Here is a 144,179-nt window from a genome sequence, read left to right as displayed (position 1 = left end):
GTGTGTGTGTGTGTGTGTGTGTGTGTGTGTGTGTGTGTGTGTGTGTGTGTGTGTGTGTGTGTGTGAGGGTGCCCATGTGTTTATGGTTTCAAATGTCAGTTAAAAGGCCCAGTGAAGCGCTCCATCTGGATGAATGACATATGAGCCAGTATTTCCTTCTGTGTGTGTGTGTGTGTGTGTGTGTGTGTGTGTGTGTGTGTGTGTGTGTGTGTGTGTGTGTGTGTGTGTGTGTGTGTGTGTGTGTGTGTACATGCGAATTAACAGGCCAACTATTACTCAATTAACTAAGTGCTTTAGACCAACAGACATGTTGCTAATTGAGAATTATAGGAATCTTTACATTTAGACACATCTGTCTCTCTGCTCCACAACGTTGATAATCTCACAATCCATGTCTGAATAAGGAGAAAAAAGAAAACAGGGCATTCAACCTGAGCCTGGAGACATGGGATATGGGACTGAGACATATGAGCTCTGGAGACGAATGCATGATAAATGAAGAAAAACGGTTATCTACCTATTAATATACCTTGAATATGATATGTCCTACCTGTTCATTTGTCCGACAATCCTGAGGGGTTAGAAGATAATTATGCCTTTACTGATGGACAATGCGATTGGGATTGGGGGATCGTGCAGTGGTTGAAAGAATTGGAAGAGAGGCACAGAAAGCGAAATCCAACCCTTGGGGTACCAGGACATTAATGACTATTGGGGTCACTTAGAACCAGGTACCACTCCAATATAATATATTCTACCTGGACATGAATACACTAATCAAACCATAGTCTCATCATCAGTTGATGAGATTTTCAGTCTGAACTCTTAATGGAGTTGACCCAGAAATGAAGAAATCTTTGTAGAATATCATCAACAGCAGATGAACAAAGTTTTATTCACTGGAGTTGAGTTTAGTTTCAGACTTTTTCTTTTTTCCGCTTCTTTGATGGAATGTGATACATTGCCAGTGCCCTTAATATGTTTTATGCCCATTTTGTGACACAGTGAATGACACTGACTGTAGTGGAACTGTTGTACATCGGGGCCGGGGCCCACCAAAGCTGAGATCCACCTCTTGACATCCAAATCATAACTCATTTCCGTGTCCTTCTGTATCTCTCACACCATTGGCTTTTCACATCCTTGTCTGACACTGACCAAACAATTGTAGAATGCAGGCTCCATTTCTTTGACTTTGTTTCAATATCTGTGGCCATCAGAGAGCACCAAGACCGATGCGCATCTCCAAATTGAGAAAAGGGCTGTGTCCATCCATCCATCCAGCTCCAGCAGGGGACCCCAAACTTCCCTTTCCCGAGCCACATTAACCAGCGCCGACTGGGGGATCCCGAGGCGTTCCCAGGCCAGGCATTGGTAGGAGTTACCAGATGCCCGAACCACCTCAACTGGCTCCTTTCGATGCAAAGGAGCAGCGGCTCTACTCCGAGCTCCTCACGGTTGACTGAGCTTCTCACCCTTTCTCTAAGGGAGACGCCAGCCACTCTCCTGAGGAAACCCATTTCGGCCACTTGTACCCTGGATCTTGTTCTTTCGGTCATGACCCTGCCTTCATGACCATAGGTGAGGGTAGGAACGAAAACTGACCGGTAGATCGAGAGCTTTGCCTTCTGGCTCAGCTCTCTTTTCATCACAACGGTGCGATAAATTCCTCCATTGTCCCCTCACTCGCGAACAAAACCCCAAGGTATTTGAACTCCTTCACTTGGGGTAAGGACTCATTCCCTACCTGGAGTAGACACTCCATTGGTTTCCTGCTGAGAACCATGGCCTCAGATTTAAGAGGATGTTGATTGACTTGGAGGCAGCCACATCTGGCTGTGGATGTTTTACCTGATGTGTTTAGGATTGTGGTTGACTTTGATGGATTTGCTGTTTCAGTGGTTTTATATTTTCTGTGTTTTTGTGCATTTTGTGTTTGTATGTATGTGTGGTTGTACTGCTGCCTGTCTTGGCCAGGACACAATTGAAAAAAGAGATTTTTAATCTCAGTGAGTCTCTTCCTGGTTAAATAAAGGTAAATTAAAAAAAAGAAAATAAAAAAAAAGCATGCAGAGGAGCCCTGCCCAAAGCAGAGATCGAGGGCGTGACAAAAATAATCGTTGACTGAATCAAAAAAAAAAATCAACAGGTTTTCAACTACCAAAATAATCATTAGTTGCAGCACTCTTTTCAAGACACTTTGTCTCGAAGCAAAGTGTTGGTCCAAGGGAACATGTGACCCAATGGTGAAATTCAAGTCAAGGTTGAGGTAACTTTATTTATACCCATAGGTAGATTTGGTTTACAGTGAGTTATGAGTGTGTCAGTCCACTTTTTACACACACACACACACACACACACACACACACACACACACACATACACAGTAAGCAGCACACGGTAGGATGTAACGTGACAAAATGACAACAGTGCTCAAATGTCAAGAGTTACACTCAGATCATTAGAAATCAACATATGAGGATCATGAATATACCAGGAGCAAAATCCATGACAACTGACAGACTGACCAACTTCACCTTTGTTAGGCGCTAACCATCCGTTCAGCTACTCAACGTATTGAATCTTGAATCATGAACAAGAGCGACAAAAGTCACACCTATGTTACTGTACTTACAGTGTCAGTATTTGGGAATCTATACTCTCTAATCCGATACTACTTTTTTTCCAAGTCCAGTATTTATGCCCAATGGTTGGTGCCATCCAAAATATTTTGATCTGTAGCCCCTTATTAGAACGTTTGACTCATCACCCTGACAACAACACCAAAATGTGACATCATCTGTCATCATTATCCAAGCCTTTGTTGTTGTCTAGGAAACGCCTCTCTGGTCATAGTGGGATGATGGCATTGTGTGCCTAGACAAAAGGCCAAAGATGAAGCATAACATCAATTATGCACACTCTTAATTTGATGTTACGGAAAGTAGCACAGAAGTCCATTCATTTGTCATCCATTTAAAAAAATGGTGCAGAAATTGTCACATTTTTTTATCGGTAATGATTATCCATATTTAAGGTGAACGTATGTGTGTTGAGTAACACAACTAAAAATGCCTGTTCAGGTTTTATTACATTCCTTGTATACTAACAAGATGTTGCCATGTATTTTGATGTAGAGAAGGCCAGAGATGACACCTTTTTCATCATGTTCCCTAATAAAAGATATCCCACAATCTAAACATAACAGGTTTATTTTCCATAGATTACAACATAATTAGCTTGTAAAGGCAACAACACAGTTTCCTTATCAACTTTGAGATAGAATAAATAGGATAGCACATATTTGGTGACTTAATTGCAGGAAAACAAACAATACATGAGAAGTAATTACACGTGTGGCCTCTTCAGCCTTCCCTAGTTAGCGTTCTTAGGAGAAAAAAAAAAAAGAATGAGCAAAAGAAAGCCGGCATCAACTGCTACACTGTGAATGAGCATCTGCTATGGTAAATACAGGCCTATTTTAATGAACACTGATCAGTGTCCAGAAGCAATTAACATATTCCTGCGGAGAGGCGGAGGGCCTTACAAAGAAAAGAAGAGGGGGAGCTCATAGGCAATTGCCAAGCCCACAGAAGGAGACAGCACTCACCTGAGACCCAGCACACTGTGGAGGAAATTCACAGTTCACACTCTCAGATGACAGGAAATGAGGGAAGGAGGGTAGAGAAACATAGTAAGTTAGGGGATGAAACAAAAAGCAGATAGAGAGGCAGGGAGAGGGAGAACAAAAGGATAAAACAAAGGGAGGAGAAAACCTTCCCAGATGGCGAGGCATACGCTGAGATGTGTAGCAGACAAAGCTGGCAAGCTGATGTGACTCGGAGAGGAATAAAGGGACAGGAGTGTGTGTGTGTGTGTGTGTGTGTGTGTGTGTGTGTGTGTGTGTGTGTGTGTGTGTGTGTGTGTGCGCATGTGCGTGTGTGTGCGCATGTGTGTGTAGGTCTTTGAACATTCATCTATGTTTAATTAAGATCTCCACTGTAAAATAAAAATAAAAATAATATACAGTATCACAATGCCTAATAATGCATGTAAACCCTACTATATATTACATTATGCATTCTGTTTTTTTTTAAACTAATTTTCTTTCTATTTGTTGTTTTTATTATCCTGCGGAGGGCAATGAAACACTACACACTGCAAACAGTTTGTTTAAGCTCAATAATTATTTCACATTGGAGGACTCACTTGAAAGTAACAATGTGTGAGTATGTGTGGGCACAAGCATATGCATTTGCATCTGTGTGTAAGTGTGCATGTGTTAAGCTTAAGGACTTAAACATTTATCCTAGTGACTCATGACAGCAAAGAGTTTCTTGGCAACAGTGTACAAACCATTTGAAATGCCATCAAAATGTATGTCCTTCCTCTATGGTGTCTGTTTCTACCTTGTCTCTTTCTATCCATCAGACCCTTTTGTTGATCCCTCTCTGGGGTATATTTACCAGCTCGGTCTGTCTGCCTGCCATACTGCAAAAACAGAACCTTTAATCGATCCAACACTGATTGAGCTGCTGGCTAATTAATAATGGATGAAGTTGGGTCAACCTCTGCTTTTAGGTGCTCTGGTTTGCCCGACTGGAAACCTGAGTTGAAGGTGGAGTGTATTTTATCATCAGACCCCCCCCTATTTCTTTAGGAAATGCCAAATTTATTCTATTTAGTTGACTAATGTCAACCAGTTTAAATGCGTCTATGTTTTTTTTAACATCATAGGATCAAGTGCAAAGATTTCAGGAAATTGCATCAGTCCTTGTGTAGTCTATATCCGCTGCTTTCCGGGTTGCTCTCGTTCTGCCGGAAATTCTACCGGATGTCACTCTTTTCGTATGTCCATTTTCGGATATCCCCGTTACCTTCCGCTTTCTTTGTGTTGTAATTTTAAATTCTGGTGGTTTTATGAGGATCATAAAGATCAGATCTCTGTAGGGTAAATCCAGACAGCTAGCTAGACTCTCTGTCCAATCTGAGTTTTCTGTTGCACGACTAAAACAACTTTTGAACGTACAAATTCCACATACAAGAAATGACAGGTAGGATTAAGTATCACTACAAGTTAGATGTTTTTTTCCACTCTGGAGGTGGAAACTGTGGTGACTGTTCAGCTTTTAAAAGATTTTTTTTTTAATCTACATTTTCTTAAAATCAAGTTGATTGATAATGCTATAGTTAGTAGTTAGCTACTTACTGGGAGTTACTGGCAGTCTGCCTTTCGCCACATACATCCCCTGTGCCAAGCTATTACATCCCAGACCAGTCTATCTGAACATACAGACACTGAACATCTAACTCCTGGTAAGACAGCAAACAAGCCGATCTCGCAAAATTGTTAAGTAATAGCGTTACTGTGATTAGTAAATGTAACGTAATTATTGAGATTCAAGATGCAATCCCTTGGACTGGTTACTGAAAAAAGTAATCACATTACTGTAATTCCTTAGTGACTAACACAAAGGTTAAAGATGGGTGAAGTATTCCTTTAAAGGCAAGCTGAGGCAATGATAAGCCCTTGGAGATGGAGGTGCAAACGACACTCAATTGAGAAAGCTCAATTCCTAAACAACAAAACTCATCCCTATTCTAAATTGCTTTTTTTAATATTTGTAACACAATTTGTTACACAATACCTGCAATTGGCAGTTTAAAACCCCTCTTTATGCACACACATGCCATTCACGACACTCAGTCCATACAGGGATTTGATCTGGCCACAGACCAAGTCCCCAAGGACTGAGGCGGAGATGTCTTGCACTCTACCACTGACAGTGTCATGTGTGTTTCGTAACTGTCCTTCAGAACGACACATATTAAGTGTATTCTGATCGGACATACGTTACAGCAGGACGATGTTATTCGTCTGTACCTTTCAAAACTGATACAAATTACCACTGCCAAAATGAAACCGTTATCTGATTGTAAGCTGCTATGGAAAAGGTTTGGAAAGGTTTAAGCACAAAAACAACTTGGTAGAATTAGGGAAAGATCATGGTTTGGGATAAAATAAGAACCTGGAGTGGACAAGGTTAGGGAACACTGTGGTCTGGGTTAGGATTATTACTTCATTACATAAGGGGACCTTTGTGGTTACAATTATAACTACGTGGGTAATGTACGACCATCATTGTCATGGTTGAAAGAATCCATCACTGACTGTCAAAAAGAAATAGGAAGTATACAGCAGTCTCCCGTGTCTAAATTGTCCTGTTCAGATTTCAGACCCACAAAGTGGATTGAAATCTGATGCCCAATCTTACTTACAAACTGCTTCTTCCCAGCCTTCTTTTCAGGATTGAACCATTCCAAAAATCACTCAATGGAACCCTATAGGCCAGGGGTGTCAAAAATACGGCCCGTGTGCCAGAACCGGCTTGCCAAAGGGTCCAGTCAGGCCCACTGTATGACTTTGCAAATTGTGAAAATTGCATAGAAGTAATTCATTCCAATTCCAAATTTACCAATTTAATCTCAGAGAATATCCGAGTTGTTTTTCTGTAAATTTACGACATTAATTTTAGAAATTAGAGATTAGTTTTTTCTCTGCATATTACCCCTCTCTCCTGGGTCCGTAACATTATTTTTTTTCCTACAATGGCCTTAGAACGCTGGTCGTAGCCAATGTTGACTTGCGTTTGTCAACATCAAGCTGACAAGAATCTCTATGGCAGATAACAATTTCTGGAGTGGTCTGGCCCACTTGAGATCAAATTAGGGGTACCGGTATATAGCCCATTAACTAAAATTAGTTTTACACCCCTGCTATAGACGATGGTAAAATAACTTTTTCAATAAAGTTTCTTTCTTTACCACACCTGTCATCTGTCGTTAATATTCTAAAAGTAGAACAAAGCTGAGGCAAAAGGTCAAGTGATGTCAAAACGGCCAGGAAATGGTGTGACTAAAGTCAATTATTGATTAGGCTAGTGTATTGCTATGGATCCAGACACCCCAGACTATCTGAGGACCAGCTTCTTTGTCATGTATATAAAGAAGGGAAGAGAGAACTGGGGATTTCCATTTTTCTATGATTTTCCATTAGTTTGAATACCTCTTGTGGTCCTCGTAGGTCCCTAAATGTTTGCTTTCTTCTAGTGTGTATGTGTGTGTGTGTGTGTGTGTTGTTTTTGTATAAAAATGTACATGCTCATTAAATTCAAGAAGTTATTTTACATGATTTGATTTGAAACAGTTATTGAACATAGTACTGCCAGCAAATGTCTGTGTCCTCACTGCAACTTGAGGTCTTTATTGACACTCCATGCCAGATGGCGCACCATGCAAATGAAATTGTTAAGCATGCATCTGTAGTCAACTGCTTGTGCTGTCATATAAGTGCAAAACGGCAATACAGTCTAACCTCGATCTAATCCATACTGTAAATGAGCAGGGAAATGTGGAACATGATCGAAATTTCCACTTGAAATGTCCAACCTCTGTCCTGTCCAGTGATTTAGCTTAGAGGTAGCTTATTGCGATTCTGAGCAGCTGCGCCTGGTAACTGATGTAGAGCTTATATTTTTTGACAAACCCAGATGGTTGTACACCTGTCTGTGCAAGCAGGACAGGTTTTATTATCAAGCAGTGTAATACATTTGAGTAAACAACACATTTTAATACTAATCTTAATAGTAAACAAGCCAAAAATGCAAGGCTCCATTTTGGTATCAATAGAGATATGGTTGATGACATGCAATTCCAAATTGCATACCAATACAATATACTGCACATATGAGACTTGTATTTTAAGATGTTTCCATAGGCAGGAAGGTGGATGATGCCAAACTGAGCAGCTGTGAGCGTCATGCAAACCATGCAATAACATTTTGGACTCATGCAGAAGATCAGTATGTGAACAAACATGTTGGCCAGGGGGTTTGTGGGTGTGCTTGTTGTTGTGTATCTGTTGAATTCATGAGACATCTGGCATCCCTAACCCCCCTGCCCTGTATCCTAACATAAGCACACACACACACATTCACAGCGAGACCTGAAAAATGAGGTGTCATGTCTCTCTCACACCCTTGGACCCCCATTCATGCCTCATCCATTCATGTCATCTTCCAAATCCATCTCTTGTGCAGTAACTCTCCAGTGTTGCATGCTCTTTCTCCCCCTATCACACACACAGTGACACACACACACACCCACACACACACACACACACACACACACACACACAAACACACACACACACACACACACACACACACACACAGTGTCAGGATGGAGGTCAGGTCATGCTGAGAGATGAGACTACTATTGAGAATAATTACAGTTGAGGATGGGCTGCTCTCTGGTCTCTTCAGTATAAACATCTCCTATTGGTCAGGCTGACTCATGTCTGGCCTACCAGCTGCCCTGTTTGTCTCTGGTGGAAAAAGCGATTATTATGATAAATGAAGATATTATTTATCGTAGCAGATAATTTGACAGCGGAGCGGGCTCTAGCTGCTTTGCTACAATGGGTGCTATTGTTGAGGTTCTCATGATGAATCTACTCTGCATCTGTCTCCCGTGTGAAAATGGCCAAACACCCAGGTGAAAATGAGAATCATTTTACAGCGACTTTTTAGAAGAACATGGGAATATCTTGTCACTTTTGTTCTTGGTAAATCAGTTCATAGTTGCACCATCTCTTTACTTAATGACACAGTCTTGTTTTAGTGCTGCTTCTACAGACAGCAGCTGCAGGACGATTGCACAACAAATGTGCACTCAACTGATTGTGATGAGTCCTTACATCTCTAACATTCCAGATGACACTCCATTACATTCTTCTATAACACTTTTGCATTGATCAATGACTCTTTCGAAGGATTTATGTTTTGGGAACACACTTTAATAACAAGGTGTTTATGATGAAGTTCGAAGTACATACAGTATGTAATATGGTGCATCTACTGACACAATCATGATTTGACAAAAATGCAGTATCTTACAAACAAATGGAACAACAAAATACATTGTTTGTCCATACCCTCTAGAATAACACATAATAATGTTTTCTGATCTGACCCCCTTATCAGCAGAATGACCATTCATTGATTGTGTCTTTCAAAACTGTTCACAAAACAAATCAGCGTTTTAAAATAATTCTGTTGTTAAGGTTTAGTTAGGTTTAGGCTCAAAGAACGACTTGGTTAGGTTCAGGCAAATATCATGGACTGTGTTTTAAGAACTTTGTTAAAGTAATGATCTTGAAGATTTTGTAATTAAATAAATGTCTGTCAAGTCACTATGTATCACCGGATGAGGTATGATCCATCTATCCACAATGCCTCCTATTGCAGACTTTGTCGCTCTAATACACCGTCACCTAACATCCTCCTTTGCTCCCATTATAATGACTCCGGCTGCTCGAAGGTTTAATGTAAACATATGTTGTTTTGTGGCTGAAACGACTGATTCTGTTATTTCTCCTGGGAGGAAAGTCTCCTAATGGTTCCAATTCAAATGAATATGTTATTGCTGTTACTGCAATTGCTGCACTTCTCTAGAAACACAGCATACAATAACCAAATTTAAGACTTTAAGACTGCAGACTTTACTACTGTGTAATAACCTCTTATTTTGCTGACTTGTTGTGATGGACAGTAGCAAAATAGACATTTATTGTATATTGTATATTATATATCATTTATTATAAAATATACAAATAACATTTCCATTTTATCCATCACATTTGCCGTCACTTCTTGTACAGAGGTGTAAGTCCTACAATGAGAGAGATAAAATTAGCTAATGATGTTATAATGCACATACTTACAGAATGGGTGTGTAACTGTTGCATTTGTCTATCCACACAAAGTGTCTTATTAAAGGTATAGATTGTCAAAAACCAAGCCGCAAAATTGCTTTGAATTGCCTCTCTAACCCTACCTTCAATGTTTAAGTATTCAGGCTTTTCATCATCACAAATTCACAAAGAAAGCAGAAATAATATATCAAAACTGTGTCAACACTGACTATGAAGCCATTAGAAGTGTTGATTCATCAAAGATTTTGAAAGTTCTTGATGTTCTTTTTGAGCATCGAGCACTTTCTGTCTTTCTTTCTTTCTTTCTTTCTTTCACACACACACACACACACACACACACACACACACACACACACACACAGAGTGCACAAACACCCCCTGTCCCGTAACCCTGGTTACCTATAGGTTGTGTCTGGCTGATGACAGCTTTATAAATATGCTGAGAGAGGCAGCTCTGTGTGTGTGTGTGTGTGTGTGTGTGTGTGTGTGTGTGTGTGTGTGTGTGTAGGCGATTGACTTGTTGAGTAAGTCGTATATAGAGAAATCCACAACGTGTGTGTGTGTGTGTTCATTTGAGAGCATGTGTGCAGTTGTGTCAAAAATGAGGAGGAGACAGCAAACATTAATGAGTGGATAGACTAGTATAATCTAATTAATTCATATTCCCTCATTGTTTGTGGGGAATGGTGATAAATAAAGGAGGAGGGCAGGTAGGATTGACAGAAGTAGATGTGAGGTATGTACAGATAGAGAGAAAGAGGTAGCGAGCACAGGTGTAGAAGGGTTTGGAGAGAGGATAATTTATTCCGCCAGTATGTAAATAGTGTGAAATATAATGCTATTAGCTGTAATTATATCAGGCAGCTATTTCAGGAGAGAATCTGCACCCAGCTGCCATCACAGATGTGAGAGGAGAGGAGAGGAGAGGAGAGGAGAGGAGAGGAGAGGAGAGGAGAGGAGAGGATGATTTAAATTCCCATGCATGCAACCAAAGGATTTATTTAAGTCAGGCAATCCATATATAGTGTGTTGTATTTGTGTGTTGTTTGTGTCCATGCTCATAAATTAAAACTGAGTGTCCGTGTACTTGCATCTTTTTAAAAGGAAGATGCCTTGCGCCATGAGTACATGTGTGTTTGCTTCCCTGACTGTGTGAGTGTTTTTTGTGGATGTGTGTGTCTATACTGTGTAGATCTTTCCATAACAGCATCCCTGTAAAATAGTGCATCCACACACACACTTGAAGATCCGGGCATTTGTGTGTGTGTGAGAGGGTGTCTATGTGTGCATGCACCCTCCCCATTTCTTCCAAGCCCTCTTCCCCCCTCTGTTCCTGCGTTGAGGTATCCTTGTTCTCTGTATTGTGATGTTTTTATCTGCGTGTGATTGCTACAGTTCCCTTCAGCCAAAACACACAGCTCTCTGAAGGCACACACAGTGCCAGCTTTAGCCGCCCTCCGAGGAGTGTTAGTCAATAAAATATGAGCCGCGGCATACACAGCCTAACAAACACTCGCGCTAACCCACACATGAACACACACACAGAGGCCTGCCTCAGCCTGTGCGTTTACACTGCTGTGAACATGAACACTAAGTGGAAGTTTGCACGCAAACATGGCGGCCACGGGAGTTACCTCAGGCCAGCTACTCTGTCATCCAGTGAATCAAGCGCACCCTTGTGTTCCCTGCCCATCATCACTGAATCTAATTTGACTGTGGGATATGTTTTATTAATGAGCACCGTTTGTCCTTTTATATCCTGGCCTGATCTTTCAAGACCTCCACATCACTCCTACCCCCAACAAATAAAGGGAAAGGAAGATAACACGTGTAAGAGAGAGTGGTTCCCACATGGGAATGTGTTGCGTGTTGTGTTCGCGTGGGAACTGTTGGTGCAGCAGGCTTGTTTGTTGGTGCATCAAGTGACAGCATCAAACTTCATGTGAAAGTCCTTCAGCCTGAAAGGCTTTAAGTGGGCATCTTAGCACGGCAGAGGTTGAGAGCGATGAGAGGGCACACACGGCATGCACACAAATACAGTGCATGCACACATATACTGCAGCTACTGACTTGCTACTGAAGGCTTGTAATTGGGCAGTTTGAAAACTGAAGTAATCACGCAACAAAATCTAATTCTTGAAACAAAATTATTTTGCCAAGCTTGGTTTGAGGTCATGCTTAAAGCATTGGTACAAAGACTGAAGTGATAGAGCTCAAGCAAGTGTAAAGCATTATTTTGTTTATTTGGTGAACTACACTTACAATTGGTTTAATCTCATGTTCTAATAATGTTTATGTTTTATACGGATGATACTGTTGTTTCTGTCCATTTCCTTGCTACAAAGTTCCTAAACATCTCCCCAGCTTGAAATGTTACTTACGTCATGTCCATTTTCAAACCAAAGCTGATCCTTGGACCAATCTATGCCAGAACTGGACTACAGAGACTAATCTCCAAGTGTCACCTGATGTGTTTGCCTTGAGCTCCTTGCTGTTGTCACTCGTTTGGTTTATTGTCAGGAATGGAACTGCCTCGGATGTCCTTCATAAATATCTAAGGAGCCCAGAGAGGTTTCTTGGCAATAATATCACAACTCCCAGAACAACTCAAGGGCCACCAAGTTCAACTTCCTCTCAATTTACCAAATGCTCCATGTTTGGGCTGTTAAACCTACTATTAGCCTAAGTACACAACCGTGTGACCCCCTGTAGTCCCACCTTCTCTAAGCCCTGACAACTTCCCAGTGGAGTGACCTGGACATGATCCCTCATTGGCTTTCCACACAGTTTTTTTTTCTCCTGCTCCTGCCACTTGTGTGCTCCACTTTGTCAGTTAATGTACACAGTCAGCATCGTCCATCTCACATCTGTCTCACATAACAGAGTTTCAATTTTATTGAATACAGCTGTGTACACCTGTTTTTCATGCACATTGGAGGGCTAGCTCTGTCAAAGGACATTTGAGTATGCAGTAGTATAAAATACAGGTACACACACATATATATATATATATATATATATATATATATATATATATATATATATATATATATATATATACATAATATAAATAATTTGGCAACATACCCAATTCAACAAACGTAGGACACTTTGAACCACAGAAATGCTTTACCTTATACAAGTTTGAAGCTCTGTTCCCTGTAACACTTCTGTCAAACTTTACTAATTAGTATTGACAAAGAGAATTGGATTTATATTAATAGAGTGTGTTATCACTTTAGATCCAGACTATTGGGGTATTTCATGGTCTGGCTGGGGGGACATCAAGCGTGGATTGACGTTGGCAGACCTTTATAAGCTTGATGCTCAGACACAAATTAAACCAGAGCTCTTGAGTACAGGGACACTTCTCTGACCATTTATAAAGAATTGAACATGAACATGTCTGTCTTTAAAATTATGAAAAGCCATCTGTTTAATAAATAGTGAAAATATATTTTGATTAGTGTAATATGACTTGTATATCATCATATTTTGCTTCTGTTTACTGTCTCAAGATCTCATAACAGCTGTCGTCTTTTTGCTCCCTCTGACCCCTTCTTTATACTCTCCTCGTCTTTCCCTTTCTACCCATTTGTCTTCTACTGCACTTGTTTCTTTAGGTGACCCTTTCTTTTTTACTTTCTCACCTCTCTGTGAATGTACATGAGTGCTCATTAAAGCCATTCTTTATCATTTAATGAAGCCTTTGGATTAGAAGTGATGCACTGACCAGTCAAAGTGGAGAACTGAGTTGGAAGTTGGGAAGAGGTGAAGGAAATCAGCTGCTGGTATTACCAAGTGTGTTTGATCGATATAAATAAGTTGTAAATAAATAATTTGACAATAACACCTTTATTTATTTAGTTGCATCATGGAGACAAAGGTTATGATTAAATGCCATGCTTAATTTTTTTTACTTCTTAAGGTCAGGGTTTAACTTGAGTGCAAATGTATGTGCAAATATTTGCAACCCAAATGCACTGCAATGCATGGCATTTGGCAATCATTCGCTTTTTAGTTGAATTTTCAGGCACTATGGCAGCATTTGATTGCATTACTGCAAAAAGAGGAATAAAGTGTTTATATTGTCAAAATTATTTAATGAGTACAGGAGAAGCCATAGAAAGGATTCAGATTTCCTGAGCTGCTCTCACACAGATGATCACACTATTTATCAATTGTTATCATAAATATGATCGGTCTCTGGATAGGTCTATAACAATGGATTTGGAAATGGTTGTTATAGACTCCATTTATGTTACTTCAAGGCTAGTCTCGCATTGCCATACCTTCCTCCATAGCGCTGCAGAAGAGGGTCTGGCTAGTCCACACAGCATTCCAGGATGGGAGAAAAACGTGCTCTGGTTTATTGGCATTTCTTTAAACCAATCACAATCATCATGGGCGATGCAAAGCTCTGCACGGGGAAATGCAAATAGCCTCGGGAAGGAAGTTGTTTTGGTGGAAGGTGTGCGTTCAAAAGTTGTTTTTGTGCGAGAGAAAACTCAGATTGGACAGATAGTCTAGCTAGCTGTCTGGATTTACCCTGCAGAGATCTGAGGAGCAGCTAACCATGGTCCTTAGAAATCCACCAGAGTTTAAAATTCCAACACAAAGAAATCGGAAGGTAACGGTCCTCAGAAATCCTGTATCTTTGGATGTCTACCAAAGTGTCTGCCTTACCTATAGGCAAGTAAGCCTATCATCAGTGGGGCTTTTTCACAAATAGGTTGATTTATATTTGCTAATAATTTTAATTTTTGAAAAAAACTTTAGACAAATGAATAATAATTTGGTGGCACCCCTGCAGTAACTAAATAGGTGACAACATTAACACTACTTGAGAACACATTCTCTTTTTTGTGTAGAAAAGTGTAGAAAAGTGCAACTTAAAGTTTAGCATGAAAGAATGACAAACATCTTTCTGTACCTTTTGTTGCCTCTAATACAGAATGGGATATATCTGATCTAATATTCATATTGAAAACCACATTAAAAGGATTTAAAGCTTTGTCGTGATGTCGATCCTTGGGGGGATAGAAACATCAATGAGGTGTTGGAGCTTTCAAGTGTGGATGTATCAACACATTCTCTCTTACTGCTTTTTCCATCTGTCTCACTGTCACTTACCTCGGTCACTCTCCATTCCTCTTTCTTAACTTAACTGTCCATTTTTCTTTTTTACTATCTTTCTGTCTCCCATTCTGACTTGCCCTTGTCTGACTCGTTTAAACCCGTCATGATGGACACCCCACTCTCTTTCGTGTGTGCTCTCTCTTTGCCTGGCTATTTCTTTCTTCTATTTTCTTTCTTCTTTTGTTCTTCTTTTTCTTATATAAAGGACAGCTCAAGTTCAGTGTGGTCATAAAGCCCACAATAAGATTTGTATCCCTCCCAGAGTTCTTGCAGTTGGACGGCAAACTAAATCCAGTCAGTCACTTGACACCAGCAGGTGTCTGAGCCTCCTGTTACCGAAAATCAGGTAAAGCTGAAGCCATTGGATATGGCAATCTGGAACCATTGTCTTAAAATAGTGAGTTGTACAAGCTGCAAATTAATTCAGTTTCGGAGAGTTGCATGTTCCTTTCCAGACACAAGGAAATGTTTGTCAGAACACACGCTGCTTTGGAATAGTTGGTGGTTTTAGACATTCTGGATAGGAAAAAATACTGCCACAATAAAGTGAAGTAAACCAGGAACTTGAAGAGTGTTAAAATGAATACAAATATGTTTAAATAACATCTGTAAATACCTTTTTGTAGTGTAGTCTGCAGTGAAAATGTCCCTTCTGAGCCACCACAGAGCTAGATGGGTTATTAATCGATCCCACCTGCTTATTTTCTATTTGTATACTATCATATATAAGCAGCCAAGTGGCATATATTATTATTAGTCATGCTGCTGTTATTCTCCTAGCTAAATTAGACCATACCACTGCCCGGCCACACTAGGATCAGACTCCATATTGTATCGATGAGAGCCAGATCCAACGGCATTCCTATGTCAATAATGCAGAGAGTTGGGCATGAAAGCTTGTTCTTTTGTCTCACATAGTCTGTCATAGCCACCATGTCACACCTCAAAGGGCCTTGACAAAAAGACAGCACTTCAGAAGTTTTCAGAGCCTTACCCAGAAGTTTTGAACCTTGCCCGTTCATCTTTGCAAGACATGTAGTTTAGGAAAAACCAAGTGGGGCTTCTCCAAAGACATGAAAGTGTGATTCCGCCATTTTAAAACTCTACTAGAGAAACCACCAGAAGAGACTTTGACACACGTGAATATGAGATTTGCACGATTTATTGTGGTATGTTTGGTGCAAACTCCTTTAATTGCACAAACTGAGGCTGAGGCTGAGCAGATGGCCCTGTAGAGGAAGGTCTGAGACTGCTCCTGCTCTCTGGTGGAAAGTGCAGTCAGGGTGGCTGTGTTGCTTACGACAGTGATTCCCAACCAGGGGTACGCGTACCCAACGGGGTACTTCTGCAGTTGCCAGGGGCTACTTGGAAAGATCATAGAGTACCTCAACTAATTTGACAAAATATAAATTATGTTTTCATTAAAAGAATATATCTACATATTAAAATTACTTCAACTGCAATAACTCAACTCTGTTGCAGTTATGTAAGAGTGAAAACTAGTTAGCAAGGGAGCACAGAAGTGTAAAAATGTAGCTAAAAGTAATGAATGAATCCAAGAGATAAAAAGCTATAAGTAATGAATAAACAATTCAAATGATTACATAAAAGTAATGGATATATGGTTGAAACATTCAACTTCACACCGACTAGTAGTAGTATGATTGTTGATCAAACCAACCTTAGTTTTGTTTGCCAGACCTTCCTCCACAGCGCTGCGGAGGATGGTCTGGCTAATCCATACAACATTCCAGGATGGGACATCGTCTTGGGCAGTGCTTAGCACCGACACAGCCACGCTTCTGAAAAATAGCCTCGAGAAGGAACTTGTTTTGGTGGAACGTGTACGTTCAAAAGTTTTTTTGGTCGTGCAACAGAAAACTCAGATCGGACAGATAGTCTAGCTAGCTGTCTCGATTTGCCCTGCTGGGATCTGGGGAGCAGTTAACAATAGTCCTCATAAATCCAGTGGTGTTTAAAATTCCAACACAAAGAAAACGGAAGATAACAGACATCCGGCTGAAAAGACTAAAATCTGGCAGAAATTCCGGCGGCAACGGAGCAGTCCCGGAAGTGGAATGTTGTGGATATAGACTAAACCAACCATAACATTCACAGACACACATAATTGTATGAAAAATTAACAATAGACACCTTTATATAATGAATAATGTTATACATTTTCAATCGATTAAGGGGTACATGAGTTCATCTGACATAGCGGTGGGAGTACCTCAGACCAAAAATGTTGGGAACCACTGGCCTACGAGACAAGCAAACCAGATGAAAATAAGCGCTAGTTTATTGATGGGAAGGGACGCTATAGGAGGCCTGATCACATGCAGTGATGGGATGAATGAGATGAATTGGGTGCTATAGTGAGAGCAGAGAGGCTGTACCGGAGTAAGCCTGACTTGGTCTCATTGTCAAACTTCAATAGACTAGTAATCTTTATAAAACTGCATTATCAGCGCTGGTTCCGTGACCATGAAGGACACAGCATGCTCTTTTGTAGTGCTTTTTGCCATTTATGATTTTAACTGGGCTTTTTTTCTACTCTGTCTGCTTTTAAATCACTGGCGCGTGCACATCATTTGACTGCACAAGACTGACTTCATTAGTCCAACAGGGGAAGCCACATGTTAGTTTAGTGAAACTGATCTTGTATGAAGTCATGCTTAATGAAGTGGGGCTCAACAGTAAGTCTTGCTTAGACTAGCATTCCACTATGATCATTACGCTACCAGCTGCTTGACCCGAGGCCCCTACTGTGATGTGACACATTTATGGTGTAGTCTTTACTCTATATCGTTGGGTGATAGCAATAAAGCTCTTGATGAATTTATAACGTGGAACAATAATGGCATCCTGGTTAGGAGGTAAGAATTTGCAACCGCTGTCTGTTGCACCTTTGATATACTTAGATAAGGTCTGTAATAAATAAATAATTTGACTTGAGATGAATGCTGCCAGGTACTTGCACAATGCAATCATCCATTTAGAAACACCAGCAGAACGGTAACAATACTGTTTTTTATCATTTATATTTATTATAAACATAAAGCATCAATTTCTCTGCAGCTTCGCTGTTTCGCACCAGCAGCTTTCTGTTATCTTTGTTACGTCCTCGTACACCATTGGAGGAAATTAAAAGTTGATAAATGCTAATTCTGACCAATGTTTTAACGTCTTAAAAAAACAGTATTAGAAGATAGATATCACTAAATTATTATTTCAATTTTTAACTGTTCTTCTTTTCCCACTCTCACATCTTTCCTTTCCCCATTTCTCTCACTTTCTCTTCCTCTCTTCTCTCCCCTTTCTACGCACCTTTCCCCTCTTCTCCTGCTCTTTCTTTCATCCTCCTGATTCTTCTCTGTTTCTCCCTCCTTTCTGTTTCTCTCCCTGAATCTCTCTTCTCACGCTTCCCGTTCTCTCTCCCCCTGAGTATTTCCTCTCTCTCTCTCTCTCTCTCTCTCTCTCTCTCTCTCTCTCTCTCTCTCTCTCTCTCTCTCTCGCTGCTCTCTCTTCGTCCCCCCCCCCCCCCCCTATAGGGATAGAGACTCAGTAGAATTACCATCCTCTTGATCTATAATTACCACACGACTCTCTCTACCCCTGGCTCTCTTTCTCCTTGCTTGCAGTCTCAGAGTGTGCACAGGGTACATACATCATCATTTAAACATTTGTCTTCCGAAAACCGCCTCATCCTGTTTGTGTGAACAAATATAAGAATCGTTGAGCTGTTCGAAGTAGGATATTAAACACGTTCTGTATGACAAATGCATGATAGCATGACCTATATATTGGATGAGCCATAAAGAAAACGGCATATGATGTTGAATACCATGCCTTTTCACCTTGATAACAAGGGATCGTTGAGAATCATTACAGTATGTGATAGCTGCTGTGAGGGGTAATGCCAATTGTATATGCAAATGTACCATTTCTCTGTCTCAAATGTATTTACTTTGTCAGTATCTCTCTGTGCTCAGTGGATAACAGCTAATACATTTGTGACTAATACACATGATCTTTTCTCTTAGCTTGTTATCTAATCTAGACCTATTAAGGTGTGCTGAGCATATATTTGCCTCACTTGCCCAAATTTGACAGCTGTGGTGTTATGGCAGGAATCACACAGTTTTGGGATGAGTGTGCATTTTTTGCTGAAATTGAAACCTGCACAGGTGTATCTTTGACTAAATCTGGCATCTCGTCCAGTTGGGTCTTTTCTCAGTTCACATCTTTTGTTGTCAGTGTTTTGGGGTAGAGGTACAGAAACGTTTCAGCCCTCACAACTTTCGGGTCATGGATAATAGGCCTGAGCAAGGGAACTCCACCGATTTTACACATCAAAAGCTGTCAACAGATATTGGGCAGTACAACTGCATATGTGAAAAAAGGTTGTATAAAGCCTTTTGTGGCTCCAGAGAAAGGTGCGAGAAAATCTGCTATCTGTGTGTGCCTGCATTTGCGTCAGTCCGGGCTGAAGTATGAAAATGAAAACAATCTGGGGGTGTGGAGTATGAAAAAAGTGAGCTCCTCATCTCTGCTTGAGGCTAGCTAGCTAGCACACTCCAATCTTTAACCCAACTGGGAGCGCTCAAGTTCCAATGTGGTTAATGTGGGTGCCAGGTTTTGACAAGGAACAGGAATATGTGAATTATTTGGTTCTCTTGTATTGATTTAGAGATTTTTAGTGTTAATGCATTCAATGGTGTGCCCTTGATGTAGCGAGGCAGAATGAATAAAGGTCTTGGCTGTGGATGGGCATGAAATAAGTTAGGCTTTTATTTGTTTTTATTGTGTCACATACCTTTTTATCAATCAAAGTCTTTCCTGAACCTTTACCTTTATGTATCTTTAAGTGTTGTAGTTGCCTAACATCGCTTTACCTTGATATTGATTTTTTTGCCATAACAACAATATCTTTCCTGCCATGTGCGGATGTTGTTGATATCATTGCAAGAATTTAAAATCTGTTGGCATTGGATGTTAAAAACAAAATGCCATTGATTGTGTAACCCAATCAACATTCTTGATTGAAAGAGGAAGAACAACAAAATTTGTTAAGGGGAGGAAAACTTTTTCGTTGCTCATTTACTTATCTTACATGAATAACTGCTCAAAAGATTGACGACTGCTCAAACTACAGCCAGGTCATTAGAGAAGAACGAGACACTTAGTGACACATTTAGTAAATTGACTGCATTCATAGAGCACTGTATCCAGCGTGCTTTATAATTTACCTCTCATTCATCGGGAACGATTTGGGGTTCAGTGTCTTGCTCAAGGACGGTTTGGCATGTAGCAGGGAACCGGGGTTTAGTGCACAACCTGCTCTACCTGCCGAGCCTCATCTGCACCTTTAGGCTGCGTTCACGGTGCACGGTCATGGAAGGCTTGTACCATGTGGACGCGCCGACAGTTTTGTTATCATCACTTTGAATTTCTCATGGGGGCGTCAGAAACTATGCACTATAGCTTTAATTGTGAAATATAAATTTGACTTGTGCTTTGTTGGGGGGTTAGATTAGATTAGAGAGAGAGTACAGGTACAGAGGCAATGAAATGCAGTTGACATCCAACTAGCAGTTCAAAAGAAGCATCAAATACTAAAGTGCAGGTTGAGTACAGTATTCTGTGCAGTTATGACGATAGAGATTAATTATGTACAACACACAAATGGGCTGTTTCATTGACAATCCCCCTCGCCGCACCACCCTGCAGAAAATTGCCAGATAATTTTTGTTGGTGTGAATGTCCACTTAGTAGTTTACTAAAAACTTTCAACTACAGAGGACAATGCAAGCAGGTGGAGTACTGTCCTTAACCTTTCACTGATAACAGCTGAGTCTGGTGAACCAAGCAGCAAAGAACATAAAACATGGCTTGTGATCTAGAACACTTTGACTTATCGTCTATTGGTGATTCTGGAAGACTATATGATTTTTTTTTTATTTGATAACTGTGATTAAATGTAGTATGGTAGTAGCCAAGATAGTGAGGGAGGACAGGTTTGTCTGTCAATACAGCTGATTTTCCAAAACTGCGGGTGACAATTTTAACAGGGTAGAAACCTAATAAAATCAGCCTCAATCAGTCTGTTGTATGTGGAAATCATTAAAGCAGTGACCCAGTACATTTGTACTTCACATCTATGGCAGATTTGGGACCACACTGGCTGCCTGTTATAAACTAGCGTGACGCCTGATATAATGTGTCAGTCATCCAGTTGTTTAACTCTGATAAAATTAATAAGGCAGTAAATGAGGCAGTGAGGGTAAACACAGTTTGTAACCTACACTTCTATTCTCCTCAACATCTATTATTCATCGGACAAGATGATTCTTTCATGAGGCAAGCTAGTTGCACATAATTCATAACGCAGGCTGTGGAAACTAGGACAGAGTGAGATACAGCAGAGAAGGGGAGGGGGGGGGGGGGGGAAGAGGAGGAGGAAGGATGAGAGGGCAGAGTGAGAGAGAGGGTGACGAAAGGGATGAAAACAGAGACGGTGTCAGGATGAGGAGGTGAGAGAAAAGAAGAGGAGAGAGGCAACAGGATTTGGGTTTACAGAAATCCAATTGAATGAGGAGGAACATGCTGCAGAGTCTTTTTTCAAGTTCAGAGTTAAAGATTTGGGAGAAATTGGGAGATTAAAGGCACAAGAGAGAGAGAGAGATGGAGAAGAGAGACAGAGAAACGCTGGAAAAAATAGAAGCGATAGAAGAAGAGAGATGGGGAGAAAAGAGAGAGTTTAAAGCAAGGTAGGGGGTGTTGCGTCTCGCCGATGTGATACACATCTCTATTAGGCAGTGGGGGGAGGAGTCTGCGCTAAAGACTGAAGTTTATCATTGGTCCTTTGTTTTACCAAAGCAGAAGGAGAATACATTTGTTGCAGCTTAACTGTGCTGCCTGGTAGAGAGACAAATGGCTTCCCTGCATATTTTTTTCCCATAGAATCTAAAGCATAGCAGCAGCAAGGGGAATCCATCTTAGAAATGGTTAACACGTTATAATAACCATCATTAATAAACGGCAAACTGATAGTTAAATAAGCTTTAGTTATTTGACTGTTAACAAACAATAACATTATGATTTATAATGTATACTAATCATGTCTAAATGTTATAATGTGTTATTTTATCATTAGTTTAGTGTAATATAAAATATTTAGTTTATACATGTAGATAGATATTTTTGCTAATGGTTAATCATTGTTTTGTAAACATCTTTAAACATCATTTGGATAGCTATTATTATTATTCAGTACTTTTTTTGGTGATCTATGGCAGAGAGGTTTGTGCACTGATCAACGATGCAGAAATACATCATGTTTATAGATGCATTATACAGTATTTATAAACCATTAACAAGGTATTATAGTCAACAGTTGCAAATTTATAATAGCCATCCGTAATCATAAACATATACTTATTATATACAGTATAAAGTCTTACCTAGTCTTTCCTACAGTTAAAAAGTCTTACTTAGAAATGTAATAGCAATGAAAGCTCTATTGTGACTCTTAATTCGACGTTTGGTATCAGACTTTTAAAGGCAAATTCTCCTCAAAGCAATTGTTCCTCCAAACAGTTGCTTGTGACGCTCATATAAAAATGTCTGTTTGGTATGGAATAGTTACCTCACTTTTACCACGTGTGACTAATGCTGCCAAACCATGAAAGAAAGACAGCAAGTAAGAAAAAGATGTAAATGAGGAAAGAGGCAGGTGTATTGAATGGAGACGTGAGACGTGGAGACAAAAGTTTGGACCGCTTCTCTTTGGTCTGGTGCTGGGAGCGAAAAGATCAGAATTCAAACATCATTCAGCAGCTGTGTGTGTGTGTGTGTGTGTGTGTGTGTGTGTGTGTGTGTGTGTTTGACAGAGAGAGAGAGGAAAAGGGACAGACAGACAGGCAGAAAAAGAGAGAGAGGGATATCACACAGAGAGTGTGCACTTTCTCATCTGCTACCTGTATATAGCTGTGGGCCATGTACACAGCAGAAAGCGACCCCAAAGTGCTGTGCATGGTCTGAATTCCAATGACTTTTTCACTGAGATAGAGCATCTGTGTGTGTGCGCATGTGTGTGTCTGTGTCCGTGTCTGTATCCCTGTGTGTGTGTGTGTGTGTGTGTGGGTGGGTGGGTGGGAGGATGGGTGGGTGTTAGCGTACGGGGGGCAGTATTCCTTTGGGAGCTGAGGGCAATAAAAAATAGAATGCTGAATTGCGACAATGACACGCAACCCTGGTACAAACACAACCAAACACACGTGCACACACGTGCACACACATAAACATGCACAGCAACCACTCTTGGAAGAAGTGCGAGTGTAGGGCAGGACAAGGTGACCACAAATAGAGTTGGAACAAGGCTAAGCATCTTGGCACCTGCTTCCATATAGCCATGCCAGTGTGCTGGGAAGAGAAAGTGCATTAAAAAAAAGCTTTTTTGTAAACAGAGATATCGGTGATTGAGACATTTTCGAATGTCTTGTTTTCAAATATGACACTCCACCTTGAAGAGGGCACACAGGTTGAAGAGAATGTGGCAGGCCCATGCCGAGGTGTTGTTGAGCAACACAAATGCTGTGTTCAAAATGCATGCTAATTCTTACCAAAACCACACTGGAAAAGTGACTAAATTAGGTGAAAATGTACTCAAAAAATGTAGTTGTAAAAACACATTTTATTGATGGACACTGTTGTCCCAAAATGCACATGGTTGTAGAGGAACAATGAACATTACAAACATTATTTTGCTTGAAATCAAAATTGTCTTTTCAAAAGTGCCATTCAACATTAGGTGACATTTTAAAACCCCATCAGCTCAACTCTTTTATCACATCCTGCAGATGTAGATTATTATATAACATGCAGAGGTGTCAAGTAACGAAGTACAAATACTTCGTTACCTTACTTAAGTAGAAATTTTGGGTATCTATACTTTACTGGAGTAATTATTTTACAGCATACTTTTTACTTCTACTCCTTACATTTTCACGCAATTATCTGTACTTTCTACTCCTTAAATTTTAAAAATAGCCTCGTTACTCATATTTCAGTTCGGCTTGTTTTCATTCCAGCTCGTCAGTCATCGTTCAAAAAAACACACACACAAAAAAACCCTATCCAGATCGCTCCATCCGGAGAGAGTGAATTTGATTGTGGTTGGATGAGAAGTATAAACATAGCTATTCCGACTCCCTATTGGTTCGTACGCGATCCATAACACCTGTACAGACCCGGTGCTAATACGCCACCGGTGCCTTAACGACCGTTATCTACCGGACCGAATAGCAACACGGATTTCGGTGCCTTAGGTGCCTGCGCGATGCTCCGAAAACGGACGATAGAGGGAACTGAACATCGCCGCACGGGACGCTAGTCAACACTACAGTTGGAAACAGGTTAGCCTAGCGTTAGCTAGAAGATGGAGTAAACATGATAAAATGCTGAGAGCTAAACGGTGTAAAAGTGTGTCTATATTTCACTGGAGAGGAGTCTGACACCAGACTGTAGCTGCCGTTGTCTGAAAAACACAGAAGAGATGTAGCCTACGTGTCACCTTTTTCAGCCCTTCTGAGTTTGCAGGTATGATTTTAATATACTGTAACATTATTATAGTCATATGATTTTGTCCCCGCGTTTTAGAGTTAAGCTTTTGTCCTTAATGGCATTTCCCCCCCCTTACATCAGGGGTCTTGAACGTTTTTTAAGCCAAGGACCCGTTAACTTAAAGTGAGATGTAGCAAGGACCCCCTACTACATATTGTATGAAATTAAGTTGCATATTAAACTGGGCCTACAATAACTGTTAGGGTAACCTAAAGCCTCCTTACATACCTTTTTTCATAAGCTATTAAAATATTAATTGTTGGCATGATTTTATAAATCATATTTTAATGTTACATACTGTATGTGGCACAGTAAATCTAGGATTAACTTTATCTGTGGGCTGATATCTTATGGACTACCTTACCTATAGGCCAGTAAGCCTATCATCAGTGGGAATTTATATTTGCTAATAATATGTTGTAATTATGTTAAGGCATTTTATTTTTTTTTTTTTTAAAGACTCAAAAATGTACAATAATTTGGAGGCCCCCCTGCAATGACTCTGAGGACCCCCTGTTGAAGATCTCTGCCTTACATTACTTTTACTTTTATACTTTAAGTAGTTTTGAAACCAGTACTTTTACACTTTTACTTAAGTAAAAAGCTTGAGTTGATACTTCAACTTCTACAAAAGTCTTTTCAAACCCTAGTATCTATACTTCTACTTGAGTAATGAATGTGAATACTTTTGACACCTCTGATAACATGCACTGTAGGCTGTTTTCGCCTCAGTATTGGCCTCTCTGTGTAGGGTTAAAAACAATCACAAGTCAAATGTAGTAGTGGTAGTATAGTGCCATTTTCGCCATATTCATTCGGGGGAAAAAAAGACAGTAGCACTTTAAAAAGTGCCCTTTAACAAGGACAAAATATATACATAATGGCTAGATTTTTTTTTCTTCCATTTCTTTCTGTGAGCATTTACTAAATGTATTTTCATTACATCATGGTTTAGTTTTTCCTCAGTTAGATACATTACATCATTTATTTTGTGTTCTTCAGCTCAGATTTGCTATGTCAATGGCATTGTATTCCCATGAGCACATGTCTGTGGTTTGCAAAAGCTTCCTGGTTTAAATTTCAGTTTTATTCTCTCTCTGTCTCTTTTTCATTTTAATTTGTGTGAATGTTTGTGCGTCTGTGTACCTGTATACAGTATGTTCAATATTCTATGCCCTGTCTTGTATTTTGAATGTACGCACATACGCACAAATCTGTGTTAATATGCCGATATTCCCTCAGTCCAGTTTTTCAACATTTGTTTCTCTCTTGCTGTTCATAATAATGTCTGTCTGAGACACAGTGAAGCATTAAGGAAAGAGCACTATGTTTGTCTCTCATATTACAGTGTGAGTTACATGTACTAGTCCTCAAAGTATGCAATTCTCAGACTGTCTGATGGCTTCTCTGAATGCTAAAGCCATTAAAGCACGGCAAAGAAGAATCACTGTGATCTATGCACCTAAATCATCATTGAAGCACATGGTGAATTGGAAAAACATATATAATATAGATTTGAATATGTGGCCATCTTGCATAACATTAAAGTTAAAGTGAGTGAGGGTATCTGCCAGTGTTGGTGTGTTGTCAGCTTACTATTAAATTGTGATTCGACCATCCTTCCTGTCAGTATCTTGACACTAGAACAATATCACAAAATTTAAAAACTTACAGAAAATAACCATTACTTGGTTTATGTTTATCACTAAAAAGCATGCTGTGTTGTGTAAAATTCTGATGTCCACATGCATATACAGTGGATTTAATGTTATTGTTGATAAAGTCAACATCTCATTTACATTTGAATTACTTTGTGGGAGATTTTTTAAATAACTGACTGATTTTCTGTCTCAAATGTTTTGCTCTGTTAAGCTCTGAGGCACTATGGACCACACCGCTTCCTTCAGTCATTTATGGAATTATGGAGGTCAGTCATTACAGGATGTCATCTGTAAGAAAGGCAGATGGGGTTATCGTGGGTCATGAACTGTTAGAAAGGTGACATAGAGAGACAGAGGGCTCCTAAGGTCGCAAGTAAAACTCCAACCTTCACTTGATTTCTCTTATGTCATTTTAGAAGTGTGTTTCTTCCATCATTTCCTTAATTCCCTTGGATTTGCACTCAGCTGAAACTTTAGAGGATACTCTGGCTACCCGCGCGACCATTTAAAATCAATAGCAGGAGACACTGCCGCTCTAAAGATCAATAGTAGCACTTAATGGAGAGTTTTGGTGAGGTCTTCTTTTAAATTGGGCTGTCCACCCTTTTGTTGCATTTTTGTATTTTGCATGTGTGCAGAGAATCAAGGAACAATAACTCAGTTTAAGGAATTCCAGAAACCTTGATCTGTTTCATTTTTAAATTTGCGGTTGCGCTGGTGGCATTCACACTTGGAAAGGAAAGTTCTGTTTTAGTAAGAGGACGCGATATTGAACCACTACAGACATTATAAACTTAGATATGTAGCGGAATGTGCACACTGGAGAGTATGATGATGATTGATGATTGCTCTAAAATGAGAAGTATAGACCAAATCTGGATGTGCCTTTAATTTGTTACCTCACACATACTGCCAGGTCAGGGGTGGGGGGTGGCATTGCAACGGTCCGTCGTGCTGGAGGGTATGGATGAGAGGCCTAATTTGGAAAATGTTGTCCCCCTGTCAATAATTGCTGACGACCTGTATATAAATAGGCATACTGTATGACATCACCTATCACTGTGCATGTTTGCTGATTCATCGTAGAAGGGAAACGAGGTGACAATCAAAGCTGCATACAAGACAATACACTCGATTCACATATTTTTACCAAAGTGTCATATACACAGCAAAGACGTGTAGATGACAGTGTTTTGGCAGTGTTGGTGTTTGATTTCCTTCACATCAATCCAAGGACTAGGAAGCAGATTCCGGTTGCCATCTAGGCAATTAACGACAACTTTGAGTGAATTGTTCAACTGATGGCATGAGCTGCATCACCAGGATAAAGCGCATGTGGCTGTCAGACACACATACCCACTGTAATGCAGCTGTACATTTCTTAATGTACACAGAAAAGCACCAGACACTGAAATTCATGGTAATGCAGGTATAGGTATATGCGCCAAGACAGCATGCACATATTTGATTTACTGTATATAACCATGACAGTGAAATATACACTAAAATAAATAAGAATACTCTTAAACAAACACAACACAGGAACCACCGTGGAGAAATTATTTTTACCACAGGAGGGGGTCTTTTCTGTCAATCTCTCTCGAAGCCATCCAACTGTAGAAACAATGCATCCCATTACTTCCTTCCATATCAAGGCACAGTTTCCATGAATAATTGCATCGCTCTCACTTTATGCCTACAGCTATTTTGTGATGGTTTAGAGTTCATCAGACAGGTTGGAGTTTAAACTTGCTGCATAATCTGCTTCATCTCTGTCTTTGTTGTCTCTTCCTATCTGTTTCTAGTTATTGTCTCCCTGATCCCTGTGTAGAAGTAGGTTGACACCCCCTCAGGAAAAAACTTAATGTAGGATTTCAAATGATGACTCAGTCGTCAGAAATACCTCTTCTGTGTTTCTGTGCGTCTCAGTGAAGCATGTGCGCTATGCACTGTGCATGTGTCACAGAGTGTGTGTTAATGTGTGTGTCTAAGCACACAAATGGTAATGAGTTGTTTCCTGTATCAGTCTGTTTGTAATTTGAAGCACGGGCTCTGCCAAATGCCCTGTGGCTGTGTGTGTGTGTGTGTGTGTGTGTGTGTGTGTGTGTGTGTGTGTGTGTGTGTGTGTGTGTGTGTGTGCGTGCGTGTGCGTGTGCATGCGTGTGCGTGTGCATACTGTATGTGTGTCTGTGTGTGTGTGTCTAACTCTGGTAGCTCTTTGTTTATATTGGGGTCAACTGACATCACACTTCCTGTGCCCCAGTATTCCCTGTCTGGCACTGTTTAGTTTTTTTGCGTATATGTGTGTGCGTTAATAAAGCTGTCACCAAACCCAGTGATTTGTGTTCTTCTTTTCTCCGTTTGTCTTTCACCACTTCCTAATTCCTCTTTTTTTCTCTTAAAATAAATCACAAAAATGAAATATGTTTCTTTTCCTCTTTCCCTGCTTTCCCCATCATCAACTGTCCCATTTTTTTGCCCCTTCATTAGGGTCCTATTTTTTTCCTTGTTCTAGTTTTTTTCCCCAATGTATCCCCTCTTCTTTTTTTTCCCCCAAATTGCTGCTTTTTGGCTCTTAATCTCAATCCGTTGCTTTATCTAATCCATCTCATCCACATCCATGATCTCATCCCCATCATCTTCCTTTCTACATCCCTCATTTACAGTGTCTGTCATTCCCCTTCTTACTCTGTCTCTCTTCTCCATTCTCCTCTTTTCATCTCCCTCTCTCTCTCTCTCTTGCTGTCTCTCCCTCTGCCTGACGCTTTGTATCTCAGCCTTTCCCCCCTTTAGGAATGGAGGGATTATGGAGATGAGAATATGCATTGTTAGGGACAGGGACCGTCTGTGATTCTCTGTTAAAAAAAAGTCTCCACGCCCCCAACTGGAGAGAGCTGCATCACCAGGATAAACAACATGTGACTGTCAGACACATGCAAACACACATACCCACTGTTACATCTGCTGCTCTAAATGTATCCACGTACACAGGCACAGGCACCAACATGAATGCACATATGCAGGTACAGGTATATGCACCAAGATGGCATGCACAGACTTCATTTACATTTTTGACAGTAAAATATATACTAAAATAGAAACATAAACACACAAACAAACACCTACAAACAAACAGTGAACCTAACAACTAACAAAGCTGTCATAGTGGCACAACTAACTAAATGTGGCAACCACCATGGAGGAATTATAGGAGGAGTATTTACAGGAGGGGGTTTTCTCTGTCTTGTTCTATCTCTCCCTGCATTTACTCCTTTGAAGTTTTAATTTCCCTCTTCTCGTGTTTGCTGGTGTGTGTGTGTGTGTGTGTGTGTGTGTGTGTGTGTGGGAGAGAAAGAGAGGGTGGGCAAACACACAGGGACAATGCATGTAGTGTGATTTATTTGGTTACAGTTACAGACTGCACTCATGTACTGCTTTATTTTATAATTCAATAAAATGTAGGATGTACCCGTGAATGTATTCTATCTGTCTGGATAATTAATGTAGCCTATTTATTTACATTTTGGCACATCTGCATCATGACAAGTCATGCTGCTTTGGCAGCAGTTCCTGTTCACAATGTACAGACAACAGAGGTCTAAGTCTGAATATGATGTTTATGAGACAAGGTCTGAAGTAATATGGCGCACCTTTTCTGTATGATTTCTAATCAGATTAATGGATGGATTAATGTCCATCCTTGATTAGGATTTAAGAGTTGTTTGGGCTTTGATAAAAAAGAAAGCAGAATAAAGGCTCTTAGAATGCCTGGGGAAAGTCCAGAGTATTCCAGGAAGCTCGTATCATGTTAGGGCCAGACTGCAAGCAGATCGGCCATTTAGGCTTAACTGCCTTCTTCTCATCCCTTATGCAGGGGTGTCAAACTCAATTTTACTAGGGGCCACACTGGAAATGAGAATCACAATAAGGCCCAGACATGTATAGTTTATTGGCATAATTTTATGTAACCCAAAAAAGTCAAATATCTTTGGCTCATGTCTCATATAGCTTTCTCCCATTCAGTTTGGTCGACATAAAACCCTAAAAAAAAAAAAGTCGGCAAAAATGTTTCTTAGCCATCATAGAATTCAGCAAATCTTTTTAAAAGCAGGCTACCAAACATTTGACTCACTACAACCTGTTTTAGAGACTGAATATGTAAACTCTCTGGTTCTATGGGAATTTCTGAGGCTCAAAGTCGGCAAATCTGACAAATTCTGCTTTGAGTGTGACATAATTTCGGTGTGACTGACTTTTTTGGTGTGGTGCACAACTAATCAGGCCAAAATTTTATGTGAACCTAAATTGATGTGCGTGCCGGATCAACACATATACCTTATAGGCTTCAAATGTGGTCAGCTTGTATTTTGTATCAGTTGCAATGGACATTTATGATGAGCCAGTTTCACAGCAAAACAAAAGAATACAAAATGTCTCAAACCACTCCTACAGTATAATCCATTCAGTTCCATGTGTTCTGAACACGCTTTTTTTTCCCAAATTATGGCTAAATATGGCACTTGTGTTTGTATCACCTTTCAACAACAAGCCAATTTTGGTCTAGACAATAATAATGAGTTATTGTTATTGGCAACATTGTTTTCCATGGTTTCTAATATTAATCATACAACTTTCTGTGCTACAGGAAGAGCATAGAAGATTGGTGTCTGCATAAACGACTTGCTTTATGATAACCGTTTGTAGCTGCAGTGCATAACACATTTGTTACACAAGGCAACATCAGATGGTCTAAGCTGGTATGTGAATTGTTGATGAGGCATTTAATCCTCTTCTTTTCTCTTCCTGTCAAAATTAGGGAAATTAGTACAAAATGAAATGTTCCATTGGTTTACATATAAGGGTCTATAATGGAGTCCGACATGCTCGGACTGTTTTTATGTCATCTGTCCAATGTATGCTGGGATACGCTCCAGTCCAATTCAACATGAACCCTGAATCAGAATAGTTGGGTCCATCCATCCGTTCATTTTTTAAACCGCTTATCCTGTTCAGGACACACACCCACACATTCAAATATGCACACACAGTGACAATCACCCTGTTTATGTCCTGCTTGTTTCTCTGATGTTTTTGTTATTTATTAAGAAAATATTGGATGGCAAATTGTAAGGCAAGTCAATCAGCCACGTCTTTTATACTCAGATAGCAAGCGCAGATCCCTACACAGGTTTCATCGAGGGGATTGGAATAAGCTAAGATAAGAATGCAGACTATTAAAGCTTTTAAACTATGATATTGTATGCATCATACCTTGTGCATGTCTAATACTGTTAATAATGGTGCTAAGAGGTATATTTTTTTACAAACTGCATTGCACTACATCAATGCACAACAGTTCAAGGGTAAGAAACACGTCTCAGCTACCTTTGCCAGAAAGTAGATGTAGGTCAATGAGCTCTCGGTTTTTTTCTCTCCTTTTTATTTTGCCCTCCATTTTTTCCATTTTTCCTTATGTAACTACCAACCGTCAAGTTGCTATGTGCTTTATTTAACTGCTGTTGTCTTCACCAGGTCTACCTAAAAAAAACAGTTAATCTCAGCTGGGTAAATAAAGGTTTTAATTGAAATCAGGGGTTGCAGCATTTTTTGGCCACAGTGTCTCCCAGCACATGAAAGAAACATAAAGCCATACGGCCTTTTTATGTCTCTTTTCATTGCTGTCCTATATGTCTGGATGCAAGCTGTTCTCCCAGCACCGCTGCAGTGTGGCCAGCTGTGCCGCTGCTCCCCTGGCAGCTCAATGATGAGGCCTGATGAGACCAGATAGCGTCATAACACTCAGCTTTGTAAGTAAAAATTTGTTTTGCATCTCCAGCAGCTGCATTACAATAAAATATGGGTAACGTAATGTGTTACGGCATATTGCAAATAGACAACATGTGAAACATGAAAAATATTACCGTAGTAACCTTCAGGTATCCTTGGCTTTGCCAATAAACCAGTTATTATTATTATAGGAAGCTGTGGATTTTATTGTTTTCCACTGAGAAGAGACTGCTGGAGAAGTGTAAGCTTAACATGTTTAATTATTAAGTGTGATGTCCAGTGATTTCTCTCGCCAATTCTAACCTTCAAAATAACTGGATTTTCTTTAGGTGACTCGTAACAGCTTGTTCAACTCCATGTAAAGCAGCTGAATGCCAAAGATGTAAATGTGACAGTAATAAATGACCTATTGAGCAGGACAGGCACAGTTTTTCAGTGACGCGCTGTGAGCATCCAGAGAGCCCATATACAAGCTGTTATTAGAGAGCCTCGGCAGTGTCTACCAGCTGTAACAGCTCTCTCCTGGCAGGCACCATACACTCACAAAACCATCTGTGTCAGCGGGCATCAGGCAGCCACACTAGAGCATTATATATGTCCTCCTTTAAACTGCTTCTTCCACAGCTACGAAGATAGAGCACATACGTTTTTATCATGCTGCTCAGAAGGTCAGTGATGTACTGGCTTGCATACATCTACTTTTTATTATTTGGTTCAAGAACAGATTTGATATTTTTACATTACTTAGCCAAATCAAATGCAGTTTAATGGTGAAGTGCTGAGCCGGATGTCCTTGTCCTTATTTCTGGCAATGCAAGGCAGATTAAAATAATAAGACTGCAAGGCAAATAAGCTCAGTTATGCTTTACGTGAAAGAAGAAAGAAAATGTTTCAAAAGCAATGTACGAAGTGAATCTGCTATACAAAGCTATACAAAGATAGCCCCTGACCTGGCTATAGTGGCCATAATTACTGGCACAATGTTGCTATACAATGGCGTGATGAATCGATTTGGCAAGGTACAAAAATGATGGGTCACATGTGGAAAAGACAGACAATCCTGAAAATAGACCAGTGTAAAATCCCTGACTGTGGCAAATTGTAGTCTGTTGTTCTCAGGAGGATCTCTGCATGACATGTACTGCACGTCCTCCTAGCTTGGCAAATTAACCTTTTGAGAGAAATTTCATGGGTTCATTATTTTGTTTTTCAGTAAGACTTGGTGTGAAGTCTCATGCATTTTCTTAGTTTTTTCTTAATATTTGTATAAGTTTAAAAAAAAAGCACGTGATGTGCTATCTTGATTTACATTGTATTCCTGGAAAATAAATAAATTATCATTTTTAGTGCAACATACATCTATACATCATTTATTCATACATCATAATCAAATATTTATTTTGTACCGTGCATTTATTTTAGCAAATACTGAATGTTAGTATATATTCAAGTAGCTGGTCACTGAGTTTCATTTCTATGAGAGCTAAGGTCTGTCTCATTCCCTTTTCCTGTCCAGACGGTGTGTGTCCCAGACAATTCAAGATTTGATTTGTTGACCCTCTGCCCAACAAGCAAAATTTTCTGCCCATTATGCCGCCACCTGGCTCAAACCTCACAAACCTTTGCAAACTACAAATGTTCCGTCATCACCAGCTTTCTGGTCCCAGCACTTTGTCTCCCTTCGCTGTAGATTTAAAGGTGTCATAGGTAGGATTGTGAAGATCCAGGACTTAGCCAAAAAATTTTAACATCGACAACAAATTTGAACATCGACAAAAATTTGAACATCGACCCAAACGGTCTCCTAAGCCCCTCCCCCCACAAGGGAGAATGAATACGTGTGCATGAGCAGTGATTGACACATAGTTAGACACCCCCCTGGCCATGATTGGTGCATCTGAACAGGGAGCTGTGGATTTTTGCAAATTGCACTACAGGCTGTAGGTGGTGCCAGAGGAGCCAGATATATTTTTTTTAATTACCTGATTCATGTAGTTCTACTGGAACATAGGGTCAGTTTCAGAAAGTTAATTTTATAAGTCTTACCTACTGCAACTTTAAATAAGTATGGTCTTTAAAAGAAGCTCAATGTTTTGATATGCACATAATAATACATGGAAGTAAGTAAATAAGTACATTTTATTTATACAGCGCTTTTCACAGACAAAGTCACAAAGTGCTTTACAATATGCATAGACAATAAAAACATGGTAAAAATAGTCAATAAAATAAAATACAAATACAACCAATATAATTATCAATAAATAAAAGACATAGGCTAACCAAAAGCTAGCCTGAACAAGTGAGTCTTCACTTGTCCCTTAAAACAGTCCACATTCTCAGCAAACCTAATGCTGGTTGGTAGAGCATTCCAGAGTCTGGGTGCCATAGCATCAAAGGCTCTATCCCCACATGTCTTCAGACAAGTGCGATAAATGTATTTAAAGTGCATCCACCAATGAGAAACAAGGATTACATGGTGAAGACTAATAAAAACTCCACCTCTGACAATGATTGGTGCGGAGTAAAGGCATGGTTTTGCCTTCAATGTGAAGATCAAGGTTCTACATTTTTTAATGTTATTTCTCAATAATCTTTTTGTGGTAAAATAACACAATCTCCATATTATTTGAGTTTAAAAACAGTCTGCATTTGAAAAATGCATTGCATTCATAATCTTTATATGAATTGAATGCAATCACAATGATAGGCAGTTGTGTCTTTTGCAATTGTGGCAATTGAAAAGCGCTATATAAATACAGTCCATTTACACATTGGGTCTGTAAAATGATTGTGGAGAAGTTGTGAGGATGAAAGGTACGTTTGGAGTAATTTGAGTTGGGTGATAAATGTTGACCAAGTTTACTGAATTGCAAAAACAGCAAGTAATATGTGGGCTGTTTCCATGTGTGACATCTTGCTCAACTAGCAATAACAGCTGTTCGTCTCCTTCCATCAACTCCCCTGACCGTAACTTAAGACTACATTTTTGCACATATGCAAAAAAATAATAAAAAATAACACACACATACAGTACAAGCACGAGTGTAAACTAGAATATGCCCTTGTGCGTGACTGGAAGGCAACTATGATATATGTTGATACCCTTGCGAATTTCTGTCCACACTCTCCCTCCTGCCTTAATCTGCACACCATCTAGTCTGTTATTGCTCTATAGGGAGCCATTCGTTTTCACATGGAACATTCAAATTAAGCAGCATGTGCATGTGTTGGCAGGGGATTGGTACATGTATATATCAGTAGAGGGAAGAGGAAGGAGGAGGTATATACGGATACAGTATGCGTGTGAATCCTGCCGGTGTTTAAGGTTTGTGTACAAATACCACATGTGACTGACACTGGCTGGAGGAAATGTATTGATTTTGCTTATTACAAATCATCAGAATATTGGCTTTTTGATTGGTCTATGAACCAGCTCTGTGGTTAAATAGTAAAGGCAGTTACTCTGCTATTGTCAGTTATGAGCAAAGGGAAAATATACTTTAAATACTAAAAGGACACATTGTCATTAGCAATCTTAGCTTTTTTTATGTTGTTATTATTTCAGTACTGTACCAGCCTTGAATGCTATCTAAGAACATCTCTATGGTTACGTTTATCTGCAGTGTACTCCATTGATGCTATTGATTTTTTTTTTTCTCTGAATTCCTCTTGTTGCATGATAAAGGAAGCTACTAAGCCAAATTAGCTTGTAAGGGAAATCTTTTTAAATCAATAGTTTGCATAAAAGATGTCTACTGTTGATAGCCAGTGTAAAGTGTTTTAACATACTCATTCACCCTTCTGAAGCTGAGTATTACAGGGAGAATTTAAGGCGTTCCATGTGTTTGGCAGCATAAAACTGAAGCGACATTGCAAACCTACTGTAGTGGACGGTATCCACACACTCTCCTGAAACCACATATCTGGAAACCCTGGAGCTAAGGAAGCATAAATGTGTTTGTTATATTTTCAAACGGTGTGGATTGTATTTTAGTGAAAGTATTGTTTGTTTGTTTTTTGCCCACAGACTGAGATGGACAGATTACAAAATGGACAAAAACGGGGAAAAGAAAGAGATGCTAACATTTTGTTAACACCATTGAACTGGACAAACAATTGATTTGATTGCCCTGGACCCCCAGGGAGTGTGTGTGTGTGTGTGTGTGTGTGTGTGTGTGTGTGTGTGTGTGTGTGTGTGTGTGTCTGTGTGTGTGTGTGTGTGTGTGTGTGTGTGTGTGTGTGTGTGTGTGTGTGTGTGTGTGTCTGTGTCTGTGTCTGTGTGTTGCCTGCATGATATAAACGTTGTAGGTTAATAGGAAGAGGAAATACAGGGCTTTAAAAATGTGAGTGTGTGTGTGTGTGTGTGTGTGTGTGTGTGTGTGTGTGTGTGTGTGTGTGTGTGTGTGTGTGTGTGTGTGTGTGTGTGTGTGTGTGTGTGTGTGTGTGTGTGTGTGTCTGTGTCTGTGTTTGTGTGTGTGTGTGTGTGTGTGTGTGTGTGTGTGTGTGTGTGTGGAATGTTTGCTCTCCTATACTTATGAGGTCTAAACATTCTCACAAGGCTCAAATAGTGGGGAATATCCTCCAAGTTAAGTAAATAAATGTAATGTGTTTTTGTAATTTGGTATCTCTGCACAACTATGTGCTGTATCATCTGTACAATGAAATCCTTGGAGCAATACAATCACTAATTTTGAACCAAGTAAAAACCTAGTGATCAAACCTTATGTAGATACTGTCTAAATCACATTTATATAATTGGTACATCATTTTATATGAATAAAGAGGAGTAAGAAGGGTGTGGGGGGGTGAGAAAGGTTGGCATAGGAGCTAAATAGACAAGAGAGAGAAGGCAAGAATGTACTGTGTGTCTTATTGGAGAAAAAGCTGAGGGAGAGAAAAGCAAAGTGACAGAAAAGATAGGGATAAGTGTGTGTGTGTGTGTGTGTGTGTGTGTGTGTGTGTGTGTGTGTGTGTGTGTGTGTGTGTGTGTGTGTGTGTGTGTGTGTGTGGGGAGAAGGAGGCTGGTTGACGAGAGGGGGAGCAGCGGGGGAGAGGTGGGGGTAGATTGGAGAAGACAAAAAGGATGAAACAGATAAAAAGGATGGGAAAGCGGGGCATGCCTTGGGAAATAGAGACAATCGATAGATGATGCCAAAGTGTTGGGGGGGAAGGAAGGAGGAGGGGGGTTGTGTTATATAACTCCAAAAAGGCAGCCCTGGATTGCAGAGTAGTCTGTATTTTGAAGCAAACCTCATCTCTTCTCCAAGTTTTATTTCTGTCTAATCAAAGCACAGACGCTATCTCCTGTGAATTGCCTGAACCTGAGGGTAAGCCAAAGCCATGTTTATGCATCCCAAAATGTCACAAAAGGTATGCTTGACAAATCGACATTTTTACACTGAGGGATTTCTGTATGGTAAACATTATGGGTCAGAAGCATTTCAAACAGGGATCTCACTTGTTCATTAGCTATGTAGAGGGATTGCGCATAAAATCCAATTTTTATTTTTTAGATTTAAATCAAACTCGGTAGAAGTTTTGTTATAATCCACAATTGTCATACTGACATATTTTCAAATTCAGTATATAGTGCATTAAATATAGTCTGGATCAGTGGAAGTACATTACCAGGACAATTGCCTGACATCCGGCACGGTCGTCCCTCACCTTCCGCTCTCTGTGTGTTGCCATTCTTAAACTCTGTTCGCTTCGGGAAACCACAACAAGCAAGCCCACTGGTAAGAGCAGATTACGTTTAACCATGTATCCAGCTACTACTTCATTTAATATAGCACGTGGCGTTTTCTTTTGCGTGGTGCAAATGTTCCACCAAAACAAGTTCCTTACTGAGGCTATTTTGTATAGCCACCGTAGCTGCGTCCGGCGCTTAGCGCCGCCCGAGATGATTGTGATTGGTTTAAAGTAATGCGATCAACCCAGACATTTTTTTTCTCCAATCATAGAATGTATGTGTGGTGTAGCCAGACCTTACTCCACAGCTCTGTGCAGATAAGTCTGGCAATGCAATACTGCCTTAAATGTAAAAAAAAAAAACTATTTCTTTTGTTGCCTATTAAAGGAATCACTTTGTTGTTGGACCCTCAGGCGTTTATTTCTCTCCACGGATTGCACTTAGAATATGTTATCCCTCAGCCCCTGCACATTATTTTTAGTATAAAGTATATATTCTGTAGGTCTTGAGTTGGGAGATACAATGTGTGAAAAGAGAGCTGTAGCATTTGGAGCAGCATGCAGAGGGGAGCCGCCAAAATAGAGCGAGAATATCAGCAGCGCTGCCTGCCAGCCTCACTGAGCTGCTTAGCAGGGCTTAACGGTGCCCGGGGGGTTGTGTATGTGCATGTCAGTGTGAGTGTGTATTTTTATTGTGTGCTTTCCTTCTTTATAAGCCCAAAACAAGAGCTCCATGTTTCGGGGTCAGATAGAGGCCGGGAAATCTGAAATGCAGAACTTTGTTGAAGAGTTGATAACTAGTCAAGCATATAGTAAACTATAGGTGCAGGTTATTTTATTGCAGCAAGATGACAGAAGGAAGATAAACTTTTCATTTCTACCTAAATGGGGGTACACTTGTAGTGTTCTCTGGTCACATTGGTCACGTAACAGCTGTGAAACCTAACCATCTTTTACGTTGCATGGCGCCTTAAGGGTCTTGCTGTGACATCCTGAAAAGCAGCTCATTCTTGCTGCAGTCATGATTGACAGGGAGAAATTCCACCATGAGATCTGAGCAGATAACGAGCTACACACTATCTCCTAGATCACCTCTTGTCTCCTCAATGAACTGTCGACCTGACCAAACAGCAGGAGTTGTCAGTGCATCAATCCAGATGATCTCTTACTTACTTCCTACCCGTGAACACTGCCGTTGCATCTTTTCCACAGCAGGTATTTCTTTACTCGCCTTGAAAAGCACAGGTGTAACTTACAACGTGAATGATGGCTCTTTTTCATTTAAGTGCTCTAGTAAGCCATGCCAGTGATGCCGGCGTGCACAATAGCAGGGCCCTAGAATTGGGATGGAAATGGAATGCAGCCACCATTCATGTTAGTAATTAGACACATGCTTTTCCTGCTATGAAATGCCAAAATGTCTGCCAATAAAAAGGTCTTTGGAATACCTCAAATCAGGTTGGTAAACATTTTCTCTGCGGTGCCCCCCAACATAACTCATTCAGGCTCAAAGGATTATAAAGCAGCATTAGATTCAACTTGTTTCCAGTTCATTTAACTGTAAATTTAAATGTAAGCTCTGAATGAAATAAATTGTCATATTCACCAAATGAAGAAACAGTGGAGAAGAATAAGGCATGATTGGCTAAATAAACTGCATGTTTACAGTTTCAACCCACGATGGTTCCAGGGCCCCAGAGAAAAAAACTGACTACATGACTAAAGGCATCTGACTTAGTGAAATAAAGCAGACATTGCTCGGGAGGCCTAATGTGTTGCAATGTCTCACAACATATTGCCATGGCATTCTGGAAAATCCGGAGTTCCTTGCAGAAGAGGCCAGCTGGTCAAGCCCCAAAGCTGATTATGAATGGGGGTGCCATGTGTGTTTGTGTGTGTGTGTGTGTGTGTGTGTGTGTGTGTGTGTGTGTGTGTGTGTTTGTGTGTGTGTGTGTTTCTGTCAGTAACGCAATGAATTATTTTTCTAAAAAAACAAGGTGACCAAATCTGCTGAGATTAGGAAAAGACCATGAACTAAAATAACACTGATTTCTACTATTATTTACTGTAATTCGTACTATTGTGAAAATAACAATATCCGTGTGGGTCCATGTAGAAATGGGAAAAGTTATGGAAGGACACTTTAAAAGCTGAGATATTTGTAAATGCCAGAATAATATGCTGTATGTACTAACAAATCATGCTATTTTGGCAAATGACGGTAAAGCTGTATTACTTTTTCTGTACCAGTGTGTGTGTGTGTGTGTGTGTGTGTGTGTGTGTGTGTGTGTGTGTGTGTGTGTGTGTGTGTGTGTGTGTGTGTGTGTGTGTGAGAAGTGAGATCTTCTCAGTTGGAGGACTACTGTAATTTAGTTTTGACTTCCGACTTCTGCAACAGACAAAGGTGGCCTTCCTGCCAAAAAACAAGGTACTCCCTGCTACAAATTTGTCTGACAGAGAGAGAGAGAGGGAGGTGTTTGTGCATGTGTGTGTGTGTGTGTGTGTGTGTGTGTGTGTGTGTGTGTGCGCGCGCTCCACTGACCCTGCCTGACCTTGCTTTCCCATTTCCTCCCCTACTGTCATGAGTAGGCAGACACAAAATCACAGCTGACGGTTTTCTTCCCCCAAGGTACCTTCACATCTGATTGCACCAAACCATTAGTTTGGGGAAAATGCTGGTGCTGGTGCTTTGTCCTGGAGTGAAAAAACAAATCTAACAGAAACCTTTTAAATGTTTCACATTTCTCTTGAAGGGCATTTAAATTCACATTATCTGTGTGTATTGTGTATTTGCTAATGTGCATGATGTCATGTCACTAAGCTTAGTGCTAATTTGATTAAAGAAACCTTCTCTGGACACAGAAGTAATAACCTGGAGGTCTGGGTAGTAAATGGGAGCATAATCTAGTAGCTTCCAAACTTCCACACCAGCCTCACAATTTGTTTCTGTATTTTGTTTAAAAAAAGGATTAAATGACCCTGAATGACTGATAAGTATCACCAGATGCTGCTCTATGGACCATTGCAGCCTCTTTCAACTCACTCGTTATAGTTTTTGACCACAGCAGGCAGCACACAAAGCACTGATAAACAAACTGTATGTTACCTGTCTGGCACCAAACAGAAGACAGACAAAGCAATCAGCTGGTGGGCTTTGAGCAGAGACAGACTTGGCCTTCGAGTAAATGCCAGAAGGGCCACCTTCTATGGGTCGCTACTGATAATAACAATAATTTCTTTGGTTACAGATGTATTTGATTAGGACAATTCACATTAATCAACATTTCTGTAAATGCGCCAGTGTTAGTCAGTCGGCTAATTTTCAACAGTAGTCCTAGTTGCATGACTAGGTCTAGGTTAATTTTGTTATTATTAATTCAAGTTATTTTATGCATTCAGCAAACAATATTCTAGATAGGCCAAAATATAGTATTATAGCTTATATAGCTGCGTTGAAAAATGCACTCGGAAGCCAGAGTTACTAATTTCCGAGCTTGGTTATTGACACTCGATACCCAGACGCCATTGATCCCCGCCCCCCATTATAATGTGGCTATACACTAGTGCTCTTTTCATATTTTGGTGAAACTTTTGTGATATGCACTGTGGCTGTGCTTTTTGATCTTACCACGTTTTGGTGGAGAGGTTGTATTATGTACTGTGCTTTAACATCGAGCCTTATTTGTGCCGAATGTGCCTTTAGTGGAGTGTATTATATCATAGCACCTAGCACCCTCAGATGTTAAATTGTTGCTGTCATATGTCACGGACTGTAGCGATAGTGGCGTGTGTCGTTTCTGTGTGTGTTCTGAATTTCTGCATTCTATTCAGTCTGTTTTTGTGGGTTTTTTAATCAATGTTTGGGTGGGGTTGGTGTGATTTGAAAATAGGGCTACGGTGTTACAAATGCCAAGGCCGATTTTGATCCCAATCCATCACTGGCTTTGTGAATTTAGCAGCTAAAGAGCCAGATATTTTGAGTTGGCTGAGACAAAACCAGAGCTAAAAGGAATGTCAATATTGGATGAATATTGGATCTGTTACTCCCTATCTGCACGATGTGTACATACATTAGAATAAATAGAGAAATGCATATGGAGCCAGAGTGTGCAACACCTTTTTCTTACTTTCAAGTGTGCGTTACTTTTCTATATTAAATGTACAACTTTTCACCATATTAACTTTAAAGATCAGTGTTGCGTTCACAGCCAAAACTATTTTTTTATTGCAGGTTTTACTAAGGGGTTTTAGTTGCCTATAGCCATACTTTAGTTTCCACATATGGATATGGTAGGACCAACCAATAATAAGTATTTAGGAGAGGACAGTTTGCAGATGTATGTTCTATATGAATGATATGATGCATGGACAGATGTGAAAACATTTACCCAGAATTCAATTTGACCCTAAAGCTGTTTTACTAATGCAAAGTAGGGGCAAATTAATGTGAAGAATGGGGTTTCTGATGAAAAAGAATAACAATGGGAATCGTCATTGGATGCCCTTATCCTGCGGTCTTTTTTTATGTGAGTGCATTCAGAGAAGATAATATGTAGCTGTTTGGTTTTCTAATGTATTCTCTTCCCATATCCTGCAATGTCTATTTCTTAGTGAGTTCCTATCAGTGATGAAATGTTTACATTTATTAGTACTTTTACTTTTTATGTATACTTCTAATCTAGAGCAATAATTGAATCAATACCTGTTTACATTTATTCTAGTGCAATACACACTCTTATTCCAGTGCAAAATTACATTGGATTTGGTGCCCGGGGTAGCTCACCTGGTAGAGCAGGCCCCAGCATGTCTTCCCCCCCCCTCTTCTCCCCTTACATATCTACAGCTGTCCTGTCTATTAAAGGCTAAAATGGCCAAAAAATTATCTTAAAAAAATGGTGTTGCTGGCTGTGGATGTCTGTTTGCTTAAGTTGTTTTTGTCTTAAGTTGATTTTTTTCCACTGTCTTTTATTGCACTGATCAGGAGTGCTCCCAATGTATGTACACTGTACAATGATAATAAAGGCTTTCTAAACTCGTGGCTGGGTTGGCTCAGTGGATAGAGCAGGCGCACACATACTAAGAGGTTTAAGCCTCAATGCAGAGGTCCAGGGTTTGAATCCAACCTGTGATGTTTTCCGGCATGTCTTCCCTCTCTCTCATCTAGCTGTCCTATCATATAAAGATGGAAAAGCCCAAAAATAATCTTTCTAAATTCTCTCTTTCCAACCTCCCTTCAAAGTAAAGTCACTCCTAATACCATTAAACTTCACTATATCATTTTCAAAATATCTAACATTTCTAAACGCCCAAAAGAACATCAAAAGTGCATCTCCATATTACAAAATTAGAAGATACTGTACATCTATGATGTCTGACTGTTAGTGGGTGGTTTGAGCTTTGGGGGTGGATTTATATTTTTTTTTTTTGCACTTTCCTCCGCAGACATTTTATAGAATTAAGCCGACGACACCTCTACAAGACAACGATTTCTGGCATCCCAGATCCACCTCCACACCCGCTGTCAGTGCTGATCAGACCCCTACATGTCTACAACACACCACCGCCATCACCACCCTGGCATTACACCTACAGTTATGGCTCAGCTTGGCAAGCAATCTTTATCATTTACTGTAAAAGAGGCAACATTTGAGATCTGAAGATGCTCAAATTTGTGATAAAAACAGGAGGCGGAAATTTGTGCATCCATCAGAGTTGACAAGGAAGGTGGCCGTGGGGTCACTGAAGATCTGAATGTGTGTTTCTAGCTTGGGTGAGTGAGGAAGGAATCAATGCCTGTATGTGTGTGTCTATATGTGTCCATTAGCGTGGGAGGTGACAGCAGGGTAAGCCACAAGAATATCACCCAGCATCCCTCAGTGATCAAAGAACCTAATTGCACCATGAAGAGAGAACAAGAGGCAGGAAAAAATAGATAGGCAGGCAGCAAAGACTGAGGGAATGAGAGAAAGACAAATAGTGACTGAGACGGACGGAAAGGCTTGGAGAGAAAGAGAAAAAGGAGACAACAATACAGTCTGCGTTGTCTTAAATGTGTGTCATAACAGTGAGAAAGTGAAAGAGAGTTGGGTAGATGATGAGAAATGAAAGAAAAAGGTAGATTGAAGAGAAATGGAGATCAAAAGCCAAGATGCCATTACAGAATCATCAAATATAATTTACACTTTTATGATCCCATAAATATAAATTTAATGAACACACTTTGAGGAATCATGTTGATACAACACGCATGTACAGCTTTAACTGAGCCCTAAAGGAAATAATATGTTGCAACAATGTTTTACTTTGACACATATTTAACTAGAAAGCAGACAAAGAACAAATTGTCATTCACAGTTATGGTGTGAAGAGTTGGCGGAGGGTGTTCATGCTGGGGCTGGCTGGTGTATTAGTTAACACACTTCAACAATGCATTACAGGGGCCTTTATGAGCACATGTAAGAGAACACTGTTACTGTATAACTGTCACTGCCTAGACTGTTTGCTTTGTTTTAGTTTTTCATCTCAAGCTTTCAACCAGAGGATGATCACTGAAATGGCATTGTGTCATACAAAATGCAGAATAATTCTCTACATGAGATGTAATACAGTTTTAATTTGCTGACCTGACCTCCAGAGGTAGCCTACGGTTTCTATAAAGCCCACAACAAGCAGTTAAAAAAAACATAAAGGAAGACAAAAAAATGCTGCCTGTTAATTCATGCTTTTGATTATGCATTTTCATACTGTACCTCTCTAATTTATTAGGTACTAGTGGTACTGTATGGGCTCCATGGCCACATCACACTTCACTGCTGCCAAATAGCAAATATAATGATTATTTCATCTCTTTCTTCTATACAGGCCCTAGTATATTGCTCCCTACTGGAGAATTAGTTCTGCATTCACAGTCAAGCATCAACACTACTGGGATGGAGGTGAGGAATCTTTTTTTTTTTGAGTGACATTCCAATTATTGATTAAATATTGGGCTCCAAAGCAAACCAGTAGTTGTCGCTTTATACAGGTTCATGGTTAATTGCTTTTAAACTAATTGTTTGAATTATCTTCACATTCACAATTCCAACCCTCTAATTTATGTTGGGGGCGTGTGGAAGAGAGCAGCATTCGCAGTTTTTTTTTTTTAAATGTGTGGTCATATGGTAACACGTTTTAACAACCCCGTTCTGTTCGTCACATAGTCTCACTTATGCGTAAACGCAACGCAAGAGGCGAAGCTTAAAAGTCATCATAAAGTATTGACGTTACATTTGGAAGTAGTAACGAGTGTGAGGAGTAATCGACACTTGGAGGAGCAGTGGGGTTCACCTGTGGAGGTGTCTGTGATTGGAGAGACTTGCGCTTCACTCCGCCCCCCGGCGCGCTGCCCGCCTCCCCAAACCCAGAGCGCACACAGCTCCGCACTCGCTTCCTCTCCCCGCCGCATAACATGAGCTCCCTTCTCTCCAAGCGGACGCATAACGATACAGATGGTTTCATTACGATATCCCGCTTCATGCTGACCGAAACTGCTATTGTTTAGGAAAAATCCCCCTGCCCCCCTGTTACAGGTTGTGTTTTTGTTTTTTTTTGGATGCGCCATGCACTCTCGCTGGTGGAGTTGTGGCATTCGGCTGGTGGCATGGACGTGGGTTTGGAGTCTGGCATTGCTCGGAGCGTGGTGCATCCCCGCAAATGAAGGTAAAACACGCACAGAGACACATATGGGTTAATGACACCGCTGTTTGGTAGCCTACGCGACTTGGCTTTAATTGGCACTGACAGGTCCGAGCGGTTAAAGGTCTGTCTCTGGTGCCCCAGTCCAGACCCTCATTTAGCCTGGCTACACGGTTCCGACTTGTTTGACCATAAAGGATGTCGCCTATGAAATACATTTGAGCAGATATGTTGTTAATGACAGCTGTGCGCCCCCCCTCCAAGACTGTTTATTCTGAAACGGTAAAAGCTGAGATAAAAGAGGACCTTTGATCAGAGCATGTGTCTCTCCAGATAACCAGTCTTTGGAGGACTTGGCAGCCCAGACAGACGCACAGTGCGCTGCGAAAATCCCCGTATAGATCTGAAACCTGAGTCCTGCGCAACGTGGAAGGCGCTTATATTGTCCTGTTGAGTTGACATTGACCTTAAAGGACTTCGTGGTGTTTTAGATAAAAATAAAAAATAAACCTTCACAGTTTTAATTTACCTGTGTTTTTTTGTTTTTTTATCTCTTATAAAACTTTTGGGTTTTTGCTGCGATATTTCTCTTCATTTTAGTTTCAGTCTAGTCTGGCATTCTGCCTTTTAAAGATGCGGATTGAACCCTTTATTAGCTCTGAATCCTGTTAACATGCCAGTCAGCCAGTGAGTTCAGATATAGCTTGCAGTAATGTTACTTTTCTTGATCTCGGTCTGATATTAACAATTTCATTTGGCACCACCACATTATTTGGTGCAATTATTACTATATACTGTAAGTTCAGTGCAAACTGTAAACTAATCAATTGTCATCTCATCTGAACTATTGCACCTCCCCCCCCCTACTAAATATCAAATATGGACATTTGCAATGTGACTTAAAATAAGAAAGGGGAAAAGTGTGTGTCAGATATTGTTCCCACGCTATTGTCTGCAGACTGAGCAGCATTTTAATAGCTCGAGCTGAATGCCATTGTTTGTGGCTATTAGACAGCATTATCCGGGAAAGAAAGAACATTCATCAACCTGCTTATTCTTCACATGGCAGATTTATTTGGTCAAAGTTTAGATTCAGAAAAGTGGCTCCCAAAGTGTGACCATGGGAAACTCAGGGGTCCTGGAGCGGTTTTTGCAGGTAATCCTTTCGGCAACGTGTAGAACAGTTAAAGTTTACCTAGAATGTATGGTTACCTCTTTGTGTCAGTGTTCTTTGAATTAAATGACTGCACTACATCCTATACTGGTGCAAACTGGCATACAAGTTGCAGAAAAGAGTGACAAGTTCTCCAAAATCACCTAAAAGGAGTATTTGAAATCTATCCAATGAGGATTGTTGTCGGTACTGTAGCACCAAAACCAAAAGTCCTCAAACATCTGAAAATTAGTCAGACATTTCTTTCCTTTTCTGCCTTTATTTATCACACCAGTCCTATGTTTTGCTCTGCAACAGCACAATGTTAAAAATCGGTTTCTTGTTCTTTCTCTTTCAAATTTGACTAAAAAAAACATGAGCTTCTGCTTAACAAAACCCATCAATGAAAGTGTTAAACACCTAACCCTTGAAGGAGCTTTTGCCAGAGGCTGCCATTCAACTCAAATTTTAGATGAACTTGGCACATATTTGCATTGCAATGGATAATCATACATTTCATGCATAATTGGAGAAGAGAGTGAAGCCCATAATTAAAACAGCCGTGATTCTTGGGCTAACTCATTGTAATTGAAAAAGTAATACACAATTTTCCTGCTCACTTTAGACATCTTTAGGAATCATTGGGGACTTTGGCCACCAACCCATCTCAATGTTTGTCTTAATGTGAGCGAACAGGCTAAATGCTGCATATTGTGTCACCTTACAGCAGTCTTACCACATCCAACTGTTTTTTAAATGGAAGTTTACCTTTCATTTGCGTCTACAGCGCAGGTTGGTACCCTGAATTGAAGGGTAAACAAGTGAACAAAGAAAAGTCCTGATGCCTCCTTAATTATAGTATTATCCTTTTAGCAGTGATGCCAGTTATCCTGCAGTGGGGCTCCACCACTCATCACTGATATTGAGACACACTGCGCACACTGTACCACCTTGATTAATTCCCTCTCTCGAAGCTAATCCATTCTTATTTAAACTGATCAATTTCCTGGGACCATCTCGATACAGAGCCAGATGCCTCACATCTGTTTTAGAGAGTGTCATTGTGTTTGGTTAATAATAATAATATGTCTGACTAATGAGGGTTGTGTGAGCCTACACTTAAGGGAGTTTAAAACCCATCATTTTGCTTTTAGTTGGTAATGGCGATGATCAAATGAGGATGGTCGATTTGGGTAAATTACAGTAAATGGCTTGAAAGAAGTTCATGTCTGTGTGTGAAAGAGAAGGCAGGCCATTAAGCCCAGAGCAATCCAAGCTAACATGTAAATGCCACAGCCAAACATCATGAGGCACCGACAGGGGGGAAAAAAAGGACTAAAGCGACAAATGTGTTGAAGAAATTGCAGTTTTGTACTTTGTACGGACACCCTTTTTATTTGGGATCACTGACGTCAAGGTGGCACTTTACCCATCACCTGCTAGAGTGCTAAACGTGCGCAATAAAAAATAAAAAGCAGCATTGCCACTTTTACATCACATATTCAGTTATCATTTAAAAGAGATTTTTTTTTTCTTCTCAATACTCCCCATGCTGAAAATCCACTTGCTATTTTAAATATTTAGAGTATATCCATGAAGTGATGCCACTACAATACTTTAAATCACTTCATTTGTTCAGTGGGGATGACTTTTAATAATAAGTTCTGTAGATCATTGTCACGGCTGAGCTGTAACTTGTTAGGTAGTTTGATCCTTAGAGAGAGAGAGCGAGCAAGTGAAAGAGGTAACATATCCCTTATGATCTAGTTCAGCATCACTTATCTCTTCTTTATGGCCTAATTAGTTGTCTAATCGCCTCCTAAGGACATCTTTTATTATTCTCCGCAGAGCAGCGGAGACTAGTGTAGTGTAGTGTGTGGGTGTGTGTGTGTGTGTTGGGAGGGGTTGCAGAGTGAGTGTGTCTCAGGTAGTGAACTAGCTTCCGCCTCATGTTTTGTTCTGCTTACTCCACCTTTTCACTGCGGATGCCTATTCTTTTGTTGACATAAGGGCAGCGTTATTATGAGCATCAGTTGTTTTATTACATGGCTTATCAAAGGACTGGACACATTGTACCCAACAGCTGTCTTAAGATATGCATAATATTTATGAGATTAAACCTTTGGACGATTGATTTAGTGTCTTACATTTAGTGTTAGTGTTTGCTCATTGTTAATGTTACACTAGAAAACTACAAGGTACTCGCTGGTTTTTACCAACCAGGTTGGTCTATGATGCTGTATAACGTCCGAGGTAAGAGAGATGAAAAACAACTAATAATGTGGTGTCCAGTGTCCTCTGTAATGTGTGTACACACACACACAAACACACACACACACTGAAATTTTTCAGTTCCTATGCAAAAATAATTGACATATCCAATACCCAAAATTAAAATTGCATCAATAGTGTGCAAATCCACACCAGTTGCCATGGACTACTATCATTACTACTATCAATTTGCATATATTAACAATCAAAAATCACATGCATGGGAAAATAGTTGCGTATCAAATGTTTTGAATTTGCATATACAGAATATTTGTCATTGTTGGGCGCCTTTCTTGTGAGTGTGATAACATTTTATCCCATTAGTTGTTGAAAGGAGTGCATGAACCCAACCTCTCAACTTGTTATACCATTAGAGGAACCCAGAAGTGATGCCATGCCACTGCTGATCACTGGTGTGGGTGTAGACAAACCTTAACAGGTTATACTGCAGAAAAATCATTCTCCAGCACCTGATCTGGTTATAATGACTAGCTTGACTCCTTAATTAATTAATTCAGACTTCCAACCTTGAACTTAAATTTGAAGTGAAGATATATTGTGATTTGAAGCAAAGGGACTGAAACAGTAAATTTGCAAGCGGTTAGGCATTCTGTCTTAAAGTGAGATTTTAAAGACCAGTTAGCATTCAACAGATACCATAGCTTCTATTAGTGGTATGCTCAAATGTCTAGCACTAAATCTGCTCCCATTACAATGTAGCGTTCAGTTGGACTTTCTCTTTTATTGTTTGAGTACACCCTGTGTCAGACACAGGACAAGCCAAGCGGTATCACAGATAAGATAAAGAAAACTGAACTCCAAAACTTGAGTCGTGTTTATGACAGTACATGTCATATCCTGGCAAACTCAGACGAGTTTGGAAGATTTTGCAAGAGACACCCTAAAACGGGATACACCATATGTTCATTCATGTGATGTACTGGAAAGAAAATTCACTTCTTGTAACTGCAGAAGGGTTACGTACTTTAGACCAATTGCCATTTGGTCTTAATCAACATTATGGTGCAATCTAAGGTTATCAGCTGAACAGGCTTCATTCTGTCTTAATCAACATTATGGTGCAATCTGAACAGGCTTCATTCTGTGGTAACACACAGAGCCACAAAGAAAAGCCTGCAGCCTGAAGACACATTCAAAAACTTCTGTGACTTTGTTGTAGAAGAAGCATTTGGACACTGATAGGGAACTGTCACCAGTGCTGCACAAGAGGATATGGAAAAAAATGTTGAGGAGTGCAGTGGTCAGGCTATTGCACTTGACAGCTTTCAAGTGAAAGGCTGAGAGCACTGTTTAAGGGTAACTACCTTTTTTTTTATATATATATATATATATATATATATATATATATATATATATATATATATATATATATATATATATATATATATATATATATATATATATATATATATATATATATATATATATATATATATATATATATATATATATATGTTCCTATGTTTTTGTGTCTAAGTGACTGATGGGAACAACAATCTTTGACATTGCTCCAGTATTAGGTGAGATTGCTGCAGTCAGCCACTTGGCTATTTTGCCATGGACAGGCTAATATTCTATGTGTCTGACACCACTATGGAAAGGATTTCTAAGGAGGTTGACCTTTCTGTTAAAGAGTAAGATCCTTTTTATTAAACATAAAAACATCTGCGAAATTGCGTTTGCTAAAGCCACCAGACTCCATGTGAATAAACCGTAATTTTAGCAATGAAAAATACACTTCATTCCAAGTCAACAGAAACAAAATAAAACTTTGAAAAGCCGTTTTTTTTTTTTTGTTTTTGTTGAAATAAACACATAGTTTACTGATTTACATGTGGAAATATGTTTGCTCTATACATGCTAAAGTATTGTTTTTGTTTAAATGGAGTCTGGTGGGTTTAGCAGTGCGACCTCAGAGCTGTTTCTGGTTTAAACAGAAAGGTCTTAAAGAGGTTTTTAAAAAGGCCTATCTCTGTGGGGATCCCTTCCATAATGTTGTCAGACACTTAGAATAATAACCTGAGCCTTTTAGTGGCAAAAAAAGTGGACCAAATTGACGATGCACATTTGCCCTATAGGGTTACATTGCAGCCCGGTCTGTGGCTGCAGGTCACAGTGTTCACGCTTAATAATGGACCAGTTTCAAAGATTGTTGTTCCTAACAGTCACTTTCACACAAAAACATAGGGAATATGGTCCAGGGGCCTGTTTCACAAAACCTGGATAAGGGATTAAGCCGGGATTTCCCAGTTATCCTGGCTCAATTTAGCCTTGACTCGGTTTCACAAAAGCGGAGGCACATAAATCACCATGGAGATTTATTCTGTACAGCTAGCCTGCTCCTGACCAGGCTAACAGCCAGGTTTTTTTTAATCCTGGAGCCTTTTTCTGATCACCCAGCAGTGGTTTCACCTTATTGTTATCAGCCTGGATTAAAATACAACAGGTACATATTGCTGTTCATTTAAATACTGTTATTTGTTAAAGTTGTTACCATTATTTTTTTATAATTATTCATGTGACAGTCATTGTTACGGTTATATTGCTGTATGAAGACTGCTGCTCATATTGTTGTTAGAAGTTTGATGCATATATTATGGCAGTTGTTGAGATAATTAGAAAAGGCTGATAACATTTCAAATGTGTTTTAAATTAAGTCTGTTACTAAGGGCAATACATACAATGCTTTACATTTCTATAGTTGACCAATGCATCTTGAATTATTTTAGTTGAGAATTTTTTTTTATTATTATTCTTTAACAATAAGGATGATGTTTATTCCTCTTCCATGTGCATTGTATTTGGAATTCTTAGCACACAATTTGTGTTGTCCAGTAAACTGGGACTATAATTTGGGAGGATTGAACATTTTTAAGAACATTTTCTTATTGTACAATCCTCCCAAATTATAGTCTTAGTTCACTGGACCAATAACTATCTAGTGATGTAGGCTACTGTACATTCATGTAACAACAGGGAGAGGACACCTTAATGGTTTTTGAGCTTTTTTGCTGGGGAGAAATAACTGACGAATATACTCTGTTCCATTCATGTTTACAGTGTGCATGGAATTTATCACTTAATTATCTTTTTAGTTTCAAGATTTTAGTCCAATTTCTTCAGTGTCTTTATTTTCTATGTCCATACAGTATATTAGGGAGCAAGGCATATAATATGTAGAGAAAGAAACTCGTCCTCTATAAAAACTTTAAAAAAACGCGAGAAAAAGCGTGGCAGATAATAGCGGATTGACTGAATGATGGTCTAAAAATATACGTTTATGAAATACTGCTCTTAACTGAAACCATTCAATGAGTCACTGTCATTTGCAAAAACGAACAGTTGTACACTTTGCATTAAAAGCGAGCAGTGGAAGTTAATATGACTTAGGAAATTTATATTTTAGCCCATGAGAGAGAGAGAAAGAGGGAGGAACAGAGTGAAAGAGATATTTACGCATTATATTTTAGCGTTGTAGAAAATCAATCTTGATGGTAAATTTCATGGCAAAGAGTACTACTGTTAATTTGTGAAAATGATTAATAGCCTAATCCTTGAATGGTATGATTATGACGGTTTCAATTCAGAGCCGTGGTCCGTTAATGTATATGTTTAGGCTGCTTACGCATTCAGTCGGTCCGTGATCGTCTGCTGCGCTTTTTCTCGCTGTTTTATTGCAGCGGCTGTGTTTCTTTTCTTTTTATACAAATCATGTGTTTCACGTCATCATACTTCCACAAGAAGCTGCTGCTCACTCTGTATAAAGTATGAACAATGTGAATTCTCCATTTTGGCATCAGTAAATCTGTGATCAACCTTGCGGTCTTTTGAGGAAAGCCGAGGACGCGCATCTATCTGAATTAGTTCAGCCTGGCTCGACCTAGTCGCTCCTCCTCAGCCTGGCTTGGCCTTCGTGAAACGCACCAAGCCAGGATGCACAGATTAGACTAGGTCAAGCCTCGCTTTATCAGTAATCCTGGATTTATATATTCTGCTTTTGTGAAACAGGCCCCTGGTTGAAAAATAGGATCTCTTGGAGTATCAAGTTGGGTGGTTTTTGGTCAAGGGCGTCCAGGCCATGCCAAGTGTTATGTCAACTCTGACCGATGATGAAGTGGCATTTAAATGACTTTGTACAAAAAAAAATCATTAATTTCATACACTTCATTTAAAAACAGTTTAGCACGTTATACAAATGAAAACTACAGAGGTGCATATCTGGAGTATCTCAACTGGTCGGAATTTTTGTTTTTATAATTCTCAGTTTGTAATTAAGATTGTGTCAATTTTCAAACTCATCTATGAATCTACACACCTTCATCCTTTGTGATGCACCTGGAACAATTTGACTTGCATTAGCTGAATACCTATCATGATTGTAGTTCGTTTTATATTGGTCACATTAGTGGATGAAAAAAACTGGACCCAACCTGGTTTACATGAAGAGGAAGTCCGTTTCTCAGTTCTATCCTTTTTATGTTTTGATGTCTATACTTAAGACCTTCTGTGTCTTTAACAGTGAACCTGCTGGATTCTCGCTCTGTGGCAGGAGACCTGGGATGGGTGGCCTATCCTATGAATGGGGTGAGTATGACCATTGCTAAAATGTTTCAATTGTTGGTTAATTTTGCAGAAATAAGAATCAAATTTGAGAAATACAGTAGGCCTACATCTTTTTTTTTTTTTTTTTTTTTTTTTTTTACAGCTGTTGTGTTTTTTTACTTACTATTGAAGTGGCCAGTGTTGATAGCGTCATGGTTTCTTTATTGGTTGTCTTTTTGGAGGCTGTTGTTGAGTTTATACAGACGTGTTGTTTTTATGTTAATTTGACACAATTAATTCCCTTTATGACAAGAAAACAGACCAAAGTTTGGTAGTTCAAATTCTTTGTAGTGTTTCGGAAGATTCATTAAACTCAGTTACCCATCAGCAATGATCACAATTATGTGACCACAAAACAAACTTGTGTCCATGTAAAACGAATGATGAGCTACTGTGTCTAAGCACAGTCTAGGTTGTAAACTCACTTTCTGTGTATGACCAAAGACACCTGTCTGTGACTTTATTATTTTACGCTGAAGTAAAGGCTCTTCATTTGTTTTATCAAGGTTACAGGTCATTTCATTTCCAAGAACTCTCACTTCATTATCAGGGTCAATTGAATTCATGAATAAGATATTGAAAGTCACCATGGAATATATTATTCTCATGCCAGCAATTGAGTTTCCATTTCCAAGTATTCCCAGGGTGAAGGCTTATTAGAGAATGACTTACTAGAGTTGGGAAATAGTTATTTCGTGGTATTATAAAATGTATTCTAATGAAAAATAAATGGTGTTTAAATGTATTCTGGACTTTCAACACTACCTCGACCCATGAGACGGTAGTTGACAGCCGAATCTGTCACACCTTTCCTTGGAAAATTATAATTCCGCAAACTCGAGGGGATTGAAAGTGCTGTGCTCGGTTCAAACAGGAATTCATTTGTGCATCCATTTAATCCACAAAAAACTCTCATATAGTCACAACTCCTGTTTGCAAATATGCAGCTATACACGCCGGACCAATAGTGCTGACCATAGCGTTTTCTCAGCTCTGTGTATTCAAATCACGGCCCACTCTGTGGCTGTATGTAGATGGGAGAGATAGTGCTGACAAAAGCTGCCGTATGCGCAATCATATTAATGAAGATGTGATTATGCCGTGTGGTTTCTACAATGCAACTGCATAAGAAATTGCATTCAGGGAGGACGGAGGGAAAGGAAAGAAAAGACGTGATAAGGCGATGTAAGGATCTCCTAATGACATCCTTTCTTATTAGCTGTTGTGTTTTTATTCAGCTACAGTTTAAGATGATTAAAATTCAATTTTTTCCGGTAAACTTGTCTGACACTGAAATGACAAGCGTGTCCAACAAATAAATAATTTATTCCCTGTTTGGCATTTTAAATACCGGACGTTATCTTTGTTGGCCATTATAATTCCTATAATGTTGAGCATACAACAGAACCCAGTGTGCAGCATCCACTCCATGCACACAAGCACACACTCACACTTGGCAGCAGCAGTCTTCAGTGGCGAAATAAGATGTTGAGGAGGCATGGAAGTTCTTTTTTTCATAATTATTTTTTTTTAGGCTCATGTTCCAGATGGTTTGTTTCATCCCTTGTTTTTTCCTCCTCCTCCACCCCCTCCAGCCTCCCCCCCCCCCTCCCCCACCCTCCCCCCCACCCCACCATCCATTCCCATCATTGCCTCTCCTCTCATTCTTCACGTTTTTTTTTTTTTCTGGCTCAGCTCCAGCATCCATCCTTGTCCCTGAACATTCATTTCACTCCTTATCCCCGTTTTCTTCTTATTCTTGTCATCTGCTTGTCTTTTTCATCTCACCATCTTCTTTCTGCTGCTTTCCTCTCCCAAAGCTCCAGTGTGCTTTTAAAGTTCTTGAAACATGTGTTTAAGCAAAAAAGGAGATGGGAGTAAAATAAGCGATTTTAAAAAGTGTTTGAAATGTGATGGATGACCTTGAAATGAAAAGACCCATTTCAATGAGCAGCATGACACTGACATAGTAGCTTGAACTTGACGATTGTAGATTGTAAAACACAAATTATTTAGTTTAAGAGCTTAAGTTGTCACTGAAAAACCCTTCTCTCCTCATCTATGACAAGCTCCTGGAACGTTTGTGTTCAGAGTCCTTCTCTTCTTCTTACACAGCCTTCTTTATACACAAGCACAATACAGTATATACTGAAATTATAAAGGCCTTAAGAAGCGCTCTCTTTAAATCCAAGCAGTCTGTCTTGAAGTCATAGCTAGAAGGAGACCAAAGAAAATGTATCCAAGTCCTCATGGGCAGCGGGGAAGATAATTTGTTTTCTTTTTTTTAATTGGAGAAAGAGACAAAAGAGGAGAGAGATTGTGGCATTTAAAAAGCGGAATTAGTTTTATTTTGTCTATTCCATTGTTGTCTTAATTGTCATAGAATTGTGGACATTATTTACATACAGTAGGGGTGTAATGATTCGTTTTAACAACAATTCGATTTGTATCACGATTCGTGGTTGTCGATACGATTCAAGGACGATATTGGTTAATTTAGAACGATACGATCCGAAACGATTCAGTGACTTGAAATCGATTCAGTAACCTTTTTAGCCAAAAATTCAACCAGTGTGACTGAAATAAATACCTGGATACTGGACAGTGCAGGTGAAGTTTCCTAGATTCCTGTTTCTTGTAATGGAATCAGGTATCAATTAATTATGAATATAAATAAACAAGTAAACAACAATGAATGGCAAATGCATTCACATTTTATTTGAATAAAGTGCAAACAACACTTTAGGTTGAATTAACAGGAAGTTAAAATTGTTTGATCTCATTTTCAATATTCAATACATTTTCAATAAACGTACAGTAAGTGCAACCAACATTTCAACAGTAGGTTTACCTGCTACTTCAGCTTTTGTTTTTCAACATAAAAATATTACAATATTAATATCAAAAATAAAGTGCAACCAACATCTCTTCAGGTGGAATTAAGAGTAGATTTACCTACTACTTCTGCTTTTCAACATGAAAATATTACAATATTAATATCAAAAATAAAGTGCAACCAACATTTCTTCAGGTTGAATGAGCAGTGGATGAACCTGCTACTACTCTCATTTTAATAAACAAACAATATTCAGCAAAAAATCAAGTGTAACCTACTAGGCTACTCTTCAATGACTACAGATTTTTTTTCAAAAATATCAACATGATCTGGCCGCAGAACACTTCTCTGTGCGTTCACTATGTTGCCAGCAGTACTAAAAACTCGTTCTGCTGGCACACTGGTGCCTGGAGTGCACAGGTACCATTTAGCAAGGGTGGAAAGTACAGGTAGCTCTTTCTCCTGAGATCTCCACCACTTCGTGGCATTTTCAGTCAAAGGCAACGCATCTTTTGCTCGGTACCTTAACACCTCTGCTCTGGCTGTCTCGCTTGTGGATTTTCTTTCTCTTTGGATGAAGGAATCGCCAAAGAGCGCATCTAAGGCTTTCTTCTCACAAGGAGGTGACTCATTTGGAGCTACAACATAAGAAATATATTTCAAAATATAGTCATGTTTCTCATTAATACAAAACAACAACAATCTTTTATTGGTATCACATGAAACACAACCTGTGGTCTCTTCATTGAATCCTGACAGCTTTGTGCTTGAGCTTCCCTCATCTTCCTCCTGATTCCCCATTGCTTGCATCTATTGATGTAAGAATGTGTGAACTGTTCAAATTTCTGCTCTGTAATACTGCACACATAAATTTAGAGGAAGATAAAGAACAGATGAGATTTGAGAGAGGACAAATGAAAGGGGAGAAGAGAAAAGAGCAGAGGAAAGAGGAGAGAAGAGTTACCTGGTGGGACACTTCTGCCTCAAAAACCAGATTTGTGTAGACCTGTTCTCTGTCTTCTTTTTCCAGGTAGGGCAGTTCTTTAAATCGCGGGTCCAACGCTGATGCTGTTTAAAGAACAAGAATATTGCATTCATTGCATTATTAAATTAAGTTGACCTGAAATTGCAAGTGATGACCACCTCCTCATACACAAAATAATCAGAAGATTAAACTTTAGTATGTTTAAAAGAAATGTGGCACAGTGATGATGTAAAGCCACCATGAACTAAGAATTGTATTGCAGATATCTTGTTTACTTTTCCATATGAAAAAAACAACTCAAATTCAAACTTGAAAACGCAAAGGTGTGGCATTTTACAAATTAATACAGTCTAATAACCTAAAATATTAACCAAGTTGATTTTAATTAAGACTCCAAAATAATTACCTATGTTGAGAGCATCTTGGGTGCCTCTGTAGCGTGTGGAGAGGTCACTGGCCATCACCCTCTTAATCTCTGCAACCAGGGTTGAGTCGTCTTCGCATGGCTGTAGGTGTTTCAGCAGTTTTGCTTGAAGAGGAGCAATTACAGAGAGAGTTGGCTGGTCTTCTTCACACATCACAGTGGTTGCCATTTTGACAGGACCCATCAACTGAACAATGTCATCCATGTTGGCAATATCCCTCTCACTCAGCGTGCCTACATCTGTGACCCCCTTTCGTAGATCCTTGGACATCAGAATTGCCATTATAGCTGGCTGTTGTTCCAAAAAACGTTCAAGCATTTTGAATGAACTGTTCCATCTGGTGATTATTTCTTAGATCAGTTTATGTTTTGGTAAATCCATCAGAGTTTGTAGGGCGTGACATGCAATCGGGCTGCGGTGAAAATATCCAACAATTTTTCGCACTTTCCACAACAACCTGGAAGCACGGTCCACCCCCAAACCCTTCTGCGATGCAATGTTGAGTGTATGTGCGAAGTAGGTAATGTGTGGACTGAACTGGGCTTCTGCACCGGCCACAATCATATTCCTGGCGTTATCTGTGACGATGGCAGGATTCTTGTCGGAGATTTTCCACTCCATGCAGGCTTCACGCAGTAACGCGCCAATATTTTTACCAGTATGGGCTTCATTTAAAACTCTGGTTTGCAGAACAAAGGTCTTCATTTTCCACTCCGGATCAATGTGATGAGAGGTAATTGTCACATACCCTTGATTTGAGCATGACGTCCAGCCATCTGTCGTTATCGCTACTCGTTCAGCTTGAGAAAGCGACAGCTTCACATCATTCTTAGTACTTTCGTACAATGCAGGAATAACCTTTTCTGAGAAGTGTGGTCGGCTTGGTATTGTGTACCTTGGCTCCAATGTTTGAATCATTTCACGGAATCCCGGATTTTCAACCACACTGTAGGGTCGCATGTCTTTGCAGATAAACTTGGCAATTGTTGCCGTGATGTTTTTCGCCCGAGCTGAGTTTTGGCCTAGTCTCTGACTAAACATGCAGGCGAGACCTGAGGCTTCTGCAGAGTTGACCTTACCTTTCGCTGCTGTAGCAGCGGGAACGCTGCAAGAGGTGCCTGGACGCAAAATTACGAATCCCACTATGGCCACGCCAAGACCCGCCCTACGAAGCAGCTGGATTGGTTGGGGTTAGGCATTTCACCTCAAGTGGTTAAGGTTAGGGTTAGGGGATTGGTCAGGGGATAGGACCTGTACATATAAGCATGGACGCCTGGCCAATAGTAGTGTGTGAACGCTATTGAAGGGCGGGTCTTGGCGTGGCCATAGTGGGATTCGTAATATCGCTGCCTGGACGGTCGGTGTTGTGTGAAATCCCATGGCACCTTAGTAGGTGGTTGGAGAGATTTGTCGTGTTGCCGTTGTACTTTACTTGACCTTTACATATCCTAAAAACAGCGAGCGACTTATTTAGAACATCTCCGCCTTTGCAAAAGCCAAAGTGTTTCCACACACTGGACCGCAATGGTGGCTTGATAATTTCTCGCTCGTCGGCTTCTCCTCTGCCATCCGCCATGCTATGTTTTGTTGTCTTTGCGCCTTTGCGCTGCTGCTGGCACGGGGCGATGACGTCACGGATAGGCAGACTGAATTGAGTAATGTTTAAAGCCTTTATCATTAAAAGTGCTAAGAAAAAACATCCATATAAAGTCTGACGTGCTTAAATCCAATGGGTTATTTCCTAGTATCGATACAATCGATTTATTACATTTTAAAACGATGTTAGATTGATATATGTTGTCCAAAAGGCCAACTCGCCGAGCACAGATCAATGTAGTTGGATCATAGGAATATAAGTCGATACATCGATGTAGTAGATGGATCGTTACACCCCTAACATACAGTTATTTCGCTGGTACAGAGAAGAAAATAGTATTATTGGAAAGAAAACAACCACCAAAGTTCAAGGACGTTACTTGAGGCTGAGCTATAGTTCGAAGAGACTGAGTTGGTATTTTAGAATGTCATAATTGGAATTTCAGGCGGTTAATTAATAGTTTGCATCCTTTGCAATAACAATAATGTAGTGTTGTTCACTTGCCCATTTGGAACTGTTTGGCTGTCAACCCTTTGTCACCTAAAGCATCCATTACTTCCTGTTCCCATTGCATTGGAGGAGTGCTTAAATAGGGTTGCCGATCATATGCAATCAGGTGGATGCTGCTGCTTCAAGCATCTTGAAGGAACAAGAATATAACATGTCGGGAAGGAAGATGCCATCAAAGGGATAGAGCCCACAATATAGATCATTTTACTGTCCATCTGTCTCAATTACCTCCCATTTTGCTCCGTCTTTATCCGAACATTAGTAGGCAATGTCCACTGGGCCTGTAAAAACCCTGACACACCAAGTCCACCTCAAAGAACCTAGCACTGACAGTAGGTTGACTTATGAAACGCGTTGTGTCGCCTGACGTCGCCTCAATTCTTCTGTTAAAAGATTCATCAAAAGAAAACACAGACTGAAGCCGATGGCTAGCTGACACACACCACACGCTGAGCCTTCATGACGGTAGAAAACCCTTCAAACGTTGCACAAAGAGAAACGAGCCAAAACTAGCCCACCATTTCCCCATCACTGTGAATCTGTAAAAATGGGGCTTGATACAGAATTCAGACTGAGAATCTGTCTGACTAAAAGTTGCAAGAGAGGGTTGAGTTTGGTTTAGCTTTGCCTGCTTGTGCTTTTCAATAGTGCTGAAGGATATGAGGAGAATATTTAATTGCGAATCTATCAAATGTCATAAACTAGTGAAAAACGTTCATCTTAGCAAGTGGAGGGCGGTGATGGAGAAGGGGAGGGGGTGGGGCGGGGGCGGTCGAACAGTGTTTCTAGGTTAGACTTAAGATTGGATAATTAAAGGAAGAATAGAGGACACAGAGGGAAAATGATGATAGACACGGATGACATGAAAAGGCAGAGGAATGTGACACAAGAATAGGGATGTTGGAGTGAATTAGATGGAGGCGTGTGTGTGTGTGTGGGGGGTATTGTATGGATAAAGAGTGAGAGGGACAGTTCTATCAAAGTGCCATGACGGTCAGCAGTAATGGCCGGTAATAATAAGTTGGAGACAGCTTTATTGACTTAGAGCCTGGAGGGCACTCGGCACAGCCACAGGGGGTCTGCTGACGGATGTGACACACGCGCACACCCACACATATTATAGTCTACTAAACAAATACACACACACACTAATGAGGAGCTGGAAGGATGCCTATAGGGACAGTTCAGTGCAGGGAGCGAAGTGGAGAGGCGATGCAGAGGTGAAAGAGGCTAGGGCTGCGTGAGAAGGTCTGAATTGGACTGAAATTAAGAACCTCTACATTATTAGGACCATTTACCACCATTGGGACCAAAAACAATAAATTTGCTCAAATCAAACCAAACAGAGCTTACTGCTAGTGGTATCTAGCCATGCAGCCCGTTTTGGTCTTTGGTGTCAAGGTTCTTAGAAATGTACCTTTTTTTAAACTGATTGTATTGAAAACAATGCCATTAAGAGAAGGAAATGATAATTTAACAGCTTTGTGTATCTTTGAAACGTGACGTGAGAACCAATGTAAAATACAGATGTATTTCAGTTCTGGGAGTTAAATTATGGAATGGACCTAGGGATGAGTTCAAATTTTGTACCTATCTGCAGAGTTTTCTTTAAATGTAAAATAATTAAACATTACAATGTAAAATAATTAACTAACTAATTTAGTATGGTCTTCTTTTTTTTCTTTCTTTTGTATTGCTGATATTTTGGGTTAAGTTATGGATTGTACAGGATAGGCAAAAAAAGCCTTGAGCTTCAGCCTATTCCTTTGTTTAGTTGTTAATCGTGTGAGTTATGGTGTGTGAAATGGATTCATTCATTCAACTTCTGCTGCCACCCTAAAATAATATAAGCACATGGAATGTAGTTCATGTTGCTCAAAGCTTTGAAAAAATACATCAGAATTGATCCTATTTAAAAAAAAAAAAAAAAAAAAAGATAATGTCCTGCTTACTGATGAGAATTCACATTATTTGCTGTCAACCATTTTTTATAGGAACGGCTTACAGTTATCTGTGCATTATTCTGAGTAAATGGGATATTGTTTTAAGGAAAGAGACTTCAGTGGGTAAATCCAAAAGTATCTTTATGACTAAACACCACTAGGAGTAAGTGGACTTTTTTTTTTTTTTTTGGAACTTTTTCACATTTTCAAAACAAATGGATGGTGAATTGCTTATAATCATTGAGACGCAAAGCAGACCTAGATCTACTGTAAAATGAACCTACAAGCAGTCATGGGGTTTTAAAAGGATACACTATTAGTGCATGCATTTGTTTTTACAGTGCCTCATATTAGCATGGGTGGTCCTGACCCCGCTGTGTTAGTATGTTGCCCTCTGCAACGAGCTTTGTGTTTGACCTCGGAGGCCCCTGCCCACCTAATACCCTGTACAATGGTTTTAAAGATCCCATGGAATAAACACTTGAACTTCTAGTAAAGCAGCTCATGCCTGGAAAACCATGCTCAAAGTCATCACAATCCATTCCTTCTGCCGGTGCCTACTGTACCAAATCAGTCTTTTTCTGCATGAATACTAGCCCTTTGTTTTATACTTAAGATGTATCATTTCTAGCATTGCTTTACCAGAACATGCATCACTAAAGTTAAGATATCATTTCATGACAACTTCTGACAAAACTAAGCTGTATCCTAGTTTATTCTAACCAAACTAGTTGATGGAATCTCACCTAAGTCACATTTCATTCAACATTTCAAAAGTTCAATTAAAATGCCGTTGAAAATTGAATGAAAGCACGTCTAGTGATCTTTATGCGTGCGTGTGTGCGTGCATTCGTGCATGTGTTTGTTAAGCTGTGTAAAACTCAGCAGGCTGGTGGATCAGTGTGATCTAACCAGTAAGAGGCTTAATGTCTGCACTGGGAGTGACTGGGCTGGAGTCTGGGAGAGATAGTCACTCAGTCACACACAAGCACATGCAGATCTGTGCATCTGCAGTGTACTTGTGAGGGCCCTCATTAACATAATGCACTTATTGTAACCTTAACCTAAACTATGTCTAGCCTTTACTCTTAACAGCAGGGTTGGTAACTATTTCCAATATACAGTTTTTTTATACATTGCTTGAAATGGTCTTTACACCCCTACAGCAATACATAACTAATGGGCTCTGAAAAAGGAGCGAAAAAAGATCCGCCATCTGTAGCTTCTGTAATCCTGTAAAAACGCCCACCAATCACTGCCTCGTGGTCCGCCTAGAAAGAACCAATGAAATGCCTCCTTGCCCTGTGCGCCTACTCTACCCTTCCCGTGTACTAGCCGGAGCTCAATGAGCATCGTCGCCGCATTGCTAACAGTAGTCATGTTCGTTTTAAACATTTGGTATGATACTATTACTGATGAATGAGACACGAAGTAAAGTTGCGGTCCTTTCTCCACTCTGCTCTGAAACAGCAGCGCAGCAACGCAAGCCGCAGCGGTGCTTGAACACTTCTGTGTGTGGGTCGGAGCCATGCTACTTTGAAATCTTGCTAGCTTTTCGACAATACCAACCCTGCCTTTTAAACGAAGTGTCAACCCTCAAACAGCCCATGGCAGAATTCCGATTGGTTGAAATGTATGTACTTTCAGAAATGGCCTCACTCTCACGGCCTAAAACTCAAACTGGTCCTCTCAAAGATGGAAGCTCAAGAGCACAAACGCACACTATAAGCATATCAACACGAAGGCATGTGCATTTCACATAATGTCTAGTAACTTTGACAATGCCTTAATTTATTCACAAATGTTTCAGAAACTGAATGACGATACTCCGAAACAAAAGAGGCAGACTAAAGCAGGGAGGAATGGAAAAAAGAGACAGATGGAGAACATGACAAAGAGAAGCGAGAGAGAAGACAAAGACAGGAGGTTGTACACAACGGCTACAGCGAGGATTGATTAATATGGGCTATTAAGCTATAACACCGGATCATAGTCTGGTCCCTCTGGCCATATTACAGTGACATGATGAAGCGCCTGTATTAGCCATGGGAGAGTGCTAGTGATGCAGATAATAGCCACGTCCCAGGAGACCTGCAGAGGGAATTAATGCTGCTGTCTGACACACAGGCATGGATGCAGACGCTCACAATGAAGCAAATGAGACGGAATCATTTACATACATGCACACACACAGACAGGCAGGAATGGATGCATACAGACACACTTACATACAGAGGTATAGCAATAGAGAACGCACAGATGATAACAATGATAATGAGTTTTGGCACTAATACCATTACTATACTTTTTTTAAAACCATACATTGAGAAGGAATCTAAGCTCGTTTTCGACAAAAACCTTTTTACACAAGGAGCCAAAGTTCGCATGTCAAATGCTGTTTAAACAACTGTAAGAACTTTGTCCAAATAGCTGAAATTGCCCAAATAAATGTTTTAAAATATTATACTATTTTGTACTCCGCAACATTTATCTGACAGTTCCTTTTCAGATTAATATTTAACATAACCAAAATGTATAAGAAAGTAGAGTTAAAGATCAAACCATTTTGACTTGTGACCCCTTACAAAAAAGCAGTGTGTAGTTGGGGCCCCTTATCACGTTTCATATGTCTCGGATGTATTAGTAGTTCCACCAAAAAGACCTTTCCCCTTTTCAATTTCTCAAACCTTTTCATTTAAATAAATGCTCAAGGCTCAGAGAGTTACACGTGTGCAATATATCGCAACACTCGCAAAAAACGTCCAAATATAGATAAAACTTCTGTATCAGAACTTTCTTCTGATTTTCTTCTTTGCTACATCATTAAAGGTGCTGTAGGTAGGATTGTGCAAATCCAGTACTAAAGCCCAAAACAGTCTCCTAAGCCCCTCCTCTCACAAGGGAGAATGAATGTGTGTGCATGAGCAGTGATTGACACACAGTTAGACCCCCCCACACACACACACACACTTATAACAATGTAGTTATAAGTAGGGTGCGATTTTCCGGGGGGGAATGCGTTGGATTTCCCCCTTTCTGGTCTACATATCCATGCCTCTGCTGAATTATTTTGATCTCCTGTGGGGACAAAATCTATCTCCCTCTCAAAGTGATCAATGCTACTTTACCAATAGACCATATATTATATATCTAAAATAGAAGTATTTTAAACTAAGTAGAGCGCTGTAACGTGAATAGTCTATAGTGCGATAGAACGATAAAATCCGAGCAGCAATTGCTGGTTGTATTTAGCCGCTACAGAGCTCCGGGATGCCGCCAATAGGTGACTGTAAGCCGGCTGCAGGCACCGGCAGATGACCGTTCTTTCAGGAGCCATCAGGTAGTAGAGTTCATCCAGAAAAAGTAAGCGTCATGCAGCGATGACAGTTAAGGTTTAGGCACCAAAACGACTAGTTAAGTTTAGGAAAAAGATCGGGGTTTTGGATTCAGACACTCCCGAGGAAAGAACGAGAGTTTCCTTGGTGAAATTATTTCGTTTTCGCCGCAAAGTGAACTCCGCTCTACGTCTTGAAAGCACTGTGTTTTCCATTGAATATTGAAGTGCATATTTAAGTGTTTGGCATTCCTGGCCAAGTGGCATTATACCCATGGTATTGCAAGGGGGATTTAATGCTGTCTTGTTTTGTTGTGCATGATCCAAAAACAGATAGCATCCTGGTTATAGGTACCTCCACCTTGACCAGCTACTGTATAACACTGTAATGGCGCGTTGCCATTCTGACAGACGGACCACTGAACCCTACCTCCCCCCCGCACAACGACAATACACCAAGTATCTCTACATTATAAAATAGTAAAGTGCAGTATCATTAGCACCAGTGGGCTATCAATAGTAAGGTGCAACATTATCCGTGACATTTTAATATTATACCAAAGTGCAGTATTATCACACAGAAAGGAACAAGTTATTTTCCCTAACTTATTCAGTAGTGTAATGCTGGTAGGAATAAATGATTTGCGAGCCCAGTTGGTTTGTAAGGACGGCACCCTATATCTTCTGCCTGACGGCAGCACCTCATACGCCTGGAATAGGGGATGTAGCCCGTCACCGCAAATTGCTTGTCCTTTCCTCACTACCCTGGATTCGCAGATCGTGGTCAGAGAATGTAGCTGATGTCCAGCAATCTTGCTGGCCATGTAATTTACTTTTGTTTGTCACTGACAAAGACAAATACCAGGCAATGGAGCAGAAAGTTAAAATACTCTTAACAAAAGAGCGATAGAAAAGGACCATCATGTTTCTTTCTACTTTGAACTGTCTCAGCTTCCGCATGAAACACTGCAGACTTTTTTTTTTTTTTTTTTTTTTTATAGATGACATCAGTGTTGGAATTCCATGATAGCTTAGCATCTATTATTGTTCCTAAGAGTTTATACTTAAACCACTGTCGGTCAGAGCCAAAAAAGTAATAAGGTTTGATCCCCAGCTCTACTTTGTCATCAAAGGGAAGTGATTGTGATAGTTTTATCATTCCCCTCTTTTGTGCTCCCCTCTTGATTAATCTCCCTCTTTTCTCGGCCTCAGTGGGAGGAGATCGGGGAAGTAGACGAGGACTACGCTCCCATCCACACCTACCAAGTTTGCCGGGTGATGGAGCAGAACCAGAACAACTGGCTCCACACCAATTGGATCCTGACTGAGGGTGCCCAGCGGGTCTTCATTGAGCTCAAGTTTACCTTGAGAGACTGCAACAGCCTGCCCGGTGGGGTCGGGACCTGCAAGGAGACGTTTAACATGTATTACTACGAAACGGACGGGGCCGAGGAGGAAATGGAGGACGGAGAGATGAGAGATGGAACGGGGATGACTGAGGAAGAGGACAGGGCATTGAAGGAGAGCAGATACATCAAAATTGACACCATAGCAGCTGATGAGAGCTTCACCGAGCTGGACCTGGGGGACCGCGTGATGAAGCTCAACACCGAAGTCCGTGATCTAGGTCCCTTGACCCATAAGGGTGTCTACCTGGCATTTCAGGATTTGGGAGCGTGTATTGCTTTAGTCTCGGTGCGTGTTTTCTACAAACGCTGCCCGTTTCTGGTGAAGAGCTTGGCCGAGTTCCCCGACACCATCCCGGGCTCAGAGGCCTCGCAGCTGGTGGAGGTAGTCGGCCACTGCGTCAATAACTCCCTGCCTTTATATGAGCCTCCCAGGATGCATTGCAGCACAGAGGGAGAATGGCTGGTGCCGATCGGGAAGTGTGTGTGCCAGCCGGGATTTGAGGAAATCAACGGGTCCTGTCAAGGTAAGAGGGAGAAGTTTGTGTGCGGAGTCATGCTAAAACGGTTAGTTGATTAATTAATGAATCCATTGATAATATGTCGGCAATTATTTTGATAATCAGTTAATCATTTATCAAAACTTCTTAAATGTGAGAATTTGCTACTTTTTTTAAATCATCATCCAAGGTTTACATGTTCAGTCTTTTTTTAAGGTTTGTGGGTGCACATGCATGTGTGTTAGCTTTGGGTTGCAATCTTCGTTCTATCTGTTTATTTTTATATACATGCACTTGTTTGTTTTTAGTATTGTGTGCTTGAGTGAGATCTGTTTTTATTCTTTCACTAAGAGTGTTTCTTGCTGTTTGGTTTTCTCCCCAGCTTAGTGTACAGTATTCCCCCGAGCTCTGCAGCACTTTGCTGCTCTCATACAGCCTCGGTTCTGCTCTGGCTCGAGCCCAAATATCACAGCGTTAGGAAGCTGTGTGGTACAGAACGTTGATATGTGTGATTATTTGGTAGCTATCAAGTGTTTCATCTCTTCACACAACACCCTACCAATCAGTTGTCGGGCTCCAGCGATGAACTAAAAGATTGGTCTCAAATTCTCCACTACAAATGGCACACTCTTAAACAGTACATGCAGAGGTTTACTTTATCTTTTGCTTTTGCAATTTGAACGTGTGTGAGTGAGTGTGTACATGCACCGTAATAAATCTGAATTCTATAAACCTACTCCATAGCACAAAACAATTCCTTGTCCTCTTTAGTTTCAGCGGTACCAAAAAAAAAAAATGCTGGTCCAACTAGCCATGGCTTCAGTGTTAATACACATATACATTATTCCTGTGCCACAGAGCCTTCATGATTGCATACATTGGACTAGGACTGTGCGATGTGGAGGAAATCAGATATCACGATATTATTGACCAAATACCTCAATGTCGATATTGCGACAATATTGTAGGGTTGGCAATTGGTGCTTTAACAAAATATTTGACAATTAGTTTTAAGATAAATAATGTGGATATAATGACTTAAGTGGTAACGGCAAATAATAGAACAGCTTGGTCTGGTAAGTAAATTGTGGCCTTTTAGAACCAGCACCTCTCTTCTTGGCATTCAGTTCACTATAATCTATTCTTAAAAGATAGCAGCTGGTGTAATATAGTGTGCACCGTCTCTTGCTTAACTTCGTCAGACATGGGGAGTCTCTATGGGGAGATCATTAGGAAATGCTGTCAGTGTGCCACTGGCCTGCCTGGAGTCACACTGCCACAAATTGTACAGTCACACAGACTTTTACAGATACTCTATGTGGCTGACGAGGCTAAATAAGAAAAAGCATTATGGTGTTCAGTAGTAATACATGAGAGCTCATTCAGTAGTGTGTATATCAGTGCTGCGTAACAACCGGCTGTAGTCATGAGTATTCATAAACATCTACTGAATTTGTGCAGTTTAGGGAAGGGACATCTTTAAGGATGTTATGTATTGTGCATGGCATGAATACTGTACTCAAATGTGATGTATGTGTGTGGACAGAATTACACAACATGTACAGTAGTTTTATTCCAAAAATAATGCAATCTTGTGACTTTTTGGGCACTTGGACTTGTATCTTCCTGCATTATTGGCAATCTGCTTTAGTTGTTGTCATGCTAATGCTTATGGTACAGAAAATACTGTAGACTGCAGTTTCGTTTTCTCCCGTCTTTAGCATGCTAGCAGCCTGGCTCTAGGGATGGCGAGTTACAGATTGACTGTCACAATCCGTTGGACAGAAACACCCCCCCCCACCCGACTGAAATATCTCAACAACTTTTAGATGGGTCGGCATGGATTTTGTACAGACATTAAAGCTCCCCAATGGCGTTGTTGATCTCTAGTTTTTCTCTACCACCACCATGGGGAGAGCCTGAAATATCTGTCTCTATATCTATAAATGCTGGATGGAACATCATGTACTTTGGCATACAGATATTCACATCTCCCTTTAGGATGAATTGTAAAAGCTTTAACATGTCATCAAGTGCCATCATTATATTTGTCCAATACTTTAGTTTATGACCTGCAAAGTATATGGCAATCCCATCAGCCTCATCTGTACTTTGTGTTTAGTGCTAATTAGCAAATATTAGCATGCTAATATGCTAAACTAGAGTGGAGACCATGGCAAACATTTACCTGATAAACTTTGGCATGGTATTATTGCCATTGTGAGTTTTAGCATGCTTACATTAGTATTAAGTCATGTCTGTATGTACAACCTCACAGAGTTGCCAGCATGGCTGGAGACTCTTAGGCTTAGGGATTCTTTGAAGTAAAAAGAAACATACTTTGATGGCGCCAACAGCAATACATTATTCATTGTATATCAGCTGCATTGCTCCAGGTGCATGTGCAATACCTCTGTTTGCAGTTTTAGAAATGTGTTTTAGTAGCACTAAATCAAGCACAGAATCTTAGTTTATAGAAGGAAAAGAGACATTGAAATGCATAGTTTACAAGAGTATATATTTTGTATGTCTTCACTTGAGAAATGTGGATATATTATCGACCGTATCATACTGTGCATATGCATATATGTCATCAATTAAAAGCAACATGGAGGAAACCATTCTTCCACTTTTTAATTGTCTAGAGGGCAGATTTTTCTTAATAATATTATTTACAAGGTCCAAAAACCTGTATACTTAGTTTGAAACTTTTCCATAGATAAAAAATAAAACGTGTAACAGAAGTGATTTCATGTCTGTGGAACTAGTGTGGACAGCAACGAAGAAAGTCTTTTCTGGTGTAGACTGAAGTTTAGAGAGACAGCCAAACGGTGGCATTCCCTTTGTACCCCTATACACAAAGGGTTGTGTTATTTTGATGACACTGGGATCAAATCTGACCCTGCCACCATGTATTGCAAGAAGCTGAGAGCATTGCCTGTTTTCACCGTCCTGTTGCAACAGAACAAAGTTGCAGACGGTTTAACTGATTTTCCTTTTCATTAGTGTTTTGCATTCCATGAAGATGAAGTTGTGTGATATGCAAATTTCTTTCCCATTGGTTAAATGTTTAAGAATGAAAACATCTACGGTGCTCAAAGTGAAATTGATTAAAAAAAAAATGAATAATTTTGTGTCATGGTCCATATGTACAGCAAAAGGGAGTAAACAAATTTAACAGTAAGCTGTCAGATTAGAACACACTCCTGGCAGTTAATGAAGCTACAAGATGATTATTTTTTTTTGTTCCCACAGTTTCATATGCAGATGAGACTGCCGGCCTTTGAACGTGTCTACAGAGAGAAACATGGCAGGATTTCCTCTCTCTCAGCTTTGTAACCATATGTGTTCACTGCTCTAGCAAACACTTTTTCATGTGCATTTTACTCACTCTGGATTAATAAGTGTTGAATTCTGCTTTTGAGACGTTGGAAGAGTGCCTGGACCTCATGTCGTAAGGAGTTATGTATTCAGTCTTTATATTTTTGGGGGGATGGTTTTGGGTTGCCTTTCAGATGTGGAGGTTCTGTACATGTGCTGATCTGGATTTGAGAACCTGCACTGGGCGTTTTGGTTTCCAGTTTATTAAGTCTAGTTTGCCCTCTTTGTGAACGTCAGTGTGCTTTTTAAAAAGACATGCACATTTTATTATATACCCCTTTTTTGGTTAGTGCTTTAAGCATGTTTGTCTTACTGTAGACTGGGAATCAATGGGTTGCAGGTACAATGGGAGAGAAAATGTGTAAGTCTGTGTGGATCCCGGCTGTATTAGCTGCGTGCGCTGCCTAGTCGAGCATGATTTAACGCAGCCTTTGTGAATGTAGGACAGAACTCGTTACGGACAGCTCTTTGTCTTTTTCATTCTCACATCTCTACTTCTTTGTCTCACTCATTTGCTTTCGGTCTATGCCTCACGTTCCTTTCCCCCCATCTTTCTCACTTTGTATTCCTTTTTCCTCTGTCTTTCTTTCTCTCACTTTACCTTTCTGTGCCTATCTGTCCCTCCCTCCCTTTTTCTTCATCTTTATGGCTGCCACCTACATCAGCATTCTCCTGTCTTTTACACTCTTGGCAGTGCCTCTCATTTTGCTCCCCGCTCCTTCTCCCCTTTAAAGATCTGTCCATCTTTCTCCATCAACAATCCAATTCTGTCTTGTTTACCCTCCCCCTGATTTTCACACACACACACACACACACACACACACACACACACACACACACACACACACACACACACACACACACACACACACACACATCTTTCTCAAAAGTACATATGTATTTATAGACATAATTTAGCCACAATACACCAGCACAGAGAAAGGGGTTTCCACAGTGTGGAAATACTGAAGAACACTGGACAAAACATTGTAACTGTACAGTAACATCTGCACAGGAATGCATTGTTGGATTTGTGTTGTTTGCACTGCTATTGTCCAGCCTTTGTTTATTATTTTATTCATATGACATCATAGGATTAAAATTATCACATATTTCCATAGTATTTCATTTTTATATTGTATATATCAGTGTAGCAAGAGTGAAAGATGCATAGCAAGTCAATATATTTAAATTCCATCTCGTTATACTGGAGATATATGCCATTGTGTCAGATGACATCTAAAGATATTGTACTGTATGTGGTTGCGTGAGATGTTAAGATGTAGGCACAACTTAGCTGGGATAATTGGTGATCGCCTGCAGCACTGTCAGCCCAGCGAGACTGAAGAGCGGGGATGGGGGAGGAGGGGAGTGCATCCATGGGTAGATGGATGGATAGATGGAGGATGGGAGGATTACGGAGAGGAGAAGTGATGGCAAAACAAGGGGACACAAGATAAATGGAAGGTTTGTCACCACAGGGTGTGAGGGCAGAGAGACAGAGAGATGGATGAGTGTTGTTTCAGTGGTGATTGCAATAGACGAAGGATAACTGAGGATAGAAGTGGGCAGATGGATCAGGAGATGGATGAGAAGGAAAGGGGGGATTATAGATTGAGTTCAGCCTCGCAGATGTGATTTTAGGCTGAATGAATACTAGAAGAACTATGGGAATAATGGCTGAATGGAGAAATTGGAGTACTGTATGGATTGAAAGTTAGGGTCATGGAATGAGATCTGAATGGTTTGAATCATATTCAGGATATGACTTTTGCATGGAACATAAGAAACCTCTCTATCTATAACACTCTGTGCATTATTTTTCAGCCAATGTATGTCATTTCTTTATCATTTTGGGTTCTCTGAGCAGTTAAGAAAGAACTGAGTTTGTTGTCTGGCTGCCAGGCTGCGCTAAACCCTCTGCTGGGTCTGGCTTCTCCATCTGATCATCAGTAATGAAAGATGAGAACAACAATGCCATACTACAAACACATTTCATTATTTATTTTAGCAATTTCAGCATCTATAGTTTATCATTGTATTTTTTTCATTTACTAATTCATATTTCATTTAATTATTTATTTTGCTACTAGGCAAATTGAGTTGAGGATGCGCCAACACAAGGGCCGACGTTGACCAGAAACCTGGATAAGGTGTTTACAATAGTACTCTCATCAATCATCTCGATATAAGTCAGGTTGGTCAGAAGTAGTGTAAGAGATTTCTGGATTTCTAGAACCAGGATATGATGGTTGCATGTGCAAAGAAATTCCATTGAAACCATAAATATACAAAACATTTGGGCTGCAACTAACAATTGTTTTCATAGTTGATTAATCTGTTGATTTTTTTTCTCGATTAATCGATTAGTTGTTTGGTCTATAAAATGTCAGAAAAGGGTGAAACATGTGGATCAGTGTTTCCTAAAAGCCCAAGATGACGTCCTCAAATGACTTGTTTTGTCCCCAACCAGAGCTGTATAGTAACGAAGTAGGTCTACTTCACTACTCTACTTAAGTACTAAAAGGCTGTATCTATACTGTACTGGAGTATTATTTTTTTCTCTTACTTCCACTTTTACTTGAGTACATATTTGCGATGAATGAAATACTTTTACTCCGATTTTTTTATGTGCCGCATTGTTACTGTTGTGAATTCCTCACGCTACGGAGACTGTGTAGGTTACAGTGTGTGTATGTTAATTACGTAAGATATCCCCGAGATCGCATCGTGTTTCTTTTCATTACAGTTGCCCGTTCAGAAGTCAGAGACAATGTAAGTTTGTACTCTTTATATTTAGCCATTGTTGCTGCAGTTTAAGCTATTCCTGAATTGTTTCAGTCTGCAGTGAGTCTTGAATGTTAACCCTTTGACCCTGTGATGTGAAGCTGCTAGTTTATCTGTATTTTGCTAGCTTGCTAACTTTCCTGTAGCTACATCACACATGTTACTAGCTAGTGTGTGATACGTTTTTTGGAGCTTTAATCGTTACTGTGCTGGAGAGGATGTTCATTTTACTTGCACAGTGTGATACTTGTACATTTTATTTCAGTATTTGTTAATATTTGTTATTTTATATATAATATATTTAATATTTGTTAATTCCTTTAGCTACAGCCTTGGCTAAACATTTGACAGAATATAAACGATATGATATTCAAACTTTTGACTGCTTTCTTTAATAACTAAATAACACAAGACTTGTACTTTTACTTTCAGTACTTGAGTAGTACATTTTAAAATAAACTACTTGCAATACTTAAGTACAAAAAATGTTGAATACTTTAGTACTACATAAAGAGCACTTCTACTCAAGTCACTTTTTTGATAGAGCACTTGTACTTTTACTCAAGTATGGGTCTCTAGTACTTTATACACGTCTGTCCCCAACTTAAAGATATTCAGTTTACTGTCACAGAGGAGAGAAGAAACTAGAAAATATTCACATTTAAGAAGCTGGAATCAGAGAATTTTGACTTTTGTCTTAAAAAATTACTCAAACCGACAAAATAGTTGGCGATGAATTTAAGAGTTGACAACTAATCGATTAAATAATTAATCTTTGCAGCTCTACAAAACATTAAAACCAATGGTACAGTAGAATACAGATGTAAATAAGGATGTTGCTTTAATGAAATAAGTGATTATAAAAAATTTCCAAATTATAGATTAAAGGGAGTGTTGGCTGAGATAAGGGTTCCTTGAGTGAAAGAATAATGGCATATGAGCTGAGTGAAATGTTGTAATCATAGTAAAAGTGCAAAGTGACACAATGGGATGATGGAATAAGGGCTGGAATTCAATGTTGTAATAATGGAATAAATTATATAAATTGGATGTTGGAAAGATGAAATGAGAGCTGAATGTCATGTTGGGAAGATGAAATAAAGGCTGAAAGGAGTCCTGGGATTGACAGCTTTGTGACGTTTGGATTTAGGCTGCACTGAATTCAAGTGACAGAAGAAAAGACCTGGAGGTAAGAGATGGGCAGCGAAGTCGGGGGGGAGAGGAGGAGAAGTTGGGGGAGGGTAGGAGTAGGCAGAGAAGAGGAAAAGGATGACAGAAGTTGAGGAATACGAATGAAAATGTGGACGACTGATAGTATCATCAATTAAAAGCACTGTACAGGATGATGAACTGCTGCTCACTGATAAAATCATAAAACTACAAAGTATTTTGTTCCACCAGTGTCGTGCAAGTGTGTCAAGGGAAGAGCTGGATTCCCCTCGACAATACTTTGTTTCAGTGTCAGGGCTCCTTTGATGTTCCTCTGTGTTTGCCTGCCTGTCAGACTCCACTGCAGCATATGTCAAACTCGAACTGGTCATGGTGGTGGTGCTGCCATCAGAAACTGGCGTAGTAATGTGAGGAAGCTTTCTGCCTTCTCCCTTGAGGGACTTATGGGATAGCGAACGAGCGGCTGGTGGGCTTGTGGTTGATGGTGACAAGGGTATTACAGTAGCTTGCACAACACAGAGATACACACATGATCGCGGCGGCATCTGCCATTTAATATGATTACCCATGTGTGCTGATAAGGATCTGAGTTCCAACACCTGCATGCAACGGGTTGCTTTATTCATAATATTTGGTTAGTTTTTTATTTGATTATTTTTTATTTCTGTGTCATGCAAAAGATTTAGCCCATCTCAAACAGGATTTACAAGACACAGTTGTAGCTAAAGTAAGGCATCTTCCAGTAAAATGTATTCAAATCCAAAAGAAAACCAACCAGTTTCTTTTTTGTTAGCTCCACTGCCATGGATGCAAGAGTGCAGCCTAAACTTGCAGATGCAAATTGTTGATCAGAACTATCTGAACTTGAATGAAATCGCACGTCACGTATTTGCTCCCGTTTCTTTTGCCATGTGCCTTTTTTAAATGTTATCATCTGAGTTATCAGTATTCAGAAAGCCTTACTCATCCCTGAGTTGCTCAAGAAACAGAACAGCATGGTGAATGACATGACATACATCCACAAGGGGCAGGAAGTCTTTTTTTGATTCCATCATCTCCTGAAATATGAATTGACTGGATTCATTGCAGAAAGAGTCGCCATTCATGTTTTTAGATCCTGTTCAATTAGAAGCTGCTACATGGCTTCTTTCACAACACTCTCTCACTCAGTCCTCTCCTCCTGCATCGCTCGCTCTCTCTCCTCCATCTTCCTCTCCAGCCCCCTCTCCATCACCCCATCATCTCAACGTGGTGATGCTGTCATGACAACTAAAGTGCTTCCTGAGTGCTTGTTGGGTAAACTGACTTTCCCAGAAGTGCTTCCTCCCTTTTACCCTTCCCCCTGCTAACATGCACACACATTCACATGTTTTTTTTTAATATACTTGTGAGGACCCTAATTGCCACAGAACCAACATAACTAGGTGACTAACTCCATTTGCCCTTAACAAAACCTAATTTTAACCCTATACCCCTAAAACCAAGTCTAAACCCCTTAAACACCTCTTTGAAGAAATGTGGGCCAGCCTCAATGTCCTCGCAAAGATATGTGTACACACAGACACACACATTCCTGCAGTCCGTGAAATATTAATACAATGCTTCATTCAGCACAGCCAGCTTCTTTCCATGAAAGCCTGGTCGTCTCCAGAGTCCCAGTCAGCCGTGGCTTGTTGGACTGGTTAGACTGGTAGTTGTGAACAGTCCTGATGCATTTAGGTCAGTCGAGGAGTTTCCCAAACGATACAGTTTACAAAACAGTTCACAGCAGTTACACATTGTTGACTTTGTTTCCCTTGCAGAGATAATGATGAAGTTGAAATACATGCACACTTAGATTGAGATGCAGAAGACTTTATGTACCTGAATGACTTATTTAATTCTGCAGATATGCAGTTTAGCAAAACTGCCCGTATATACATTTATCATATATACATTTTGTAGCCCTGGCACACTCCTCACTTCAGGAAAAAGTGGTACGAATTTGTGAACGCCTATACATTTACCAATTCCAACTTTGATGTTGTGAAACATAAAGACATGAATCCATGGCTGTACATTTCTAATTCAGATGCTGGAAAGAAGAAAAAAAAAATCTTTTTGTAATACAAAAATGTCTGTAAATGTCTCTAAATTACCTGATCATTTCTACGATTTATACACTCGCCACATATGCAAACTTAGAAATATGCATCCCGAAACACAAATGTTCTGCATAGGTATTTGTATTTAAATGGGACAAAAAAATGTCATTCCATTCACAACCAATTTCATGCACACGCATTTCTCACATATGGCTGACTTGACCCCCACCTCCATCACATGTCTCAGGAGTGTTGTAGATCCTGACCTTTGTACACCTAATCTGTGAGTGCTTGCAGTTTGTGTTTGCAGTTGTTGGCCCTTTGCTGGGGAGTACATTCATCAAGTAAATGAAAATGCTGAAATGGTAATAGTATGTAGTCCGGTGTCATTGTTATTCAGCATAACTTGACACTTGATTCAGCTTATGATGTATTGCTAATGTTTAAACTCCCCCACTAGACTATGACCGGAGCAATACATTGATTTATGTTCGATAGCCATTGTGACCTGCTCAACCTCTTGCTTTTTGCTTGTGGCCTGAGAATAAGTAGGTGCTGAACAATGACCTCCTCTGCCACCCAGCAGACAGGAAAACCCCATTGACTGGATTGTATATTGTTACGTTATTATCATCTGGGTTTGTTGGTGTTCACACACATTTATACACAAATATGAGCATGCATCGGGCCATGCACATATTGCACACATGCAGCGGCGGGCACACAAACACAGAAGTTCAACAATAATGCATGAAGGTATGACAGCATCATTCATGAACACACACGCTGTGTTTATGTTCCTTGAGGCCAGTAGCTCGCTGCTGGACAAATGCAGGAAGAGGATATTTACTGTGTTTCCTTGCCTGGTTTATTGGTTCACAATACTATCTGTTTACAACTTAGGCTTTGTATTGAAACTCAACCTTACCATTTTTTGTGCTTCTGCTGTCAACGTTTACTTTCATGTCAATCCTGCTGAATGTGTGCACAGTTGGAAGAGTGAAGAAAGTATAAATGAAGCAAATAATGTGAGCCATTTGGCTTTTTGTTCTCATTTGGTCTGACTGTAAAGTTCTGTTAGATATTCAGTGGTTTAAGTATAGTAGTGTAATTAACAGTGTTGTAGTCAAGACCACCCACACCGAGACCAAGTCACTACCAAGAGCAGACTGTATCGAGACCGAGACAAGACCAAGACCAAGGCCGGGTGAGACTGAGTCAAGACCGAGACCAGACCAAACCACTGAAACTTACAGTATATACACAACTAGCTAATATTTATAGCTAACATTTGTTAAATCCCTTTGGGTGACGGGTGAAGAGATTTCTGGAGAGTTTTGGTACAGAGGCAGATTAATAACTTTAGCTAGCTAGCTTCACTAGCGTCACTTACACTAACCTTTCTGTAGGCTTCCTTACTTAGTGCATACAAAAAATGCATTACATTGCAGAATTTACACACTGCGGTGTAATTTTAAATGTTGTTTTGCAAATAAACTCTTTTAAAAAATTATAATGAATAAAATGTTATTACTGGCGATTTGGCTGACATCTTCCAGCCAGCCAGAACTTCTTCTCCTGTCACCTACATTTACTTTGGGAGTGCGCGTTAAGGGGGGCGGGGAACAGGGGTTAACACATTTCAAACTAGAAATGAGTCAAGTTATTGGTTGCATTTGAAGCAGGTAGTTTTACATCCAATCACAGTAATGATGTTAACACATAAATCAGACAATACACAGGCAATGTAGTGGTTTTGACCCATCTTGAAATAAAATCTCCAGTCCTCTAAATCCGAGACACCGAGTACAAATGCGGTCAATTCCGAGACGAGACCTTCAAAAAGTGGGTCCAATTTGTTTTTTTTTGTCCATTTTATGCTACTTTTATACTTCTTTTTTTTCCCCATACGTTATTAAATTAGGGATAAACATAGTAACTGCCTCCCTTTCCATTTTCATAAAGAACAGTATCCCCTAACAAATCTGATACAAAAATATTGTACTTTTTACACCCCATTTTTTTTGGGACAACTACTGTATAACTGCACTTACTCGGCAGATTTTTCTTGCACAACCTATGCTAAGCTTATGATCTAACGCTTGCTGGGATTAATTTGTACACATTGGACCTTAAAAGCACATTTCACATAATTTGGCCAACTAACCAACTGGCGCTTCATGTCTTCAAAAGGTTTGTAAATATTGGCCCTTGATCCTGTGATTTTTATTATTTGTGTTTTAGTAATGTATTTTAATACATTACGCACATATTTGAATCCTTGCTGTGTCTACGCCCATATAAATGAATTTAAATCCATGGTTCTGTTGATACACAGTATGGGGCCCTTAACTTTAACTTCTGTTTATACTGCCTTAATCACTTACTCCCTCTAATCCCACCAAACAACAGCCAGTCATATAAATCAACATGTTTACAATGAAATGTTTCCAATTAAAGAGGACGCTCGTTAAGAAGCATCAACGGACACCACTGGATCCTTAATTGCCTGGGATGCCAGTGTGTGATGCATATTAATTACGTATTAACCTCACAGACACACACACACATATGCATACAGGCACATTAGTGTGTGTTGCATATTAATTACCTATTACCCTTTGTGCTTTGCATTAAGAGCTGCGTGGCATCAGAAAGACAGCTTGCCCAAGGGCAACACACACACACACACACACACACACACACACACACAAATACCACCATCGCTATCTATTCACATTGCATCAACAATGAGGGATGAGCCATTTCAGTCAGCCAGCCATGACCATAACTAATCTCAACACAGCAAGTGTGTGCGTGCCTGTGTGTGCTCGGATATGAAGATGTATGTGTGAGTGGGTGTGTCCCTTTTAAGACATTTTAACAAGTAAAGCACCTGATCCAAAGATGTAACACCTGCCTGTCCTTGCATCTGGGGATGTTTTATTGTTGGACATCGAACGAAGATGAATAATGAAGGGGTGATTAAATTAAATGGAGAAAATAGTCACTGAAAAGTTGATTAAGAAAGATTGATGGAGTTTTACATATAAATATACATTGTTAAGCAAGTAAAACTGTGTGGGCTTGAAAATTGAGCTGTATTGTGGTGGTATGGTTAAGACTCTGGACATCTTGACCATATTATAGGTAATGTTAAACATGCTCACATCTGGGTTTAGCATGTTAGCATACAAACATTTGCTAATGAAGCACAAACTACAGCTGAGGCTGATGGGAAAAGCATAAGCTTTGCAGGTATTTGGTCAGGGACAAAAACATTTAGACAAAAACATTTAGGTCCCTATCCTGCACCCGGCGCAGAGCAGGGCAAAGCCCGACGTGGTGTCTTTGCTAGTTTAAGACCGACACAGTTGTCAATTTCCCGTCCAGCGCCCGCGTCGTTTAAATAGCAAATGCACCTGCTCCCATCTTTGCACCCATGGGCATGCTGGTCTTACAGGGAGGTGTGTTCAGGTGCATTCTTGGCATATTGCTATCTTGAAGCAGCTGAAAGTGATCGCGCCATTGACCAACAAAAACCTGGTTAAAAGTCAATAACGCAGCATTTCATTGTTATTTTAACAGCGCATTAGTAAAATGTGCCTTGACTCGTGCATAGCGTGCACACACTATGCTTGTTACACGTGAGCATGCAGCAGCACACAAAGATTAAAATATTACAATGTGAAATAGTATGATATGATCTGCTCGCGCACTTTCACCTCAGATCAGAGGTCAGATCAGTTTCTTCTCCTGAAAATCTCTCCTTCCTGCTTAGCAAATCCGCCATCATAATAGCAATGCGCCAAGGTCGGACGCGCCTGGCTTTAAAAGAGAATGGGAGATGACACTGATTGGTTTATTGCATGTTACGCCCAAAACACACCTTTGATAATATCAGACACTAAGTACAACCCTTTTGAACTCCCCTTTTGTCTGCCGTTAAACTAGCAAAAGTGGATTCGTACACGCCCTAAACGCACCTGCGCCAGTCGCTTTACGCAGTTCGCTTAGATCGTTAAAATAGGGCCCTAAAACAGGATGATGGCTCTATAGATGAAATGTTATGGGATCACCAAAATCAATAGGAGCAGTGGTGGTCTAAAGGTTAAAGAAGCAAGCTTGGGACCAGGAGGTCACCAGTTCAATCCCAGGTAGGATCAAATCAGGCTGGGGAAAGCGATCATTACCACCACTAGGTTGCCCTTGAGCAAGGCCCTTAACTGCTCCAGTGGAGCACAGCAGTTCAGACTGTGGTTGTACTGGGTAGCTTCCAGGTATGAATGTGTAACTGTCATTGCAAATGAGAAATTGTTCTCAATCGACTGACCTGGATAAATGAAGGTTAAATCAAATAAAATAAAGAAATACCATCCATATAGCCACACTTCTCTTGTCAAAAATGATTTCTTCAAATGACTGTATGTGCATTGGAGTACATACAGTAGATCTGTCATTGATAGTAACAGCCTTCATTTCAACGTGGTAGTAGACTTTGTGTACTTTTGCAATCGCTAAGTCAATGCAGTAATCCAGTTGCCATTTAAGTGGCATTTAGTCGATCGCTCTTGTCCTGACAGCCACACCATGGACTTTAAGACTGCCCTTCAGCTGTGGTTTGCTCTCACATTCCACACTGAACATGCATGTTCTTATTCTTTGTGGCATTTTAATCACTTTATCCCAGTTTCAGCCTTCAGATGGCTGCCCTGACCTTCATGCCCTCTTTCGGCTGCGTGTGATAAATCCTTAGACACATAATTAAGCAAAAACAGTCAAAAATGGAGCATTATATATCTATCTGCACTCATGCCATCATGTCATGTTTAGCAACACAAGCTAGAAGTTAATTTCCACCCATGTTCAATGTTCACTGTTCCTGTAGAGCATGTATAATCTATTTACCCTAAATGGAAATGAGCTAGAATTAATGATAATAAATACCTTAACATCTAAACTGTTGTTGCGTATTAGTCAACTGAAATTGACTTTAAGTGGCATGCATTTTTTTTCACATCAATTTGCACATTTTAATTCCAAATTTTTACATCATTCTCATAATCATATGCAACTTCCAGGGGAAATAAATCCATTATTTTAATTTAATCAAAACATGTCATATTATATAATCTCCACATTACACTACATTATCAGCAAATGTCTACATCTATCTTGCTGCTGGCTGTCTCTTTTTATCTATTTTACAGTAACATATTTCAGCAAACCAGGGCAGTTTTATTTTTTTTCAATTCCATAGTCGAAGGGTCTTGCATCTCTTTTCCAAGACAAATCCAGGATGATATGGTTAATATTGTCTGATATATATTCCAGGTATGTGTGGAATAAATAGAAAAACTAAGTACTTACTATACTCTGTCACAGCAACAGACAAAACGATTTACAACAACTCAAAACTTCATCAACAGGAAATCCAAGTAAGTAGCCACCATAGTACCCCACTGCCCACACTGTTTGATTGGCAGGTGATTTTTGGGAAGTGCAGCACAGGCACACCAGGAGGCTAGAGCTAAGCACCAAAAATAAATGCATAACATAGCTGGCATAATATCGGAACATACTATCTGAAATTATTAATATGTTCGAAGGGGTATTTTGTCAGTACTTTTATCATGCTGCTTTTTATCTTCTCCTTTTCACACGTGTGTGTGTGTGTGTGTGTGTGTGTGTGTGTGTGTGTGTGTGTGTGTGTGTGTGTGTGTGTGTGTGTGTGTGTGTGTGTGTGTGTGTGTGTGTGTGTGTGTGTGTGTGTGTGTGTGTGTGTGTGTGTGTGTGTGTGAGTGAAATGAGCTGCCACCCATATTTTATTGATTTGGCCATGGGGGGTTTGGCAGATACAGTGAAGGAGAGCTAGACACCAGACTATGGCAATAAATCTGTATGCAACCATAAATGTTTGCGGGCTAAAGCAGACAAAGGATCAGGTGTGTCCTACTGCCCTGAATGCCGCAGCCTTCTTTTCCCTCTCACACGCGCTCACACACACACAAACACAAACACACACACACACACACGTAGAAGGTGATAAGGTTATGCATTATCATAGAATGAAACCGAGCAAAATTAAGTAAATGGAATTGCAATACAAAACATAACATTTAATAAGTATGGATCCATTTTTTTCTGCATGTATCCCTTTTATCCCCACATGTAATGGCAGCAAAACTAAAGCCTTTAGACCATCCTTTCACATCTGAATGAAATAACCCCTAAAGGCATACCGTACATTACTGTCTGTGCTCTGTTGAGCATGAATTATGTCATCTGCTCATTCAAAACTAGGCCAGCTTCATGAATGCCTAAAAAGCAATATCTTGAGCTACATGCCAGGCACATGCACAAGTTCTTGTGTGTTATGTGTGTGTGTGGGTGAGTCAGAGGTGAGACACAGAGCGATCCAGGGCAGAGGGAGAATTTTTCAGGCCTAATGTTCCATGACAATAGACCAAGGTTCCTTCAAGGGGAATCGCAGCCATTGCCGCATAACGCCTGGAAAGAAAATCTAGCCCTTAACTCCTCCTTTGTCTCATCCTCTCTCCTCTTTTTTTTTTTTTTCCCCCTCTTAAGCTTTCTTCTTCCTTTTCCTCTATTCCCGTCATTCCCTTTTGCCATCTTATTTCCTTTTTACCTTTCAGTACTTTCTCCTCTCCTGTTCTTTATCCTCCTGTCCTTTTTACCTGAAGTTTAATTATGTAGTTGTTAATCCCAGTTGCAGCCTGAATGGTCTTTATAGCAACCACATTTAGAAACATCTAACCTTTAAATTGTCGGACGGAAACATCTCCTCTCTTTTGTCCTTTTACTCCTCTGTCTCTGTCTCTGCTCTCCTCTCCTCGACAATAAATAAAACAGAAATTTGTCATTGACTACACACAGTGATCTATGGAACTCTCACTATCAAAAGTCGAATATCATATTATTATTTCATCCTCTATTGCATGTGTCTATTTGTATCTGTCTGGGAGGAACAGCAAAAATCTGGAAGAAAACGATGCAGTGATAAATCAGTGTTTGGTTGGCTTGGGGGCGCAGCCGCGGCAACAGAGGTTGATGATGTATGCTTGGGTGTTAACGTTCTCAGTGTGTCACCCTGCTGTCTACCTGCCCCACTTTGATCAACTGTCTGAGCGTAGGTTTGTGTGTGAAGAAGAGTGGGTCTGTTTCTGTGCTTGTTGTATTTGTTTGTATATGTTTCACCATATGGTGCTGGGTGGGTACAATATTGTGCGGCAGATGCACGCAATTCTGAGATGGTCAATAAATTGAAGACTGATCATCAACAAAAAAAAAATCCTCTTTTTTTTGGTTAAGATAATAAAAGGTGAAGAAGAGAGCGGAGTTGCACAGGTTGAAAAATGCCTCGTGGGAAATAAGAAGAAATCAGACCTTTTTAAATGGAACAAAGGAAAAAAATACAAATGTGACATCAAAAACTGGGTTCTTTTTAATTTCAACTCTGCAACTACAGTCGTATATCTGATGAGGAACCTCAAATCAACCGCAACCACCCAGGGAAATTGTTCCACCGTTTTGATGCTGACCTCCTTTTTTTTTTTTTTTTTTTTTCAAAAGGAACTAACCATGCTGTCCTGCTTTTCCTCTCCCCTACTTTTTTTTAACCTCTCTCCCTATGACCCCCTTCCCTTTCCTATGTGGACGTCTCCTCTTATCATCTCATCTCTTCTTTATCCAACTCCAAACACCCCATGACATCCGCCCCCTCCCCTCCCTGTCTTTTCAGTCTGCAAAGTGGGGTTTTACCGCTCGCTGCTGGAGTCTTTGGCCTGCAGTAAATGTCCACCCCACAGTGTGGCCAGGCAGACAGGAGCCACTGCTTGCAGTTGTGAGGATGGATACTATAAGATCGACTCCGACCCTCCCAATATGGCCTGCACACGTGAGAATAGAACACATTTTATATTTGCACATGCTTACTTCTGATTATACTTCTAATGTTCAAAATGTTTGTACTTGTATTCTTGGATATCATGTTGCTGTAATTGGATGACATTTTAAAAGTCAACGTTTTACTTTTTTTTTTTTTTTTTTTGTTGTATGACATTACTGGATCTATTTGTTTTTGTTCAGGCCCTCCTTCTGCTCCACGTAACGCCATCTCCAATGTCAACGAGACCAGCGTCTTCCTGGAGTGGTCCGTTCCCATGGAAACGGGTGGCAGGAAGGACGTGCGCTACAACATCCTGTGCAGACAGGTCCTGCCAGACGGAAGGGGCTTGGAAGAATGCGGCCCCAACGTACGTTTTTTGCCACGTCGTGTCGGACTGTCAAACACCTCGGTCATGGTGGCCGACCTGCAGTCGCACACCAACTACAGCTTCCTGCTGGAGGCTGTCAACGGGGTGTCAGAGCTGGCCAAGGACCACGCCAAGCAGTATGTGTCACTCAATGTGACAACCAATCAGGCAGGTATGTCACGCCAGATCTGTCACAACAGTCAATACTTTCTTTTTTGCCAATCACAGCCTCCCCATGAGTTCTCCAATCAGCACCACAGCTGTCCTGTTCTCCCCCCCCAGTATTCAAACTTGTTTTGAATTTTCCAACACAAATCATCACCATTTTGTGGTTTATTAGTTGCTTATTTTTATACCTCCTTATTGAGACTTGCACAGACCAACCTGTTTGTCGGATTCCTGGCGAGGATCTGGATTCGATAACAAAGATGCCAGATGATCAAATTATCACAGTATTTGTCCAACAAATCTGTCGCTGTATTCATTTTTTTTCTCATTCACCATCCCTGCAGTGAATGAGGGAACATTGCACAGTGGAAAGCTTTATGTTTTTGCATTTGCATCCAGATTTGTCATTGAAAAAGCAGCTTGGTATCCCTCAATTAGGCACTACATTTCACCAACAGGATTTGCAGGAATCAGGGACTTAATGAATCTCTTGATTTGAAGGCTTTGTGCGCGTGGGGTGTCTTGTGCGGAAGCAGGTGTTATTCTGCATGCCAATCAAACTTGATGAATCAGGCGGATGTAAGGCAAGTTTACATGTTGTTTTTAGGCTGGGAAGTACTCTTATTGGTCAACTCTGAGCAAAAAAGAAAACCTTGGATGGTATAATGTTTTGCACTTGTAGCTGCTATGAATATTCTATTATCTGCGATGCCAGAGCAGCTTAGAAAATCTCTGTGACTATAAAGTATGCTTGAGACATGCACTAAACCAACAGTGGCCAAACACTCTAATATTAGACAATGAAAGAGTCCAACTACTCCCCAAAGCTGTAAATATTGGAGGCTTTGCTGGCTTTCCTTTAAATGGAGATTAAAATTCATATGGGCTTTGGGAGCCCATTTTAATGTTTACGGGAGGTATGCTTGTTTAGTTTTTTTTATTAGCTTGTAATGAAATGGGTAGCGCACAGCATAATGAAATGAGAAAAATATGACATTAATGCTTTCCTTCCCAATGCTTCTATCAGGGAAGGCGAAAGGGAAAACCTTTTTTTCAAAGAGTGTGTTGAACAAATGGTTTATTGACAGTAAAGTACAGTAATAATAGAAAGTAGTAGTAACAGTAGGATGGATGTGTGTGCGTAAGGGAGAGAATGAGCGAGAGCGGCAGATGGTTGTCTGACAGTCAAGAGTACTGACGGCCCTCTAGCTGTGTTGTCATTGAGGCTGTCAGCAGACGGAGTGGATTACACCAGACTACAGAACACACATTCAGTTTATTGAAGTTGTAGCTAGATTAAAGTTAGCCAGTCACAGGACCAAATGGAGATTAGGGATTACATTAGATTACACGTGGCTGGCAGAGTCACAGACAGATAAAATGCGCTGCTCTTTGGCATGGATGTGGTACAGGCTGCGCTAGGGCGTTTATTTCTTATTTCGTATATTAGATAAATATGCTCCCTTAAATTTTTAAATATAATAAATGTTAAAAGACGTCACCAGCTCTGAGTTTGTACAGAGATCAATAAATCAAATCAGTAAATTGATACTTTATTTACGCAGCTCCTTTCAAACAGGTTAGTGCATTAATCAGAACAATAAGGCAGAGCATTTACATACTGTATATGTATATATATATATATATATATATATATATATATATATATATATATATATATATATATATATATATATATATATATATATATATATATATATATATATATATATATATATATATATATATATATATATATATATATATATATATATATATATATATATTAAATAGTTGCAGACTGTGCACACAAAAACCCCAACCCAAAGGTATTTCTTCTGAATTTCAGAATGAAAGACGGACAATAGAGTTATCAAGCTGCATGCTCAGCAAACCACTTCACAGTTGCCTCACTAATTTTAACTCTCTGCCATTGTCCGTGTGATGATTCTGAAAGGCTGAGAAGAGGTGGGAAATGGATTCTTAATTCCAAAATCATACACACTTCTCTTTGTAGAATATATTAGCAATTGATAAAAAATGGTATGATCCATATATCCAGCCATGCCCTAATTGCAGCGTTAACGAAAGTTAATATGGTGAAAGTTTCCGCCGCAATGTTTCGGATCCGCACAAAAATGTAAGGGGTTCCTCCTTGGCCGATGCTACACCCTTCAACAAAGTTTCATGAAAATCGGGCCTGTAGGTTTTTCTTAAATCTTCTGACTGACAAACAAACAAACCAACAAACTAATCAATCCTCCTTTGTAGAGGTAATAATGCTTCTACACATGCACAGAACATGTGCAAACGTGTGCTCGCATGCACATGTTTAGAGTGTTTAGGCTAACCATTTACAGTTGACTCTAGATACCATATTTTGGCAAGTAAATGCAGTAAGAAATAGGAATTACTAGCCTGGGAAAACCCTGACGAACTTCCGGCAAATTTGAGATTTGCTCTGCAAGTCAGTCTGGCCAAGAGCCCATTCAAGCCCATTTCCAGTTTTTCCAAATCGAGGCACCAATCACAATCGTTGACGATGACGATAGCGCAGCGACGGCAAGCAGCTTTTTGTTTACATTCCAAATTAACGGCCACCGAAGCGCAGCAACCCGTTGATGCCGCTGTTGCTGCTACGTCACCCGGATCGTTGGTCTGATTGGTTGAAGGACTATCCAGTTACGCCCCGAGGCATTTGAGCGGCGTCCGTTGGTGACGCCCCTTTTGGAAATGAGCTGTGAATGGAACTTCTCCAGGTGTCACCCAGGCTAAGGAATTACAACTGCAAGACGGCAGATCTCCCTCCTGTGGTATTACTCACTAAAAGGTACAGAGAGTTAACATATGATTGTAAACTTTATATAAATATTAAATTTAAGGGCTAAATTTATTATCAGTTCAATGCTATGACCCATCAGTGTACCTAACTACCACATCAAGACCATGTGTCCTTTTCTCATTTCATCTCATCGATGGATGTTGCCAGAAGTTCTGCTGCACCTTAAACCTCACCAGCCATGGTGTCAGTACATTTCTACATCGCTGCAGCCGGGGAAGGACCACATGAGGTCTTTGTATGTAATGGTTTCCCAAAGTAGTCAGAACGATCACGTTAATAAGCCTGAAGCATCTATTGTAACAAACAGTTTAACATCCTGCCTTGCCTCTGTATCACAGATGCAATTACCCAATGGGGACTTTAATCAGCATTGTGAACATCTGTATTGTCTTTGACTGTGCTTCAACTTGTGAGGGTAAAAAGGCAGAAAAAAAACAGATTCCGAGACAGAAGTAATGAGAGACCGGGGCGACACATACACACCGAGACAGAGAAAGAGTCGGAGGATCTGCCATTTGATGTGTGGGAAGTGTCACCCTCGATAAGGGATCCGTGAAATAGGTGATTTCACAGTGTCCCTGTGAAGCCCTGCTGAATAATAAAGTGTTGGTACTCGCGAGGAGGAGAGGTGAAAGGCAGGGGGGAATGACAGAACAACAGGATGGAGGTAGAAGTGGAGGAGAAAAGATGGGGAGGGTGTGATCAGGAAAGAAAAGGTGAGATTGCAAAAAGCAGTGAAGAAAAGGAAATAAAAGGAGGGACAGGGGGATGAGGAGAAGGAACAAGAAGAGGGTGGACATTTACTGCATGTACAAACATTCAAAAAGCACTCCGAGGTCTGGTGCAGCTTGACAGTTTGCTGTTACCTATTGTATGACGTGGACCCAGGCGCGGACACAGAGCAGTTGAGGCAATCAAGGCTTGGTTGTACTTTGTTTCCAAAACTCAAGGCAAGAGGAGGTGTGGACTGATCACGGCAGGGTGTAGCCAGACTTGAAAGCAGGGGCGGGCGGGCTTGAGGAAAACTCCGTCCCAGAAATCAAAAACTCCAGGCAGCACAAAAACTCGCAGCGCGGGGATCTTGAAAAGAATGAAACGAACAAAACACAGTAGGTTCAGGACATCACAGAGAAGAAACACACACTAATAGTTAGGCACGAGTGTAACTGGCCGACTGGTATTCTCTACCCCGTGAAGGCAGTGAATAATCTGCCGCGGACTGTGGGAAGCATGGGGACTTTCAACAGGAGCCTGGTGAGATGAATGACATGAAAGGAGTGGGAAACAAAAAATTAAAAGGACAAAAGAAAACAAAAACAAAAAAACACAAAGCCCTGGTTGCCGAAGCAGTGGCTGTAACAGTTTGCAATGCATTGATCAAACTGACCACAGAACTGTTGCTGCAATCCAGTGGCGTTGCTAAGTATCTTTGAGCTATTTCTTGTGTCTTATGTCTTGTGAATACATCCGTGAAGGTTTGAGTGGTGAGTAAACTGTTCATTCCACAAAAGGAGACATTTTAATGAGAATGACAATTAATCTAATTGGCCGTTTAATCGTTAATACTCCCAAACAATGCAGTCTTTTGTTAGTCGATAAGTTTGATGATTATCTATATGCATTAAATGAGTTCCTGTGGTGGCGCAGCTCCATTATGTCTTTTATTTCTGCCCATTTCTTTTTCATGTTGTTCACAGTGTGGGAGCACAGTGTGGTAACTGCACACTAAATGCTCTCATACATTGTTTTTTTGCCGTTGTTGGCTATTAATCAAATGAATCGTGATACATTACCGTGTGGGTGGTAAAACATAAGTGCACAGCCTGGTGCTTTGCCTATGTGTCTTACTTTTGTTTTTAGACATATATATAAAAGTAGTGGGGTAGCTACTGCTGGGTGGTTGCACTGAAACTAAAATGAATTGAACTTGGAATAGGAGAGGAATAACCTTTTAGAAAACGGTTTATATTTGGAGTGTCCAAATGTCCTTTTTGAAGGTCCATCTGTAGATTTTGTTATATCTTGTGCTAACTTCAAGTGGTACTTTTTACCTGAAACTGTAGGAGGTTTCTTTTCTGGTTTCTAGTTTACCTGATGTATGCATATAGTCAGTGTGGTTCAGGAGCTGGAGCCACTTTAATACAGGTATATCATTTTAGGTGTTAAGGGGTTAAGTCACTTTCATTGGAAGAGGTTTAAGAAGACAGTTGAAACATTTGGTAGATCAGAACAGAAAAGATATGGGATAGAGTAGGAAAGAATCTGTCCATGGGGGCACGTGGTTCATACGTAGTTCCTTGGATTTTTGGACTTTATACAGTAATGTAACCTTTTACTTTATAAAAAGATTGCCTTTAAACCTGGTTACGTTTATTTGTTCAGTATTATTTTAAACATATGTGTATGCATTGTATGTCGTTATCAGTCCAACGGCAGTAGAGAGATGGGGAAAGACATTACAGTTAATGGGCAATGCCTTAAACACACGGCCAAGAAGGCGCCCCGGACTTCCAAAATTCTTCCTGTTACGGCTTAATGAATTCCAGAGTGACTAAAATGTGAGTTTCAACTGAAAAGAATGCAACGTGTTGCGTGACGGGTCGCTTCTGGGCTGCCAAATGACACTGTTGTGAATGTATAAAAAAAACATAAGAGAGGCATGAGATAGGGCGGGCAGGCAGGCAGGCAGGCAGGCAGGTGGTTAAGTTGGAAACAGAACAAGATGAGAGCAGCCATGGTACTTTACAAGCTTAATAAAGCCATATCTCTCCCTCTGTCTCCTATCTCTATTTCATTCTGTCTCTAGGTCTCTCTTTCTGTCATTCTCTGAGGGTAGTTAAAAGATAATAAACCAGATAGTTGAAGGTCTGTATTGATTTCGGTGATGCTTGAGACAGATAGCGGTCCGAGAGGCTTATGTTCTGCACTGTGATAACTCTCATCTCTCATTTCTTTCCATTTTTGTCAACCCTCTCGCTTTTCTTCCTCCTTCTCCTCCTCCTCCTCCTCCTCCTTTAGCACCACCTTCCATCACCTTCCTTTCTCTCTCTGTATTGGCGTTTCACAGATCCATCAGGTTTTAAAACACCTGTTTGTTTAGTGTCAGTTGCTGAGTTAGGGCACTAAAAGGTGTCACCTTGTGTAGCCTATGTTGACTCAAATGCCACTTTGGGTGGATGTTGTGTGTCTATGCAGTTTGGTATTTGGTTAAAAGGGACTGTTAGGGCTGAGAAGGAACACACTGAAATGATCTGATGGTCATCTGAAAATGTGCTTCAAATATACATATCATTTCTTAAAACAGCACAGTAACAGTAAATCATATTCAAATAAAGGAAGCTTCAATCTTCAAACACATTGCATACATTGCAGGAATATATTTACAGTTTTGAATTGCTGAAATTATTGTTTAGTCATTCAATTAATAGAAAACCCAACAATTTAAATAACAGATTAATCATTAAACAGTTTTAGCTTATCAAATATGAGGATTTGCTGATTTAGTTTGCTTTTATATGTAAAGAAAAACTCAACACATTCGGGTTTTAGACTGTGCATCAGACATTAGTTTAGGCTCTGAGAATTTGTTTGTCACTATTTTAATGGGAAAAGCATTTGACAGGTTAATTCATTGTAAAAAATAATAATTTGCAGCGCCCCTAGTTCAAAGTTATACATATTTTAGATGTGGAATGTCACATCAAGTATATTTATATAACCCCAAATCATAAGTTTGTATACCAGAGGGCTTGACAATCCGTAGGCCCTATGACACCCTCTATTCCAAACTTTTGATTAAATATAGCATGGCTAACTGCATCCATTTTTGGAGGATTTAAACTTAGATTTTGGTGTATTGTTACCCATTAAGCTGCTGGGAAAAGAAGCCCTCTCTTTCATCATTGCATCCCAGCATTTATACCATTTAAGCGTTGAGTGTGTGTGTGTGTGTGTGTGTGTGTGTGTGTGTGTGATTCGGTCTCTGGTTTCAGGCTTTTAAGATGTTGCAGATAACACTTCTGTGCGACCATCCACTCAGGATACAGTTACTGTGTTTGTAGCGATGATTTATTCCCTGTGGAGTTCTGCTGAGGCTATTGAAACCTAAACACTGTTTAGCATTTGCAGTGGAGGCTAACATACACACACACACACACACACACACACACAATCAGGATGTTGCCTGAGGGAGCATTTTGCCTGGTGAAAAGCTCTTTATGTGTCAGAGACTCTCCAACTGTCCCTCTGAGAGACAGTTCAGGTTACAACAGGATGGCTCGATGACAAACGCTCACATCTGAGCTCACTTGACTTCAAAACTTACAGAATAAGTATAAAATCTTATAATGGAAATGGAAACTTTGCAAAAGCCAAAAACAAACACTGTGAGGCTAAAGAAAGTTTCTCCCGCGATAAATATTGCTTTTGAAATCTGCAGACAAAGTTGGTAGACTAAAAGCCGTGTGCCAGATGTGTAGAGTCATAGTTGACTTCTTGGGCTTCTCTGCCATTGTCTACTGAATAGCAAGATAAAGGGATAGTTTAATTAGGCACAGGTGCTGCCAGATTGCAGACATTTTTTTTCAGAGGCAGAGCTGCTTTGGAACCAGAAATAATCTCAGTAGTTGAGTTAAAGCTCAATGGACTGCGCCAAATAACCTCAGAGGAACATTGGTAACTAACAAACTTAAATTCCAAAGAAGAAACTCTGGAGAAAATATGTTGTAAAAAATGGCAGATTTAGTTTTTCTTCACCCAGAATGACAGAAATAACATCACATCAAGGTATACATTCTAATATAGTAAACCCTCTCTTTTTTCACCACCACGTATAAAGTGGTCTTTTTTGTGAATTAGTTCTTTGTCTGTTTCAGCAGTTTAATATTTCATAACGTACAACAAATTACAGCAAGCATTACAATTAGCTCCGCGCATGTAAACCTCAAAGGATGAGGTGTCATCAAAAGAGGGATGTTAACCAACTGATTTTATGACTTTGGCACAATTTCTCTTGTGTTTAAACATCATGTTTATTAGGATGTTATGACAGTCATGTTAAATACTGGAATTAAAGAGACTCACTGTGTTGCATCATATTAAACTGCTGCTTTTTACTAGTCAAGCAAAAATGAAATTGTGTGTGTGTGTGTGTGTGTGTGTGTGTGTGTGTGTGTGTGTGTGTGTGTGTGTGTGTGTGTGTGTGTGTGTGTGTGTGTGTGTGTGTGTGTGTGTGTGTGTGTGTGTGTGTGTGTGTGTGTGTGTGTGTGTGTGTGTGTGTGTGTGTGTGTGTGTGTGTGTGTGTGTAGCACCGTCCCCAGTGAGTGTGGTGAGAAAAGGCCATACGGACAAAAGCAACATTGCCCTTTCTTGGGCAGAGCCTGATCGCCCCAACGGCATCATCCTGGAGTACGAGATCAAGTATTTTGAAAAGGTAAAAATAATCCAAGTTTGTCTTCTATTTTGCGCCTTATACGAAGCTATGTGTCTCTGTCCACTGACCTTTGGCCTCTGTGGTTTCTGAGTACCTTTTTAAAGCTCATATTGTACATATGTTACACAGAGGTATTGATTTATTTATTAATTTTTATTCTATCTGTTTATTTGGCAGGGACAGTACATATTGGCATTGATACATTTAAAGTGCAACCAATGCAATGTATATGGGACTTCTAGCCGTAGGCTAATTTGCATTCCTTGTCCCTGGGACATGCGTTTTGCATGCACTCTTGTGCTTAAGTGTATTTTATGTAAAGTATACCACATATATTGACAAATAATGTAAGGGTTAGGGTTAGCTATAATAATACTGATTTAATTTCCTCATGTAAACATGAACGCTACTGTCTTTATAATCTATCTTTTTAAAAAACTGTCTGTACACTTATAAAGTTCTCAATGCTTCTGTTTACATGTAGGGACCCTCATTATGCTACCGTTGAAGTGTGGTGCTACTTTGAGCCTTGTTAGTGGTATAAAATAGCGATTTACCATCTGCCCCGAAAGCTAGCGTTAGCAGCTAACCACCGGTTTGCGGAGATTGTTTAAAGCTATAGACGCATTTGATTAGCATGAAAACAGATACCAGAGAAAGTTTGACTCTGTACACATATGTTATTAATCCCTAGGTTCATTTTGCGCCGGAATTGTCCTTTAACACATATTGACTCAAGTCTCTTTTTAATTTGTGTTTATTTTGTCAATGCTATGCTCACCTAAATGCAAATGAATGAAATTATATACAACCATCAATGTGTTGAGCTAAAGCCAGTACCACATGACATCGGTATACTTAGTTGTGTATGACAACGTAAAATTTTACTTCAAAATGAAATTTATATTTCCAATTCCAATGGAGATTTGCCTTGTGCTTTATTTTTACTGAAGTGGCCTTTCATCCTTTTTTTAAGTTTGACTTGGGTAGAGACAGCAATTTGATGCTTCTATTCAGCTCATTGTTCCTGTGCCCTTCCTCTTTTCTCTCTTTAGTCCTCTATGTCTTCTTTTCTGGGAAGGTCAGAATAAAGGTATACAGGAGAGCAGAGCAGGGTTTGTGGTCAGTGGTTAGCTAATGGCTTCTGGCTAATGGAGAGGGCATTTAGCTGTGTTTTAAACCTGATGTGGTTACAGTTGAGAAACTGATCCTTAAACACACACACTTAAACACACACTCACACACACTACAGGTTGCTGGGAAAAAAATGAGCAGGCAAGACGACACACATGCAAAATCTGCAACAGCAAATAATCAAAGCTACAAAAACATATGTAAGACTAGTGAATGAATTAGAATAACCCCCTTTCCCCTTTCTCCAACAGGAGCAGGACTCCAGTTACACTATTATAAAGTCCAAGGAGACTGAGATGGTGGTGGAAGGACTGAAGCCCTCTTCAGCCTACATCTTCCAGGTCAGACATGGGTCAAAAATAATAAATAATTTAAAGACAGTCATAATAAGACAATTTGATGACAAAAAGCACTTTAGTGTAGTCTGAGATGAGAAAAAGGAGAATAAACAATTAGAAAGATGTAACACAAATTAATTTATAAAAAACAATATGGTGGTATATTCAGTGGTGGAAGAAATATTCAGATCCTTTTTGTTGTTGTTGAGTACAAGTATTAATAACACATACTCTGTTACAAGTAGTCTTGCATTGAAAATGTTAATTAAGTAAAAGTATGTAAGTATCATCAGGAAAATGTACTTTAAGTATTAAAAGTAAAAGTACTCCAAGCAGAAAAATCCTCACATTTCAGAAACTGGAAACGATTCAAACTGTTCTTTCAATCAACTAAGTGTTTAATCATCTAATCAATTCAGCTGCACTTGTAGGCCTATATATTGTTTGGTAGTTACATTTATAGTAAAACTTTGTGTTTTGTGTGCAACAATCTTAATTTGTAAAGTAATTAAAGCTGTCAGATGAATGTAGTGGAGTAAAAAGTACAATATTTCTCTCTGAAATGTAACGGAGTAGAAGTAGAAAGTGGCATGAAAAGAAAAAGACTCAAGTAAAGTACGAGTACCTCAAATACGTACTTAAATACAGTACTTGAGCACATGTATTTACATTCCACCAGTGGTTATATTTACCGTAGATGTGATAGATTTGGATATGTTACATTCCAGGTGCGAGCCAGGACCTCAGCAGGCTATGGCGCATTTAGCCGACGTTTTGAGTTCCAGACCAGCCCTTACTGTGAGTACAAGAGAGAGAGCGTGAGCATACAAGTTGTACGTGACTCCCACCTGCTTTTTGAAGGCTGCATCACCAGCAGATGCCAGGTGTGCTTTTGTGTGTGTACTATTTGTGTCTAATCCCACCTCTTTTCTTTGGCAGTAACTGCGACCAGCGAGCGTGCTCAGGCTTCGATAGTAGCGGTGGCCATCACTTTGGCTCTGGTCCTCCTGGCGGTAGTCGCTGGATTCCTGCTCAGCGGACGGTAAGACGCGTGTGCAGGTGGAAGCACATTAACTTCTATTGAATGGCCACACACATGAGAGAGTCAGAGGACATCCTCTTGTACTCCTCTGACCTATTGCTGACTAACAAAAATGACCAAATACCAAATCTCATTTGTGACCCAGATACGTCTGTGTTAGAGCAGCATTAAGGGATTAGATAGCTGGCTTGAGGTTAGAGATTTGTAATAGGTCAGGATTAAGGGGTTGCCTTTTAGGTTATAGCTTTAGGGTTGATGCATACAGGCATCCTCAAGTGTGGTGGTGACACAACTTTGTTGTCTGTTATACATCCGCATTCAGCACTCCATACGTGCATTAATGTTGCATCTTCATGCCTCCGCTCTCATACTACCTTGTCTTGGAATTGGTAGAATCAACTACTGATATCTTTTTCACACATGCACACAGCAAGGGAAGCTTTCAAACACATGCACAGCACATAATCACTGGCCGGAGTAGTAAACCGTGTTGAGAATCCTCACATGATCTTATGTCCTTAAAAGTCCCTTTTTATTTATCTGCAAAAGTCAATTGAACTCTTGCACTTTCTTAACCACATTTTTCTATGATATGTATCTAATTAAGTTAATTACCAGCTACACATGTCCAAATGCCTGTACTGAACCATGATTAACAAAGCTGAGGGCAGTTTGACAACGCTCAGCCTCTGAAATCAGATTCACATGCATGTTCTGATGGTCTGTACATCCGCCCCTCTCTCCATACATGCGTTTGGTATTATTGATCTTATGAATCTGTTCATAAATTTTTTTCATCCATACACACATTCTGCTGCTCGTTCATTCATTCATTCACTAAGCTCTCCGTCCCTTTAACTGTAAGGCCATAATGTAGTAATTTACTTCCTACTTTTTTGACTCAGCGGAGGCTCTGGTAATGTTCACGGATTAAAAAACAAATCAGAAAGAAGCAGCAGTGATTTTGGTTTAGCCGATCGGGGATGAGGATCACTCCGGAGAGATGAAAGAATGCCAAATTTTCCAGAGATGGATTTGGAACACAAGCACCACAACACCCTCCAACTACTGTATCCCTCCCCCCCCCCCATCCCCCCCACCCCAACCTACCCACCTTCCCCTGCGCCTGCATGACCCTCCAGACTTTACACGCATGCATAGACATCCGAACACAGCACACATGTATGTAGACACACACACATACGCGGGGATGCATGTACGCATGGGTAAACACACAAACACACACACACACACACACACACACACACACACAGGCGCACACATGTAGGAAGTTGGAGCGCCAACGGGGCATGGGCATGCTCAAACCCCTTGACTCAACAGATTCAAACTAAACACCCTCAGGCACACACACATGGACAAAACACAGACACAAATAAACACAGAATCCCCTCCCCCACACTATCCAGCTGCCCGTACCAAACCCCTACAGCCAAGCCTGGCTGTCCTACAGAGAGCCCTGATGGGAAAGACTTGGACATGACCTGTGTGTGTGTGTGTGTGTGTGTGTGTGTGTGTGTGTGTGTGTGTGTGTGTGTGTGTGTGTGTGTGTGTGTGTGTGTGTGTGTGTGTGTGTGTGTGTGTGTGTGTGTGTGTGTGTGTGTGTGTGTGTGTGTGTGTGTGTGTGTGTGCGTGTGCGTGTGCGTGTGTGTGTGTGCACTTCAAGAACTGAAAAATAAGGAAAACTGTGGCATCTAAAACATTTTGGTTAACTCTTGTTTTTTTTACAAACGTAATAATGTAAAGCATAGGCCTGTCCCGATAACAAATTTTGCTTGACGATAAAGTGTCCCAGAAATGATTGCGATAAATGATAATATTGTCGTTCTGAGACCATTTTTATGGCATAATAATGCAGGTAAACCTTTTCAAAGAACAATAAACTTTTATTTCTAAAGAATATTTAACACTGGAACTGGAAGACATTTTAAATACCCCAATAAATGAACAAAACAACCAAAAACGATGAATAAAATGGTACGATAATTTCCATTTAAAAATCCAGCTCATTTTTATTTATCATGCAATTAATTGATTGATTGCATATTGCGACAGGCCTAGTAAAGCAATGTATTTACCTAATTTTGAGTGCCTCCCTGTGTCTGTTCTGTTAGTGTCATATGTTTGCATGTGTGTATGTTTGCGTGTCGGATTAAGTTTTAAAAGCAATCCTCCTGTTTATCTCTGATGCTGCTTGTGTAAATATTGAAATGCAGAAGCTTTTAGCACACAGAGACACAAATCAAACAAACAAATACAGGTTTTGGCCTATTCGTCAGGCGAGACACAAAAAACACAAAAAGCGCAAGTCTCTCCTCTGCCAAAAGGCAGAGTTGATCTGTTGACAAGGGCTTTCTTGGAAAATGATAGTATTTGAAAACTGCACTCCTTTGCTAATTTCTAAAAGGCTGCTATTTTTCAGCATGTTCAGCAACCTTGAATCGTAACTTAGCAGAGGAAATAAAAAGCATAGGTTGCACTTAGATCCAAGTGTGGTCATGCTGTGTGTTTGCCAGGATTTGCTTCTCTGTGGCTGGGCCATTTTGTGATATCTTCACTGGGATCTCTGTTTGCTACCCTTTGTTCTCTCTGAGTGTAAATGTCACGGTTTGCTCAGATATACAGTACATAAAATGCATAAGAGCGTATAGTATTTTGTGCTATCTTGTTATAGAATTTGGGAATGTATGTAACAAAATTATATACAGTAATTGCTACATGATGCTAAAAAAAAACTGAACTGCGGACCTTTTGAAATAATTAGTCCTTTTCCATGAGGTGTTACCATTGTTTTGTCTACCCCCCTGTAAATGTGCCACTGATACAAGCGTAATTGTAAGGTTTTCAGCCATGAAACAACAAAAGTCAATGCTTTTACATGTGCACAAAAACAATACTGTGACATGGCATTTATTCCGATGGGTTTGTGTGTCCCCTCCCTCAGGCGGTGTGGCTACAGCAAAGCAAAGCAGGACCCGGAAGAGGAGAAGATGCACTTCCACAATGGTCACAGTAAGTTAAAAACTCCAAACTGTGTGTGTGTGTGTGTGTGTGTGTGTGTGTGTGTGTGTGTGTGTGTGTGTGTGTGTGTGTGTGTGTGTGTGTGTGTGTGTGTGTGTGTGTGTGTGTGTGTGTGTGTGTGTGTGTGTGTGTGTGTGTGTGTGTGTGTGTGTGTGTGTGTGTGTGTGTGTGTGCGCAGTACAGTTCCACTACATGCATGTACTGTAGAGGGTTCAAACAGCGGTCATGTCTGTATCAGTTTGTCCATCCCCGTCACTGTGTGTGTGTGTGTGTGTGTGTGTGTGTGTGTGTGTGTGTGTGTGTGTGCGCAGTTGACAGTGTTTTGTACCAGGATCTATTCTTTAAATAACAGACCGGATCTATGGCAGCCATGTTGGCACAGGACACACAAGAGCTATGATTAATAGGCCGTGACAGCTTAATATATTTGGCAACATTTCTGGCATTGTATCCTGCCATCCATCTGCTGGCTTCAGAGCCGACCGTGACCGTACATCAGGAAAAAAATCCCACAGTGCCAGTATGTGTGGTACATGATATGATTCTATGACATTTAAAATGAACGTTAATTACATATCATGCCCACAAAAAGTGACTTGTTTTGGGGATAATTAAATGAATCAATAATTGTATTTTGCTCTAGATGCAGTTTTGTAGGTAGTATTGTACCTTCAGTTGAAGTCATGTTTTTTAAAAGGTAGAATAAGCATAAGGGCTTCAGGAGTTTAGAGCATGTTCTAAATCACTACCATAAAAATATAAATAGGCAGAAATAAAGTTGATAAGGGGTATGAAATATGGATAGAAACTAGGACTGGGCAATATATCGATATTATATTGATATGGTGATATGAGACTAGATATCGTAATATCGTTATATGACATAAGTATTGTCTTTTACTGGTTTTAAAGGCTGCATTACAGTAAAGTGATGTGCCAGACTGTTCTAGCTGTTCTGTTATTTGCCTTTTCCCCACTTAGACATTATGTCCACATTACTGATGATTATTTATCTAAAATCTAAGTGTGAAGATATTTTGTTAAAGCACCAATTGTCAACCCTAGAATATCGCCGCAATATCGATATTGAGGTATTTGGTCAAGAATATCGTGATATCTGATATTCTCCCTATCGCCCAGCCTTAATAGAAACTATAACATTATACATTTTATGTAGTCATGCCATAATATAATACATTTTGTGGAAATATACATGACAAACTCAAATCAAGCCACTAATTGACATTGATCAAAATTGCTAGTAATTCCTGCTCCTGGATTTGCAACATTGCCTGCAACGGCCTAATACATTTATGTATGTATGTATGTATGTATGTATGTATGTATGTATGTATGTATGTATGTATGTATGTATGTATGTATGTATGTATGTATGTATGTATGTATGTTACAAGCCTGAATAAATGTTAATGATGGTAAATTACATCTAAATGGTAATGATGGCATGTGTATCTGCAGTAAAGTTCCCTGGGGTGCGCACCTATATTGACCCCCTCACCTATGAAGATCCCAACCAGGCGGTGCATGAATTTGCTCAGGAGATCGACGTCTCGTTCATCTCCATAGAGAGGATCATCGGAGCTGGTGAGTCAACTCGGTGTGTGGGTGGGTGTGTGTGTGCGTGTGTGTCTCTTACAAATGCTCTGATTCATATTCTGAGCGTCCGTTTGGGGCTAATTTTTCCAGAATAATGTATCACTGAATATATTATTGTTTGTTTTGAAGGGAACCTGTTCAGTCAAGCATGCTCAGGTACAAATATTCTCATCCTGTAACAGCTGAATTTCAAACAATACCGGTACACACTAAATGAATAGTAATAACAGCAATGGGTCTAGCCTAATTGTGTCATGTTGTTTAGAATTCAACCATTTTCTCATTACCGCTACAACAGGGCGTCATTTTTTCTTCAACCTGCATAAACCGGTCACATTCATAATTGCACGTCCTTGTATAGACGCACACTTACACACACTGAGTTTAAAAAAAAAAAAAAAAAACAGCTCTCGCTGCTATAAATGGTGTTTGTGCCCACAGTGAAATAGGCCCTTAAGTATAACACTCATGGTTGCACTGTGACACTGATCCCAAACAACATAAGAAAAATGCATTGCAATTGGTAGAAGAGTTAAATAACAGAAGAAAAATCAGTTTTTGAATGTTTCCTTATGTAGGTTTTATTTTTGCTGTTCTATTGGGGTTCTCTGGCAAACTCTTAAATTCGTCTAATTTGGCATTTCTTTAGAGGTGTTCTCTTTCGCCACAACTATACTTTTACAACCAAAAGTAGTAGTAGTAGTAGTAGTGTCTTGAAATTTGTAAGGAATGTCGGGAGAATAATTTGATTTACTGTCACTATCAAAGACTTAAAGGTGGTTATAAAGGTAATCTGAAATGTTGAGGCCAAGCTTTGTCTCTTTGGATCAGGGGAGTTTGGCGAGGTGTGCAGCGGACCGTTGAGGTTGCCTGGGAAAAGAGAGATCCAGGTTGCCATAAAGACCTTGAAAGTGGGCTACACGGAGCAGCAGAGACGCGACTTCCTGTGGGAGGCGTCGATCATGGGCCAGTTTAACCACCCAAACATCATCCGTCTGGAGGGCGTGGTCACCAAGAGTGAGTCATCAGCACGTCTGTTTCTAGTCAGACTTTACACACTTTGTTTTGCTTCATGGAAGATTCACCCTGCAGGTTTAAAAAAAAAAAAAAATGTCACAATGCCGAATACTGGGACTTCTCATATGTCAGTTGCGCTGTGTTGATGTTGACTGAATCTCAAGCTCAACTTGTCAGACTCTGCTCTGGTTTCTTCAGTCTATAAGCTGACAGGGTTTTTCAACATCCATCAGATTCAGCTGTTCTTCATCAGTCAGGTTCAGATGTGTTTTGACAGCTTCAACTGTGCTTTATCAAGCTCAGTTGCACTTTTGAGTTGACCTTTTTCTGACTCTTACATACCGTTTATGGCTTATATCAAGTCGTACAGTGATAACAAAATGAAACTGAATATATTTCAGAAAGCTCCAATATTGCCAATCTGCTATTCAGCCAATATAATTAATTACAGAAGTGTCTGAAAAGAATACGAATACACAAAAATATATTACTATTTTTGTAGTGAAGTATGTTCTCATATTGTGCTTCTCAGGCAAGCCCGTGATGATCATCACTGAATACATGGAGAATGGATCACTGGACACTTTCCTCAAGGTAGGAGGACAGATGGGGACAAGAATGCATAACAGAGGTGAAAACCGGGAGACGGAAGTGAATGATTATAATGTGATGGGGAGGAAGAGTATGAGAAAGAGTAGGATGATAATTATAGGTAGTAGACAGTGGATAAAGAGGATGAGGGAGAGTAAAATGTAGGGAAAGAAAAGGATTAGGGTAAGGAAAATCACCATTAATTCTCAAGAATCAATCAAAAGGAATTGTTTGTGGTTTATGAAAATGAAGTGGGGTTGGCTCTTAGACGTAGATCAATGTTGGTCTGTAAGTGGCAAATGGGCAGGGTTGGAGAGCCCCTTGCTGATAGGCCAAATTGGGAGGACAATTACCACAGGGGTGGAAAAACATTCAATCCTCTAAAAAAAGGAAAATACATTTATGACAGCGATTTGTGGTGAAGATACGCCACTGTGAGAGAATATGTCCACCGAAGCTATCATTATTCCAATCTAATACCTCCTCATTCTACGCATTCAAGCAGAAATGAACTAAACAAGAATATGTGATAGTTATAATTGTTTGTGAACAATTCTTGCCGGTGTTGTGCAACATGTCTGAATGTGAACAGTGTAAAGATGGATAATCACATGAGCCCAGACAGAGTGCAGATTTCAAAACTTACTCTACAGTTTTTGTTTACTTGCCCCGATTGTGAGACAGATGACTTTGCCAGAAAAAAATAAATAAAAACACATCTGAGCACTCAGGGCTGGAATCACGTCTGTACTGTCTAGACAATTTGGACTTGACTGAGAGGAGAATGTGGACTATAATGAAGGCTGGCAAACCTCTGAATTAAGTGATCCCTCTCCAGAGCACTTAAGTCTACCCACTGGTTACAATGGCAAGATGCTCAGTTGGCGGACAAGGCTAAATCCTGCATGAATAAAGGAGTAAACTCCCGCACCAGATGGCTAATGGAGAGGTGAGAGAAATAAGGTCGTACAATTGCATGACGGTAAAGGTGTATTTCAGAACCGCAATTATGGAAATTTGGGAAAGCTGAGAATAATGTGGTGGTGTTTGGAGGTGTGCTAGATAGGAAGACTGGAAAGATGCTCTTTACCTGAAAAAGATGTTCTCCTAAGGCTAGGTTTACACTTTGCATTTTGGTTCCAAAAAGCAGCCGTGAGCGTCTTTTGTTGCTATAACAACAGCTACTGCTACAGTATCCTAGAGCGCTATGTGGAGCGGTGCTAACGTTACACTACTAACGTTACATAAAACAAAGTGAATTCCCTGAACAGGGAGCACCCAGTCATATCATATAGTGGAATAGAAGGGTGCTGTGAGACAAAAGACAGAGTAATGATGTGCTACAAGGCTGTGGTCAGTGCAAACTGCTGCCCTGTGTGCCTTGGGGAGTAATTCGGGATGGCAAAGGCAGGCACAGGAGCTGGGAGACCAGCAGGCGGAACAGCACAGACAACCCTGTGAAGTAATTACATGGATGGCTGGTGTACTGAGGCCGGTATAAGTAACACAGCCATGGGAGAAACCAGGGGCTGGACTGGCTCCCGGATTAAGGGTCACAGCTATGGACAATGCAGTACAACTTGTACTGCATTGTACTGTACAAGGCTCATAACTCACATCTTTGGCTTAACATCTTATTTCACATTTAAGTGGGATGTTCTGCTGCTGCGAATGGATGGGGAAAGTAGTTGTAGGAGTGATGGAAACTGTTGAAATCCAAGAGCAGAGAAGGACTAAGAGAGCCACAAGTCTGCTGTCGATGAGGGGAAAGTTAGAACTTTTACATTTGGAATGGAGGAAGTGCAGGCTTGAACTAACAGTCATAGAGAGCTGTCACTGGGTAAAAAATAAAGCGTGATTTATGGTTCTGCGGAGGCTCCATACCGAGCTTTTGCTGTAGCCTACGTAAGTGGCCTGAAGTTTAAAATTGTACGTTGGTAGTGCGTCGAACTCTTTAGGAGAATAGCAGGACCGGCATGTGTGTGTGTGCGTGTGAAGTGTGTGGTAGAGAGAGTCTGAGAGTCGTTACATTACGTTACGACGTAGATTTAATACAGATGCATAAATCACACTTAAGAGGGACCCTGGTGGAAGGGTTTTCAATGGGAGAGAAAGAGCCTAATGTATGAACTCCTTCTCCTTTTGCATTTAGCAGGCAGCCTATTTTTCCTTTCTATGGAAGCTGTGTTCACAGCACAAAAACAATTGCCTCAAGTGATGTCACTTGATTCAGCATCGGTTGGAGGGTGGGTACTACACATTTGTTCATGAAACAAATCTGGGTGTGTGCAGTATAAAGAAGTTGGCTTACAAGACCTCTGAAGCCCGCTTCTGATCTTTGTTTGAGGCTAGCGGCTCAAGGCTACATTAGCCACGACTAGCATCTCACAGCCGAATCTCTAAGCAAACTGTCGGTGTGATCTGAGTTGCATTGTGGGTAATGCAGGTGCCAGGTTTTGACAAGGAAGAATAATGTGTGAAATAAAACAAAAAGATTGAAGATATCGCTGATTCTGCTGCATTGATTTTAATCAGGTTTCTAAAAGGTCCATCGTGACTCCAACAAGGAGCTAAAGGAGTGCAAGGCTAAATCAGTGGAGTAGTCTTTTAGGTCTGTCGGCTCTTTCAGGGAGCTACCTCCTGACCGGCATGCAGTGGTAGAGAGAAAGCACATTCTGTCCTTGGCAAAACGTTCTTTCCCCGTCATCATTTTACCTTTGTTATTAAAAAAAGACCTAATTATTAACATTGGGGTATGGAGATTTGAAGGTCCCACAAGAGAAAGTCAAGTCAGGGCTCGAAGTGAGGAACGAGAGAGTGGCTGTGACCTGCAGGAGGGAGACACGGGTCAGCTGGTGTCTGTACCAGAGGCAGCGATTTCACACCACACGGTGTGGCTCTGGACAGCAGGGCAGCAACCAGTTCTGGGCAGAATGAGAGCAATCATTACCAGTGTTGGGAGTAACGCTATTAAAAGTAATGTATTCCTTTTTGCTGTAACGCTGTAATATAACACGTTACTAATTAAATTTAGCTAATATTATACCCGTTACAATCTCAGTAACACGAGTTACAACGCATCATTAATTTAGTAGTGTTTCGTTCTTTTTAAGAATTCACCAACACCACCAAGCATTTCTTTACAGGAAAACCCGTGAGTATTATTTCCTGTTGCTGTATTGGGTGGTTGAAGTGACTGCAGAGATAGATACATTTGCGAGATGGACATTATTTTCAGAAGTTATTACACTGCGTTGAAGCCAGCTGTCCCGTCACTGTTCCCATGGTCAGAGCCAGAACCAAAGACGGTACGGGACAACATCTGTGTCCCAACAGGTGACGGTACGTCAGCGCGGACAGCATTGTGTCCAAGCTGCTGACAGATAGAAACATGTCGGGAATTAATGTTTAGGCTTGCTACACGTAATATCAAGGTACTTTTCACTGAATATTTTCATTTTCTCCTACTTGTCTATTTACTTCTCTAATTTCATAGCTTTAGTTACTTTGCATATTCATATTAATTATACAAAATATTATGAATAATCTATGATTTACTCAAGTGAATAAAGAGGAGACTTTATTGATCCAGTGGTGAAATTAACTAGCTACCTGCCAAGTCAAACTTCCGCTGTTATTTTGGGGAAAGTAACTCAAAAGTAATGCAAAAGTAGTGTAAAGCATTACAATTCAGAGACTGTTATATTGTAATATAACCAATTACTCTCAAATGACAGTAACTAGTAATCTATAATGTATTACATTTTGGAAGTAACTTGCCCAACACTTACGTCATTACCATGAGATGTAATTGTAATCATTAGAGACAGATAATTTGTAATTTATATTTCCGGGAATGATAAGTGTAAATGAGATGAAGATGTGTTAATGTGGTTACCCTCAAAAGCCTCCACCGGCATCAAACTGGGATTTAAAGTTGTATGTGCAGAGGTGTGTTACTATACTATAACTTACAGTAATTTTTTTTTTTTTTTTTGGCGTTAATGGCTGTGTGGCTTTCATGCTGGAAGGCAACCCTATGAGTGGCCTCTAACAGAATGTTTAGTTATCATTTCTTAATGCAGAGATGTCCTCTTACTTTTGCCTTTCTGTATTATATTTGGACACAGTTTTGCAGGCTACTCACAGAAAAAAACTACAGGAAAACATTATTTCACTGCACGTTTTCCAGACAATTTCTATTGTCAAAAATGTGGGAACTCCATAATCATTGCAGAACTAGTGCAAAAATAATGCAGACACTATGGAGAAGCACAATATCGACCATTATGCTACATAACTGAAAGTGAACCGCATTCGTAGTGGGGGCTCCTGGTGGGCACTTAACTAAATCCAACATGATTTTTAATTATTGGATTTTAAACATGTAATATGATGTCTTCTACTCTGCCCTGAATGCTATATGTCCACTGTTCTCAGACTGTATGTGGTTTCACTAAAGATATCGGAACCCAATTTATTTTTGTCCCGTTTGTCTTTTCTTTTCTTCAGAAAAACGATGGTCAGTTTACGGTCATCCAGCTGGTTGGTATGCTGCGTGGCATCGCGTCTGGCATGAGGTATGCATAAACACAAAGGCACGATGTGTAACTGAGCACATCATCAGGGCACAGTGTTGTAAGGTTTACCCCTCTCCTTGGTGCTGATAAATGCAGATACCTGTCCGACATGGGCTACGTCCACCGGGATCTGGCAGCTCGTAACATCCTGGTCAACGGTAACCTTGTGTGTAAAGTGTCTGATTTCGGCCTGTCCCGAGTCCTGGAAGATGACCCGGAGGCTGCGTACACCACTCGGGTAAGACTGTGATTGTTTGTGTATGTATAATAGGGCTGCAACCAATTATTAATTTCAGTTAATCAATGTCCCAGTGCTCAAGGTGACATCTTCAAAACGCTTGCTATGTCTGATCAACAGTCCAGAACCAAAAGGGTATTTTTTGGCAATTTATAATGATACGAAAACAGATACAAGCAGCAAATCCTCACATTTACAGAAAATGTTTGGTCGTTTTGTTTAAACATCTTAATGAATCAATTGTTGATTAATCATCTAATTGTTTCAGTACTAGTGTGGGAGAGAAAGAGGTAAATCAGAGGGCACACTGTTGTATCTTTGAGGACATTTATATTTAATCCGGTGTGTATTTCTGTGTGTGCGCAGTGTACTGTGATATATCAAATTTGGGATTAAGTTGAAAACTCCTAGACAGAGTCTCGCTCAGACTGAATACACACACACACTCACACACAGAGAAGGCAGCAGCAGGTTTTAAATTGAGCTGTGTGTCCCAGGCTGAGTGGCATCCTGTCAGCCAGAGACTGGCTGCTTCCTGCAGGAGGAGGGCCAATTAGTACCCAGCTCGGTCTCCGCAACACTCAATTAGCACTGAGTCTTGCTGCCTTAGCGCCAAGTATGCTGTCATTCACCTCTCACTGCCAGGCTACATCTTTCTGTCTCTCTCTCTCTCTCTCTCTCTCGCTTTTATACTCTCTCTCCATGAGAGAGCAGTGAGAATAACATAATTCACACTCTTCAAACAGGCAGACCCTAAGATATCCCGTTGTTCATCAATACTGCATCAAACTAATTTGACTACTCATCAGCTGGAAACACATTTTCCTCTGGAACTCAGCAGTCACCCTGTGAACTTTTCTGTCTTTGCAATGAAAGCGCCATAATGAAGAAGAGAAAAACCGGCCCCACCCCCCCCCCACTCACCCCCCGTCAGTACTGAGAATATGTTAAAGAAAGTGAAACTTGGTATCATGAATGTGCTCCTTAATTGGCATTCATTAGTGTAATTGTGGGTTGGACCACATGGGGAAGAAGTGTCTCAATTAAGTTCTGTTCTTCAGTTTCCGTCTTCGTGTAACAAAATGTAAAAACTTGTGATGAGTGCAGCCGTATGGAAGGTTGAGGTTACATGTTTGAGGCCTATTTTTCCTTAAACCCAACAAAGGTGGTTGTGTTATCTGGTGAATGTTCTTGCATGTTGTCATAGGGCGGGAAGATTCCTATTCGCTGGACGGCTCCAGAGGCGATCGCATACAGGAAGTTCACCTCAGCCAGCGACGTGTGGAGTTACGGGATTGTCATGTGGGAAGTGATGTCATACGGAGAGAGGCCATACTGGGAGATGTCCAATCAAGACGTGAGTTTGACGTTATGATCGTTTGCGTGCATGCTGTATGTGGTTCGTCGGTTTAAATTTGAATTGAACTATCACTCCACATTTCCACCACCAAGTGGAAATATGTTTTCACCCTTTAATTTGTTCATGCAAAGAAAGAAAAGCGGATTGTACAACGGCCATTAAATAGCCAGGACAACTGAGAAAACAATCTCACCCCAAGGCCCATATATAAACACTGTTATGGAGCTTTCAATCATATCACATTATCTTCATCTGGCAGTGGAGTTTGCCCAGTTATCACAAAACTGTGGATGTCCAGCTTTTCTTTTAGTTCTCACTAATTAACACGATAGATCTTATTTGTTTAATCCGTAGGAATTAAACAACAATGTGCTGTTTTGCAGGGGTAGAGGAGTTATGTGCTGGACTATTTATTGGCCGCAACCATTAAACTGGTTGCCTGGCAACTGCCCAGAGCCAAGAAATAGTGGCATTTAACAAACAAGGTGTACCATGTTAATCAGTGACTTTTAGAGATGTTGGTGGGATGATTTGTTACCATTTGACAGAGCCAAGCTAGCGGTTTCCCCCCTGTCTCCTGGCTATAGCTTTATATTTCACAGACTGCTAATTGATCTTCTCATCTAACTCTCTGCCAGAAAGCAAATAAGCATACGTCCAAAGATGTCAAACTTCAGCTTGAAGGACCTCGGAAACAGCAGTTGAGAAAAACTGCCGTCTTCAGCTGCTCAGCTGCAGTTTTCAAGGTTGAGAATGAATTTTGAACCTCAGTGTTTCTCAGCCCCGGGGTGGCTTCATATGTTAACACAAGTCATGATATATTTTGAATTACAGGTATATTGGTGTTTGTTTCATATTTACCAATAAGTAAAACAGTTCTGTAAAATATGTCATATTCAAGTCAATATCGCAACACTCCACACACAATTTCTTCGGTCAGGACAATTTCAGGACTTGAAAACGGACAACTAAAAGCCGTACAGCCCGAATAAAATACCTTAACTTAAAAGTTAACAGCATAAAATCCCACATCTTTTTGTCTGTCTTTTCAATTTGCATGCAAAGTATTTTGGTAACAAAGCCAGGCTGCATTGTTCCTTGTGTAATAAAGACAGCGATGCAGTTGTCGAGGGAGAAGTAGGTGAAATATACATGTTTTCTGTCAGGAGGCTGAATGAAGGTTGAAATAGGGAGGGCATTGTGGGAAACCTATTATTATAAATCCATCACTGCAAAGTGTGGACAATGAAAATGAATGAATTTAATGGAAACACAGAGAGACATTGCGGGGGCGTAGAGAAAGGTGTGCGTAAGCAAAAAGCGTGAAACAGGTGAATACGCATTGAGGTGCAAAGCTAAGCAGAAAAACATGGCAGGGAAAATAGCAGGCTGTACACTCACTTAGGCTATCTATATAATCTCACATTAGTGCTTAAGGGTTTTTTATCACTTGTAAACATAATGCAGCAGTTTGAGAAATATTGGGCTTAAAACATAACTGTAAAATGAGTGGTTAATGTTGGTAGCTAGTTATCTCTACTCAGCAACAACCCAAATGACCTGCATGTTTTATTTGAGTTTTTATTAGAAGGATTAACCCCTTGAGATATATAGTCTCATTTTCGAGGGGGTCCTGAGGACAGATATACAGCACTCCCAAGCCTAACTACTCCAACACCAACGGACTCCCCCCATGAAAACAAAAAAAAAAAATAATAATAACATATATATATATATATGTAAACACACAGTAAGTTTGCATACATCCCAATTGCCCTGCTGTTTACAGTATATGCACAAACAGGTGCCAACACATTAAGGAGGAGAAAAGTAAGAAAAGAAAAAGAAAATCATGTGTCATATCAAAATAGAAGCAAGAACAGGTTGATTGTAGATAATTAAAGACAGATGCCTTACAGAAACCAAATGATGTAATAGATCTAAGTGAGCCGGGCAAGGTGTTCCAACCAGACGGGGCTTTACATTTAAAGGCACGTCGCCCAATTTCTTTGGAGATTCTGGGACCGAAGAAGAAAAAAGGGGTTCTCCGTATGTCTCAGTCTTTATGTCGATCTGAGACAACTGTGTCTGTTCATCAGAGCGGCGACGAACAGAAGAAGAGCGTGATGGAAAAGAGGACAGGATATCGCACCTACGTTATAGTGCAGCTCGGTGGTCATTTTAATGAGGAGAACTGCCATAATGCCGTATGGCGATGAGTGAGAATGTAGCGTTTGCTTCAGACGCCGCGCACGCACACTCGTTTTCCGCCCAAAGACACACGGGCAACATGTGCACTCGCAGCCCTCCAGTAACCTCTTCATCCCCCTGCTTCAGACCTCTTCCTCCTCCTCTTGGTTATTAGGCTGTCTGTCTCAGAGAAGGGGGAGAGAGAAGAGGAGGATGAGAGGAGAGGAGAGGAGAGGCGTTTGATGTTTAATTGAGAGCGTTATGCTGGATTTTCTCTGATCTGCGCCAGAAAGTACAGGCTCTCTCACACTCTCTTTCTCTAAGCTCTCTCCTTCTGTTTCCCGTTTCTTCCCCTTTCCTCCTTTCTCCCGTTCCGATCCTTTTGTATCTCGAAAATGCGGCCTCTGTCTGTATTCTTCCTACCTTTCTCGTCCGTCTTCTCTTTCTTTCGCCCACCTCGGTCTCTCATTTTTCCCTCCTCTGATCTTTCCTCCCTCCCTGCCAGTCGGCCATGTGTAGTTCTTCTCCCTCAGAACGCAGCAGGGATTTGATGCCGCGCTTCTCTCTTACACTTTGGTGCGAGTGTACGAGCGCTTTCGTGCATGCATGTGTGTTGCACTGAGATGCTATGTTAAAAAAAAAAAAAAAAAAAAAAAAAAAAAGGGCCAGCAACGTTTGTTCTGCCTCCGGAAGTTATCTCAGTTTCATGTTGACAAGAACCTCATGATCCTATTTTACAGATGTTATATCAAGTCCGTTTCAACATTTTCTTTAATCTGTTGGTACGGGAACCTTAGCATCAAGGCCAAAGAATGCACTATCCAGGATAGTGAAAGTGAGCAGCAAGATCTTGTTAGTATGCTAACTGATTTGTTCAACAGACAGGTAGGAAGGAAGGCTGAAGCCATTCTGTCCGACAGCGATCTCCTCCTTTACTGCCTTCTGGCTCTAGGTTCAGATTCCCTGTGATTAAGAGTAACCGGTCCAAGCAGTCCTTCATCCTCACAGCCATTTCACTTGTAAGCAGGGTCCGTGGGAGGAGGTAATAACCCCCCAGTTCACTTGGCAAAGTGTGTAGTTTATTTAGCGATATGATGTGGTTGGTATGGACGGTGATGACGGTGGTGATTATGGTGATGATGATAATGATGATAATGATAATAATGATGAAGTCTATGCTGCTGATGGGGACAATTTGTGTTAGGATGGAAGCGATGTTGATCATGTATTCAACATGTCTGGTCACTTTGCACTTTATTGTGGGTATTTGTAGCTTTGTCCTCACTCTGCCGCTTTTTCTTTTAGATGTTACTGATGCTGTGCTTTGTACACTTGGAAATGTCAAAGTCCGTCCCCAGTGACTACTGTTGATCTTCTAGCCCACTGGTACTCCCCCCAAAAAAAAAAGTTTTGAAATAAAGTTGAAGTTGGAGTGCTATCACGTCTGTCTTTTGTGTGAATTTGACACAAGCAAAGGCTGTCATGAACTCAACAAATCAATTCCCTCCAGTGTCTTGCACTGGCAGAACTAGGCTGAGAACTCCATTCTGTTTTCCACTGCAGGGTCTAATGGAGACAACTGGGGTTTATTTATTATTCATCCCCCCAAAAAAAAAAAAAAAAAAATTCAGATTCAGTGCTGCATCTTGTTACTTGTGGAAATAATTAACTGGGCTGTGCTGCGTACAGTGTTGGGAAGGATACTTTCAAAACGTATTTTGTTACAGAATACATGCCCACAAATGTAATTTGTAACATATTCCGTTACGTTACTCAATCTGAGTAACGTATTCTGAATACTTGGATTACTTCAGGATTACTTCCACATTGAATTGCGTTTTAGAAGTGTAGGAATGCGGCTATCACATCCACCTTACTAAACAGGCCTATAATGGTGTGTTCTTTTTATTCCAACTAGCTGAATGTGTACCTGAACAAGCAGATAGATTATTGTATTGGTAGTCCCGAACTGCATACTACAAAAATCTAACCGCGGTCTAAGCTACCACAAGCTAATTTTAACTAATTCTAACATTAGTTAGCATGTCAAACGGGGCTAGTCAGTCTTTAAACGGCTCTGGAGCTAGTAAATCAGCACGTATAAGTATAGGAGAATGTAAAGTCGCACGTCAATGTTAAAATAGCAAGGTGACCAGTAAAACTACAGCAGACGACTACCCTTGGCTAATTAAAAAAATAACTTACTTTAAGATGCTTCTTCAGGTTGGAGGTGGAGTAATTTGGAGCTGAAAGGAGGTTTGTTGCTGGCAAGCAGAGGCTGCACGGCACAGTTAGCTGTATTTCGTTCTCCCCGTTCGTTCTTTAATGTGAAATGCTGTTTGAATTTGAAATAGCAATTTTTTTCTATTTCATATCGGGGCTTCTGGAAAATGCATTAAGTTGCCTTAATTTATTCAGAGTGAATAAACTCGTGAAACAGAGAAGTATCGTCATGTAATCCACTGATTTTAACAATGTAACTGTATTCTAAATACCAACTATTTAAATTGTAACTGTAACGGAATACAGTTACACATAATTTGTATTCTGAATACGTAACGCCGTTACATGTATTCCGTTACTCCCCAACACTGGCTGCGTATCCAATACACAAATAATGCTCTTATGGTGTGTTGCTTGTTGATCCTTGCAGCAGGTTAGTTTGTGCTTGCTAACTTCATGGAGGTTTGAGTGCAGGGTCAAATAGAGAGCAGGAGCATGCCTGGAGAAAGTATCAGGATTCAGGATTTTTTTGCTCGGGAGATTTCAAATTGGAAGTAACATTACTTTAGCTGAAGTTTGTCGGGGTCCTGCTGTGAAAGAGTTATTACATGTTCAGGCGTCAAACAAGTTGTGTCCTATCCCTGGATACATTTTTTTAGACTTCTACTGTATGCAATGGATTTCTCACATTTGCCGTCCCTCTTTCTTTCTTCTCTTCTTCTGTTGTTCTGTCTGTTCTGATTCCCAATCTTGTGGTGCATGTTGCATCATCATATTCTCTTATTGCTAAGTACACACAGACAGAAGGTCAGTGTTGTTCGCTGTGCGGACCAAATTTTGTCACCTCTTCTTTGACGTCCTTTCTTTTGAACAAACTTAAAAACTGATCTTGATATTTTAAACATGAATCAACATTCAGTAACTGCTCGACTTCAGATTAACAGGTCTAACAGGGTGAGAAATGATTTTGCCTCTCATGTCATCAGACTATTCAATGCTCAGGATGAGTCCATTGATGATCACTGTTCCATAAAATACAATTCTGTATGATGATGATGTTATTTTAACCATCGACAACCACATCGTTTGTGTAATTAGTGTGAACACAGTGTACCGTCCAGCGTGCCCCGGGTCCACTTGAAAAGGTGGTCTCTGGAGTGTACATGTGTACTCATGTACAGTTTGCAGTGTGAAAACTAACTGTACCAAAACTGCTCTTTAGAATGTGGCGTCACAACTATTCGACTTACCCGTTCAAACGCGAACGAGAAAGGATCTCTCTGGTGCTTGCTTGAAATTTGGACAAAAAACAATAACGATGACAACTGGACATTACACACAAACATTATGAGATTTATGGAATAATTTGAGACAATTTAAATGTGAGTGGGTACAACAGAACAACAGAACAATTTCCTGACAACTTAAAGAAGGCATAATGCCAATGTTGACTCCATCTGGCACATTTACATGATGGACTTAAGTGCTTGTGTTATTAATGTGCATTTTTCCTTATTGCATGTATTTGTATAAGTTGTATGTATTTTATAATGTTTTATGTTTTAAGTGTGTGTTTTACCTGACTGTGAGACACATTTCTAGTTGGAGTAGGCTCCAAGTCATCTTTTCGTAGGGGAGGATTGAGACTGAACATTGACTGAGATTTCACTGCTCTGGCTGGTCTCCAATCTACTAACCCTAAACCTTATGTACTGCCATGTAAACTGGGCGTTACTCTCTCACTCCATCTCACTCTTTTTCTCTCAACGTCTAAATGAAAGGAAACTCATTTGTTAGCAGATCCTGCGTACTGTCCTGATGTATTGTACCACTTTTTAAAAATCCTAACTTCTATTTGTCTTTGTCCATCCCCCTGTCTGTCTGCAGGTCATAAAAGCAGTAGAGGAGAGCTACAGGTTGCCGGGTCCTATGGACTGCCCTGAGGCTCTGTACCACCTAATGATGGACTGTTGGCAGCGAGAACGCAGCAACCGCCCCAAGTTTGATGAGATTGTCTGTCTACTAGACAAACTAATTCGCAATCCCAGCTCATTAAAAAAATTGATCAACTCTTCACACAGGTAGGAATTCACCCCGCAAAACAACAACGAATCAAAAACATCACAAAGTTATGTTAAGTGTTTCATTTAAATGAAAATCTATGTTGAGAATTTGCTGATTTTTAATTTTGAAGCCCAACACAAAAATGGATATTTTTGGATTTAAGCAGTAGATTAGATTAAGCCCCCAGCGTCGACTTCAAGGCAGCACTGCGACTGTCGACTCAAGGCACCTAACCCTAACCTTAACCCTAACCCTAAGGGACCGTTCGGTATTTATGGAATGGACCACCGGAGGAAAATAGGGGAGGGTCATGTCTTTTTATTCTTTTTTATGTCACCAAACTTTTGTATTTATAGAAACCAAATTTCAAAGTGGCTTGTTTGGTGCATATTTTTCCATATAGCCCTCAGTCTCGGCCGTCCTTCGCTACCAGATGGGTCTGACCCATGAGTTTGCTGTGGGGCAGGGGGAGCACTGCCCCCCTGGTGGCTGAAACAGATAATTGCATTGTTTAAAAAATGAGTGGAATAATTACATCTGGCATGACCAGATATTTTATAAATATCTTAGCTAAATAATACAAAACAACTAAATGTTGGTAGGTAATACATCAGATTTCATATACTGCTTTAGTAAAAAAAATATTTCCTGGGAGCAGCAGGACGTAAAAAAACGAAAATGAATGTTGCACTAGTCTGGACATCTTACCGTGCCAAGGTTGCAATAAAGGTTTCCTAAATGCCACATTTGATGTCAGCTTACTAATTGACTGCGGCTTTTGTGTAGATTTGGACTTACGTTTATTCCACTTTGTTTAAACGGCAAAGTGGAGGAAGCCTAGTGATGAGTCCATAGCAACCAGTTTGTGTGTTGAATGTTACCCAGTGTCCTATACTGAATGGTCTCAATGTTTTATTGTTTTATTTCATGTGAATACTAGTTTACTAGAGGAGTAACTTAGTATTTGAAGTAGTGCAGTAATGCAGGAAGTGTGCATTTAGTTTCCATGCTTATTGTGTTTCCACAACAATGTTAGTGAGTAAATCTATTGAAATGGTCACCACACCATAACAGAGGAGTGGGATGCGTCGGATGAGAATGCAGAGGTTTAGTCACGTATGTCATTGCTGTAAAAAAACAATGGTAATCGGTATATCTTAGCCAAGTGCAAACCAGTGCAGAAGGTATTGATAAATTGTAGGGTGAGAGTCATGCCTTTTTTTCATATTGTTTTGGAGAGTCATAGAAAAATGATTACTGACAAGGGGAGGGTCATGTCTATTTTGTCTAAAGGTCCCAAAACTCCTCCGGTGGCCCCTGAAATAAATAACAGTCCCTAACCATTGCCTAATTCTGGTTCCTTCCAGGCAGCGCTGCCTGGAAGATGATGTTGGGGGCTCAAAATACCAAACACCAATCATTACACTGATATATGAATGATATATTTTTTTTTTATTTGAATGTATTCGATGTAAGAATTCATGGTCACACCTACTTCTAGTAAAAGGAACACAGTTAATAAATCAATGCCATATCTAACCGCCCATGTAATAACATATGACAGCCAGATTTTCCTCGTTCGTGACATGCCACTCTTGTTCTAGCGCCAGCGTGGAGAATATTGTTAGCTTGCATGGACATGTCTGTTTGACAGCATGCAGAGCACTGTTAGCATGGAGAGTGAGCTGAATGACAAAGAGTTTAGAGGGGACAACATTTCCAGCTTTGCGTGATGGTGCATAACTAGCATAACGAAGCCTCGCACTGTCAGGACTTTTGAGCTCATCACTGGTCTTCAAAATGTAGTTGATTGTGACAGGGAATCCCACTCCTTAAATATGCAGTAAGCGATGCTGCGCAAAGATTGTTGATAATTGAACTCAACTGCCAAACAAATACAACCCCCCCACCCCCCACCATATACTGACGCCGCCTGTTGCAGATTGCCTGTCTTTTGTGGCTTGTGCACTCCTTTTTATTTGTTTTCCATTTAAAACTGTATTTTGTTTCAGCACACACAGAAAATAGAGAGCCAGGAGTAGGATATATTCAATGAATTAGATAAAAAGTGGAGTAACATCGCTTACTATACCTTTTTAAATGCATTATAATGATGTGAAACAGGGCTGGTGCAAATAGTCCTTAAATCTACTTCTACTATATCCTGATAATGGGTACTGTCTGAAATAATAAATGCATGATCTTGTGTTTTAATTTGATTACTTTCTTAATCTTTTTTTTTTTTTTTTTTTTTTTACACTGTATCTTCATTTCATATGTACCAGGGTGTCCAACCTGTTAGTGGAGCATGCCAGTGTAGAAGGAAGCTGCAGCACTCGGAGCCAGACCGTAGGGGAATGGCTCGACTCCATCAAGATGGGTCGTTACACTGAGCTCTTCATGGAAGGAGGTTACTCTTCGCTGGAGACAGTGACTCAGATGACATCAGAGTAAGGCCACACACATACGAACACATACATGTAATGTACATACAAGTACAAGGACAATCTAGACATGCAGATAGGTCCGGTTTAACTACTCAGGTTTTTAGATATGTGTCTAAGTTTTCTGCAAAATTACATTTAAAAAGAATTAAGTTGAAAATAGTTACTAAACCTCATAGTTCTCAGTTTCTACAGGGACTATGTCTTAGTGTTAGAATGTGGTCCTTACGAAAAACTTTGGGTGGACTATATGATCCACACTCCAGATAACTACATGATCCAGATTAAAATGACACCAATCAAATATGCAATGCAGCACACTGAACACATCTTTCATTATCACATTTTTTTCTTCAGTTAGAGAACATCATTACAAAATGTTGGGAAAGTCAAAGCAAAATGTGAATGCAGGATCTAGTACAAAGTTGCAAGCCTGTGTAAAAGTTGTAAAATCAAGCCCCCTTTATAGAACCTCTTCTTAGAATGTCTTTTGAAACATTAATACTTACAGAAAGTCAGTATTACTTGTGAATGAATAACTCGGGTACCATAAAAAAACTACCATATCAGTATTATGACAGTTTTTTTAATTGCTTTAATCAGGATATCTACAAGAGCTGAGCCTAATGATATTATATATTGATGATTCTCTTACTGGCAACAACACTGCACTACATCAATAAAGGACAGATTATTTTATCACTTGCATATATTTATTTTTATTTGTTAGCAGTTTGCTTGATAAATAAGGGCCTGTTGTTTCTGTGCTCTTTTTCAGGGATTTGCGAAGAGTCGGAGTGAACCTGGCCGGACATCAAAAAAAGATAATCACTAGTATTCAAGAGATGAGAGTGCATATGAACAACATTAACTCTACTATAAATATCTGAAACATATGTACAGGCACGCACACACACACACACACACACACACACGCAAATACACACATATGAACACATACACAATATATGGACCTAGTATGTGACAAAAAGACTCCGATTTGCTGTTGGACCTAGAGCGGCTTAGCACTTTTTATGGACAAGACACCCAGTCTTTATGGATCTAGACTGAAGGATCCACATTTTTGTGGTTCGTGTGTGTGGTGTTTGCTTGTGGTGTCATTGGGAATATTTGACATTGCAGCACTAAAACCAAACTGAACTGAACTGGGTGGTGCTACACGAAGGGAAGATGATGGCGAGCTAAACTGAACAGAAGATTTTTCATTCTAATTATTCCATTTGTGTGAATCTTGCAGATTCTGATATCTCTGTGCACTGTTTGGAGTCTCTCAGATCAAACGTGAAACATAGACCGCAGATCTGGCTCTGAGAGCAACCAGCACTTTTTGGCTGTGTCACAAATACGGGAGTTTCATGCAGCAGGCTCAAACTTTTTCAGCCTGTCTCAGGTCTCAATGGATCTGAACAGTTTCTCTGGCAATTTTCTCTGGAAGTACAGTTCCATCACGAGTCATTGAATTGAACATCATTCTCAGGCGTGGGGAAAAAGTAATAATGGACCAAGAGCATGATGTTCATTAGTTTCAGTCTCAGCTTTGGCATGCTGATGTGCTTTGGATTTAGTTTACCTGTCTCAGGCAGGTCTTCATACGACCAGACTGCAGTTGTAACCCAGCTGTGCAACTCATGGATGGCCCAGACTCATATTCAGCATCATACACGTCATTATCTTCCAAAGTGATGCAAGACAAGAGTACCTAATGCAACCTACATTGTTTAAATAGGCTGACTATTAAAATACAACAAAGTCTGTGACAAGGGAAACCATCTTGTTGAACTACAAAAGAAAAATATGAAAAGATACAAGGCTGTAGGCATTGGGATATTCTATAACTGTTCTTCTGGCTGAATGTATAGCACTACGCAAAACACAACACTCAGTTGCAGCATCAACCTGTTTTGTTTATATATGGACATGCTGTCAAATAGAATGTGGCCATTCTGGTCCTTAAAACCAGCTTCTGAATGAATCTGCAGATATATATGATATTCAGCTGGCTTTACATCGTCCTCGCTTTGAAAATCTGTAGGAATCTCCACTAAGATCTTGATGGGTTCCTATAGAGCTAATTCAGCTATCAACTCCTGAACCATGCAGTTTCTGAATTAAAATTGCATCATGTAACTGGACACTCCATGCATGTTTTAGTGGAACGTTCCCTCCGATGCAGGGGAACATTCGTTAAAGTTCTTGCGACATCGCACTTTCAAATCCGCTTCACTCAGAGTCTAGAAGAACTGTTACTGATATTCTACTGGAACTTTTGCTCGGACACTAATGGATCCTTCACTCAGATTCTGATGAACCTTCATGCAGGGTCTACGTCGTACATTCAAATGGAACATTTTGTTTGTGGGAATTCATGGAAAGTTCAGTCAATACTGATGGAACATTTGATCATGTAATAATGGAACTGCCAGTCAGATTTTGATGGAAAGGATCACCCAGATTAGTGGGACTGTTAAATGATATTCCAATGGAACCTTCGCTTAGAATCTAATGGAATCTCTACTAGGATTCCAATGCAGCCTTCACTCAAGAATGCACTCCAATTTTCATGGAGCCTTCACTTAGAACCCAACAACCTTCAGGTACCGCAGAAAACCTTCAACAATCTGTTCAGTTCACCATGCCATAGAGTCTCTCTCCACCACATCTCTACCACACCACAATAAACCTCACTCTTACAGGACTGCAGAAAATAAGGAGGCAATTTTGATCAACTTGATAATCATTTATTTATTTATACATGTTAAAAAAGCGTTAATTACATAGACAGTTTGATTCATCATATTACTCTTTGACTACTGAGCAGCTCTGCCTACATGTCTTTCATGTATATAATGTATTATAAATTTAAAGCAGGGAGCATTGTTCTTTATTCTTCCATCATGTGGATGTTGGTATTGGTCAAGCATCTCAGAGTAGTACACATTAGTAAATAGTGACAAATATTCTAAATCAGCATTCCTGCTAGATAGACCTGGGCCACTGTAAGGTGGGAGCAACCAGCACATCTGTCCCCATATAAGGGTGCCCAAAAGGGTATGCAGAACTATCAAATATTTATGTTATGTTGTTGTTGGGTTTCATTTTAAATTTTGGAGCAAGACCTAGAGATATTTTTAGTGGCCATAAATGAGACAGGAATAAATACTCTGTTGTCTCTAAAAGCCAGAGCCAAAGTGTGCGCAGGGATTGGTTCTTCTTCTGGTATGGTTTAAATGTATACAATGATGTCAATGATCAAGCCCTTGCTTTAGTTCTCTTTGGTATGGTATGTAATACATTGCTACTCAGTACTATATTGTTAAAACTTGACCCTTTTCACCGTTGTGTTCACCTAAGGAGGAACTGAGTTCTGACAGTATATATATTCTGTTTGCAGATGACATGCTCATATTTTTCTTGGTTATACACAGTGTACTGCTAGTGCTGGAAAAGTGGAAACAAAATTAGACTGTAAAGCTAGTTTTATAAGAAGTGGTATTACTTGACTGTATGAAAGGCATAGAAAAGCACACAAGAAGAATGTATGGTTTTAAAGGGGTATTTCACTTTTTTAAAGGATATGTTTCCCTTTTAAACACTCAAACCTCCCTCTGATTTTAAGGAGTCAAAGGAAAAGGCCTCATTGGCCACCACACTTGGGCGTTTAGCTGTTCCATCTGCTGATCAAGATCCTACGTCTTGACTTTTTCATAAAAGAATGTGAGTAGGCAATGGTCACAATTGTCATTCTCCATGGTTATGTGTTTTTAAAAGTCGAAATGTTCTACCAGAGTGAAAGTTAGCTTGAAAGGTAAACATCTGCATAGTCCCTTTGGTCTCCATGTATCACTTTGGAGATTTGGCTCCAGCTTGTGTGTTAATATATTATATTGTAGTTATAATGGTGGCGAACAAGAGCGGTTTAGCAACATTAGATCTGCGGTTATGTGGTTTTTGTGGGGTTTTTTAACCACCGTGTACTTTTTTATTCAAGCAGATCTTATTCTTGTCTTCAAAAATGCAACTAATGTAGATTATTGTGGCTATGCAGATCTTTAATGTAGCGGGGGAATGCATCATTAATTTGGTGCAGATTTTATGTTGGACAATATAAAGCATGTACAGTTAAAGTATTTGTGCTGGGTGGTCTCCTCAGTCATATGAATAACACAGGCGTTTGGATGAAATTGTCCCAGCATTTTAAACCCACCCAAATTTCATGGTATTGGCTCTTTACAACAACACTTTTCAACTTAATTTTCAACCTAAAAGATATGCCTGGGGCATGAAAAATTGGTGAATAGTACACCCTTATAAGTGCCTCTCATCTTTCGAGCACCATTATTTCTTCCCGCGCCAAAATGCTATGCCCCCAATTGTGCCCCAACTTTCTATGTATTTACTTTTTGCTAACAATATCTACAGGCAATGAGAAGAATGTCAGACAATGTGTATGTTGGAACTAATTTAATTTGCACTTTATGAGAAATCTGTTGACCTTTTTGTTTGACTAAAAATGTTTATAGGTAACTGACTTTTTAGTGTCAAAGTTTTTCTTAATGATTTACTATATGATTACTATAATGACTGTGTTGATTATATCACTCCATATTCTCAATGCTTCCCATAGTGTAAAATTTGACAGTTAAGCACAAAGCATTGGTAATATTTTTAAAAACAAATCAAAGCTATATATATGGAAAGCATCATTGATGTAGAGCACCATTTTCTTGTGTATGGCACAACGATACACCTTCAGAACGTAAGCACAGGGTGAGACAGAAATCTTTAAGGACAGTGAGCGGATGATATGACTATGTACAATCGTCAATAGCACTAGCCTTTGATGTCAACAAACTTCAGCCAGACATTTTGTCTGAGTGTTTGTGGCATTTTAGCATTACCACTGCAAAGTACAAAAGTGTGAAAACAGGTTTTGATTTGTTGTCATTGCAAATAGCAATACATATAAAGTTTAGTTGATAGTGTTGCTGCGAAAAATGTCTTTATTCATTCAAATGATTTGTTGTCAGCACTTTTGCAATGGCATGATTTTATTCTGGTAAGCTCTTGTTAAACAATTTTCATTAAGTAGGAAGAAACAAAGCACAGCAAACCAGCAGAGACTTGTAAAGATTTATTGATGTGTTGTTACTCTCCAATGACTGTCAGCTGGAGCTTCATCAACCATGCAGTGAAGTGTTATGCAGGAGCCAGTTTTTTGTGTCAAATTACGTTACACGTTTGATGTAACATCTGAATAAACAACTTTGTTGTTTGAAATTGACTTTCAGAACAGGGTAATTTGTTCACATCAATATACACATTCATTTCCATAACAAGTTCTTGCATTTGTACATATTGGAGTTTGTTGTAATTGGCTCCATAATAAAAAGCACTGCATAAACCATTAGAAAGGAGGATTGACTGAATTCTAGCAAATGTACAAAAGCAATACCTGATATTAATAGCAAAAAATCATATTTGCATACACAAATACGTGGGTATATAGCAACCATAAACGGTTGCACTGACATCGGACTGGTTTTAAGACACTATAATGATGAAAAGCATAGTGATGGTGTCTTAAAGCCATTGACAAACCACATTGTGGGGAAAAAAACTGTTGTGAGTTGAAACCTTTACAACCGATATAATGAAATCAAAGACACCGCTGTTTGTGTGTCGAGTAAGATTGAGAGTTGTGCAAAAAGTAAAACCTTCAAATGCAAATTTGCCGTGGGAAAAATACTTCTTTTATCAATGGCCCAGCCCACTTCACAACTGTATAGTTAACTTCTCAGGAAGTGGAAAATAGGTATTGTGTCATGGACATGTGGTCTTTGGGAAAAATGTGCAGCTTTCACTCAAAGTATTAACATACAAAAGCAGGTGTGCGGTTATTAGGTTTTTCCCATCAGGTCAAAGACAACGACCATGTTATCAGTAACTCACAGATAAGGTTTTAAACAACTGAATAACTGTTTTGTGATTCTTTTGAAAGCACAGTAGAGATACTATTGATGTGCTATTGGTTTGTCTTTGAGACTGTCATGTATTATGTTTGTGTTGATGTTTTTTGTAGTGTGATATCAAATTCTATATTTTTGCAATAAAATTTAAAAATCAACTCCTGAGTTAGCTGTCATTGTCTGATGCCAATGCATGACACACATACATAGGGGGTTCATAACTTATTGCTTTTTTTTTTATGGCTTTGAATGACCAACAGTCAAAATTTGTACTCATGTTCTACTAATACCCCTTGAACAAACCAATTCACTGACATGCAAAGAACTGTGACCGATGTAGCGTGCTAACTTAATTTTACACACTTAAACTTAAAATGTCATAAATACATACATTCATCTTGCCAATTTTAGCAGGGATTCTGAACCATTTATATATCAGATTTTAATTAGTAATTACATTTTTTATGGATGCAACTGTGTGAATTGCAGCTTAACGGTTATTGCTGTTCATTTTCATCAATTAATATATCAAATTACAGGCTGTAAACTTTGTAATGTACTTTGCTTGGATTTGTGATCTGTTTTTGTGTTTATATCCCTTGTTGGTTTCTATATAATGAGCTATTTTAGCCAAACAATCTAATTGCTGAAAGATGTTTCCCAGCAATGCAATTAGACATGGTTTATTGGTTGAGATTCCAAATTGTCAGGGAAACAAGGGAGCTAGTTAGCCGTTTTTCTCTTTGTCTAGATTGAGACTGGGAGGGGAGGAAGAAGGGAGGGATTGATGGAGACAGATGGATAAATGAACACAGAGAGAGTTTTTGATCCACAAAGCAAATCAAATATTGCCCCAGTAAAGAAAGTGTTGTGCTGAGCTATTCAGTAATTGCCGATGGTGCATCGTGGCTGACAAAAGAATCCAGTAGAATACAGTTCATCGCCGGGTTATAGTGATTATGAGCTGTGAGCTTCTGTAAAATGTATGATGTTTTAAAACCTGATGATGCAAGGCCAGGCAATGATGTGTCTGTCAGATGCATTAGCTGCTGATGTCAGCAGCTCATGTTTCTGTGCGTTTGCTCCAGGGTGAAAGCCTAGCTACAAATTAGCATGTTGTACAAGACTATCTGATTTTACATACAAAATCATACACAGAATGTGGTGAATTGTCATTATGGAGCATTTCTTCTTTAAATCCGTATGACATGTTTTACAGTAGAAAATGATTTGCCTAATCGCCTTTGCAATACATAAAAAAAAAAATCTCAAATTTACACGTCCTTTCATGATGTTTCCCTTAACCTTGAATCATGTGAAGGTGACGCTCAATTCTTACAGCGCTACAGTAGTTTGTATGTAAATATCAGGTGTGTGTGTGTGTGTGTGTGTGTGTGTGTGTGTGTGTGTGTGTGTGTGTGTGTGTGTGTGTGTGATGTCAAATCATGCCTAGCTATTCTCTGGGGTAATCCACTGGCTCAAGGTGATTATTACACTCACACACCCATAAAGTGTATGAAGGTGAAATTAACCATCACACCATCAGCGTGGCTATTACCAAAACCTTTGTATCAGCGGCTTGAAGAAAAGTGCTGCAGGGTGTGGGTGTGTGTGTGTGTGTGTGTGTGTGTGTGTGTGTGTGTGTGTGTGTGTGTGTGTGTGTGTGTGTGTGTGTGTGTGTGTGTGTATGTATGTTGGGATTGCAATGGGGCCATATTCCCACTGGTGCTGTCTGGGATTGTTCCTGGATGGATGGAAGGGTATATCGCTTTGAGCCAGCCCGGCTGTCCCTCTCACTGTATGTTTGCTTGTCTTCACATACCCACCCGCCTGCTACTCTGCCTCTCTCTGTTTTCACCGGCTCCGTCTGCCCGACTGCTACATGCCTGTACATCTTTCTATCTGCAGGACATTCAGTTTGTGACTCTATTAGGTTTTCCTGTCTGGCTTTCTGCTTACCTTTACATCTCTGTCTCAGTCTGCTGCTGTCTTTACGGTCTTGCTGTCTATTACATTGTCACTGTGTCAGTATCCCAGGGCACGATAAAGTAATTTTCTATTGAAGAGGTGTCAGTGGTCGAGGCGTCCCGAGGGTCATTTGAAAATCATTGCAGATATGTCTCTTTAATCATTATGAATGACTTTCAGCAGAACCTTAGCTGTCAGTTTAGGCGTGATAGTGTGGCTGTCTGTGAATCTATGGATTTTTTTGTAAGTATATCAGAACGTAGGCATGTCTGTGGGTATACGCATGCATTTGCATTTCTGTACGTTTGTACTCATGTGCATCTACATTTGTGCCTGTTTCTGCATCGGATGTTTGATTTGGGTGGAATGAATGTGACATTTTATGCTAATTCTTTCTCTAAAGAAAAAGATGACAATATTATTCCTGCAGGAAAGGGGTAAAGGAAGTACTTAGCAGTCAAAAGCTGGTGTGGGTGCAGATTTTGAAATGGCAGTGCTGCTTTGAAGCAGACTTGACCTAGCTTTTAAAAAAATGCTGAAACTTGCAGGGAAAGCTTTGTGGGGTTACGGTCACTTTATATTGTTTTTTTTCAGGAAGGAATGATCCTTTGAGTTGAAATTCCTGCTTGTGTGTGCATCTTTTAGTGTGAGCATGCTTGCCTATTGTGTATATTACTGTGAAAAGGCCCATTAGAGCAAGTTCCTTGCATTAAAATCTCATTTGCTATACATATCTGGGAAATGCAATGTTGTTGTTTTTTAGTTGTTTTTTTTAAATACATATAAGGAGTGTAACAGTCCACTTGCCATCTGTCAGCATTATAAGGAGTTCTAGTATGGGCAGGTTTTAGGAGCCAGTATTGTCATTGATAGAAATTAGAATTTCCACTCATAAAATTGAATAAGAAAACATATGTTCCTCGTATTCTCCTGGAATCATGTTTTTCTTATGTCCAGGTCCTGGCCTCCTAGCTGTCAAAATGTAATGTTTAAAATCACTTCTGATGCAGATGCGAGCTCAAGGTGCACATGGCCAGATAAAGCTGCTCGCCTCCGTGTAGCAGCCACCCTCAACACCCATTAAACTGTTAGAGGAGGTCTGACCCAGACCATATAAGCTGCTGGTAAATAGCCTTATCCATTCTGCTACTGATCCGAGAAGCCTGCCATGAGAGGGCTGTGTGATGTCAATTGGCTGGCAAGGACACACATTTACACACACACACACACACACACACACACACACACACACACACACACACACTGCACTCACACAAAAAACCTTGACAGGACTAGCAGTCTGGCAGGTCTTTGTGTAGCACTGGAGATAACTCGACACACACATTGGCTCTCTGTCTTGTGTTCTCTCTCTCTCTTTCTCTTTCTCTCTCTCTCTCTCTCTCTTTCTCTCTTTCTCTCTCTCTCTCTCTTTCTCTCTCTCTCTCTCTCTCTCTCGCTCTCTGTCTCGCCCACAGTATCGGTCTCCTTCATACAATGGCAGCCAGAGGGACGTATTTGTCACTTGCCCAGATGTTTTTCCAAGGTCCTTTATTCATGCAGTCAATCATATGAGCAGAAATGTCCCTAATGTGAAGTCCCTTTGGCGCAATGGCTCTCTGTGTGTGTTTAAGTTTGTGTATGTGCATCCATGCATGTGTGTGTGGAAGGTCCGTCAAGGTGAGATGAAAGTGCATTTGACCTGAGACACGGGGGGGTAATACATTTATAACAACTGCAATACCTTGCACACAGTGTGCACACACACAGACAGTTGCTATTTCTCTGGTCTAATGAGGTCTGTCACTCTGGCACACACACATACACACAGGTTTTAACTGACTTGGCCGGGCACACACTCTTTGTTCTTATTTTCTCCATGAAATCGAGCATCTTTGTCTGACACGATTTCATTCACGATTCTCTTGACTGCTTACAAACTCATTTCCATCCATGTTAAGTGATGAAATAATCCGCAATAACGTTATTAAAATGAATGTGCTGTGATGCGAAGAATATGTCATAATTATTGCAGATATGTCTAAATAAATGAATACACTCTGGTCATCTTATAGTCAGACCATATTTTTTTAATTCATGATCCTAAAGTGGTAAAAAACAAACTAAGGAAAGAAGGTAAAAAGGATTTGAAATTGTCTTTGTAAAACCTCGCATGTATGGTGAGCATTTCCACATTTGGAGGTTGCCAGCCCCCTCAAACTTGCTCCATAATGAAGAGGTGCTGCCTGCCCACTGAGCTGTCTCGTCTGATAATTATTTTGACATTACCAACTGAGAGCTGGAAGGAAATTATCCTCCACAGCGTCTGCTTGCCATACATTCTCCAAGATCAGCCTGACCATGCATGGGTACATTTGCACTGTGCGCGAGTCCAAAAGGTGTGTGTATGTGGAGCAGTGTTGGGAATAGCATGTTACAAATAGACCATCACTTTACGTTTTGTTGTTATTGTGGGTATGCGATCTGTGCTGCCTGCACGATCCGACATGCGCATGTGCAAGATGTTCGCGCATGCGCAGATGATAATCCTGTTTTATGACGATTTACGACACTGCACAATCTGTTCCATATAGCAATGAACCGCAAAGGGGAGTGTGGAGGAAACTGAAGGTTTGCAGTGACAGAAAGACTCAGACTTCATTCCACATGTAACCAAAATGGTGTATGTTCATGTAACCTGTAATTCAATTCAATTCAATTCAATTTTTCAATTCAATTTTATTTATAGTATCAGTTCATAACAAGAGTTATCTCAAGACACTTTACAGATAGAGTAGGTCTAGACCACACTCTATAATTTGCAAAGACCCAACCATTCCAGTAATTCCGTGCATTCAGTGCAATCTAACCACTCCTTTATTATTTTGGATTGGCAACCACGTAAACACCACGTAAACACCTCGTAACATCAAATGGAACCGTCAAGTGTTTCAACGCGTGCGTGATACAAATAGTGTAGGGAAACCACCACGTTTTCTACTACGTTTTTATGCCTTTGCACATATTGGATCGTGCAGGCAGCACAGATCGCGTACCGACAGTTATAAAGGTGCCTGATTCAATTCAATCATGTAGCAGTTACTGATCAAAGTTTGAAACTCAGCACTTACAAATATGAGATGTTTTGGCTCTTCTTTACATCAGATTCACTACAACACCCCTGATTTTCACATGCAGAGCCCCATACCTTTGTTTATTAACCTTGTGCTATCCCTCCCAGTGATACTTGCACAGTGCACCTACTCATTATTCTGGCTGGGTTTAGGATGTTGCATACAGTAATGCAAAGCAGCAGCACCCGTCTGTGAAAGCACCCTGAGGGAGAGCCCGGCCAGATGTTTCTCACAGTTTGAACATGTCACCACATTTTTGGTTTGTGACTTTAAAAATTTAAATGTTTCCCTTTTCACTTTTCCCTTTTTTTTTGTATTAAATCAATTGATCTTTAGCATTTTGGGAGATTCAAATCTGCATAAATATGTTCAATTCATTGTAGTTTAGATCAGTTGAGTTAAATGCAGTGGAATGTAATTAGGTTAATTTGCGCTCATTAAAATCCAATCGGTTCCGTCAGTCAATAACAAATCCTTTGATCCCAGAACGTGTTGGCACGGAAGACGACAAGGCTCACATTTTAAAAATGTCTTGACTTACAGCAGAGCACAAAAATGGGAGGCAGTATTTCTGTAACTTTTACAATAAAGTAATGTTACGAAAAAGCAAGACCAACACTTTATATAGTACATGAACGTGAAAATGTGTGGTTTTCCTCAGATGTGTATAAAGTGGAGTTAATAGCTGCGAGAATGTCTTGGTGTCTGAGAGAAACACCCCATTTATCTTAATATTCACTGTACTCTGCATAGACAAACTAATGACTGCAATGCATCACCTGGATATTGTATTTCAATAAAAAGGGTGTGTGTGTGTGTGTGTGTGTGTGTGTGTGTGTGTGTGTGTGTGTGTGTGTGTGTGTGTGTGTGTGTGTGTGCGGGTGCGTGCGTGCGTGCATGTGTATTAGAGCGTGTGACTGTTCTCTTTCTCGTCTGTCTCCGTGTATGTCTGTTGCACATTTGCAAGTATCCTGCTCAGTATCACATATGTGTAATGCATCATATATGTGTAATGAAGTAACTCTCAATCCAACGCTGTCTCCTTGAAACTCTATGTAATTTATTTGAATTGTGAGCTACGTTCACTAGCCAATGCACATGAATTGCCAAGAGTAGTGTGACACTCGTGTAGCACAGGAAAAAGTAAGCAATTACTCTCTAGCGAAGAAATAGGCCTATTAAAATATGTGGATTATCCTGTGAGATGGGCACACTGTCTCTGGTGAGTTTTTCAAATGTAATTTTTGCATTGCTTTGAGCAGCACAAAGGAAAATTAATTCACCTCCATTCTTTTGGGATGGCAGCAGAATTGTCAAAGAAAAATATTTTAAAACATGGGCAAATAAAAACTAAATTATGTGTATGGCTGAATTTACCCTTTGAGTATTCCATCCACTTAGCAGTGCGCTCTGATAACATTGTCACTCACTCACTATGGACAGTTTAGGAATGACAATCGCCTTACAATTTGGTTGTTTTGGTGTTATGCTGGTCCGGTAAGCTCACTGCTTTCTAACTCCACACTTTCCAATTTCAAACTCGTAGTCCTTAGCCCCAGCTGATGTTGACTCAGGTGACATCAGTGACTGCAGATGGAAATGAACTAATAGCTATATATGTCATAATGTATCTTTTCTCATCTTGAGATTACTGTGTTTTTTTTGCATGGTCCTTGTTCAATAAAAACTAATAACATTTTTAAAAGAAATCACTTGGGGAAATGTATCAGATTTCACACAGATCCCTCATTCATTTTTTTCTTGTTACATATGCAGTATAGGACCTGTAAACAGACTTTGATATGTATAATCAGTGAATTTCCCCTTTAAGCATGACTGCAATCTTTTCCCAAACTTCATCTAACTGCTCCATCTCCGCTTTTCTTTGTGATTTTAATTGCCTAAAGATTAAAGACAAATACCTAAATTACCCAATACTTAAGTTGCCAAGGTTGGTTAACAAAAAATACCCAATATTTAGTTAGCTAATACAAAATAGTTCCATAGGAACAAAAATCTCTGTAAAATAGCTGCGCAGTCTGACCTTTGCTTCACAAGTAGTGCTCACTAGAGTGTGTAATGAGTCATTATTTATTCAGGTTTGTAAAATGACAATTGATTTTGTCCCACAGCAAGAGGGGGGCTGCCAAGGGCCACAACAAAATGCACAGATAGAGACATGAGTGAAGGACATCCCAATCCCAGACGATCAGTTATCATTCCACAGCTTCTGACGAATCATTTTGTTGTACTTTGATCACTTTGTGCTTTTCCCTTAGTGATATTCCCCTTCTTATTTTGTACTCTCACTGGCAGGAAAAATCTATGAATGTTTGAATTACTTTGAATGGATGAATTTGTCTGAATGGATAAAGACTGGCTGAATGAATGATCATAAGGTTAAGATGAGTACATTTCAGAGCACACAATGCAAATGTCTCTCTGCTTTTAACATCTGTCTGAAGTAGAGTAAAGAGAAAGTCTCGACTGCTTGACCTCATTTGGCGCGGCGGCTGATTCCATCTCATGTTGTTGCATTTTACTGCAGTCAAAATTTGCATATGGTTATTAAATACAAGCATGTATATGTGTGTTTGAACCCATTTAACTCAGTGTCAGACCTTCTGTAAGTGTACGTCGTAATACATTCAAAGTCCATTAATGTCTGGGAATGAAACCGAATCGGAGAACACACAGATGCATGCACATACACACACACACACACACACGTCTGCGCACGCGCACTTACATGCTGTATGTCTGTGATAGCTTCTATTATCTAGGTCTCCCTCCTGGCTGCACATCAAACATGGATGAGCTCCAACCATAAAAGGCTCCATTTTCCTTTGATTTATACAAGGAATAAAAATTGGAAAGGTGAAAAGTCCAAACCATGCATATTTTATCAGCCCGCTGACACCAAAGGCAAGACGGAACAAATTTTAACACAGAGCGAAACTTAAAATAGACCATGATAGGATCAAAAACAGGAACTGCAATACTGAACCTCCTGACCTCATTGGCCGAAAGCCTTCCAACCTCATCACGTATCAACAGCAATGTGCGTCTGTATTGGCTCACATGAGTACATTCTAAACATTTTACAAGCCAGTTTCACTTGATTAATTATTCAAATTATGAAACACTTTCTATGTTGTTGTTTTTTTCAGATTTTGAGTAAACATGGTCTGTTTTTTGATTATGGGTACAAACACATGCAACTGATGTCTAGACAGCAATGTAAAAAGGATATTTTATATAAGCTTCAAATTTGTCTTGACAGCGCAGATATTGAGTCAAGAAATACCATTTTAGCATCAAAAACCAGCCCTTAGGGTCCAGTTTGTCTTATGTCTTGTTTAAAGACAATGGTGATTACAGATCAGTACTCTGGCAATGAAAAGCTTTATCTATGTGTCCCAATAGTGTTTCCACTAATAGTTCCTATGGCAGCGAGGGTGGGGGCTGGGAGGTGTGTGTGTGTGTGTGTGTGTGTGTGTGTGTGTGTGTGTGTGTGTGTGTGTGTGTGTGTGTGTGGTGGTACGTTTTTCCAGATGTGCTGACCAACCATTGATAAATGAATATAGTGAAATGATGAGTTCCTACATTTTAGCTGGCGTCGCTTTCCAATATGAGAATTATACAATATTAGAGCAAATCTATTTTTTGAAAATGTACTCTGAGCAGTAAATGTCTTATCGTATCAATGCTGCATGCAATACAGAAATATTTTCATTGTACCCCTTTAAAAATGCCTTCCCTATAGAACATAAAATAACCACATTTTTTGTCAATTACTGTCACTACGAGTTCAATTTTGGCTGATTCTGTTTGGTTTGAGGATAGCTGGGAAATCACATGGTGTACAGTTCCTGTATCCAATGAATACCAGATGTGAGGTTTTTTTTGTACAATAATAATCTTTCATGCACACAAGTCTAAATTACAGAAAGTAGATTAAGCCTATGTTCATACATTTACTGAATTAATCTTCTTATTCTAGATATATTGATTAATCAACTCCATGTCATGTATTCCCCTGCACAATTCATTTAGCTTTTGTTTGGGTAAATGCCACTTTTCACTCCATGTGCTTTAATACTTTTGGTAAGAGCTCCCGAATCACAGATACCAACGACACCACCCATGCAGGCACATTCACCTCACCTTTCTTTTGTTAGTTCATCCCCAGCCCTCTCCACCTAGTCTCCCCCCCACCCATTACAACCATCCATCTGTACTGTACATCAATCTGCACTCCCTTCCTCCCTCCCTCCACCACTCTACTCCCATCCATAAATCGCTCCATACGTAGCCCCACTGCCATCCCCACTTTCCCTCCCTCGTCTCATCCTTCCTTCCTGCCCCTTCTTGTTCCCACTCCCCATGTTCTCCCCTTCCCCTTTTCTCCATCCATCCATCCATCCTGTCTGAATAATGCAGTGGCCACACAGCTGCAGTGCCATTGTCCCTGCTTCAATGTTAATGTTGTGTCCTTGTCACAATTATTGGGTCACTATCATTCATCACAGCTAATCATTGTCATACAGATACACGGACAAACAACACACATTACGGAGAACAAAGGCACACGCATGTACAGTAGAGAACAAAGGCGCACATTGAACAGGGAAACATGTTTTGGTTTATGACGCTTGTGTTAAATTAAATGATGCACTTTGAAAAGCCAAACACAACAGGAGCTTTAATTTCGGCACTGGAACAGATGCCATATGCAAAATGTATAGTGGATTGAAGGAATACATATGTTTGTCTGTGTGTTCAGGGAACGTTGGTGATTCAACTATGTTCAACATGATTTTTTTCTTTTTTAAATCATCTAACGATACACACATTGTTTGCTTCTGTGTCCAATAGCACCCCCGAATTTCAAAATGTCATCCCAAATCACTGTTATGCTGGAAATCTGGAAATTTGGGGGTGAAATTTGGGTCTGCTGTTCAAGGCTCTTACAAAATCCTTAAAGGGTCGGCTTATCTAAATCAAAGAAGCATATTGTCCCACTTACACCTAGTGGTGTCAAGTCGAGCACCCAATTTTGGTTTTATGTGTTGAGGTTTTGATATTTTGATATTATATAAAATATAATACAACAATAATTTTCCTATTGGGGTGGAAGCAGAACTCACAGAACAGCGGCAGGAAAAAACAAGGCTAGTTTCTGCCAACAATCCCACAATGCCATGCATCACATTTTATAGATGCAACTCTCTAAAAGTAAGTGTCAGAAAATGTCAAACTCACTTTGGGTTAAGTATTGAGTTTATATTACATAGAGAGTAGTGACTGAGTGAATGAAGGCGAGATTTGAGACACAGTACAATACTACCTGCATAAGTAGATTCCATTAGAAGTTGAAAATATTTATTATTTTTGCAATTTGGGGGAACTGCATTTTATTTGTAGAGGTTTCTCAAATGCATCTGTTACCTCCACAAATAATCACTGGCAATGGATTTAGCTTCCATCACCACATTGGCAGGTCAACCACTGTCATATGCTTTTGGTTTGCTTCATGCAATGAGTTTGTATCTGCTCTCAGGGCCACCAAGAGCAGCTTTGCAGTGAACGTCTTTGTACAATTTCAAGATGTGTTTCTCCCTTTCACTTTTGTTCACCCCTGTGGTTTGGCTTTGCTTCAGATTCATGGATCTAAAGAATAGCGAATGCTTGTGATGATGGATGGGTCTTTTAAGGGATTATTTGCTTGATTTTCATCAAACAAATAGTTTCCAGTGAAGGACTCGTCGTCGTATGGATTTGGACCGCTACACTGAAGAATTTGTTGTGGTGGTGGTTTGAAGGATGGGGGCTAATGTGGATTAAGTTAAACAGACCCATTAAAACATGAAAGCTTGTTGATAGCTGATGTGGGAGTATCAGACATCTCCTCTTAGAGACCAGAGGCTTTAGGGTATTGAGCCTCTGTGTGTGTGTGTGTGTGTGTTTGTGTGTGTTTGTGCGTGTGTGTGCGTGTGTGTGCGTGTGTGTGTGCGTGCGTGCGTGTGTGTGCGTGCGTGCTGCAGATGAATCAATAGTGATGAGAGCAGGCTGGTTTCTATTACCTATTTAATTATCCTCCATCAAACAAACATGATAGCACCTTGAGATCACTTAGATCACGGTCCTTCACATATACACACAACCTCAGGCACACACACACACACACACACAGGGAGAAAGCGAGAGAGACAAAGAGAGAGAGAGAGAGTACATACAAATAGAGGGTCACTTTTACATTTACTATCATATAAAAGAAAAGAGAATCAAGGTCAGCAAGGCAGAGGAAAACACAAATGAGCAAACCTTGTTCTCTGACCTTTAGGAAAGTAAAAGAAAAAGGTAACAAATGAGGGCAATTAGGTAAGATTTATCTCTTTTAATTTCATACTGATGGCCATTTTTTATGTGATTGGTTAAGATACTGCAAGCGTGTGCTGCCAATGACCTCGTGCCACCGAGTGTCAGCTCCAGCGCCGTGAAGCATAAAGCCTTGTTTCTGTCGGCCACAAAGCTGCTGAGCAGGTGTCGTCTGCTGTCGCCTTCATAAAGACTTTCTGGTTGAAATCAAAATATTTATACAGATGATGACTTGTCAACAACAAACCAAAATAGGCCATTTGAATGCTGCAGCTGGGAAAGAGCAACATGGCCGCAGTCAGTGTCTGACAGACAGCTGTGAGACGTGTGTGTGTGTGTGTGTGTGTGTGTGTGTGTGTGTGTGTGTGTGTGTGTGTGTGTCTGCTGGTGTCTGATTAGGCAGCAGTGACTGTCCTCTCTCTCACTCTCTCTGGCATGATTACATAATAGGAAAACTGCAGTGTGTGTGTGTGTGTGTGTGTGTGTGTGTGTGTGCGTGTGCGTGTGCGTGTGCATGTGCATGTGCGTGTGCGTGTGTCTGTCTGTGTGTGTGCACGTGTACAATATGCGCATGCAATTGACAGCGAGTTTGTGTATGGTGTGACTCAGTGTGTATATGTGACCTAGAAAACGTCAAACAGTCTCTCATGGCTTCATTAGGGCATAAACCAAAAGTTCAGAATCTATAACCTTCAAATTATTACCCTACTCGATCCCTGACACACTGAGCGTGTGTGTGTGTGCGTGCGTGGGTGCGTGCGTGCGTGTGTGTGTGTGTGTGTGTGTCTTTTCCATGTAGTTGTTTTGCTCACCTTTTCATATGTTTCCAATATATTACTATACCAAAGTTCCCTCACTTTTCTTTATCTTTGTCTTCTATTACATTTTCCACTAACCGTTTCACTCTCAGTCATTTTCAAGGAGCCGCTGGTTCTGAAAGTTTTTTCCCTCACTCTGAATTCCCTATTTTTTTAACAATATATTTCACAACCTGTTGCACACACCAAACTTGCCATACAGACAGAAGAAGCAGTTAAGGTACAGTTGCTGGAATTTGCCAAACAAGGGATATAATATGATAAGAGTTGGCAGTACTGCATTAACAAAACCGCATACAAACAGTAATGCATTTTGACATATTGTTGACATATGTTAAGACCACGCCAGTGTACAAGTTAACGGAGAAAACAAGGCCTGCTGGTGCATTGAAATCTCAGTTAAGTGAAACAAGTCCTCCAATTGAAACGACAAAATACGTTGTTTGTCATTGACCTCAGAACGATACAGAAACACAAAGCTGTTACAAATTACTGTCCAAAAATATGTATGATGTGACAACGCTATAGTTATGGTTTGGTTGCGTTCAGGTACAATAACTTGGTTTTGATTCTAAAACTTTGTGGTTTGGGTTAAGACAACAACTTCGTTAAGTTTAAGGGACCTTCATCGTCGTGGTTACAATAATAACCACTTAATTAAGGTTAAGCTGCAGACACACTGACCAGACGGCCGACCCTCGGCATTAAAGGCAGTTGGGCTGATCAGTCTCCCCGAGTTGGTCGACAAAGTGCCTCGGGACACACCAAAGCGACGAGACGTAATACGTCTCCATAACAGCGCTAATTTGTATTGTCGCCCAAAAATGAAAACCAGCAGCTGATTGGACAAACGCGTCACGTGGGTCTGGCTGCTCCAGAAATTCAAAGACAGACTGTCATGGCGGCTTGTTCAGAATACGATCTCACATTGTACTAAAATAGTTCACCGAAACGTGTTTCTGAAAACATTTTAAGCGAGAAATAGGCCATGCACTTGCTGAATCTGTCTTCATTTCAGATCGACAAAAGTCAGTTTAAAAGATTTCTGTCAGACTTTGAGAGACTCTAGCCACGCTCATTCTGCTCCCCGTTTCCGGGTTAGCGTTCTACCAATCAGATGGGTCATTTGAGTCCGACTGCCGGCAGTGCCCACCCCGCCGATTATACATGTCAAATCGGCCAAAATGAAGGCCGACGGCCCCATGGACAGACGACGGCACGGAACGCACCGAACAGACTCGAGTCACTGACCTCGCCAGACTGTCCCGACGGCCGATTATCGGCTTGGTGTGTCAGCGCCTTTAGGGAATGACCACAGTCATTGTTAAGAAACTGGAAACGAACAGCAACCTCAAGTGTGTTGGTCGCCATTACTCCAGAGAAGAAGCTAGTCAGGGGTTGAAACAAAACACAGCAGCAGATTATAGAAATCTGGCCCCAATCCACCTGCTCATAAGGTGCATGGAGAAGGCAATCAGTTTTTTTTTTAAAGATAATTTTTTGGCCATTTTTAGGCCTTTATTTGACAGGACAGCTGCAGACATGAAAGGGGAGAAAGAGAAAGGGGGGAATGCGTTGAGGAGTAAACCTCTACATACGGGCGCCTGCTCTACCAACTGAGCTATCCAGGCGCCTGAAGGCAATCAGTTTTAAGAGGTCAAAACTAAAGTGATACTTTTTTGTTAGACCGACGCATTTCTGCTTGTGGCCATCATCAGGGTCATCATCACCATAGACTCACTTGTAATTTTGGCTTTTTATTAATTGAGCAGATATGTCCTATCACAGTTGCTCCTTTATTGGCACTGAAGATTCAACCAGGAGATACCTTTCCTAGCTGCACCAGTCACCTCACGTTGAAGGAAACGAACAGGACTTTTTTCCCTACTGGAACTCTGCAGTTGACGCCTGAAATAACTCCTCATCCTGTGCAACTCAATAATGGAGATAAGGAAGGCAGTACAGGAGAGTTATCAGTTCCAGGTCCTACACACAGGACCACTGCAGCATTTCACTATACCTCTCTCTCACTCACTCGCCCTTCACTTTTTTCCCCTCCTTTGCCGTGTCCCGCCTCATCACCTCTCTTCCTCCCTTCCCACTCCTCTGGTGTTCTCTCATCTTTCTCACCCCCTGCTGCATCCTCTCCCCCTCTCTACCTCTCTTTCCCTCCTCCCCAAATGTCTGTCTGTGCAAAAACTGGAGCAACGTCTTAATCGAGGCTCAGAGACGTGACGGGAATGTCTAAGCAACCCCGGCTCTGCAGTACAGACACAAACACACACACACACACACACACACACACACACACACACGCACACACACACACACACACACACACACACACACAGAAATACACACATTTTGCTTGGCAGCCAATTAACAGCCTGCGATCCAGCGCCAAAGGAATAACTGCATGTTGATGAGCTGGTGGTTCTTCGTGTGTGTGTGTGTGTGTGTGTGTGTGTGTGTGTGTGTGTGTGTGTGTGTGTGTGAGTGCGAGTGTATGAGTGTGTGCATGCGTGTGTGTTTCTATGTGTGTGTTTGTGATGAGCTGGTGGCTGTCAGAACCACTTACACAGATAGAAGGATATCTCTTTTATGTGTTCAGGGGAGAGAGGGGGATTATGGCGCATTAAAAACCATCTCCGTGAGGGACAAACTAAGACAGGAACAAGGAAGTGCAAGTTTGTGCCCGAGATTCTCTCTTTGTGTGTGTGTGTGTGTGTGTGTGTTTAATGCTGTCCCTGTGTCTTCAATGTGTGCGTGTGTTTATGCATACAAGCAGCGTTAGGAGAACAATGCGGATGATTTACATGGAGCCTTGCTTTCTCCTCCTCATCCTCCTCCTCCTCATCCTTCCTCTATTTCCGTTACCTTTCATTCTCCACCTCCTCCTCACTTCTATCCCGCCTTCACTTTGGGGAGTTCATCCAAAGGTGAATGCCTGGCAAAAAAAACAACAAAAACAACTCCTATGTTTTCTTTTTGTGTCAGAAATACTGACACCAGCCTTGACACGATATCCCCGAGCAGCAAAGCCCTGTTTGCCAGTCCACGTTTCATCATCTGTCCTTTGTTTTTTTTGGAGATATAGAATGTGTTGGGAAGAAGACTGGGTTTAAATCCTGCCTTCTGTGTTGTTGTTGCCCTACTTCTCTGCGCAGTCCTGCATATCAATAATTTCTGTACACTGCATGTAGCTTTTTTTTCCGTCTTGGTCTTAAAACATGAAACGGGTGCTATTTCATTTCTGTTTAACTCATTTAAGTCTATGCATCCTGATTAGGTCTTTCACAGACCATGTCCTGAACTGCACATATTCTATAATCAGTGCATCATGATCACTTCATGCATGCATAATGGCAAACTAAAATCAGCATGTGTCCCAGAAATAAAAATAAATAAATAAAATGAATGGAAAGCACAAATTAACAGTTACGCTATTAATTAAAAGCTGTGTATGATCATAGGTAGCGATGTACAGTGAGGGTTTGCTCATGTGTTAGTGAATAATTAAGTCTTTTGTTAAGCTATGATGACAACTAGTGGCAAAGTGCTTCGACAGCCAGAAAGTTACTGGGGTTTAGAGGATACGTTTGGTGGTAAATGTTTGTGGAAGGGTTAGGCTGCCATCTAATGGAGGTGTGTGTGTAAATGACAGGGGAGGATCAGAGGAAACTGTGCGGAACACAAAAAGTCTGTCTCATGCTGAGCTATTCCACAAACGCTGTGTTTCATCAGAGAAACTTAAAAGACTAAATATGCACTGAAGAGGCTGTCTCTCTTCGATTTCAGTTTTCCCTCAGAAGTGGCTGGTGGTGAATGAATGCAGTATTCATCATATTTCCATTCTAATAGATGAGTATAGACTCATCTTGATAGAAAGAAGAAAGAAGACATGTACGAAAAGATTGTTCACCGATATCTTTTAGTGTCCCTTCATTACTTCAATCTCCCATTTACTTGATTCTTCTAGTCCAAGGAACACTAACATTGTACTATCTTTCATCTCTGACATTTTAAACCAATTTTGAATGAGTGTCATGTTCCCCTCAATCTCTGGAATGTAACCTTGCTGCAAAAGGAACAGAAAAAAAAGAAAAGTCATTCAGAGAAAGAGACACACACTAAACACAAAAACACACACACATGTAGTGCTGTTTCTAACACTGACATGTAGATTAGAAAATGTCATTTAGAGATTATCTTTTAAACAAAATAATCTTCATCATCTAACAGAAAAATGTCTAAAGACAATCCTGAAAAAAAGACTCTTCACTTGTACTAATATTATTTGCATTCGATTATTTCAAACAGCAAAATGATCAATCTGGAATGATCCGGTGACGTCAGCAACCCTGAGTACCAGCTCCACCCAGTGGAGAGCTGCGGAAACGACAGGAAAGTTCCTGAACACTCTGGAGCTCCTCCAGTCAGAATATAAGAGCTGGGGCAGACCCACTGCTGAGACAGAAAGCAACGCAGAAGAAAACACACACACTTTATCAAGAGGACTCAACACAGAACACACACTGAAGATGCTCTGCTCTCATGGATTCCAGTCTGCCAGTCTCAGTCCATTCATGGGCTTCGACTGGCTTGCACGCAGTCTGAGGTCAGAGGTCCAACCTCTGCTCTACCAGCAGGATCTACTGCAGAGAAACCTACCGGAGCTCCGCAGCAGTCTGGAGCTGATGGACAAACTTCGACACGAGATCCTGGAGGAGACGGAGCCCTCCCAACCGGTCTCCTACCAGCTGGAGAAAGATGGAGAGCACTTCGGCCTGAGCCTGGACACCCGAGGCTTTTCTCCAGAGGAGCTGTCCGTCAGACAGGTGGGCCGGACGCTGACAGTCAGCGGGAAGACAGAGAAGAAGCAGGACGACGGGAAAGGCTCGTACTCTTACAGACGCCAGGAGTTCAGACGAGAGTTTGACCTGCCTGAAGGGCCGAACCCCGAAGCCGTCACCTGCTACCTGGCTCCAGACGGGAAGCTCCACATCCAGGCGGCCACAGCTCCGTGTGTGGAGGAGGCCGAGAGAGAGCTGACTATCGGGAGGAGCTTGGAGGAGGAAACACAGCAGAGTGTGCGTTCACACACAGAAGGCAGCAGCACAGAGACACACAGCAGCACACAGGACCAACCTGAAAACATCGGCTCATCTGCATGTTGCTGCAACAATGAATAGTACATGTTTCTGTATTTTGTATGATCAATAAATGTCTTGAAACTTGATGGCTCCGCTCTTGATAATGCTCCCTGGACCATCCAAGCGGCATGCTAAGCTGAAACAGCTGTTAAATGATGATAGTATGTATTTTGTATAATTAATAAATGGTCTTAAATTGAAATCTCATTTTTTCTGCACTTTTAAAAAAGAAATGCATATCATTTGTTTGCACATATAGGCCAGTGTCACGGTCCTGCTCTGTGGCTATTGGTCTAATGTAACTGTTTCTTTAGTTGCCTTTATTTCAGAAATCAAGTTTCACCAATTTATACTAAGGACATGACTTCTATTACCAGCATTGGCAAATTGTGTAATTTTGCCACAGCTCTCCACTGGATAGAGCTGTTACGAGTGGTGATGTCCCTAGATCAGGGGTGTCGAACTCATTTTCACTAGGGCCACACTGGAAAAAGAGAATCACACCAAGGGCCAGACATGTAAAGTTTGTTTGTTTTTGTTCAGACTTTTTTGTGGCTTTCTCAGACATTTGTCACCTTTTTGTAAATGTGCTTTTTTCTGACATTTTTTGTAAGTGTTTTGTCGCATTTTTGTTGACACGAAGCCCTACAAAAGTCATCAAAAGAGTTACTTGGCCATCATGGAATTTAGCAAATGAAGCAAAACAATGATTGTTTTTTAACAACAACCTGTTTCACAGCCTGAATATGAAAACTCTCTCTGTGCTTCTGGGGGAATTTCCGAGTCTCACAGTCGGCAAATTTGACATATTCTGCTTTGAATGACATGTAATTGTATTTTAAAAAACACTTTCCTGTGTTTTTGGTAGGCGGGCCAAAATGTATTGTGAACCCAAATTGATATACGGTCCGGATCTAAATCTGCAAGAGTGGGCCTTGAGTTTGACACGTGCCCTAGATCGATCCTGTTGTTCATAATGTTCATGTCTCATGAAATCTCATGAAAACATAGCAGCGAGAGAATACAGGCAATTACCCAAGCTTTAATAATAATGCATACTTTATTAATGCCGCAAGGGACAAATCTCTTTTATATATAGAATATGCATACTCTACCAGACAAAGGTTTGGGGTCACTTAAAAATTTCCATTCCACTCCATTACAGACAGATTACCAGCTGAGATCAGTTGCATTGTTTTTTTTAACCAGAACAGCAGTTTTCAGTTTGCATTATGTGCTTACATAATTGCAAAAGGGTTCTTGACTGTTGTAGAAAGAAGTGGCTGATCTTTAATGCAATATCTGCATTGCCCATTATCAGCAACCATTCCTCCAATGTTCCAAAGGCACATTCTGTTTACTAATCTGATATCATTTTAAAAGGCTAACTGAGAAAACATTGGAGAACCCTTTTGCAATTATGTAAGAACATAATGTGATCTGAAAGTTGCTGCCCTGGTTAAAAAAAACAATGCAACTGATATAGCCCAAATACACAAATGCATTATGTATGGGAATATGTCGAAGTGAGAATGCTGCCTTACAGGATGGCACTCCAAGTAGCTGGGTTCCGTGTTTTGCTTAAGGGCACCTCGGCAGCGCCCAGTGTCCAACTCCCGTCCACAGACGACCTTACCGTGACTTATCAAACTATTTTTACAATTTTTGTTTGTTAAATCTTGTGAATTTTACACAACTGTTTTTGAATCTTTTTTTCGAATTTGGTAGACTTCCAGAGTGTTCAGGAACTTTCCTGTCATTTCCACAGCTCTCCACTGGGTGGGGCCGGTACCAAGGAGTGCTGTTGTCACCAGATCATGTCTGTGTTTTCAGGAACTTTCCTACAGTGGCAGGAGTTCAACACTAGATGTCACTCAAACTCATGTCATTAGATTTAAGTGTTCCAAATTGCAGTATTCACAGACATACCTCGAAAGGTATCTCACTTTGCTAGATACTAGTTTAGGTTTTATTTGTCGAGTTTGAAAAAAAATGTGTAGCTAAAGAATAAAAGAAAACTCATAGTACTGTAGTAGCAGTACTAATAGTGGGAATATTATTTTAAACTGAGCAGCTTTGTAATGTAGTTTGAAGTTCAATTCAATTAGAATTACATCAATATTTAGTTCACCTTGCTTCCATTTCCTCATTAGTGTTCAGCAGCTCAGTCGTCTTCCTCCTCTGGTCCTTAGAAAGACATATCGTCTTCCGCAAGCACATTACTCTGAAGCCACTGTCTGCCTATTAGTACCAAGATCAATGATAGAGACCAGACAATAATAGGCTGTAATTCAATAAAAAAGAAGAGAACAGAAGAATAGAGAACAGAAGACAGTCATACTCTTATCTGTCTTCTCTTTTTGTTGGTGTTTTTCTGCAACAGCCTTCATTCTCCCTGGAGGAGACTCATCATCTGGGGTTTCATTTCCCAGCTCTTCCTCTTCGTCTTGCAGCAGGGTAAATGAAGAGTATTTTTATTTTTTTTGCAGTTTCCCTTGTTTTATTGCACCTTTGTCTGGCCACAACAGTGCAACTCCACTGTGACCAAGACTGAAGTGGAGTACTAAACACTCCTTTTAATACTAGACATACACAACCCTGGATTTTATAAGTTTCCTTAGTGAATTGCAATGCTGGTGGCTTATGGGATGTGTGATGTTTTGCCTTCATTTTGACTTAAAGGGTAACTACCGTTTTTTTTTCAACTTGGAATTTTCCTTTGTTTTTGTGTCTAAGTGAGTGATGGGAACAACAATCTGTGACATTCGTCCAGTATTAAGCGAGACCGCTTCAGTCGGCAGCGGAGAGACAAGCTCCAATGTAAGTTAATAAGGCAATTGTCCAGCTTGTAATTACCTTCATAAAAGTGCTCATTTTGCCACTGACAGGCTCAGATTAATATCCTAAGTGTCTGACCACATTAGGCATTCCCACTAGTCACTTAGACACAAAAATGTAGGAAAATAGGGTCCTGGTTGAAAAAAAAAAAAACGCTTTAATGTCTTCCTTTTTAAAAAATATATTACGGTCAGAGGATTTGTATCCTTTTTTTTTATCTTGTTGTACCCACAATATAATTGAATTATAACACCACACACAGCATAAATAAATAAGGACATTCAATAAATAAGGACATTCAATAAAATGACGTTTTTAGAGACACACATTTATTTACCATCATACATTTTTTTTGTTGGAATCCTTGAGCAACAGATTTATACAGCAACAAATAGCATTATGTTGTTTGTGTTCATCTTAAAGAACGCTCCCGTCACTTCCAATTTAAAGATAAAATCGTTCAATAAATAGCCAACTGGATAGAATTTACCAGTCAGTCATATTCAAAAGTTTCAGGATTCATAATCCATAACAAGTAAGAGAAAAATCAAGCATTGTGGAGTTTTGTCTTTAGAAACCATGAGTGGAAAACAATGTGCCCTTTTTTTTTTAAATCCGCAACATATGCAACTATGCAGTAAAGAAGTGGATTACCCTTCATTGAGAACATCATTCTTCTACACGCTGAATCCTCCCTGGCTAAATAATAACCCCTGTCAAAGTCAACATTGCTACAAATTGTTCCTGAAGTTACAAAAGAAAAAGCATTAGTTGCGTTTTAACCCTCGTATTATGTTAAGGGTCAATTTGACCCATTTCTGTTTTTGTGTTGACCAAAATACTGGTTAACCTATCTTTTTCTTCATGAAATTGTATGACATTTCCTCATTTAGGGTCATGAACTTGTTCATAAAATTTGGACACACTGATGTGTAGTGGAATGTCTG

The 144,179-nt window shown here is 40.2% G+C and overlaps 2 protein-coding genes across 2 annotated transcripts; both read left to right on the top strand.

Moving 5' to 3' along the window:
• The first annotated feature begins 45,130 nt into the window (after positions 1 to 45,130).
• epha5 (EPH receptor A5) lies at positions 45,131 to 117,853 on the top strand. The gene is made up of 19 exons (XM_028601013.1): positions 45,131 to 45,381; positions 53,322 to 53,386; positions 66,247 to 66,967; positions 84,125 to 84,280; positions 84,472 to 84,810; positions 92,955 to 93,079; positions 94,465 to 94,554; positions 95,280 to 95,349; positions 95,491 to 95,593; positions 98,556 to 98,623; positions 100,112 to 100,237; positions 101,081 to 101,266; positions 101,799 to 101,860; positions 106,370 to 106,437; positions 106,534 to 106,675; positions 107,883 to 108,032; positions 114,336 to 114,529; positions 116,798 to 116,962; positions 117,735 to 117,853. The coding sequence occupies exons 1-19, from the start codon at positions 45,282 to 45,284 to the stop codon at positions 117,844 to 117,846; spliced, it is 3,042 nt and encodes a 1,013-aa protein (XP_028456814.1). The 5' UTR covers positions 45,131 to 45,281; the 3' UTR covers positions 117,847 to 117,853.
• A 21,793-nt stretch (positions 117,854 to 139,646) lies between these two features.
• On the top strand, positions 139,647 to 140,480 carry LOC114571314 (heat shock protein 30-like). The gene has a single exon (XM_028602208.1). The coding sequence runs from the start codon at positions 139,783 to 139,785 to the stop codon at positions 140,431 to 140,433; it is 651 nt and encodes a 216-aa protein (XP_028458009.1). The 5' UTR covers positions 139,647 to 139,782; the 3' UTR covers positions 140,434 to 140,480.
• Positions 140,481 to 144,179: the final 3,699 nt, after the last annotated feature.

This window comes from Perca flavescens, chromosome 16, assembly GCF_004354835.1.
Source record: "Perca flavescens isolate YP-PL-M2 chromosome 16, PFLA_1.0, whole genome shotgun sequence".
NCBI classification, from domain to species: domain Eukaryota; kingdom Metazoa; phylum Chordata; class Actinopteri; order Perciformes; family Percidae; genus Perca; species Perca flavescens.
The sequence above is the reverse complement of the archived record's forward strand: the minus strand, read 5'-3'. Positions and strand labels throughout refer to the sequence as shown.

Coding starts and splice junctions, on each gene's coding strand:
- epha5 (XM_028601013.1), top strand. CDS start 45,282: ATGCACTCTCGCTGGTGGAGTTGTGGCATTCGGCTGGTGGCATGGACG. Junction 95,350..95,490: donor GTTCCAGACCAGCCCTTACT/GTGAGTACAAGA, acceptor TTTCTTTGGCAG/TAACTGCGACCAGCGAGCGT. Junction 108,033..114,335: donor GGGAGATGTCCAATCAAGAC/GTGAGTTTGACG, acceptor GTCTGTCTGCAG/GTCATAAAAGCAGTAGAGGA.
- LOC114571314 (XM_028602208.1), top strand. CDS start 139,783: ATGCTCTGCTCTCATGGATTCCAGTCTGCCAGTCTCAGTCCATTCATG.